At 41.5% G+C, this 144,179-nt stretch overlaps 1 protein-coding gene across 1 annotated transcript; it reads left to right on the top strand.

The window, feature by feature from the left end:
- Positions 1-67,015: 67,015 nt before the first annotated feature.
- On the top strand, positions 67,016-138,745 carry PRKCQ (protein kinase C theta). The gene is given in 20 exon segments (XM_053665792.1): positions 67,016-67,190; positions 68,047-68,173; positions 71,295-71,494; positions 73,301-73,361; positions 78,736-78,776; positions 78,779-78,835; positions 86,236-86,399; positions 87,498-87,529; positions 87,623-87,708; positions 92,015-92,144; positions 95,503-95,612; positions 96,319-96,436; positions 98,191-98,351; positions 101,736-101,909; positions 119,997-120,088; positions 121,711-121,773; positions 122,882-123,020; positions 127,747-127,935; positions 136,520-136,648; positions 137,448-138,745. Coding segments are annotated over 20 exon segments (2,247 nt in total). The 5' UTR covers positions 67,016-67,172; the 3' UTR covers positions 137,604-138,745.
- Positions 138,746-144,179: the final 5,434 nt, after the last annotated feature.

Below are 144,179 nucleotides of genomic sequence, written 5' to 3'. Positions count from 1 at the left end.
TTTACTGACTTTGGGGGAAAGAAAATTGGTTCCTTAGGGACTGGTCTTTCTTGATAGATATTTATTCAAGATTTTTATTCAGGCAAAACCATGAATATGTGAAGTCTAGGGAACCTTGGTACAGGGCAGTATCTCATTTCAAAAACCACCAGTTTGTCTCTCGGACTCTTTCAACCCAGACTGCAGCCTGGTGAAGACCAAGAAGTACTCTAGTCTTGGTAGCACCCTATTTTTAAGATTCTACCTTGGCAGTTACTTTTCTGGGTAACGAAACCTTTAATTCTAGGAGGTAATATTTTTTTGAATCTATCTCTTAATTAAGATTGTGCACCTGTAGCAGGCAGAATAGCCGCCCCCAAGGTGAAATTTCCTATTCCAAGATGTAACTAAGTTTGTAGACCTTAAAATGGGGATATGACCCTGTATTATTTGAGTGGGCCCAATCTGCTTGAAGGAGCGATAAAGACAAAGCACTTTTTCCAACTGTGGGTAGAAGATGTGGCAGAAGTGGAGCCAGAGAGATTCCAAGAGTGGGAAGGACTAGACATACCCTTGCTGGATCTATAATGAGGGGCCCACATGCAAGAACTAGAGAAAGGCTTCTAGGAGCCGGGGTGGCTCCCATCTGACAGCCAGTATTAAATGCGGACTTTAGTTCTACAGCTTCAAAGAACTGGACTCTGCCGCCAAACCGAATGAGCCTGGAAGTAGATTCTCCCAGAGATGCCCAGTAGGAGCCCAGTGAGCCAACACCCCGATCTCAGCCTCATGAAAGCTCAAGCAGAAAAACCAGCCAAGTCAGCTGGACTCCTGGGCTACTGACTATGATATAATGAATATGTTATATTTTAAGCTTCTAAATCTTTGGTAATTTGTTACAGTAGTAATAGAAACTGAATATAACACCTGGAAAACAGTGATGCTTTGGCTCAACACTATTGTTAATGAACAAGTACTTTCATTGACTTATTACTGATTTTTATTTAAGTCATTGGATTCCAATTTCCTATAAAAAAAGATATTTCATTTAAAGAATTTGTTCTTTGTTTTTATTTGTGAACATATTAAATACTTCTTATGATGTGAAAGGACTAATTAAATCCAGTTACTCAAGATCTAGTGTACAACAATTTGACTACAGTTAACAATATTGTATTATATACATATATCAAATCATTATGTGGTATACCTTAAATATCTACAACTTTGGTCACCTATACCTCAATAAAGTTGGAGAAAAGCAAATAAATAAATAATAAAGCATTTGCTCTTATATTTACTTGTAAATGTATTAACTACTTCATATAATATGTAGACATTAAATCTGCAGTTATTCAATGCATTTATATAAATATAAGTGAATGTATGCCATATGTATATATGTAAATGTATTGTGATTACCTACCTTTAATTAATTCATTCATTTAACAAATATTGTTTGAAGAACTACTACATGCCAGGTTGTTAGGGATCCATTAGAAAATAAGCCAGAAAACATATGGAGCTTCTGATCCAGAAAGGAGAAGCAAACTGGGAAAGGGAATAAGGAGAGATGTCTAGAGGGGAGACACATAGGGAAGTGTATGGATGGGAACTGGGGGGGCTGCAATTTTAAATAGAGTGACCAGGGATGAGAAACTGACGTTCAGGCCAAGAGCGGAAGGTGGTCTTGTGCAGCTGTGGAGCTGAGGGTTGTTTGGCATGTTCAGGAGCATGAGGCTGCCAGTGTGGCTGGATATGGTGAGGAAGATGAGTCAGAGGGGTGTCTGGGGAGTGGGGAAGGAACACATCTTCAGTGAGAAGGGAGCCCCCCTGGAGGGCTGGGGCAGGGATGTGGCACAAGTGGCATGAGGGCAAGCTGCAGTAGAGCAAGAGCGGAAGTGGGAGCACCAGCTACAAAGACACAAACGCATATTTTACCATACACCTGTGCTTGTGTATAAACATGGAGACACTGATAACATCTCTGTGGCAGATAAGAACTTGACAGAGGTAGAACCATTCACTCTGCTTTCTTATTATATGTATGCTGCTGTTCCCTCTAAAACTAAGTGTGAAAAGCACTGGTATCTGTTCTTGACGCACTACAAATCTTCACTTATTTACCATATTCTTATTTGATGGTGATCAGTAAGGCAACCAGAAGAAAAATTTAAACTATTAGTTATTTCTTCACTAGTGCATTTGTCTCTGGCAGCCTGAGCAGTTGGCTTCCTGAACCCATGCAAGGAATTTAGTCGAGTGGCTTTCCTTAGGCAACCCGACCATCTGAAAGAGGACCTCCAAGGTTAAAAAAATAACGTCTTGTGAAAAGAGAACTTACATAAAACGTACTCCACATCTCTAATAGTTTTAGATGATTACCTTTCAAAAAATTCAAAGGATTTTGTTTTTTTGCATTTCCTTCTGATTCACTGTAAAATTCAGACATGTGCTCACATCATGAATTCAGTGTGTGCTCTGTAAACTCTTACTGAAGAATTAATTAACTTCAAATAGGAGCAAACAACACTGATCACAGAACCTTGAAAATGACTATGAAGTGAAATGCTAGAGGAAGAGCTATTTTTAGCAGGCCAATTGCTTCAGGATGGAACCTGATAAGGGACACTTAGAGCTACTTGGGAAATGGGAAGGATCGCCCAGAAAGGCACTTTCTCCAAATTTTCTAGAATTTAAATTAAAAGAAGAAATAGTGACTGCTTGAAAACATTATCAGAGGACTGAAAACGTCCAAGCCACTGAAGCCTCCGTGGTTGTGCAACCACAGCTCCATCCTAATTGTCACAACAGATGCAGTTAGGGCCTATTTTCCAGCACCTTTTGAAACTTGCAACACTTAACAGTATTCTTCTCAAGAAAAACTCTTGGGTTTTTCTAACATGGGTTTTCATGTTTAAAGGAACTCCCCACAAATGATCTTTCTGAGCTACACTTTTTCTATTTTCTAGTGGAAATTATAACCACAGGTTACCTTGTTTTCTTTCCTGTGTTTGAAAACCACATGTGTTTTAGTGAAAACATTAAAGTGAATAATGAAATGGAAGACTTTAAAATACTAGGTACCTGTCACTGGCAATGGAAATGTCTTACTTACTACTCTCTCATTAGCGATAAATTCTAGTAAGTTGAAAATACAACTTTTAGTTGTCAATCTCAGCTGAATACAAATCACATTTCATTTTCCAAAGTACAAAAAAAAAGAGTACAAGTATATGTTAGAGTCAGGTTATTTTGTACCTTGTGGATTTCTTACATTGAAAGGAGCATTATCGAGCCCATCATTTCATTCTACAGCTGAGGAAACTCAGGCCCAGAAAGATGAGGCCCCTCCCCACATGCAGGACTGTCAGTGGGGAGCCCAGGAGTGAATTTGGAGTCTTGTTACTCTGAGCCCATAGGCTTCCCCCACACCACCAAGCCTCTGCTCTTCCCACAGCAGAAAATATAGAGGAGGTTGGGGGGAGATACCTGAGTGCTTACTTGGAAACCTCCACATGTTGTATTTAAACTGATTCTTACCTGTGAGGTAGGTAAATGGAAGCAGGAAAGTGTTGCAAAATGCACTGAGCACCTATTATGTAAGCAGGCAATTTAAATGTGATAGGGAGACTCATAGTCAGGATTTTACTGCTATTGAAGGTAAAGAAGGTGATAGTATTTCTTTAAAGCTGAAAATCAGAAACTAAATAAATCAACATATATACTTTTCTAAAAACATAGCTTGAAATTTTTCTCTATTTCTCTGACTTCCTCAGCAATACCAGAAACCCCCCAGGACCACAGCGTGAATGGATGGCCAACCCACTGCAGCAGAACACACAACATTCCCAGGTGTCCATGCAGGGTAGGGTTCAGGGAGAGCTGGACAGGGACCAGGCGGCAGCCACAGTTTGTCTGAACCTGGGCCATCAGGACCTTCCTTCTGTCGAGTCTGCTTTTGGCACAGCTGGCCCCTTGGGGTGGCTGCTCCTTGACAGACGCCTCTCCCAGCACCTGAGCCTGGCCTGGCAGTTTTAGGAACTCAGTTTTTTCTGGTGAACCACACGTGATGAAAGAGTGTGCAGTCTCCATCGGGCAGGGCCCACCTCACAAGATAACCAGCATTGTTCCAGTCACTCAGCACACTAAACCCCAGAGGGCGCCGGTTCTTCATGGGCAATGAAACTTTTGAAATACCTATTGATAATAAAGTGATGTTTTCAAAAGGGTAATTATAGCAGCTAATAGAGGTTTATTCTTTTGCAGTTTAGCAACATGTCTTTTGAAATAAATATTTTCAGCTTTTTAAGATATATATATATATATAATTAAGTACAACTGAACAATTCAGAAGGCAAGCAAATTCATATCATCCAGCTCTTCTTTTCAATATCCTTTATCAGTCCTCAGAATCTCTATCAGTAAAACCTTATCTTTAACAGCTTTATGCAATTAAGTTTTCCATATGATTCTTTATTGTCTTTATTTATATTGTACAGCAGTTACTCCATGACCCTCTCGGTGGTAGAGACATGCTACCACCAAACACACATGAGTGGGTCACAGCTACTCCCATTGGTACTTGGTGCATTCTTTATTGGATTCTATTTGGAAATTGGCATAAAGTGTCTTTTGCCCAAGTTGGAAAATACCCTATTTTCTTTCATTTGGGGGGCATTTACCCTCAGACTACAACGTGGGATTTGAGCTCTTCTCTACTGAACGTTTTTGTCTGCAGAGCAGATATGTTGCATTATCCACTGTGACGAGGCATGACAGTAGGGACGCAGGGAGGAGCAGGAAAACAGCCCCAGCACGGATTCCGGCCGAGGAGATGCCAGTGCGCCGCCACTCGGCAGGGGTATCCTCGGGGTGCATCCTGCAGACACCGTCTTCTCTGACTCCTCCCCTTACCAAGTGAGAAAAAGGACTCAGAAAGCATTAATGACTAGTTTGAGGTCCCACTGTACTAAGCTAAACTTGTTGGCATGTTGAATAACACAAAGAAAGACAGAGAGAACAGATGAGAGAAATGGAGATGGAGGCAAGAGAAAGACCGACACAGAAAGGGAAGCACCAAGACACAGAGAGACACAGAGACAGACAGAGGGACAGAGAGGGTGGGGATTGCCGTGTCTGCCACACAGTGTGCACTCACCGAACTGATGAACTCTCTGTTACCTGGGTCACCAGCCCTGTTCCTGGCTACACAGAAAGGGCTCTCTATAAATGTGATAATACTACATCCCATTTTCAAATAGACTCTTTATTGAGGTTGACCCATACAGAAATGCACACAAACCACACAGGTGCAGCAAGATGAATTTTTACAAAGTGGACACATCTGCATAACCACCTCCTCCGACAAGTGATAAAGTATCACTAACTCAACATAAACAATCCAAATGCCTTGTCCCAGACACTATGCTACCCACCTCCAAAAATATAATAACTACCATCCCAGCTTCTCACAGCGTAAACTCATTCATTATACGTGTTTTGAACTTTACAGCAATGAAATCAAACAGTTGTATTATATGAGCCCTGCTTTATTCACGAGGTATCACAATAGTGAGGTTTGTTCATGCACTAGCAACCCTTTGCTCACTTTTATTGCCACATCAGATCCATGGATGATGGACCACAGTTTAATCCCGCACCTATAGTGGATGGACATAGGCTATTTCCAGTGTGGGGTGCTTATGAGGATGTGGCACGTGTCTTTTAGTGCATGTACGTATATGTGTCTGTGGGTTAGGTACTCACAGAATGCCTGGCTCATAGGGTATGCACATGCTCAGCTTTAGTAAATATTGCCAATCATTTTCCCAAAGTCATACTGATTTGTGCAAGAATTCCACTTTCTCCACATCTTCCCCATAATATACATAATGGACTCACTATGTCCAGGGAGTTACAATAAAAGATCATGGAATTTTGGGAACTTTCTTTCTAAATTAAGAATTAAAAGGAAAAATTTAGAAACATACAAGAGCTCTCCATTCTATTCAAATGAAATTGCAAGGTAAAGAAAAAGTGTGAATCTGCAAAAAGTAGGTACATGCACGTAGGATAGCTTTTTAAATTTTTCTTTGAAGTGTTTTGCCACTGTGGAACATGTAAAGGTTGTAATAACCTCAAGAACCTATGTTTAAAGACTTTTGGTTGACTTATTGTTTGGTTTCTTTAGCTCTGGTTCGGCTGCTTTCCTAGGAAAAGTGAAAGCATGGCAATGAAGTTATGGCCCCTTGCTGGGTTCTACCCAGGAGCCTTTTTCAGTTCTAAGTTCTGAAGGCTTTTTAAGCTCCCCAGCCAGGGCAGGTCACGTGATGTCAAGGTTCTCAAGCAAGGGCTTTGTTCTCTCCTGCTTGGAGATAAACTTTCTTGGTGAGATTAAAACTTAATCCACAGTTCAGCAGCCCTCCCAAATTCCTGTAACACCCAAACCAGTTTACTGAAGCTGACAAGTCCCTATCGATCGCTTTAGTTTTAACACAGGCTTTTCTCCTGTCGTAAAAATTCTGTGATCCAATTAGTGGGAGTTGGTGACCTTCTTTCGCAGCAACGGGAAAACTGCTTAAAACCAGTTACATCTGAAGAAAAAAAAAATGAAGCCATTCTGTGATGGTGCAAGGGCAGATTTAAACAGTACTCATTTTTAAGGGGTTTTTTGTGTGTGTGTAGAAGTAGTTTTTATCCTTTAGTGAAAAAGCAAAGTAGCTAGTTCTATTTAGAACAATCAGAGCAGTCCACAAATCATATCTGTGATTCCTGAAAAAAATACAACATCAGCAAATCAAGTAAAAATCAAACAATTTTTTTAAAAAAAATAAACAATACTGTGGCCTATAAAGTACGAATTGAGTGACTAGGTGACTTCAGCTTCAGTCTCCAGATGTGCGCTCTCCGCCATGACTAGGGTTTGAAAGCAAAGCATCAACAGCGGTCTCTGCACTTTGAGATTATGAGAGATTAAAACTCTTTTTACATCCTTTTATGTTTTTCTAATTTTCTATGATGGCTACTCATTACTTTACAGTCAGGCAAGAAGTAAACATTTATTTTTAAAATAAAATAATTGTAAAAAATAATGTATAGATCAAAGAATGTAAGGAAATACATCGAATGTAAGGAAATACATCAAATGTTGCTTGTCTTTGGGTTGTGGAGTTATGGATTGCCTTTCTCCTCCTTTCGCTTTAATTTCTAGATGTGTAAGTGTGTGTGTGTGTGGAAGCCTGGATGCCCCCCACTCACTTGCTATGTGATCTTCTCTAAGTTACTTATCCTCTCTGGGCCCCCACGTTGTTTTCTGTAAAGTGTGAATAACACCACCCATGTTACAGGATGGCTATGAGGTTAAATAAGAGCATACAAGAAAAAAGAACATGATGCAAGTGTTTCATGAAGGGCAGCTGGTCATTCCAAACACAGCATTCTGTTCTTAAGGTTTATAGAAATCAAAGCACTTCAGAGGTTTTATCTGTTCAGTCTTCCCTATGAAATTGTCAAGATGTAATAGGAACATCTCCTCTTTTATTGACTTTAAAATAAACATTTAGAGGAAAAGATCTGTGAAACAATGTATGACATTTGTAATCTACTTAGAAAAATGAGCACACTTCCAGTTTCAAATACATCACATATCTTTGATGTTTTGAGCGTGCCATCTCCATCATGTTCTAATAGGTGTAAAAAGATGAACTTGTTTGTTTTTCATTGTTGTTTATGTTGCATAAATGCACAAATATATAAACTATGATTACTCAAATGTTACATATTTTTCTTTAATCATCAGAGTACATTTTATTGATGCACCGGACAATTCAAGTGTGTGTGTGAGCATGCAAACGTGTTAAGATGTAGATAAAACATCTGGCCTCCAAACGACATGCTGAATCCCAAATATAGAGCTTTACTTCTTTTGTTTGTGACTCTGCCTAGTGACGGCAGGAAAAAAGAAAACATCAAAAACATCAGCTTGAATCTGCTTACAACATATAAGCTAATATAAGCTTAAAGAAATAACCAGTCTTGAGGGGTGAGTGCCATTTGAAGCTAAAAATAAACATTTCAGGAACAAGATGTTTGGGTTGAGGGATAAAACCTGACCGTCCACTAGAGTACACAACTGCCAAACATGGCCAGCCTAGCCTCATTAAGCCACTGTTCTAGCCACTGAGAAAGAAATCCCTTCTGTTTTTGTTCCACAATTTTTTTTTTACTTTAAAGTGAATGGCGGATGCTATGCTGCCGCAGGAGAGTTGTGCACAAACAAGAGAGTGATGATTTTCATCATCTTCCTGCACCATTGGTGTTCAGCTTCCTTGCGAGGATCTGAGGTTTTCATGCCAGTGAGTATATAAAACTAGCAATGAGTACAATTAGAAGAGAATTATGTTACATTCCTCATTACTGGCAGTTAGCACTTTCTTTTAGTGAACACTTATCCTTAAAGTTTTATAGCTGGAAGAACATCCCATGTAGTCCATCAACATACTTTGGTAAAATGAAAAAAATCCCCTCCTTCCAATTGTGTGTGTGTGTGTGTGTGTGTGTGTGTGTGTGTGAATGGCAGATTAAAACCACAAAGAGTACATGTTTGAAGGGCCTGGGCTGAAGGAGAAGGGAGTAATGAGAAGCAGGCATGGCATTTGTGTTTTCATAAAAAGGATTGAGACATATATTCGTTTACCCAAACGTAATGCACCTTCATTGGCAGGTTTTCAAATCCACCGGCAATTGTGTTGTCATAGTATAGAACTGCAAATACCAAATTTATAAATATGACAAGTTATATCTTGATTTCTTCCTCCTGGATTCACAGATAAAATCTCAGATTTATTAATCCCTCCTGAGGAGGATTTCTCATCAAAATGTTCAGTCTCTCCAACTCAGGTTGCTCTTGCCTTTTCCATGGTAGAAGAGACTCACTAAAAAGCGATCTGTATAAACCACTCTATCTTACCAATAGCTCTTTGATTTCAGACAAGATTTTATATCCATTTGAACCATACTCATTGATATCACTGAAGTCACCAAATTTAGCATTCTATCTCCTGATCCTTAGAAATACCAGGCCTTCCTCTTTTGTTCTGATTTTGTCTACCCTTAAAACTTACAAACACACCCCAAGTTTGTGTTAACTTGTATCTATGTTAAAACAACTTTGAAAATGCTATTCACTATCTGATTCAGGTACTTAATGTTATAATTAGTGTCTCTTTATTGACAGTGATGACTTAAAAAATAATTAGCATTTTTAGGATTACAGAAGCCACAAAGCAACAATATTATGTTTTGATAACTCTCTAATCTTTTAAAAAATAATAAAAGTAAGACTTCCAATTTTACTCTTTAATAAATGCAATAACAATTGATACTAGGAAAACATGATCTACTCTAAGTGTTCTGCACCACTAAAGATTAAATTTTGTTTTATTTTCTATTGTTGTATTAGTGAGTGAATGTTATGATACATCATAACTTACAAATTGGACATCTATAAATGTGTTAACTTAGAATACCTTATTAATCAGGCCATTCACAAGCATACGATTGTTTTACTGTTTCAAAAGTCAGACTATAATTTCAGCTCTTATCTTTTTTCTGCGTGTATGATGACAGAAGTCATGGATTTGGGGGTCAGCAGACCAGGAGTGAAGCCATACCCACAACTCACTGGTTCAATGATCCTGGCAAAGTCATTTGTTTGACCTCTACTACTGCATTGACAGGGTGAAGAGGATGTCACCTGTCTCAAGGATTTGTTTATCTCAAGAATTAAATGAGTTAATTGAAGTAAAGTGTTTAACCCTGTGCCCCAACACGCATCCGAAATACACAATAAATGCAGCTAGTATCAGTTTCAGTCATTACCGCTCTCTTAAATAAAGACACAGTATTTACCTCCCTTACCTCATCTACATTTTTAAATGAGCTTAATGTCACTAAGCATGTATAATAACAATGAAACTTCAAAAAATATCGCATGATGACCATTGTTCCTTTTTTGCCCCAGGGTGAAATTTGCATTCACCTTTTATCACTCCCCTTCGTGGTTTGCAGAGTTGACATCTTATTATCAATAGTAATCAAGGCTTATTTACACCCTAAAGGGAAGGCCAATTTCTACTTCAAGTTTAGAGCTCTCTCCTGGCAATAACAATTTCTAGCTTTTAATTATGCTTTTATTTTCCCACGTGAAAGTCTAAATTGGATCAAAGAGGGAAAAAATTCCCTTTCTTTTATCCAAGTTGCAGACTTAAATACCTGGGTTTTGTCTGCACCTGTCACTCTGACCCCGTAGCTCCTAGAATAATTTTGACCATTTCTGAATAATTTTATACTAGATTCCACATGTTTCTTGGGCCTGTGTTTCAGTAGATCAATGCTGATTCTTCTGAGGATTTAGGTGGCCCACTTTAAAAACAATCTCTGCCAGACTTTTGGAAAAGTGGGCAGCCAGAGAGCCAAACTCCTCACAAAATAGTCCCATCTGATTTTCTCCAAGTGGTGACTTTCTGCAGCGTGAAGTGTCCATGCGTATTCTTTAATCCAGCGCTTAAATGATCTGTCATACCCTACTTCTCCCCCAGCACCATCTTTCTCCAAACTGAGGCTCATGATAAAGAACATTTTCTTTTTAATTTTTGTCCTAAATGCTTCATGAAAGGTCAGGGCACAGAAGGGTGCAAGAGGTGGTCTCTTTGGGAGCTAGAGCATAATCATCAACTAGGTCCAAAGTAAAAGCCAACTGGTGTCCCAGGCTCCCTTTTGCAAATTCCCAGTTGAAGGAAGATGGATTGCGGTATCTCCAGGGATCAGATTCCTGGGAGTCACTTACTCCTCAGCTCTGGATCCGACGCAGGAATCCCATCTTCCCCGCCGCCGCCGCAGTGAACTGACGCAGCTGCCCCACAGTCTGTGCTCAGACGATTCCAGGAAACTATGGGGCAGAAACTGAAGGAGGAAAAGAAGCACCCGGCTGAAGGTGCGGGCGAGTTTAACGTAATGAGTAGAACCTCACCACCCACAAGCAGTGCCCTCCAGGAAATGCCATTTTCTCTTCCAGGAAACAAAGGTGTGGAGAACTTCTGAGCAGCAGCCCTGTTTGTAAGCAGCGAGACAATGCCCTGTAGCTTCGGCAAGGAGAAGGCTGGCCAGACAGGATGCTGGGCCTAACGGGGTCCAGAGGTAACCCTCACACCTAGCATGCATCAAGAACCGGTTTGGGTTTTTCCTTTGAGATGGGACTCGAGAAAAAAAAACTTTGTAGATATATGATGAATATTGCTTGAAAAGATCCCGTCTTCATATCAATGGGTTTCCAATTACAGAACTATGTGGTTATAAAATACTAGAGTGATATGGTCTCCGAGACCAGCTAACTCAAAGAGAGAGAGAAAGCAGGAAGCAAAGGGCACGGCTGTAGAATGGATGAGGCACTTGCAGGTGTTCACAGTGCTTGTGGGGCTACTTCACACTGGCCTGAGTTGAATCCTACCTCTGGGACATCTCGGTTGTGGCATCTTAAGGAAACTGCACAATCCTTCTAAGCCTCATTATTCTCATCTCTAAAATAGAGATGATACTGATGATTAGGTAACATCTACCTCATAAGGTTGTTATGAAGATTAATTTAATAGTGCCCCAAAAGTGCTCATCACAATGACTGGTATATAAGTACTCAATACATAATCATCATTATTTGAAACTTTAAAAAAAGCCACTGACTAGTATTGACTAAACTAAAAGGACATGTGAATTTCCCTTGAGCCTCTATATGTACTGAGCCTCCTTCTCAAATAGGCAGTGAAAACCCCTGCAATAGGGAATGAGTGGGTTTACTATGTTGTAGGCTACAGGTAGAAAACACAAGTCCCAAGGGCCAAATCCAGCCCAGCACCTTGTTTCTACCCTGCGGCAGCACCAAGCTCCTTGTCCCAAGTTAAGGAGTAGTTACATTTATACAGTTGTACAATTACATTCAGTCCTTAGAAGGCAACTGCAAGGCTGACATGACCCCCGGTGACAATGAGTTTGACGCCCCTGTCTAGGCACTGCAGCCATTGGCAGGGCTGCCATCTCTTCTTCTCCATGTGGTAGGCTCTCTGTAAAGACAGCCAGAGAAGAGCCAGGAAGAAGGCATCTTGAACTCGGAGGTTATTCTTTTGCAGCCTGCAGAGAGGAGCTGATGGGTTTGTGGGATGGTCATTGATCCAGGTCTGCCAGCTTGCTCCCAGCCATAAATGCTTTTCCACCAAATTTCAGTAGCGAATATACAGCAAGCTCCTGCTACACACCAAGTCCTGGTGTTGTCAGGGTGAGCCAGCGCATCTGAAGCCCTTTCCACCCTTGAAGCTCTGGCTAGAATCTTCCAAGAGATGGCAGCATCTCCACTGGGTGATCCTGGTGATCAGTTCAATATAGTTAGATATTAACAACAGGGAGGAGGACTAATATTAATGAAATACATTTTCATCCTTAAAAGGTGTGTGTGTTCATTTTTCTGAGTTTATAGAGATTAAGGGACAGTCGCCATATCTGGCTTCCCAGCACCAGCAGCGGTGTGAATTAATCAAGTCACCAAACCCCGCTGGGCCTGGGTTTTTCATCTTTAAATTAAAAGTTTGAAACTAGCAGCACTCTGTCCTCCCACGATCAGAAAGAAGCCTGCTGATCCAAGGCTTAGCTTTTTTCCCCTACCTTTTCTCTTTCTCTCTCTCTCAAAAATATTTTTTAAAGGATTTCTGTTTTATTTCTCAGATTAAATTGGTCTTAGTTTATTAAAGCAACAAAAGCCTTAACAAAGCATATTTTAATCATTTAGTGTCATAATTGAGAGGGACTAATAGCTCTATAATAGTTTGTAACCACACATATAATTTCTAATTTGAATTTTTTAAAAAGAATACTATAAGTATAGGAAAACCCATTCCACTTATCCTCATCACAGTCATTAGTATCACTTAAGGCACAAAAGTCTTAAAATGGCACTGCAACTTCAAGGGCTGTCAGGTTTAGAGAAGGCACCTTTGGACATTATAAATAAAACGACAGTGTGCAGATAGAAAATCAAAGTCCTAGGTCAGACACAACCTAGGAAAGACTACTCAAGGTACAGAATTGTGCACAAACCCCCTCAAGTAAGTAATTGCAAAACCACAATGTTCCCAAGTCCTTTCTAATGTAAAAACAGACAAAGCAGATGGAGTTCTGTTCACCGGGCGACCTTGATCTTTCCCACTGAAGGATTATTTTCGCTTTTCTGTTTGGCTAGAGCCCCCCCACCCCGCCCTTTCCTTGCACTCAGCCTGCGGCCCTACCTTGACCCTCCCAGAGCATCGCACCCCAAGGGTGTCCCATCCCCGTCCCCAGCTCGGCGCAGTGAGGCAGTGAGTCGAGAAGCACCAGTGAGGAGCGAGGCTGGAGGGAGGGGCGAGCAGAGCGAGAGGAGAGGAGGCGCCGGCAGTGGTGTGCTGTGGGCGCTGGTTCCTGGGCGGGAGGGCGTCCGGCCGCTCTGGTGGTCCGGGCGCGGGGTGACGAGCGCCCCCTGGCAGGCTCCGCCTGCGGGCGCACCCACCGCCCGGGTCCCGCCAGTGCCCGCGACACCGTGAACAACAGCCGTGCTGGGAACTGGCAGCCCATCCAGCAGGTAGGTCCCTGCGTGCTGCTCATCGCCGGCTGCGGAGGGAAGGGGGTCTGTCTGCGCGGGTCCCAGACCGAGGTCCACCGGGATGGTTGACCCAGCTCCCACAGTGACATGTTCCAGGAAGGGGGGAGCAGGGTGACAGAAATCGAAGGGAGACACGAGTGCAGCAAACTTTGGGCCACTTGTTTCCTGGGGTTTCTAGCGTGCGGGTTGCACGGGATGCTGCGGACCTTGGCCACCAGGAGGCCACCGGGGCTGGGGGCTCCTCTTCCTTCTTTCTCGTTTTTTTTTTTTTTTAATTCACCTGAACTAAGGAAAGTAGGAGGAAGGAAGGGAAGAAGGTGGAAAGTTTTATATTCTTGGCAAATATTTGAAGGGAAGGTGTTTGATACGGATAGCAACCTGTCACAGAGAACTTGTTTTCTTGGAATGTATTTGCTAGAGCAGCAGGAAGGGCTACCAACACTCTCCCAATCGAACCAAGTTCCTTTTCAAGGCCCTGGCTTAGGGTGAGGTGGGTTTCTGAGAGATACAAAAACAAAAAACCCTCTGGTGCTTAATCCTGTAACATTGAGGGACAGTTGCTTGTTTTTTAGCTTTGAGGGTCACATGTATAGAAAGTAGAGTTAAATGTCTTTATTTTGACGGATTTTTAAGAGCCCCGATTATCAACATGAGATTGACTCTTTACCGTAAAGGCGAGGGCAATCCCATAGGCATGAATAGAGACCCAAAGGCTGTCTTAGCTGGGAGATTCTGGTTGTTTCTGCAAGGCGAGAGTGTGGCTGAGCTGCCTTGTCTTAGGGGGTTCTCCTGCTCAAAGTTGGTAACAAAAGATGACTCAGTAACGGCAAGCGAGAAGGAGGGGTGGGGACATGGAGAAAAGAAAGAGCACTCACCGCTCCTCCCTGTCAGTGGTGAGAGCCACCACCCCTGGGGAGAGTGAGGATCCTCCGAGGGCCAGTGCCCTTTTTGGACTTGAGCCTGACTGCTCTACAGGGTGTTGCCCGCCTCGCGTTGTTTTCTGGAGCTGTGACCACCAGGAGTCCTTTCCTGACGGGGATGTTTCACAGACAAGCCCTATTTACAAGGTCCTGGGTGCCCCCACTCCCAGCACACACCCTGACCTTGTGAATCACTGTGCTCATTTTCCCCCTAACTTATCTTTGACAACTCAGAAAATGGCAGGCTTACCCGCAGATGCTTGATGTCTTTTAAAAATGCTGGGTCTCTGCAAAGGAGGGTGACATTTACTAATTTGGTTGCAAATTACTTTTGAAGTTTATGCACAGCTGTTTAAAATCCCTCCCAGATTAGGGCCATTGTTTGAGGCAGGTGTCTGCCTCAGAGTGATCTTGCTCTCTTTCTTCTGCTGATTGAATGTACATACATTTATTTTGTTTTGTTTTGTTCAAAAATATGAACATATGTATGCTTTAAAAATGCAGCCTTGGAAGAGCTTCTAAAACCTTCAAAGCCTCAGGTGTGAAACTTATCCAGCTTAATGATTCAATCTAAATTAAGTTTTGTTTTGTTTTGTTTGCACTCGTCAACTTTTGTTTCTGATTTCAAGAGCAACCTGTCCCACATCACTAGCCTTTGTTTCAGCCTCCTGTGAGTTTTGGTAAACTTCCAGAGCGGAGTCTTGTCACTGTCCTCCACTTTGTCATATTCATGTCCGCCACTGTCTTGTACTATGGTGGCTCAACATGGCGAGGGGCTCTTGGGCCCGCTTCTCCATCTCCTTTCCCACAGCTCCCCCTCCCTACAACCTTTTGTTGAGTCTGCTAGGAAGACAGAGGGGTTGAATACTGGAACTTTGACTCCTTTTGCTGATGTCTCTCTTCGCTTTCAGGTATGCAGGGACATTGCTATTCACAGCTCAGTCTTCCTTATAACCTCAGTGACCCCCTTCAACACTAATATTTGATTTCTCGTGTTCATGGCAGGTACTGGAGACTTTCTTGAATAGCCTTTGTCTTTGGCCATTTCTATAAAGGCCTTCATTAAATTGTAGCATAGTCTCTCTCTTTTGTGGAAAAGATGGATTTTTTTTCCTATAATGAATTTGGTGTTTCATCTAAAATTTCCTGTGCATTGGGTCCAGGATTTTCTTTTGAGAGTGTGGGTTTGCAGTACAAATCTGTGACTGGTGTTCAGGGTAAAGCTCCACAAATCTCCTTATAATGCAGTACTTAATGATAGGACATCTGCCAACCTTTAAAATAGGAATTAGAATGAGTACTTTCTTTTTTAATGCATTTCATGTTTTACAGAGTTACCAATTATGTGTTTGGCCTTGAAACTATTGCTGTTATATTAACCTAACGTGACTGCTAATAAGGGTATATTTGATTTCAGGTAATTTCCTCTTCATAAGGTTCAATCTTTTATTTCTTTATTCAAATAATTTCCACAAATAGTTTAAAAATAAAGGTTGTTATGTAATGAAAAACCCCAGAGAGCACAGATGTACCATGTGATTCCATATTTGTGTGATTTTATTGCCCCAAGTCAAACCTGTCATTCAAAGTGGAGAAATCAGAGCGGTGATGACACGCACAGAACTGAGCTTCTCCTTCCTGTTTGTGTCCATTACTCCAAAACTTTAATCACCTCATTTGCAAGCAGCAATGCATCTCACTTTGCTTTTTCATATCTGTTCTAGCGGTTACGGTAGAAATCGTGAAAAGCTCACAGGAAAATATGGTGTTGAGGCAGAAAGCTACGTTAGAGGCATTTCTTTCAGGAATGGAAACATCTTTCTTCATTTTAATATGTCAGGCATTTATACATAAATTCACATTTTTCCCCACATCTAAAAATATCCTTGGGACAAAATGAGAATCAGAGGTTTCAGGAATTAGGCATGGCTCATCCGGAGCCCAGCGCTGCAGATTTCTTCTCTGGGATTAAACCAGCAGCTGTTTAAAGGCACTCGTTTTGGCAGCACGTACTTTGACAGGTTGGGAGAGGCGAACACCAACTTTCAATTAAGTTAATAATATTGATGATAATGATAGAGCCAACAGAAGCAACCAAACATAATTTTATTGAGTCATTATTGTTTATCATTTATGTGCTAGATATACTCCCAACTTTATTTATATGTGACAAACATTACTCTCTCATTTAATCTTTGCAAAGCTTTTACAGCAGATTTTTAAAAAAGATTTTATTTATTTACTTATTATTAGACAGAAGGGAAGGGAGGGAGGAAGAGAGGGAGAGAAACATCAATGTGTGGTTGCCTCTCACACGCCCCCTATTGAAGACTTGGCCTGCAACCCAGGTATATGGACCAGCAACCCTTTGGTTCACAGGCTAGCTCTCAATCCACACCAGCCAAAGCTGCAAAGCTTTTTAAACTTAGATGTTATTACTATCATCATCTCCCTCATTTTGCAGATGAGGAAATTGAGGCTCAGGCAGGTTAAGTCACTTGTCCAGGTCTTATAGCTGATAAGTGGTTGCATCAGTTTATCTGACTACCAAGCACTTGCTATAAACCACAGAGCTGGAGAACCTACCAATTAACTTTTTAAAAATTGTGGTGAAATAGACATAACATTTAAGTATACAGCTCATAGTCATTAAATACAAGGTGGGCCAAAGTAAGTTTACAGCTGTTTGAATGGAAAATAGTACCCCAAATAATAATGCAAGAATAAACTCTGTTTCGCCTGCTCACAACTGTAAACCTTCTCTGCCCACCCTGTACACGTTGCTGTCCAACCAGCACCACCGCCCAGCCACGCGAGACTGAAACTTCCCACTAAACAGTAACTCCCAATCCCCACTGCCCCCAGTTCCTGGAAACCGCCATTCTACTTTCTGTCTCTATGAATTTGACTACTTTTGATACTTCATATTAGCGGAATCATACCCTATTTGTCTTTTTGTGACTGGGTTATCTCAGTTAGCATAATATCTTCAAGGTTCATATTGTAGCATGTCATAATTCCCTTCCTTTAAAAAGCTGAATAATAACCCACTGTATGTATAGAACACATTTGGTTTATCCATTCATCTGTCGACGGACACTTGGGTTGCTTCCACATTTGGGCTATTGTGAATAATGCTGCTATGAACATCTGTGTACAGATATCTCTTCACATCTTGTTTGAATTCTTTTGGCTATATACCTGGAAATGGACCTGCTGGATTAAGTGGTAATTCTATGTTTGATTTTTTGAGGAACCTCATGCTACTTTCCACAGCAGCTATACCACTGTACATGCCCCCCAACTGTGCACACGGGTCTTAGTGTCATCCTTACTGACACTTGTTATTTTCCATTTCTGTAATGGTGGCCATCCTAATGGGTGTGACATGGTAACCAATGAACTCTTTACCAAATCATTTGATGCCTGATGTCAGGGGTGTCCAGGCTGATGATACTCCTGGATTCATTGCTTTTTCCTATCTCACCTTGTGCTTACATACCTTTCTCTAACACAGAATCATTGGAGTAGTTACTACTCAAGCATTCCCTGAAGGACTAAGGAAACCACGGGCAGGAGGGCTCCTAAAAGATAACAAACAAAATGCCTCTCTAGGTAGGGTGGTCCCTTCCTACATGGTTTAGAAATGATTGGTTAAGAAGAAACAGTATTGATTATAAAGACCAGGGATGATTTAACCAGAAGTTGACAAAGATGAAAAGGGCCACTCCTTCCTCCCCCAAGCTGCTGGGAAAATACAAACACTGGGAGATGATGTGCTTTCCTTTCTAAAGCTGGGGTCCCCGGGACCAGAGCTGAATCCAACAGCCTACTCTTTTCAGTGTCTATGCAGGGACTGATGATGTATAGGAACTATGCAAATATATTTGGAACTGTGCAAATTCACAATGCTCTAATTCCATGATTTCCAACTCCAGCCAGGCTCTCATACTCCCCAGGTCAGCCCTCTTGCACTTTCTACAGCAGCTACTTCAGACCTCCTCCTGCCACCAGCACCACCTTCACTCACAGCACTTTGCCTTGCTGCCTGCTTCTCTGCAAAGGGAAGTTCTCCAGATGAGAACCACCTGACCCTTGAGTAAGTCATGGCAGGACTACAAATCCTAGCTTAATCTGAGTCCACCTTCCCTTCTTTTACAATAAAAAAAAAAAGCCCCACTTCCTGTCTAATGTTCATCTTTCAGTGGTGCTCTGGAATCCATTTCTTCTACATTCTTGAGAATCTCTCTTGATTATCTCCTCTCTCACCTACCATATTTTGCCATGTATAATGCGCACCCACGTTTTTGTGCACATTATACATGGATTATACCCCTTATTATACCCATGGTCTGTAATCATTATACCCAGGTATAATGTGCATCCTTATTTGTCCCTCAAAAATTTAGTCAAAAAAGTTCATTTTACATGGCAAAATATGGTATGTTTTCCTTTTCTCCCTCATTCCTGGCCCCATCCTCACTGCATTAAATGTGCTTAAATCCCTTCTTCCTTTAAAGAAAAAGACCATCTTTCTATGTCTCCCTCTAGCTACTACTTCTTTCTCTCTTTTTGCCTCAACACAGTCAAACTCCTTCAATTTTCCTCTCCACCTGCTTCTCTGTTCTTTCACTCCAAATGTCTTGGCCACAAATATCTGGCTTTGTTTCTGGAGCCTCTGGGAAGCTATGGTTCTCACACCCTTTTTAGCCAATTCTTGCCAAATTCTGCTTCTCTCTCACTTGACATCTCTGCAGCCCACTCGGTACTGAGCACACCTGCATTCTTGGAGCAATGTTTCCACTTGTTCTCCCTTCCTGTTCTCCTTCCTTCCTCTCTTCTCCTTTGCAAGTTCCTCCTCTCCTTTCTGTCCCCTGGTAGGTCAACATTCCTCAGTTTTTCTCACATCATGGCAATCTCATTCCTCATAGACCTCAACAGCCATGTCCTCGCTGACCCTAACCAAAACATTACCTATCCGAAGTCCTACTTATCCTCTTCCCTAGATAGTCGATGGGCACATCCAATAGCACAACATCCCAAACTGAACATAATCGCCTTCCTCTTCCATAAATTTGCCTTCTCATTTTCCCAGTTTCTGGCACTGGCATTATCTGTTCTTGCATAACCAGAAATCTAAATGTTCTTCCCTAAATGTCTCACCTCCAGGCTTATCCCAAACCAGTTCTGTTGGTTTCACCCACTGACTATCTCCCTATTCCATCCACCCTTTTCCTGCCCCTATTGCCTCCGCTCTGTTTACAGGCTACCACTGGTTCTATTCTAGATCACTGCCAGAACCTCCTAACTGCTCTCTGTTATTATGGATTGTTCTCCATGCTGCAGCTGAAAGGATCTTTCTAGATCTCAGACCTAAGCATGTCACTTCCTTGCTTTAAGTTCTCCACTGGCCACCCAATACACTTGGAATGAAACCCAGACTCTGTAACATGAATTGGGAGGTTCTAGTTAATCTACACTCCCCCATCTTCTCCAGCCTCATCTCTCCAGCACCACACACATCACACTCCTCCAAGTCTGGCCTCTTTGGGGTCCTTAGCAGCTCCTTGCATCCCCTGCCTCATCAACTTTTGACCCAACCTCTAAACTTCTCCTTCCTTTGGCTAATTCCTAAGATCATCAGTCCCCAGCTTAGATGCCTTCCTCTGGAAAGCGGGTCCTGATCCTCTAAATTAGGATTTTGTTTCCTCCCACATGTTCTTAAAACACATATGAGATCATCTATTTAAAAGTGCTTAGCACCATGTGTGGCACATAGTAACCAGTCAATAACTGTTAGCTACCTCTACACTTAGAATATACTGCTATCACTGGTTTACTTTTAGACTTCCCCAGTAGATTATAAACTTCATGAGGACAGAGGCCACATTCTCCTTTATTCTCGGTTGAATCCCTAGCATCTCACACCATAGCTGACATACAGCAGGTGCTCAATAAGTATTAGTAGAATAAATAAATAAGCCATAAATTTTAGAACCTGTAATATCTAAAGAACTGAATGCTATAGGAGAAAAGAATTCGAATTGAGTCATTTAAATGTCTGTACAAGTAGAACCATTATCATCCTGGGTAGTTTTTGCCTGTGGTTCTACCTAGAATTATCTAGATAAGCTCTACTGGAAAGTCAGAATTGAAGGAAATGGGAACACTTTTAAATGCTAACATGCAACTTGCTACAAAGGAAAAACTCTTTCTCCCCCTGCCTATGGCATGGTTTTCTACTTCTATCATCCTTAATTTCTCCCTTTATAAAGCTTACCATTATAAAGCCAGGAATAAAAGAAAAAAAGAATAAGCTAAGAATGATCGGAAAATAAAAGATAATATTAAAATAATTTGAAGTACCCTACAAACAAAAAGATGAGGTTAAAGGTATACATTAAATGTAGATATATTGAGAAATTATTTATATACTTTTATAAAAATTAATTATTTTAATAAAAAATATTAAAGCATAAAAGAGGTTAAAAAGTTTTAATGAAATGTCTAAAGACTTGAAGAACAAATTCTTTAGAACAAAACTATAATTATCTTAAAACTTGTTAAAGCATGTAAGAGTAGGAAAGGTAAAAAGTAGAAGACTAAATTCAAGAATTTGAATGATAAAAGCATGCCACAGTTAAAATAATTAAAAGCATTCAAAGAACAAGTGTTTTTAATATAGGAGTAATAAATTATTTACGGACTCACTTGAAGGTAGGATAACCAAAAATATGAAATGAAAGGGGGGAAATGTAGTCTTTTAAAAGAGATTAAAAATAAATTTCAGCAATAATAGAATAAAATGAACACGAGTATGGGATCCTAACAAGAAAACCAGAGCTAAAACAAGAGCTTGGGTTTCTGGCTTGTACCACAAAAACCCACACAACCCAGTGGAATTTCAGAGAGTTTTCCGAGTGCACTTTACTTCATGAATGGCATTGTGTTTTTGAGGAAATGAACTGTGAGTTTCACTATGACCCGTCCTTCCAGGGGAGTGTCAGCATAGGCTCAGGTAAGGGCCACCAAATCATTAGGCTCACCTTTGCCTGCAAATTATGTCCTCTGCATTCCAGCCCCTAATAGGTTCTCCATCCAAAGCATCCTGTTTTCCTTTAGCAAATAAGAAAACTAGGTGGCCCCCTAAATCCTAAGTGTACTTGTCCCTTTGTTCATGAAGACCTCTTCTCAACCAGAGTCCCTTTTAGCAATTAGCCAAAAACAAAAGGTGTCCTTTGTGTTATATGTGTTCCATGTAGCTTGTCATATGATTACTTCCCTTTTTTGCTTTTGTATGTGTCTGAGGACCTCAGGTTTCTCTCCAGCTCATAACTGGAGCTTAGTAATGATATTTTAATTCAATTATGTCCTAAATAAGCTACCCTAAGGACACGTGCCAGGTGTTCTGCTTCCTTCCCTTCCTTTAACTCTTGGCACAGAGCTCAAACTGTAGACTTAAGGAAGCTCATGAAGCCTCTCAGAGTCAAGGGATATTTTTTATTTTCCTCCAGTCACCAACATAACCGATTCTGAGTACAATGTCCACTTTTCAGGCCTAATCATTCATGTTAGAGCCCTAAGCACTCCAATTGTTGTCCATAATCTCAAGGTAAGTTTTAGGGATCTGAAAGTGTTTCATAGAGCCAAGTATACAATTACTCTCTGGTGTGATGACTTTGGTTTAGCCAATCTCTACCCTTTATCCTGATGTTTTTTCCCCTCCCAGGTTCTAAGGTGCCAGCCTCTCCACCTCATTGCTCTGCAATTTCCCTACAGTAAACAAAGAGGTACAGGAGTTGGCCCACAGAGGTATTAGGGATCCAAAATAGATGGTCCCTTTCAGTAGAAGAGACTGGAGAGAGGCTGTAGGATCGTGTGGCATCATCCCCCCTGCCTATGCCCTGCCCTTGAATGGCCATGCCAGGCTTTCAGAGCCAAACAACAGTGAAGGTGGAAAGAAAGGTCACTGAAATTGGAGCCAGGAAACCAAGGTTCTCACCCAAGATTTGCCATACTGACCACAGTATGAGTGAATTGGATGAGGGGAAACCTCCTGATCCTACCATTTTGTAGCTGTTTTTCAGGTGTTCTTTTGGTACCCACATGTCCCTGGGTACCAGGGCTGGTTCAGTACCACATCAATTTTAAGGGTTCCAGGCAATATGTTCGTAAGTGTTGATGAATAGCCTATATAGAGTAGAAAATATATTAATAGTGGAATGGGTAACTCCTTTCCCATGGATAACTAATAATGGAATTGATAAACTGAACTACAGTCACCCAAACACTGAAATCATTCAACTACAATGTCTTGATTTTGCAAAAACCAAATTTCGTACAATAACAACAAATTATGTTTCCTCTGCTGTGTTGTTCATGATGGTAATACAAGGAATTCTATAACAACCAAGTTTTCTCAAAATGCTGGTTCTTCAAGACAACAACGTGATTTCCTCAGTGAACTTTGTCTCTGAAAGATAAGATAATGGAGAATAACAGCCAGATGGAATCTTCTCTCTTCCGGGATTGGGAACGGCCTCAATTCTTCTGCATTAGTCATTCAAAAAGAAAAAGAAATTGGTATGGATTTTTTTTCAGGATATATTCAAGCTGTACAGAAGTGGTGATATTAAGCATAGCCATATAAACTCTTTCTTAAGAGGAACTTGAATTACTCTGCCCCTTACATACAACTGAGCTAATCCTAGAGAGTTTTATAAAATCTTTTAAATGTTGATGAAATAATCCAGTCAGAAATAACTTGCGTAATTCTAGGTTGTGGGGCAGAGGCAGCTTAAGTATTTGCCGAAGGCACAGCACAAGGTTCTTTAACCTTCATTCCTCCATTCCAATAAAAAGTAGGATTTTGCTACTGGGACTCTTTCCTAGGTCTGAGCACGGAGATTTGTTAATATTTATAGTACACTCGAGATCTGTGACTAAAGGCACTTAGTAAGGCATCTGAGCAATAGGAAAATGCTTTTCATTACTTACTAAAATCAAATAAATACCACTTACTTGACAAAAAAAAATGCCAATATTGCCAAACATAAATTCGCACATAATTTTAGAAATGAATGAAGTAAAACTCTCCTGTTAAAAGTTTCTCATTGGCGGAGCTGGTAGAGAGAAACACCAAGACACAACATATTTGAAAGGTATTACTTCAATAGAAATGAAAGGAAGAAAAGCCCCTTCTCTCAAGAGAACAGACTAGAAGTATTCAGAACAGAGAGAATGTATGTTTATTTAAATATGTGAAAAATCCATTTTCTCCTGAACAATATTGTAGGTACTTTCTCATGGAAAAATAGCCTAGACTTTGGGTTACAAAAGCTAGACCTACAGAGAGATGACACTTGAATATAAGTGCTGTTCTATCTGGAGACACATAGCTGTACAGCAAAGAAAACAAACTGTGAAGAATCAGGAAATGTTCTGCAGCTCCAAAAAGTAAAACATGTATTTGCCTGGATATTTGTCTTAAAACTGCCAACAGGAAAGTTCAAACTGAACTCCAGGGAATTTTAATCCACACACCACATTTTCTTAGCCTTTTGCCAGACAGAATCACAGGATTACATTTTCTAAGAACCCCTTTCTTAAAAACTTCAGTGCTAATCAGTGAGGTGTGACATAGTCTCAAAATGAGATTTGTTAATAAATAAGGATGAAGTACAACCGGACATATATTGACAGCGAAGCAAAGCTATGCCCTGAAATTGTCAAAGCTGCATTTTATTACTTATTTGACACATTTATTTGACTCAGAGTATTGCTTTGCATATGAATCACCATGCAACAAACCAACCCAAAGCTTAGGGACTTAAAAATGACACCAGTTTATTTGGTCATGACTCTGTGGACCAGGAGGTTGGGCTGACATTGTTCCTCACAGTGTCACGTTGGGGCTCTCAGGGTTGCGGTGAGAACTGAATGGGACCACTCACATATATGGTGCTTGGCCGGTATGGCCAGAGGAGTGGGACCACCCCAAGTCCCCTCTGTCTATGTGGCTACCTCAGGCATCTTTCTGTGTGTTCCAAACACACAAAGGCAAAAGCTCAGATCTCTTAAGGCCAAAACTAGGAAGCCACAGAGCATCACTGCTGTCATGCTCTACTGGCCAAAACATGTCACAGGCCAGCTAAACCCACGAGGAGGGCGGTAGATGTCACCCTTCAGAGGGGCATGGCCGAGTGACCTTGAAGAAGAGTGGGGAATGCCAGATGCTGTTGTGGCCACCTTGGAAACACAGTCTAGCACAAATATTCAGGCTGTTGATACAATAACAGGTCGTAAAGGTGACCTCAAGTGTATTTTCTGCAGAACAGAGCCTATAGTCTCACCCTTTTCACCCACTCTTCACTCTGCGGATGTAAGGTTCTGGCTCAGACAAAAATCTGACTTCCACTCTCTACTTTGAGAACTCTCTGATTGTTCCATACTATCTGCAAAATAAAACCCAGACCCTTCACATGGTTTGCTGGGTCCTCCCAGCTGGTGCCCTGACTGCTTCCCCAGCCTCCCATCTCAGGAGGCCCTGAGCACATCATAGTCCCTCCCTACTCTTGGTTAGCACAGCTCCATGTGGGACCAGGAGCTTGAGATCTACTTTTTCTTGTCCTCACTTTGCTGACCCCACAGGCATCACCTCCTTTGTGAAGCCCACCCCTCCAATCCCCAATGTAGTAAGACAACCTCCCCCATGAGCCGTGGCATCCTGTACAGAAAGCCACCTCAATAGTGCTAACACTCCCCTTTGTCGTCAGGACCACAGCACCAGCTCCTCAAGGGCAGGGACCTGCACCTCATTGTCTCTAACCTGCTCTTCCCTGGAGCAGAATCCGACACACAAGGGCTCGTAAATATTTCTTAAAGGTCAGTTTAGTACAGGCAGATGACAGAGTGGCTGAGTGCCTGAGGGAAAGACCAGAGTACTCCAAACAAGAAGGCTAGTGTGAGGAAGAGGAGGGCCAGGGCCAAGGAGCTCCAACAGTGTGAGGGAACTAAAGCAGTGGGTACAAAGCTGCAAAAATGCATAAAGGGGATGCACTAGATAAGTGCATGACAAGAAACAAGCACCGCAAGTCAAACAGAAAATTCAGGTGGATGAGAGAGAAAGTGTGTGCCGTGGTTAAGGAAAAAGAATCAGTGAGAAGATATGACTGCCTCAGATCAGACCTTGCCACAGAGACGGGGCACCCAGAATCCAACCAAAACAGAACCTCCTTCCCCCGGACATTGGGGAGCTCGCCACAGGTGACTGACTGACCCACCTAGAAGGGCAGGAGAGAAGCTGGGCAAAGTGAAGGGAACCTGATGCTCCTGGGGAAAACCATGGAACATCATTCCTAAATCCGAGATGTGGTTCTTTACTCCTCGTCCAAACTGGCTGAGTAACATGAAAGCGAAACTGACTGTGATGCACTTGACTCCAGCAACAAGGTACAGGGGAAATGGTGTGACTGAGGAGAGGGGGTGGTAGCTGAGCACCAGCCAGGAACACCCACCTTAAAAGAGCCCATAGCCTTCTTTTCACAACAAAACTCAAAAGGGAGTGATCATCATGAGAAAATATTTTTTCTGCTAACTAGCAGAAGAAAACATGACTCTAATGAGTGTATAAATGAAGTACTACTAATTATAACTGATTTTTTTTCTGTATACCAGCTACTGTTCTGATAACTTTACACCCATTAACTCATTTTAAGCAGCTCCTCTTATTGTCCTCAGTTTACAAATGAGGTGGAGTCGCTCAGTAAAGCTACTTTACTGAGGTAGCTGGTTCAAAGTCACATTGACATGGCTGCTAAACAAAGTGACAGGCTGAAGGGGCAACACCGTCAGGGTGATGCCACAGCCCATGTTCTCAACGCTCTCTCCTAAGCTTGAATTTGGCTATATACAGTATCTACTGACTCATTTAAAAAAAAAATACTACCTGACATTGGTATTAATTCTAAGAAGTGAGTTTTGACACTTCCTTCCCTCTTTATACCTCAATTATTGTTTTGGGTATATTTCCTTGTTTTGCTGTGCAATATATTACTCATTTTAGTAACAGAGAAAATACTCACTTAGGTTCAGCTTCATACCTCAAGCCTATCTTTTCTAGATTCTTCCCAGGCATTTGCCACTGGAACTAGAGGGTGGATCTCTGTACATCAGGCAGCTTGTAAATTCTTCCAGGCATTTAGAGAGATGCTTTTAAAAGGCTAGAAAGCTTCATGGAACTCTCAAAGCTTCTGCCTTTAGGGTCAACTGATGAGGGAGAAGGAGACTGCCACAGAGCTTCCCTATAAACTGACAGCTCACTCCCAAGTTCCCATGGGGCAGAAGTACATAGATGAGGCCCACAGTCAGCCACTCTCATTTGCCTGGTCTTCCTTTCTTCCTCAACCTTGAACATCTACTTGATCCCTGCTTCTTCCCTGCCTGCATTTTTCCTTTCCAAGAAAGTCAGACACCAGGTTCATTGTGCTGTATTTTCTTTCTGCCAGCTATATTCCAAACCTACAATACTGTAAAAGAAAAATACATTTTAAGTAAACTTGAAAAACACATTTTAGAATCCTAATTTATTCTCTTGATTTTTTATTAATCTCAATTTTAAACTCCCATGATACCCTCCTTAAACTTTCCTCTTACATAGTTATTCTTTTTTCTCCTCAGTTCTTTTATGTGTTTAATACTCTATTTGACAATACACTAAACAGATTAAAAATGACAAATTCTAGCATATATGGACACACGCATATACAGATTGCTGTAAGTTGTAAGGAACTGCTAAAGAAGAAAGTTTGCTTCATTAAAAATGAGTGAGAAATGCAGCCAGATTAACATTCTTTAGTTACAACTTTGAAGTTTGAACTTCAACTTTACCAGGTGGTTCTGGAAATTAGAAAAGTTGTATATTGTTATACTGTGAGATAAATTGTTTTTCAGTATATGCCCGATGTAACTTTATAATTTGCTTTTTAGTTAGTATTTTCTCATATCTGTGAATCACTAAGAAGTTTCACATTAAGTTTATGATCCTTTTTATGTCTGTTATTTATTCATGATTATTATTTGACAAGCTTCTGAAGCACAAGACTCCAAAAAGTTCAAGGAGATATCCTTAGTCAAGAAAATATCTTTTACCAATGTTTTCCAAAGGGTATTTTTTTTAAATCTTAAGAAAACTGTACTTTATTATTTTTGGTTGGTTTGCAAAATAATACCAGAATTACAACAGATGCCTAATATTTGAGCAAATGGACACTTTTCAGAGATTGACCAATTTACTGAATATATAAACATTAGCCCTGAAAATGAATAAATAGGAAAATAAGGCACAGAACATCCATGATTCATTGACTCGGGGGCAGTAACAAAGTCCCTGCACTTGTGTAACTTCCCTTTCAACCTTACCCTCTGTCCCTCGGGGACCACTGATGGGAGCCGCCCCATGGGCAGCACTTATGCAGGACATATGGACTCAGCCATAGAGCAAGGAAAGGAGCTGGGAAAAACCAGAGCATTACAGGGGCATTTTCTTGTCTTGGAGTTGACATCCTAGCAAATCGAAGGGCAGCCGCCTTCAGAATGCTGCTTCCCACCTGATTTCACAATACCCTGCCCATAGCACTGCCAGAAAGTTCTTACTTCACTTTAGTCTAGTGCCTGAAATTCTGCCAACCAGTTTAAGAAACACATATCCTCTTAAAAATGCAAGCACTACTAAGATTTCCTTCACGTGTTAGAGGGGCTTAATCAGTAACTTACAAAAAGTAGGAAATTTTATGGAGAAAGGAAAAGCTAAGATTGATTCAGTCAACAAATATTGATTGGTCAAGCACTTCCTTGGTCATTAGCAATGACTGATCTGAGGGTCACAAGTACAGGAGATAAAAGAAGGCCAGGGTCCCAGCCTGCATGAAACCTATTTTCTTTTGGAGGATAAATACTATAATAAAAGTAGAGAGCAAATAAATAAGATGCTTTAGATCATGGCGACTACTATGAAACAGCAGCAAAAAAAGTGAAGAACTAAAAAGACAGATTTCTAGAACCTAGTTTGCGCTTACATTACTATTTTCTCTCTTTTTATGGAGAATGAGGAAGAAGGAAAATATCTGATATGTACTCACTGCCATAAAATCATGGTTACTAAAAAAAAGGGGGGTCATGTCATCGGGAGTCATCGGGAGGTCCAGAAAAGGCATATTCTCTCCTTCCATGATCTTCTCCAATCCTCCTTGAGGACAAGGCCTGGGGCCATAATTCCTTTTTCACCACTGTCTTCCTTTGCTAGTATGTACCTGGCACTTAGTGTGTGGTCAGTAAATATCTGTTGCTAGATATATGGAATCTGACTATTGCTTATGATGATTCCTTCTAGTAATGAGAACCTATGCCGTTTAAAAAAAAGAATCCTTAATGTTGTATTGCCTGTTGCTGAAATGGGCAGAAGGAATCTGGGGCTCAGAGTTGCTGAGCTGATGTTTAGGGAATCACAGCTAGTTAGTGGTAGAGTCAAAACCATACTGAAAGCCTCTTGGCAACCACTATTGGACCCTGGCTCTAGAATAACCTTAATAAACTCCAATGTCCTTCCATACCAACCTCAAAAATTCAACCTCAACCTAAAAATCTTATTTCTCCTCCTGTATTAAGGTGACCCTATCCTCCCAAGGGAAAGGAACATGGTCCAATAGGGGGCACTATTCCAGCAGGCAGGGATTCCCCTCAAAACATTATGCTCACAGGAGCTCTGTGGAGTCGATCCATCGCCTTCCAAGTCCAAAGCAGTTTCCCAGACCTCCATACTATACCCATAATGTTTGCTTGCTAAACCATCAGCTTCAGTTATTTACCCCATATCTGTCATCTAAGTTTTCTGGTTGTATTTTATCTAAGTCATCTTTACTTTAGTTGAGCTAAAGCTGTGGTTTCACAAATTAAATCAGTTGTGGGTTTCTGCATATATCTCCTCCGTGTGTTTATGAAGCTATTTTTTTTTTCATGAGAGTTAGACATTTGTCTTCATCTTTACAGTTGTGTAAGGGAAGATTTGTTTTTTTTAAGGTTCTTTTAAACAAATTTAAGACTACTGAGAAGAATGCATTTAAAGAAATCAAACACTTTTTTAATGCCTTGATTAAGCTATACCATCAGCCACAAGTGAGATTCCTTAAAGTTTTGAAGTTTGTCCATAACAGAGATCATGTGGCTTTTGAGTCTGGACTTTACACTTTATTCAAAAAGATAGTGTTTCATCTCTTTCAGCATGGAAGAGGTACAAGAGGACAGCTCTTATGGGTAATATGGAGGAGAAATAGGCAGCATACGAAGGCAAGGGGATCTGTACTAATTAAAAATTCATTGTAATGATCTAGAGAAGATATCTGAAGTTCCCAAGCTAACTGACTGAAGAGTAGGGATTAATTCAGAAGAAATAACCAGATACAATCCACAGGACTTTTTGCATAGCTGGATGTAAGGGATGAAAATAAAGGATTACTCCCAGTTGGTTCCAATATTTGTAGCTCGGAAGACTCAGTACCTGGCAACTCCATTGATCAAGACAGGAAAAAGGAGAGAGGCATGGGCACTGAGGAAGAGGTAGAATGTGCATTTGTTCTGGTGGTGCTTTGAGGAGCTGGTGGAACACCCCTTTGGAGAGATCCGATGTGTAGTTGGAAATATGGAACAAATGGAAGTGCAACTATAGGTCAAAAAAATGTACTTGTTGAAGCTATCACCGAGTACAGCATAGCTGAAGCCATCGGCGTGGGTGACATTGTCCAGAAAGGAGTCAAGTCAAAACCTGGACATATCCCATATTTATTTAGGTAAAGAAAGCCGAACCAAAAGACTAGACTGAAGAGTGACTAAAGAGTTGGGAGGACAGCAAGAGGGAAGAAGGGGAATCAGCAAGGAAGAAGACCAAGAATGGGCCAATGGATCTGGAAATTGGCATCATCGGTGCCCTCTGAGAGAGCCAGACCTGCAGAGTGGTGGACTGCAGGCACCAAAAGGCAGAGGAGGTGGAAGGAAAGGTAATAGAGCCACATCTGCAGGCAAAGACACAAAAATGGTGTCATCGGTACATTTGGCTCTCCTGGATACCTCTTATCATTTGTTGCTTTTAAAACATGGCTCATTAAGAACAAAGGGAATAATGAGAAGGTAATAATTCTTAGTATAATGTTCTATAGATGAAGAGGTCATTCTTAACCATACCCTATTTTTTTTAGTCCACCCTATGGCATCCACTTATAAAACATTAATATAATGTTATAAAATGGGTATATTGCATTACTACCGTTAAAGTAATTCAAGTTAGTAACAGCCTTTGAAATCCCTTATGTTCTATTTTGATGCTTATTTAAAATATGTATACATAGCCCTGGCTGGTGTGGCTCAGTGGATTCAGTGCTGGCCTGCAAACCAAGGGGCAGCCAGTTCGATTCCCAGTCAGGACACATGCCTGGGTTGTGGGCCAGATCCCCAGCAGGGAGGGTGTTAAGAGGCAACCACGCATTGATATTTCTCTCCCTCTCTTTCTCTTTCCCTTCCCCTCTAAAAATACAGTAAATAAAATCTTTAAAAATAAATAAATAAAATACATACATACATAACCATGGATGTCTTTCCCCATTCTGTGATGGCATAGAATTACAGTTTGGTAAATATTTTCCTGTTTAGTCTCTGTTTCAAAAGATTGTTTTATTCATCTGAATTCATATTGTCTGAAATATAAATTCCTAAAAATATCACACATGTGCACCATTTAGAAAGATGAGAGGTTTTGTAACTAAACTATGCAAACAAATAACCACTCTGCTTTCATGTCAATCAAAGGCGACATGAACAGATCCTTCTCATGAGGAGAGTCAAATGAGTCATTATAGAATTGGACTCAAGTACTTTTAATGGAAATAATTTTTCCCAATAAGAGTAAATTATAGTAAGAGATTTACTGGAAGAAATGTCTGATACCACAATCAGCTTCTAAATACAACTTCCCTTTTCATTTCCTGTGACTAAACACAACTTTCATTTTCATTTTCTGGGGAAAGAGCTGACAAGATTCCTGGAGATGAGTGAGATACACCTCTTCCTAGAGCAATATACAGTGGCCTTACCAGCTGCCTTCCAAATGCAGAACTCTAGCTAGAAATGTCAGCAGCCACAGCATTTCCCACTGCCCTCTGCATATTGCAGACTAAGCTATCAAATGGAACTATTTTCCATACTGTTCCCTTACCCAACCTTATCCCCTTCATTCATTCCAGTGCCTATTGACTCCCAGCTCCAAGCCCCCTTGCTCTCCTAAAGCAACTGCTACAGAGTTTTCTCTCTTCAAAACAGTGATTCCTTCAGAAATTAGTGTGGACTTCAGCAATGACTGACTTTGTTGCTTTGTGTGTGAGTCTTGTATCCTGAAGAGACTATATCTTTTTGAAGATAGTGTGTTTTAATCCACATAATCATGAGATGTTAACATTTCACAGAGGAGGACATGGGACCAGAAAGGTGCAGTAATTGCCTGAGGTCACACAGCAGAACAGGTGGTTGGACAGGCACATAAGAGAATGGGGTGGAGGAGGTGGTGTGTTCTTTCCCTAGAAATACTTGAATGAGCTCGGCCAGATTCTGTCGCTGGGGCTCTGTTTTTTGTCACTTCCATGGCTAATCACATCATCTTTTTGTTTGGGAGACCCTTCTCCACACAAGATGCAATTCCATACTGTTAATTATAGTTCGGTTTTAAAAATTATAATCACTTCCTGTCTCCGAGAGATAACCTTGAGTTAAGTTTTAGGTGCTCCAAAAAATATTTATTGACACTTTCACAGGTTTTAAATTTTAGAGAGTAATTTGGCAATAAGTACAAAAGAGAAGACATGTGTACACCAAAACCCACTTTACACAGATTCTACAGAAACTCTCAAACATGTGCCCAAGGAGAAATATACAAGAATGTTCTTAACAGCATGGTTTATAAAAGAAAAAATAAGAACATCAAAAAAAGAACAGATAAAGATTGTAATGTATTTATTTTAATGGAATAACAAGGATCAGTTCTGAAACTGGAGTCTAAGGAACCCTGGAGATCCTCAAGACTAAGAGAATTCTCGGGTCAAAACTAATCTCATGGTACTATGAAGTCCTTCTTCACCTTCTCGCTCTCATTCTGTACACTGGAGTTTTCCAGAGACCATGTATTAGAATAGCAACACACTGAGAGCAGAAAGAGATAGTGAGAAGCCCGCTGTCTTCTGTTAAGCCAGGTATTTGCAAAAATGTAAAACAGCACACTTTTCTCATTATTTCTTTTGCTATGAAAAATATTATTTATCAGAAAATATGGTATTAAATACAATGGGCTTTTACTATTTTTAGTTAATAAATAATAATTTTTAAATTTTTATGTGCAAATGTTGATAGATTTAATCCATATAAACCCAAGTCCTTTAACATCCTCAATAATTTTTAAGAAAGGAAAGGAATCCTGAAACCAAAGTTCAAGAACCATTGCTATAGAGCAATGAATGAATAAGCTGAGATTACATGTATGAAAAAGAATGAATCTCACAAACATGATAAACACAGTTGTGGAAGAATATAAGCAATTTTTATATTGAGTTTTAAAACCACTAAAGACAGTGTGTGTGTGTGTGTGTTTGTGTGTGTGTGTACATGTCATGTATACAAGTGGTGGGAATAATAACTCCAAAGTCTGGACAGCAGTTCTGTTGGTGGTAGTGGGCGTCTGAAAGGGAATGAACTCAGTGGGAGGACAGTGGCAACTTCAAATATATGGGTTGGGTGTTTTGTGTTTTAGGTTGGACTATTGGTATAAATGTGTCCATTAAATTCTTTATATTTTTGTATACCTAAAATGTTTTGTAATATAATTTAAAAACTAATATCTACATATAACTCAACAACAAACAAACAAAATTTAAGTTCTCAAAGGACTTAAATAGACATTTCTCCAAAGATAACATACAGATGGCCAAGAAATATAGAAAAAGATGTTCAACATCACTAACCATTAGAAAAATGCAAACTAATATCACATGAAATTTTACCTCATACCCATTAGGATGGCTCCCATCAAAGAACAAAATAACTTTTGTTGAGGATGTGGAGAAATTGGAACCCTTGTACACCAATGTTGGGAATGTAAAATGGCACAGCCACTGCAGCAAACAATGTGGAAATTCCTTAGAATAAAAGTAAAAATAGAATTATGGTCTGACCTAACAGTCCCACTAGTGGATATACATCCAAAGGATTGAAAACAGTGTCTTACAACAGATGGCGACTACCAGGGGGAAGTGGGGGAAGGTAGGAGGAGGTACATAGGGGACAATTGGTGATGGAAGGAGACTAGACTTTGGATGGTGAGTCCACAAGGCAATGTGCAGATGATGTACTGTAAAACTGAACATTCAAAAATTATACAATTTTATTGACAAATATAACCCTAATAAATTCAATGAAATAGGAAAGAAAGCAGTGTCTCAAAGAGGTATATCATATCTGTCTTCATAGCAGCATTATCCCCAATAACCAATAGATGAAAACAACCCAAATAACCATTGATGGATGAATAGATAAATGAAATGTGGAATAAACATACAATAGAATATTATTCAGCTTTAAAAATAGAATTCTGACATATGTTATAATATGAATGAATCTTGAGGACATTATGGCAAGTGAAATAAGCCAGTCATACATACACATACACATACACACAAAGACAAATAAATACTGGTTGATCCCAGTTACATGAGATATCAAAAGTAGTCAAACTCATAGAAAGAGAAAATAGAATAATGGTTACCAAGGGCTACAAGGAGGCAAAAAATGGGAAATTGTTTAATGGGTACAGAGTTTCAGTCTTGCATAATGAAAAGTTCTGAAAGTCTGCACAACGATGTGCATATACTTAACAATACAGAACTCTACACTTAAAAATGGTTTTGAGGGTAAATTTTGTGGTTTTTTTCATAAGTAAAAAAAACTAATAGCTAGAACAAGATATTTTCTCACCCAGAGATTTTCAAATTCCTTGCTGTCAATCCAGTTACTGTAAAAATAATAGGTTAAGTATATCTGAATTATCTCTTTGAATTTTCTTGCTCAGACTCCTTGCTTCAGTACAGTCTTTGGCATTGGCTCATACTGGGCATTCTGCCCTTCCAAAATCCCCTCCATTTCCTCTCAGTTACTGAAGTCCTACCCAAAGGAATTTTGATGAGTCCCACTGAAGGGTGCACAACCAAGTTGTGCTTTCTCCCTGATACGGCCCCAACCATCCCTAGCCACTTGGATCCCTCCTGCCTTGAGGACCCGGCACACTTGTTTTGTATACAACCTATTGTCCATTACTCATGAGTCCTAATCCTGTGTATTGCTTCTTAATTTTTCAGTGGTATTTGATCACCCCAACTAGAATTTAGGCCCTTGGGAGACAGGATCAATACAGATGACTGCTTATGCATGCCTAAAAGTAAGTTTTGCATATTGCTGGCCTGCAATAAGTGTGAGTGAATGAATGAATAAATGAACAGAAAAATGGATGGGTCAGTATGATGTTCAAGATGTAGCTGAACTGAATGTGGTAAGCATGCCTTCTCAGAGCCACTATTCTTCTGGTTTCCCAATGCTTTACTTAGATTCCTTGCATCAAGCCCCATATTTCCTCCCAACAGCCCCATTTTGCTTTATCTGAAGAGGCACTTCTACCCCATCCCCAGTGGAGAGAGGGCAAGGCAGTTCTTACCCCCCTACCCTGTTCACACTGCTACCCCACTTCTACTGTCTTTTTGTTTTTAATAGGTTTACTATTCATTAATACATAAAAACAGACAGCAGGTAACAAAAATAGTAAATACCAGGACTTGTATAACAGCAAAAGAGTAATGCCTCGGATTTGATGTTAGACATCTCTGAGCTCAATTCCTCACTCCACTCACTAGCAGTATGCCCTTGGACAATTTACATTAACCTTTTTAAAAATTATGATAAAATACACATAGCATGAAATGTACCATCTTAACCATTTTTAAGTGTACAGTTCAGTGGCATTAAGAGCATTCACATCATTTTGCTATGATCACCACCATCCATCTCCAGAATTCTTTCATCTTCCCAAATAGAAGCCCTGTGCCCACTAAACAATACCTGCCCTTCCCCCTCATCAACCCTTGGTAACCACTATGTATTCTACTTTCCATCTCCATGAAGTTGAGTATCCTCGGACCCGCACATAATGGGAATCATATAGTATTTGTCCTTTTGTGACTGGCTTATTTCACTCAGTATAAGGTCCACAAGATGCATCCATGTTATAGCATGTGTCAGAATTTTGTTCCTTTTCAGGTGCTGAATACCACTCTACTTGAACCTGTTAGATGTCAGTTGCCTCCTCTGTAAGCTGCTGTGAGGACTTTAGTCCATGAAAAATGATGCCATGATAGATAAAAACTCGGGTTCCTTCCCTCTCTAAATCCTAATGTTCATAAAGACCACATGCAAGAAATATGCCTTTCTCGTTTCCCTAGTCCTGATTTGCATATTAGTGAGTTTGCCATAAGTATTATGATTAACTGAACTGAAAAATATCCTTATTTAGTAAATTAGAGATCTGCTCTCAGGGTCCCAGCATTATAAAAAGCAATCATCTGTTTCACAATTCTTGATAATCCCTCCATAGATTAAAAACATAAAAGAAATAATAGCAGACTCCTGTCACTTAGGAAAACAAAGTTGATATAATCCATTAAGCAAATGGATCTCTAATAGCTTAGGTAAGAGAGGAGGTTGAACAGTTACCTAATAAATTCAGATACTGGGGGCTGAATCAAACCACAAGTAAAGTCCCAGTTTTCATTTATCTTAATTTGTAATCATCATTTGGCCTAAATTAATTAGAGGTAATCACTGTAGAGTTAATTATAGTCATGTTCCCTGCTGTTACCAATACATTCTGTGGTCACTGCATTGTTAAAATGGGCAAATCGATACTTCAGTGGACAGTGTGACTTGGTCCTTAAAAAAGGCAAATCTGATGAAGAACTTGAGTGATGCTAATTTTAGTAGAAATATAAAGCTGTCCATGAACTTGCCAGAATGGATGTAAAGTGGCAGGAATTAAACTCAAAACTGACCCTGTGACAAACAGTTTAACTTCTAGCTGATCGGTTTTCCCGATTGGTAAAATTTCTGTAAAAAAATCTACTTCACACTCTTTTTAATTCTTAAAACACTGATTTTCCCAACCTCTCTCTCTATAGCAACCTTGAAGTAACTATAGTATATAGTAATTTAATTCATATATTATTTAACTTAAGAATTTCTTTTTTGTTGCTATGAAAGAGTGTAAGAAGAGTATGCTCAGGGAGAAGAGTCAAGTTATTTTTGAAATCTTACATTCTGTGAAATGAGTCTTGTCTATCTAAATTGAGAAAGTAGTGAGCTTAAGTTCATTATGTAGAAAATAATGTCAAGTCTATTTATTTTATTATCTCCTAGGAAAAAATAGACTAGTGGAATTTTGTGAATATTAATTAGGCACTGAAAACAATACAGCTTTTTCAAACTGCTAAAAGTAAATGTGTCATCTTCCATAAAAAACAGGCTTCTAAATGTTTTAGAAACATACACTACAAATCTCAGGGAGGCCAACCCCACCATAACTGATTGGGAAATAAAGGAATATTTTATTTATGGTACACTAAACCCAGAAAGCAAAATAATGTGCAGGTCCTACACAGTTGGGGTTTTTTTTGAAAAATAAAGAAAAAGCAGAACATAATATTATACAAAGAAATATCATACCATCCTTTTCTTACCAGGATCTCGCCTGTAGGAGTTACACAGGGCTTTCCCAAAGGACAGAATGGCTTAGCAGTTAGGCACCAGCTGCTTTGCAGACAAAGGCAACAAGCTAGACCGCCTGGCAGGGGAAGTGTGGGATGCAAAAGTACCTCAGATCTTTCCATCACTCTTGCACAAAACAATACAATAAAACTTAATGGAGCACTGATATTTTTGCTGTCTTGCCTTTGTCCCAAAACATACAGATTATTGTGACTTCTTTGTATTTCAAACAAATTATAAGAAAAGTTAGTGAAATTCTAGGATAGTTATACTGCTTAATTATGTTTGATTAATTTGATGGTATATAAAGTAATTTAAATGGTTAAACATAGGTTGTATAGGAACACCCACCTTTAAAATAGAAACTGGCTGTCTTGTAGTGGAAAGGATCTCTCAGATGCGGACTCCTTCCCTTTTTAGCTATGAATCCTTGTATAAGATGTTTAACCTTTTTGCCTAGGTTCTTCATCTGTGAAATGGGGATGACAATTTCTACCTTGCAGAGCTACTGTGGGTGTTCTTATTTTAAAGATGGGTATAAAGCAATGCAGTGTTCAATCAGTAGTAGCTAATCATATTTCTAGCTTGCATTTCCATGTTGTATCTGCAACCTACACATTTAAACACAACCCCTCAAAACTTGAAATAGTCGTGGTATAGAACTTCATAAAACCCTCACCAAAATATGTTTCCCAAAGATAAATTTTAATCTATCACTTCCTTGTGAAATTCAACACATATTCCAAATTAATCAGGGAGGAGCGGTAGACTGAATTAATGAGGTTTCCAATTTACCACAGTAAGATAAATGATATAATCAATTTTACTTACCTGAAGGGAAAATGGCAAACTCCTTTGAAGCTACATGCAAAATATCTGAAAACATGTGTAACCCTCTGAGTATTAAGGGGGCTAGAGATGACTCCTTCCCTTCCCATAACGCTCTGTGGTTTCCAGTCCTGACAACTGCCTACACAAAGCATAAGTCAAACAAGATCACTGTTAGGGTGAGTTTATTTCATCATCAATGACAGTGTTTAAGTGTCTGGAGGTGTGTGTTTGCTTTTCTAATGTAACCACAAAATAGCGGTTAGTTTCTCTCTAATAGCTAAGGGTGGCAGAGGTTGCTGTTGGCTTTAAGATGATATATGAACTCTTATTCTGAGAATGAACTTGGTAAGTTTAATCATGACAGACCTAGTGCTTACTTTTTCCTTTCACCTTTTCCCACCAGCATCCTTCCCCTTTTCATTTTCTCTCCTCCACTTGGAGACAGAAAGAAACCAGAGCAGGCTCAGCAGAAAGTGTGAGGAAGCCTGTGCCACACTGACTGTACTTCAGATGCGTGGGTTCCACCCATGTGACTTTTTCTTCTTTTCTTTTTAAAAGTAAACACAGCAGGATGTGCGCATACCAAGTACTGAGCACAGAGAAATAGGGGAACTGATGGGCTAAGGGACAACTTCAAAAGAAGGTGGCAGGAGCTGGCTGCCTCCCTGCCAGGCATTTAAAGGGCTGTGCTCTCCCTGGGAGGGAGAGTTGACTTCCTAGCACTTGACTTCTCTCAGAGGCCTGCAGAAGGAGCTCTAGGTAGGGAAAGCACACGTTGGTAGTGGGGTTTCACTCTAGCTTTGAGACTTTCTGAACCCGAGCAGGAAAAAAAAAAGCTTTATTTGAAAAAAATAGAAAAAAAAAAACCCCTTTATTTTAGTTTGTTCAGTGGAAACAATGAAAAGAATATGAACTTGACTTTGAAATACCTTACACTTTATGAATTCATATATACATATATATGTACATATATATGTGTATATATATATATATATGAATGAATGATGTAGGTAGCCTTTATGCCCTTCATTCTTTTTAGATAAGGAATGTGAAGCACAAATCAGGTGAGTGACCTCTACCATCATATTCAATGTTAAGCTGACCTCCTGACTTCCTAGTACATGCCCCATATGCTACAACCTAACAACACAAGGTGGGTGGCAAAGTGCACTGCCAATCCAGATGCTAAATTCTGCTCTAGTCTCAGATTGAGAATGATTAACTCTGAAACTGTACATGCCAGTTTATTCACATCTCATGGCTTCGATCAGTGACGCTGTAGTCACGTTTCACTGCTTCCACTAAAATGCAAGTGTTTGAGGGTAAAGTACCAATAATCCATGCTCAGTGAGTATTCTCTGTGTGAATGTTATTATTGAACAGGCCAGTGCTATGCTATTCCCCTGATATCAGAATGTGTGGCTATTTCTTTAAGATGGTAGCTTTCTGCCTGCAAATGCATTGTTGTCAGCAAAGTGGTGACCACAGCTAGCAAGGCTGGAAGCCATCACACACCATATGGGTTTGGGACTAAAAGAGACAGCAGGGATTAACCTCTACCCTCTCATTGTATAGGCAACAAAGATGAGACCCACAGAGATTAAATAATTTGCCCAAATTTTTCCAAGTTTACCCAGTGCCTCCTTGAACTCTTCATGTGGCCTCCTCATTCTTAGTGAGAACACAAGAACAGGCCACACTTAGAACCGTGCACAGCCCAGGCTCCTGTCTCTGCCGGAGGATCAAGGGGTATGTCACAAAAGTGTGGTTGCTTTCCTGGGCCTTAAAGTTAACAGGGCAGAAATGTCCACGGGCTCAGCAATTTAATAAGTTCACACAGAAATCAGATACTATCTAGAGAGTTTGAGGAAATCATTTGGATTTTGAATATGAATTAATTTTGAAGAAAAGAGCTAATAGTAGATATTACTTTATGTGGAAAAGAAAAGGGTTGGAGGTGAGTTTACTATGTAGCATCAATATAAGAAGGATAATTAAAAACAGCCCAAAGTAGCAGTTTTCTAGTCTTCACTTAAAAGAGAGAAATACACTTGTAATGTAACAGAATATTTTTGCATAGTTATTTAAAAAAAGGTAAAAGTAATCATCAGCAGGATTCAGCATAGGCTTACTAAGCTTCATACCAAACTCACCTACTTTGCATTTTTTATAGTTACCAGACTAATGAAATACTAGTGAGAGAACATTTTGATTTTAATAAAATATTTAGAACAACACTTCTGTTAAAAATACAAAAAAATAGCCCTGGCTCATGTGGCTCAGTGAATTGAGCACTGGCCTGTGAACCAAAGGGTCACTGGTTCAATTCCCAGTCAGGGCACATGCCTGGGTTACAGGCCAGGTCCCCAGTAGGGGACACATGAGAGGCAACCACACATTGATGTTTCCCTCTCTCCCTCCCTTCCCTGCTCTCTAAAAATAAATAAATAAAATATTTTTTAAAAACATAAAAAATAATTAGCTGGTGAAGTGGGTAACTAATTAGTTCACTTCAAATTCAAGAAAGATCACTTCAAATTCAAGAAAGAGGGTCTCTACTGGCAGGTCACAGGAGGCTGTACACAGTTCTGCCCTCGTCATCAGCATTTGTAGAAATAAATGTCCTGAATGAAAACTCAGAAGTCAGGCCAAACTGACAGCTGACCACACAAAACCAGAGAAGGCAGACTCAAAATGATCACATGTCAAGAAAAGTAGGCCAACACCAATCTGAGAACTAACCTTGTTAAAAGCCTTCATTTAGATCCAACAACCTAACTGGTCAAGGGCAGGACAATATGGCTTTAGAACATTCTAATGAAGAGGATTCAGGAGTTTTAGTTAAGATTTCCATGTGAGGTAACAGGAGAATGTAGCTTCCACTAAAGTCTGTTTATTCATAACCTGCATTGATGCATCTTTAGAGGATCACAAAACACCAGCCTCTGTTGATCTGACAATATCTAGAGATTATTGATTATTCCAGGGGTATTTTAAAAGCACATCCTAACACACAAAAAGATGCTCAGCATCACTGGTCATGAAGAAAATACAACTCAAAACAATAATGGGATACACTTCACACCCATTAGGATGGCCACTAGCAGAAAGACAGAAAATACGAGTTACGGAGAAATTGGGCCCCTTGTGCATTACTGGTAGGAAGAAAAAAATGGTGCAGTTGCCATGGAAAACAGTATGATGGTCCCTTAAAAAGTTAAACAGAATTACCATATAATCCAGCAATTCTATTCCTTCATATACACCCCAAAGAACTGAGAGCAGAGACTCAGATATTTGTACACCAGTGTTCATAGCAGCGTCATTTGGAATAGCCAAAAGATGGAAACCACCGAACTACCCATCGACTGATGATGGATGGTGAGCAAAAAAGGAGTGTAATTCTGATAGATGCTACAGTATGGATGAACTTTGACAACATTAGGTAAAAATAAGCCGTACACCTAACGACAAATGTGTGATTCCACTTAAGTGAGATACCTAGACTAGTAAACTTCTTAGAGACAAAAAGTCGAATGGTAGCTACCAGGGGGTAGGAAGAGGACAGGAGGGAGACATTGCTTAATGGACACAGAGTTTATTTGCAAAGACAAAAAGTTCTGGAGATGGATGGTGGTGATATTTGCACATTATGAACCTATTTAGGATGATAAATTTTATATATATTTTACTGTAATAAAAACTTCATTAATTGTTAGTTAATTATCCTGTCAATAACAAGAAAAGCATAGGTGGTAGGAATGTAAAATGGTGCAGTTGCTGTGGAAAACAGCATTATGGCCCCTCAAAAACTTAAACATAGAAATACCATGTAATCCGGCAATTCCACTCCTAGGTGTATACCCAAACAAATGGAAAGCAGAGACTCAAATACTTTTTTTAATCCTCATCCATCCAAGGATATGTTTATTGATTTTAGAAAGAAAGGAAGGGAGAGAGAGAGAGAAACACTGATATGAGAGAGAAACATCAGTTGCCTCCCATATGCACCCCTTAAATAGGTCAAATCCACAACCTATTGGTGTCTGGGATGACGCTCTGACCAACTGCACCACCCAGCCAGGGCAAGAGACTCAGATACTCTGAAAAACTTCACTGTGTCCCTGCAAAGGTAATCAAGACCAGGTACCTAGAAACTCTGACAAACAAAAGATAACTGAAGGAACTGAGGATGTTTATCACCAGGAAGAAAAGGCAGAGAAGCATGTCAGCTGCCCTTGAAAAGACTTTCCTGTGGCAGAGGCTGTACACTTACTCAACTTATTGAGAGTCACCTTGGGGACAGAACCAGGATCAATGGGGGAAATGATATCCAGGGAGATAAATTTCAGTACAGGAAAAGAGTCTCTAAACAATTAGAACTATATTTAGCATTTTCCAATGGAACAACTTCTATAACGTGTTTCTTCTCTCTCTGCTAAGAAATCACTCCAATTAGAATGCTTCTACCTCCAATCAGAAACCAGCACTGCTTCCCTAGCTTACCAGAGGCCCAGCAAGAAAATAACTGGCATTGGTTGCAATCAGTCGGGCCAGACTTGCATACCGTTTCCTGCTGCCCCCAAAGTCACCTACCCCTGGACCCCAGTCACAGCATCCCCAGCAGTTGGCCACATGGGCCTTCAGTGTAGAGGAGCTACTCCTTCAGAGCCTCAGATGAGAGGTGTTTCAGCCAGATCCTGGGGGAAGCTGGCAGGAGCCGCAGCCTCGTTCTCACTGCTGCTGGAGACCACATTCCTCCTGGAGAGCAATGGGGCAGGGAAGCAAAACCCCTGCCTTCCTTTCTTCCTTCCTACTTGTCTGAAGGCCAGATGTTCTGTTTCTGTCCCTTGTCTTTTTATTCCCACTCCATCACCAGGGCAGAAGCACTGAGTGCAGAGGGCCCAGAGGAGGAAGTGTGGGGGACAGGTGGCACCCACTGTAGAGGAGGAAAGCAGAAAAAGGCAGTACTGATCCTGCCCTCCATGACCCGGGTTTGCCCAGACAAGAAGTGTGGCTTCAATTATTATGGGGAGCGGCTAAGGTGAAAGTGTCCTTTGAGAGCCCTAGAGAAACGTTAGATGATAATACCTTTTAATTGTCATCTCTGCAGTCAAGACCAGCTGCAGAGAACTCTGTGGGAACTCTAAGGTTTCTTGACAAAGATGTCAACATAACTCACTCAGGCAGATATAATTAAAAACAATTACTAACAGAACAGAACTTAGCTTATAGGAGATGAAAGACCTGTGTGTGCTTTCTGAACGACTCTGAGAAAGGAAAAGAACTCATTCGTAGCAGATAACTCCCAGGTTAGCATCTGTGGCACTCAAGTTACAGTCCCTACTCCACTGTAATTAGTTGTGTGACCTTGGACAAATGTCCTCTCCTCCCTGAACCTGTTTCTCTATCTGTAAAACACAGTAAGAGTATCAACTTGGAAATGTCACAAGACTGTGGCATTAAAATGAAGGAAACATATGTGAAAGCACCTTGAATAAATGTCAGATTTTGTTATTCCTCTTTCTCATTTCCCTAAGAGGTAAAATGAAGTACAGATTAACAAACTAGATTATGGCTTTCAATTCCTTTTCAAACAAGATGAAATGTTAGTTTTAAAATACACACAAAAGTAAGAAAGAAGAATGTCCACCTTCCCAACAGCTATTCACAAATGCCCACAGAGAAGACCAGTTCTCACTTATCTCTGAGCCTCTAGGTTGGGGGAAAATGAGGATGAGGGGCAGGTGTTTCTAAGGTGTTGCCGGTTTCTGTTTTGTTTCAGGAAGAAGAGGCTGTGTCCCCATAGTTCAGTTTCTGCGTTCTTGCCACCCAAGTGCAGGATAGAGGTGCTAGGTAAACTGTGCCTTTCCTTCTGCTCCTCTCCCAAAGTTCTTACTCTGGGCAAACAAATTTAAATTTCAAATTCTTAAACCTCAAGAAAATATCTGTGCCCAGAAGATGGTTCCAGTTTGTTTTGTGCTGTCAGTTGTTGGGAGGGAACAGGACACTAAGAATGCCCATTTGGTTGCCATTGTCATGTTCTCTTTTTTACCCCCCTGTGAGCAGGATGAGGAGAATTGGCCGGTCAGTCTATAGGAGGGGAGGAGGGGGGAGAGAAATGAGGTGGAGGGAGAGAAGAACTTTTTATAGTAAAATAGTGAAATTCTATTTTGTTATGAAGATCATTTTCTATCATTCAGAAAACTCACAAAATAATCTTAATAACTCACTAAGCAAAATCAAAACTTGGCATTTGCAACAGACAGATCCTATTATGAAGGGGTTTTTTGTGTGTTTTGTTTTTGATTTTTTTTTACGATGCTTTTCTTTGAAAAAGCAAAGTGTTAAATCTCTTCACATTTTATCTGTATGTGGAAAATACAGAAAAGCCCACTTTGGCACATGAATAAGGAACATTTGGTTCGGTTCTTTCATTAAACAAATGCCTGGCTACTGCATTTGAGGCTGATACATTCCTCAAAATAAAAAAAAAATAGTATATCTCATGAATATTAAGTCTGAGTGGGGCAAGGATCTAACATCTGGTGGTTTAAAAAGTCAGAGTAAGGAGTACTAATATTCTGTGCATTCGTTCAAACCACATTGCTCACTGAGTGAAAGCCACAATGGTAAAATTTAGGCACAGTGGAGAGATGAATGAATAAGGACCTAGGAGACCTGGGCCCCAATAATATTCTGCCACTAATTGGATAGATAACTTTGGCCACATGCCTTAACTTCTCTGGGCCTCCATTTGCTTATGTGCTATGTGAGAATACAGACCACTTATTCATTAAGAATCCTTTCTGCTTTCAAAAACAAATGAAAGAACAGATCAACTAATTGGTTCACTAATTTACTCACTCATTATTGATTATCTATTCCAAAAAACACTTATTGTGAACTAAAACAGAGAGCAAGCAACCTGAATAAGGAACTGAAGACTAGCTGAAGAGAAATCACATAACCAAAGATTTATAGAAGAAGCCACATAAAGACTGGTAGGAAGTGTGAAGATTCAAAAAGGGCTGGCCCTGCTGCCTTGCGCAGCAGCTGAGAATCCAAAGGGATATCTCAGCTGCAAAGGACTGAGGAGCATGAGTTCTCAACCTCAAGCCAAGCTCCTCAGCCCAGAGCACCAGAGCAGGAAATAGGCACCAATATAACATCTGGCTATGAAAGTCAGTGAGGATTCTGTCTGCTAAGGAGGTAGCAGTCAGCTAGACACACATGCACCCTCTTAAAGGGCCAATGCACAAAATTTCATTTGTAGTCACTCACCCTAGGATCAGATGGACAGAGGACAGAGAAGACTAGAGTCCTGTGAAAGGAGACTGGGATCTGTGGCTCTGGGAGAGAGCTGAAGGGACAGCTACCAGGATTCCGGTGCTGAGTCCCTCTCCCACAGTGCATATGCCATCTTTCTTGGGTGGAACACTCCCCTCCATACGACATCAGCCTGGGAGAAAACAATAGCCCCACCCTTTGGGCTCTCTCATGCCCCAGCCTGTGATGCTTGCTCTCTGCTGAGGAGTCAGCTGCCTGGGCTGAGGAGTAGAGGTCTGTCTGGACAGACTTATGAGTTGTCAGTGGCTGAATTGTGTGGCTTTGGGGCAGGGACCATTCCCACCACTTTCCCATGAAATTGGCACTTCCACCTCACAGGAGATCTCTAGCCCCACTCTCTGAGCTCCTAGTGACCCCACTCTCCCAAATCCTGGTGGTTCTGCCATGCTGAGGTCTGGGAAGAATCTGGGACTGACTGAGTTGTATGGCTCTGGGGTGGAGGATTCCATCTACCTTCTCTCCAGCCTGACTAGCACCTCCATATCATACAAGGTTCTCTATCCCCATCCCCCTGACTCCCAGGGGCTCCGCCATGCTAAGATTGGCCTCCTAGCAGAATCTGGAGAGACTCGGTTGTGTGGCAACAGGACAGGGGTCATTTTCCCATCACACTACAGACTTACATAGCCCTACTTTCACAATACCAATTTTTTATCTGTTTGGGCCTGATAAACTCTGCTCACCACATCCTGATGATTTCCTGAGACCTGCCCCACCACAAGTGTGCAAGCACCCAGAAGGTGGCAGTTAGGTTTGGTTTACCCTGGGACATTTGCTGAGTGGCCTCGGACCTAGCATTGGCACCGAGTTTGAACCTATATCGATCTGGTGATTGCTCACACCTATCTGGTGATTCGCTGAGAACTGCTTCATGCAACTTGAATTCTGCCACAGGCTCTTTCAGGGACTGAGCCTAACAGGCAGCTGTCACATGAAGGGAGGTAGGGTGGACCCCAGGATGACTTGGTGTTGATAAACACCAGCCTTGGTGCACAGCTTTGTCCTTCCCATGTACACCCAACCCCAGAAGAGGCAACCACAAACCGTGGACCACTTTGTAGCGCCTAACAGGCTGTCCAGGAAAAGTCACAGGCAGTGTCTGACATTGGCCTAAACCAGAATCCCTCCAAAGATGCCGCAAAACCAACACACCTGGTAATCAACTTCAGACAACACCAGAGCAGGATCCAATGAGCTTCACAAGCAGCGATCCAAGGGAAGATCTCAGCAGGCACCAGACCCTGCTGAGCCAAATTCAACTTCCTGTGGTAAACACCTGAACAGCAACTCATACGCTATGGTAGGGGATGATCCTCACAGTCAGCCAGCCTGAGGGTCAACCCCACACATGAATGGGTGATAGCAGTTAAGACTCAATTACAAAAGGAAGGCCCACCTAACCCACATGAGGGACATTCCTGGAGCTCCCACCTCACTTGATTAATGAGACCACATAAATGGAACCCAGGGAATACCTACTGCATTAGGCCCACTGTCAAGACTGGGAAGTCAAGAGGATCATCCTAGTACATAGAAACAAACACAAAAGGAAGCCAGAATGGGGAGGAGACAAAGAAAAATATCCCAAATGAAAGAACAGGAGAGCTCTCCAGAAAAAAAGTAAAATGAAATGGGGGCAAGCAATTTATCAGATACAGAGTTCAAAAAAAAAGAGGGATATACAGATGTTTAAGGAACTTAGTGAGAATTAAAGAGCATGAAAAATAGCAGAGAAACCATAAAAAAGAATCAGTTAGAAATGGAGAATAAAATATCTGAAATGCAGAATACACTAGAATGAATAAACAGTAGGTTGGATGAAGCAGAGGACTGAATCAGTAATTTGGAAGACAAGGTAGCAGAAAACACCTGAACAGAACATCGAAAAGAAAAAAGAATTTAAAAAATGAGGTTAATTTAAAGGACCTTTGAGATAACATAAAGCATAACAACATGCACATCATTGTGGTACCAGAAGGAAAAGAAAGTGAGCGAGGAATTGAGAACTTATTTGAAGAAATAATGACTCAAAATTTCCCTAACCTGGTGAAGAAAAAGACACACAAGTCCAGGAAGTACAGAGTCCAAAGCAAGATGAATCCAGAGTCCCACACCAAGACACATGATAATTACAATGACAAGGGTTAAATAAAAGAGAGAATGTTAAAAGCAGCAAGAGAAAGACAATTAGTTTTCTACAGGAGCTCCCATAGACTGTCAGCTGATTTCTCAACAAAACCATTTTTTGCTAGAAGTAATTGTCATGAAAATGTCAATATTCAAAGTAATGAAAAGCAAGGACCAATGATCAAGACTACTTTACCTAGAAAGGCTATCATTTAAAATTGAGGGAGAAATAAAGAGCTCCCCAGACGAGAAAACCCTACAGGAGTTTGTTACCACCAAACCAGTATTACAAGAAATGTTCATGGGTCTTGAAGAAGAAAAAAGAGGAGAAGAAGAACATATTAAAAGAATAAAATGGCAATAAATAAGTACTTAATAATAATCACTTTCAATGTAAATAGCTTAAATGCTCCAATCAAGACAGAGGTAACTAAATGAATAAGAAAATAAAACCCATAGGTATGATAACTACAAGAGACCCACCTCAGAACAAAAGATACACACAGATTAAAGGTAAAGGAATGAAAAATGATACTTAATGCAAATGGAAAATTTTTAAAAGGTGTACTAATACTTATATCAGACAAAATAGACTTTAAAACTAAAGTAAGAGACATGGAAGGACACTACATAATGATAAAGGGAACAATCCAAAAAAAGAATATAACCCTTGCAAACATTATGCACCCAATGTAGGAACACCTAGATATATAGAGCAAATCTGATGGACATAAAAGGAGAGGTTGATGCTGAAACAGTCATAATAGGGGATTCTAACATCCCATTAACATCAATGGCTATATCTTCCAGACAGAAAATGAACGAGGAAACAGAAGCCTTCAATGAAACACTGGATCACATGGATTTAATTGATAGCTTCAGAGCATTTCATCCCAAAGCAGTAGAATATACATTCTTTTCAGGCACACAAGGAACATTTTCTAGGATAGACTACATGTTAGGATATAAAACAAGTCTCAATAAATTTAAGAAGATTAAAATCATACCAAACATCTTCTCTTACCATAGTGGTATAAAACAGGAGTCAATCACAAGAAAAAACTGAAAAGCACAAAGAGACATGGAGGCTAAATAACATGTTATTTAACAATGAATGTGTTAAAAATGAGATCAAGGAAAAAATGAAAAATATGTTGAAACAAATGAATATGAGAACACAACAGCCCCAAAATATATGGGACACAACGAAAGCAGTCCTAAGAGGGAAGTTCATAGCATTACAGGCCTACTTTAAGAAACAAGAAAAGTCTCAAATAAACAATCTAATTTTACACATAAAGGAACTAGAAAAGGAAAACAGACAAAACCCAAAGTGAGTAGAAGGAAATAATAAAGTTCAGAGCAGAAATAAATGAAAGAGTCTAAAAAAAATACAAAAGATTGGTGAAACCAAGACCCTGTTCTTTGAAAAGATTAATAAGATTAGCAAACTTTTAACCAGACTCATCACGAAAAAAAGAGAGGACTCAAATAAATAAAATTAGAAATTAAAGAGAAGTAACAACTGACACCAAAGAAATATGAAGGATTATAAGGAAGTATTATGAACAAACTATATGCCAACAAATTGGACAATCTGGGTGAAATGGATAAATTCCTAGAAACATACAATCTTCCAAAATTGAATCAGGAAGGCTCAAGAAATCTGAATAGACAGACTATACCTAGTGAAATAGAAGCAGTAATCAAAAAAATCCCCCAAAATGAAAGTCCTGGGCCAAATGGCTTCACAGTTGCATTTTACCAAAGATTCAAAGAAAAATAACACCTTTCTCAAACTATTTAAAAATATCCAAGTGGAGGGAAGACTCCCAAGCTCATTTAACAAGACCAGTATTATCCTAATTCCAAAACCAGATAAAAGCACTACAAAGAAAGAAAATTATAGGCCAATATCCCTGATGAACATAGATGTTAAAATTCTCAACAAAATGTTAGCAAACCCGATCCAGCAATCCATTGAAAAACTTGGGGAGGACTTCCGCCAAGATGGAGGCGTAGGTGGAAGCACCTTGCTTCCATGCACAACCAAATCTAAGAACAACTATTTTTAACAACAATAAACACAACCAAACCACACAGAAAATCGACAATACAGAGTCCAAAAAAAAAAGAAATGCTCAGCTAAACTGATAAGAGGGGCAAAGCCAGCAGCGAAGCGGGTTGACCCAAAAAGATCCCTTACCTGGTGGTGCGCAAGCAGCTGGAGGCGTGGATCACAGGTGCGGGCTAGCTACGGGCGCACACAGGGAAGAGGCATGGCTGGCTGTCTGCGGTAGGTCACGCATTTGCGTGCAGATAAACCAGTGAGAAGGCGAGCATTGAGACCGCAAGGCGCAGGGCAGCAGGCTCACACAATTCCAATCGGATAAACAGGCCGGGGCGAGTGGTAGGGCGAGTGGTGGGACGGGACGGACTGGGCTAGCGGAGAGGACCGCCATTGCTCCCTCTCTGACCCCACCCCCACACACAGCGTCACAAACCAGCGACCTGGGTGACCCCGCCCTGGTAAAGAACTAAGGCTTCGCTCCTCTTACCGGCGCAAACAGACCAAAAATGACTCAAGAACAACTCAGAGCCCCAGAGCCAATAAATCTAAGCGATGAAGAAATAGCCAAACTTTCAGATGCATAGTTCAAACACTGGTTATCAGGATCCTCACAGAACTGGTTGATTTTAGTCACAAATTAGAGAAACATATGAAAGCTAAACTAATTGAAATGAAGGGAAATGCAAAGGAAACCAATAATAATGGAAAGGAGACTGGGACTCAAATCAAGGGAGTATACCAGAAGGAAGAAAAAAAATGACCAAACAGAAAAGAATGAAGAAACAAGAATTCAAAAAAATGAGGAGAGGTTTAGGAACCTCCAGGACATCTTTAAACGTTTCAACATTTGAATTATAGGGGTACCAGAAGGGGAAGAGTCACGAGTGGAAACCTTATTCGAACAAATAATAAGAGAACTTTCCCATTCTGGCAAAGGAAAGAGACTTCCAGGAAATCCAGGAAGCTCAGAGAGTCCCAAAGAAGCTGGACCCAAGAAGAAACACACCAAGGCACATCATCATTACATTAGCCAAGATTAAAATGAAGGAGAGAATCCTAGAAGCAGCAAGAGATAAGGGGACAGTCACCTACAAAGGAGTTCCCATCAGACTGTCAGCGGATTTCTCAAAAGAGACCTTACAGGCAAGAAGGGGCTGGAAAGAGGTATTCCAAGTCATGAAAACCAAAGACCTACATCCAAGATTGATCTATCCAGCAAAGTTTTCATTTAGAATGGAAGGACAGATAAAGTGCTTCTCAGATAAGACCAAATTCAAGGAGTTCATCATCACCAAGCCCTTATTATATGAAATGTTAAAGGGACTTGCCTAAGTAAAAGAAGATAAAAAAGTTGAACAGTGAAAGGACAGCAAACTCACAGTTATCAACAACCACACCTAAAACAAAAGCAAATTAAGAGGACAGCTGGATCAGGAGTGAACCATAGAAATGAAGATCACGTGGAAAATTAGCAACAGAGGAGTGGGAGAAGGAGAAGAGGGGAGAAGGTACAGAAAATAAGTAGCATAGACAGTAGATAGAAAATAGATAGGGGGGAGGGTACGAATAGTAGGGGGAATACAGAATCTAAAGAATTTGAGACACGTGTTCATGAACTAAAGGGGGAAATGGTGGGGGAGGGGTGTGCAGGGTGGAGGGGAATGGGGGGAATAGAACAAATGTAATGGCATAATCAATAAAAAAAGTTTAAAAATTAAAAAAAAAATTGGCCCCAGCCAGTGTGGATCACTTGGTTGGGTGGTGTTCTGCACACCAAAAGGTTGTGAATTTGATTCCTGGTCAGACTACCTGGCAAGGTTGCAGGTTCAGTCCCCAGTCAGGGCACAAAAGACAACCAACATACATGTACAAAAGAAAACCAATCAATGTATCTCTCTCACATCAATGTTTCTCTCCCTCTCTTTTCCCTCTATTCCCCTCTCTAAAATCAATAAGCATGTCCTTGGGTGAGGGTTTACAGAAAAATTCATACACCATGATCAAGTGGAATTTAGTCCAGGGATGCAGTGTTGGTAAGGTTGGTAGAATATTAACAAATTAGTAAATGTGATAGCCCAAATAAACAAAATGAAGGATAAAGAAATCACATGATCATATCAATAGAAGTGAAAAAAGCATCTGATAAAATCCAGCACTCACTCATTCATGATAAAAACTCTCAGCAAAGTAGGAATAGAAAGAACATACTACCATATAATAAAGGCCATATATGACAAACCCACAGCCAACATCATACTTGATGGGCAAAAGCTAAAAGCGTTTTCCAAATTGGAAAAGAAGAAGCAAAACTGTCATTATTTTCAGATGTCATGATACTGTATATAAAGAACCCAAAGATTCCACAAAAAACTGCTAGAACTGATCAATTCATTCAGTAAAGTAGCAGATACAAAATAAATATCCAGAAATCAATTGCATTTGTATATACCAATAATGAATTATCAGAAAAAGAAACTATAAAAACAAACCCATTTATATTTGCCTCAAAAAATTAAATACCTAGGAATACATTTATCCACAATATAAAAGACCTGTACTGGAAAAATTAGAAGACATTGAAGAAAGAAATTGAAGAATATACAAATAAGTGGAAGCATATACTGTGTTAATGGATACAAAGAATTAATATCATTAAAATATCCATACTACCCAAAGCAATCTATTGATTCAGTGAAATTTCTACAAGATACCAGTGGTGTATTTCACAGAACTAGAACAAAAACTCCAAAAATGTATATGGAACCACAAAAGCCCCCAAAGAGCCACAGCAATCTTGAGAAAGAAAAACAAAGTTGGAGGAATCTCAGTACCAGATATCAAAATATACTTCAAGGCCACAATAAACAAAACAGCATAGTACTGGCATAAAAATACACATATGGATCAATAAGCAAACAGATACCCCAGAAATAAACCCATGCCTTTATGGTCAATTAATATTTGACAAAGGAAGAAAGAACATAGAAGGGTAAGTGTAGTCTATTCAAAAAATGTTGTTGGGAAAATTGGACAGATACCTGCCAAAAAAGAAAAATGAAATTAGACCACTTTCTTATACCATACACAAGAGTAAACTCAAAATGGATTAAAGACTTATATGTTAGACATGAAACCGCAAAAATCCTGGAAGAAAACACAGGCAGCAAAATCTTGAACACTTCTTGTAGCAATATTTTTTTCTGATATATCTTCTTGGGCAAGGGAAACAAAAGAAAAAATAGACAAATGGTGCTACACCAACAAAATGAGAAGGGATCTCATATATATGGAATCCAAGGAGCAACCTAAACTAACAAACGAGACAGAAACAGACTCACAGATACAAAGAACAGACTGACAGCCATTAAAGGGGAGGGTGGTTGTGGGGCTGGGTGAGAAAGGTGAAGGGCTTAAGTAAAAACAACTCTCTGAAAGATGTTACTACTATCTCCTGATTGTACATCTAAGAAAACTATGGCACAAGCGAGGTGCACAATATCCCACAGCTAGTGAATAATAGCTGCATTTGAACCCAGGCTATCTAATTTCACACACTCATAACCAGGAGTCCATTCGCAACATGTGTCATTTGCAAAGCAGGAGTCACAAGTTATAACCTAAAAATGCCTGTCTGATTCTCCATTTAGAGACAAAAATATAAAAATTATTCAGGACAATTAGCTTTATAAAAATAATATAAAAAACAATTCCAAACAGGTGGTAAATGTTTTTGATGATATAGAATTAAATTAAATTTCAATTTACATTTTAATATGTGTGTGTGGATCAAATGTTTTTTTGCATATTCAAGCTTCAATTGAAATATGAGAAAGTAAAGTTAAATAAGAGTAAAAATGTATACGGATCATTATTAAACTGGCTTACAATAAACATTGTTGCCCAAATTTTCACATTGTATTTCTACCACATGAAAAATTATAATTATATGCATTGCACAAAAGAAAACCTCACAGACACAGACAACAGCGTGGTGGGTACCAGAGGGAAGGGGTGGTAGCGGGAGGCAGAGGAGGGTAGAGGGCGATAAATGGCCATGGGAGGACTGAGGCATCAAGAGGTGGTGTCACTCAGCTAAGGTCACACTGTTGGTGGGTGAAGGGATGCAGCTGGGATCGGAACCTGGGCCTTTTTAAATCCAGAATACATTTAGAAATTAGAGAAAATAGTGACTCAATTCCATGCCCTGAAACAACTTAAAATCTCTATATTTCTATCTGCACAACTAGATATTATAAGGGTTTTTATGTTATTGGTTTCATAATTATTTTTAAGAGTGTATAATGTTCTAGTAAGTAATTTTTCCATAAATTAATGAACTATTCTCTGTTCTGAAAAGTGGGTTGCTTTTCTTTCATTATTTGCTTGTTTTTTGCTATTATAAATAATATTTCAGCAACTACCTTATTCATTTAATTTTTTCATGTTTTTGGATGATAGCTGGATTATAATCCAAAGACATGATTTTTCATGGTTTTGGATTATAGTAGAATAGATTCTCAGACATGTGATTATTGGGTGAAGGGGCATGAATATTTTAATGGTACTTGGTATATGTTGGTAAATTGCTTTCTATCAACACTCTATATAAGAATACCAGCTTAATTTTGTCCATTCCAACAGTGAGAGTATCATAAAAAAAAGTAAAAGAGATGCTTTTTTTGTAATTTTGCATTCTTTTTTATTGTTGTTCTATTATAGTTGTCCCAGTTTTCCTCCATTGCTGTCCCCTGCCCTACCCACTCCCCACTCCCCACTCCCACAGACAATCCTCACCCTGTTGTCCATATCCATGGGTCATTTATACATGTTCCTTGACTAGACCTTCTTTCCTCTTTTATCCACCCCCCTCTGGTCACTGTCAGTCTGTTCATTTTTTTCCATACCCCTGTTTTTATTTTGCTCATTTATTTGTTTTGTTGATTAGGTTCCTCTTATAGGTGAGATCATATGGTATTTGTCTTTCACCACCTGGCTTATTTCACTTAGCACAATGCTCTCCAGTTCCATCCATGCTGTTGAGAAATGTAGTTCCTTCTTTCTTTCTGCTGCACAGTATTCCATTGCGTAACCATTTTTTGATCCACTCACTTACTGATGCGCACTTAGGCTGTTTCCAGCACTTGGCTCTTGTAAATAACACTGCTATGAACATTGGGGTGTATAAGTTCTTTTGAATTGGTGTTGCAGGGTTCTTAGGGTATAATCACAGCAGTAGAATTGCTGGATCAAAAGGCAGTTCCATTTTTAGTTTTTTGAGGAAATTCCGTACAGTTTTCCACAGTGGCTGTACCCATCTGCATTTCCACCAACAGTGCACTAGGGTTCCCTTTTCTCCACATCATCTCCAACATTTGTTGTTTGTTGGTTCCCTAATTATGGCCGTTCTGACCAGTGTGAAGTGGTATCTTATTGTGGTTTGCATCTCTCTGATGGCTAATGATGCTGAGCATCCTTTTATATGTCTCTGGGCCTTCTGTGTCCTCCATTTCTTTTAATATAGTTAGACTGAACATTTATTTCACAAATTTGTTTACAAGTTGTACCTTCTATTTTGCTCATTTCTCTGTTAGGAACTTAATGTCTTTTTAAATTTTTGCTAATTTATATGGGTTTTTAATAAGATTTATCTGCCACATTTTGACCATTTTCCCCAGACTATTGTATACCTTTTTAAAATGAGTTTTTAAAAACATGCAGCCATTTGAAATTTGTACATATCCAAATCTGTGCATTTTTTTCTAATTCTTCTTCATCCTCTTTTAAGGGCATTTTCCTTCTAATTTTTACCCTAATGGTTGTTGTAAAACTGTGTTTAAACCAACTTTAAAATAATGCTGAATAGGTTTTCTGATATCATTTATGAGAAATCTTTGTTCTCTAATATTTTTTAATTTTATCTTTTTATAGCTTCAGCTTTTCTATTTTAAAAGGTATTTCCGGATTATCTGTTCCATTTGTAGGGACTAACTATTCCTGCATGATTATCACCTTGTATTAATTCATGTTGTTGTTTTTTTGACACATAGAGAGAATGAGTTATATGGAGTACTACAGCCTCAGAATAAAGTTTTGGTTAATAGCATGGGCTCTGGAGGCAGAAAAAATGGTGGTGGAAGGAAACTTGACTTATGGTGGTAAAGACACAATACAAGTATAATATACTCATATTATAGAATTGTACACCTGAAACCTGTTGAATTTTAACCATTGTCACCCCAATAGATTCTGTAATAAATAAATAAATAAATAAATAAATAAATAAATAAATAAATAAATAAATAATAAGCACTTATTGTGAGCATATTTTATATCACTTACAGTGCCACTCATGGCCCCAAATGAGAAGAGAGTATGGAAAAGAGAGACAGGTTTCCCCAAGTCACCCTGTTCCCTTCTCATTGTGGGGCTAGAATTCTCTAACTGGGCACAAGTGATGACAGACAGCGAGGAGTGGATAAGGGAATTCTCTTGGCATCACTGCATTTCATATATTTATTCTAAACAAGGTTTTTCAGCCTCAGCACTGTTGGCATGCTTGTTGCAGGGAGCCACCCTGTGCATTGCAGGTTGTGTGGCAGTACTGCTGGCTCTGACCTACTACGTGCCGGTGGCATCCTCTCTCTCCATTTGCGACAACCACAGATGCCTCCAGACGTTGCCAAATGTCCCCTGGGGGCAAGGCGGCCCTGAATGAGAAGCAAGTGCTGGGCACTTTGCTAGATGCTGAGCAAATAAAGGTGAAAAAGATGTAGGCCTGGCCTTGTGCACTTGACCTGAGCACTGTGCTTCTCAAACTTCAGGGTATAGCGAGCTTGGGGTGGGGGGTCTGTTAAAACTCAGGCTGCTGACTGTATGCAGCATAGGATATATAGTCAATAACACAGTGACAACTATGAATGATACCTCTGACACCTCTAGACTTAGTGGGGTGATCACTTCATAAGGTATATAAATGTCTAATCACTATGCTGTATACCTAAAATTAATATTATATGTCAAATGTGATTGAAAAATTAAAAAAAAATAGAAACTCATATTCCTGAGCCCACCCCTTGGTTTCTAACTCAGTGGGTCTGGGTGGGGGTGGAGGATTTGACTTTCTAAAGAGCTCCCAGCTGATGCTGGTACTACTGGCCGTCCAGGAGCTGAACTAGTAGGTTCCTGTCTTGGTGGTGCTGATGGTCTCCACTGCATTTGTAGCTGAGAATACAAATGTTCTCTTCTTATGTAGTAAAACTAGTTTCCCTGAGGATCACAATCATTTTGTGTTTTTAAATTGAGAAATTAGACTTAAAATGGGCTACTAAACCCACAGTAAATCTAAACTCTCAGGAAGAAAAACAGAGGGTCTCAAAAGCTAGAACAGCCATGATCAACCTTTTTCATCTCATAGCTCACATAAAAAAATTCTGCAGCACACCGAAGAATATATTTCTTGCCAATGTGGCAAAAGGTAGGTATAATTTTGATTCATTCACACTGAACAGCTGTTGTTATGTTGGCTGTTGTCATTTTTTTTTAATTCGACAATCTAAGAGAAAAAAAGGTCAGTGCCCTAACTAAATAGTCAGGTATCGCATGCCTTTTTTTTTTTTTAAAGATTTTATTATTTATCTTTAGAGGGGAAGGGAAGGAGAGAGGGAGAGAAATATCAATGTATGGTTGCCTCTCGTGCATCCCCTGCTGGGAACAGGCCTGCAACCCAGGCATGTGCCCTGACTGGTAATCGAACCATGGCTGTCTGGTTCGCAGGTCTGCCCTCAATCCACTGAGCTACACCAGCCAGGGCAGGTATTGCATGTTTTAAAAATTCTTATAGCACACAGGTTGAAAATCACTGAGCTAGAATAGGTGCTCAGTTTTATAAATTCATTCTGAATTAACAGAATAATAGTTAGTGGGCTAATCTTGGAACCTAAATAGTATCTACTATCACAGTTCCCATGGATTCTAAGCTCCAATTACAGATGTACTTTTGCAACTACTTATTTTTAAGTTGGGGATATTTTTTGGGGTGCAAAAAGAATATGTGGGTGACTCATCTCCACCTGCACTCACCTGTCTACCCTAGAGTGGCAGACCCTCGCTCTGCCTCTTCCTTTTCATTCTCCTGGTCCTCATCCCTGGTCCCCCTGTCCCTGCATCTGCAGTACTCTTCACGTGATGAGCAGTACCCAGACCAGCACTGGCTGTTGTGGCAAAAACAGGGAGGATTCTGTGTGCATTATTTTGTACAAAATTATTAGTTCGTCTATGGACCGAACATTGCTATTTCCGCTTGCTGTGGTGATACTACTAAATACTGTATTTTCTTTGAAAAGTGTCACACGCCCTCAGGAGGAAGTGGGGTGTGGTGTCACTGGTGCTGGGAGGACAGGGGTGTTTTGTTGCTGGTGTACTCAGGAGTGACGGCCCACTTCACCATTTCTTGTTTTCTCTGACTGTTATGAAGTCCATCTGCCTTAACTGGCCGCATCACTTTATTCACAGGATAAGAGAGCAAGTAAGTGGGATCCAGGTTCCCCAACCCTCCCACCTTCTATGACCACTTCTAGACAGGACTGGGCTACCCCATTCTGAGGCCCCCACGCTTGCAGAGAACAGGGACTGTGTCAGTTTGTGGATCCAGTATGGTGCGTTATACGTAGTAGGTAGGTTATGGAACAATGGCAAAAAAACAGGTGTGTGTGTTGCTTCATGTACTTAGCCAGTACTTTCCATGTATTCTTGGCTGCATCATATAATCGACTAAGTTACCATCATCATCGGTAACCAATTTTCATCATGGAAAATTTCTAAGGATACTTTCAGAAAGTCCTATGTGATAGCAATAGCTACCTTTTCACCAAACACTGTTGTAAGCATTTCCCATGAGTTGATTTATTTAATCCTCATAACAAGTCTGTGAAATGGGTTTATTATTTTCCCCAGGTTGCAGATACAGACGCACAGTCACAGAGATTAGGTCATTTGTCTAAGACTATGCAGTTGGTAAAATCTGGCTTTCATACCATAGTCGTCTCGTTTACCTACCTGTGAGTTCATCCGCATGTCCTCCAACTCCTATGTCCCCATGCCTTTTTGGACACTGCCATGTAAAGGCCAGAGGATAATGGACCAAGTGCCCGGGTATGTCGGCTTCACCTTCTCAGTCAAGGTACCCTGGCTGTGATTTGGCATCCCCGGTTCAGGTGGTGTGCTTCTCTCTGAGCACCTGACTGGCAGGACTAGAACTCTTCCTCTGGGGTATCAGAATAATTACAATGCATACTGTGTCTGATTTAGACCTACTGGGTTGGTGAGATGGTACAGTCACAGAGAAAACTGTCTCTTTTTCCCCTGACTTTGCTGAGATATAATTGCCAATTAAAAACTGAGTATGTTTAAGGTATACAACTTGATGATTTGATACACATCTACCTTGTGAAATAATCATGACAACCAAGCTAATAAACACATCCTTCACCTCATATAGTTATTTTTCTTTTCCTTTTTTTTCCTTATCTGTGTATGGTAAAATTTACTTTTAAGAGTAAATTTTTCCCTAACTGGTATGGCTTAGTGCGTGTCACATTGTCCCACAAACTGAGGGGTCACCAGTTCTATTCCTGGTCAAGGCACATGCCTGGGTTGCAGGCCAGGACCCCATTTGGGGGTGTGCAAGAAGCACCAGATCAATGTTCCTCTCATTCATTGATGCTTCTCTCCTTCCTCCCTCTCTTCCCCACTCTCTAAAAATAAATAAAATCTTTTTTAAAAAGAGTACATTTTGATGCAATGAACAGAACCAGAAATTAAATTTGCTACTTATATGAGGCAGCATCTTGGAACTCAGTGATTACTGTAACTATGGTTAGAAAATGGTTCCAAAGGGATGGCATCCTGGGAAAATGACCAAGGTCAGCGGTGTTGACCTCACTTCCGAAAGAGAGCTTGAGTTATTCCAAGAAACTTCAACTTTGTGTATAGTACCCTGTTTATAGTCCTCTCTTTTGAACTCTTCAGATTACAGCCATGGAGGAGAAATCTCATTAAACCACATGTACTAACAAAGAGAAACATCAAGTTAGCACCTCAGGTAATTAAGCAAGTACATAGTCAGCAGGGAGGGTGCTGAGCCAGCTTGTGCTGAGAATTGTGACAGGCCTTTTCTAGTTAGGAACTGTTAGAGCAGATGGAAATAATCTATGGGGAAATCTCCATGCTTTCACTTCCCCTCTGACCTAACCTTAAAAGGCCTTTTCTAACAAGAAATAATTGACTAGTTTGGGTGGGACACTTAGCAACCAAGGCTGGAACCCAGGTGCTGCCAGTCCTGCCTGTATGACCTTCAGCGAGCTGTTTACCCACTCAGCCTTGGTGTCTTATCTGTGGGATGGAGCCTATTATACCTACCTAGTGGGCTTGGTGAGAAGATTGAATACTATCAGCTTCCTAAAGCTCTTTGCAAAGTGTTGTGAATTGTAGGGGACCTAATAAATAAGCACTCTGGGCTATGCTTGTGCTTAAAACCAATGGAGAGACAGCTCAGGAGTCAGGAAGATGGAGAAGAAAATGTTAACTTGACAAGTAATAAAGGCTAGATTGGTGGCTATGGCCAAAGTGTTGAATCAAATAGGTTGGTCACTGTTCACAGTGTCCTAGGCAGTGCTGGACAATGGCCAGGACTGAGGCAGATGGGCCCCATCACGCTTATGGCCTGCAGAGAGGAGTGGAAAAACATACACTCTGAAATCAGCAAACCCCCCACCCCCAGAAGAGAGGAGGGGGCTGGGCTGGGCAGGCGCCATCTATTTTTCTAAAATGCATCCATCAGATAAATTGCCCCTCTTACCACAGGGAGCAGGAAAGAATTTCTGGATGAGGCAGCACATGAGTGAGGTCCCTGTAAGATGAGGAAGTCTGCTGGACTGCAGTCATGCATGAGAGATGGACAGAGTATTCCCAGCAGGAGGAATGGTATGAAAATAGAGCCGCCGAGGTGGGGAGTTGGGTGTATTCGGCAAACAGAGAAGTTGAGACAGGCTACCAGTCAGTAGTGTGGGGAGGGCAACACGAAGCCAACACGTGGAGGCTTTTCAATTACAGGTTGAGAAATCATGATTTAATTCAGTGAGGACTTGAGCAGTTTTCTTGAGTATTTGTACACTTTGTTTGATCAGAGCTATGCTTTAGTAGGACTAGTACCATGTCACATTAAAATTAATGTCATAATATCAATAATGTCATCCCGGGTGCTTTATTTTCTATATTTCAATATTTGTTTTATTTCTACACTGTTTTTCAGGTGGGGGGGAGGTGTATTATATTAGTCGGCTCGAACCACCATAACAGAATACCAAAATATTTTATTTTAGCTGAACTGATGCACTTGGAAACCAGTGAATGCTTTTTTTCCCCTCATTTCCAAGGTTACTACTGATTCTTTTATGTTCTCCCTGTTTCATGTTAGAGGGTTTTGGTATTTCTGTGAGACTCTTCCTCTATCACCAAGATGTCTGCAACTAAATTACAGCAATATGAGTGCTGTCCGGATTTTTTTTAAATAAAAAAGTACACTCATTCTTATTTCATTCGCTGCAGGGAAAGAGATTCCTGGACCTTTTTTAGCTGATGAGAATACATAGCAGGTCTACTGCTTCCTATTTCTATGGGATCTTGTGCCATCACCTATTGTTATCTGATGGTGATCCTAAACCTCACTGTGAAAGCGGTTGGCAGGTTTGAATTGTGGTAAATGAGTCAGTCTAGGTAAATAGGTGAGTCAGCGCCCAGGGAATCAATTGACCAGAGTTCTCAGTTCAGTACTTAATCTTGCATGACCTTAAACATGCCTCTGAGCAATTACACTTGAACATCTACCTGAATCATAGCTACTTGTTACAGATGGATGAGATCACACTTAAAGGTGAAAACGTTAAGTAAAGATTCTCTACAAATTTAAAGGACATATTGTAATGATATTTCACAGCTGGGATATCAAAAGCACAGAAGATTGCATGGACATACTGATAGTTCATCATTGTAAGTGCCGGCATGAGACGACTCTATGAGAGGGTAATACATGATATAGGAGAGATACACAGGGGGAGCTCAGTGGCAGAGTACAGAGGGTGGTCCCATCATTCAGGCCAGATATGCTTTACTTCCTTCCTGCCCTTTTTTGGTACAACTAGTAAAGTCAATAGAGTCCATTAGAAAATATGTCAGAGTTGCAATAATAATAAATAATAATAATAATAACAACTAACATTGAGAGTTTATGGTACGCCAGTCTCATTTAAGCACCTCTGTGTATTTGTGCATTTCATCTTCATAGCCCTTTGAGATGAGTAATAGTATTATCACCATTTCCCAAATGAGAACACAGGCTTAGAGTGGTTAAATAACTCCTGCAGATGAGCTGGTAATGGCATCGATTCGCCACCTGTAACAATTCAGGGGACTCTTCCTTCATATTGACTTCCTCTGTAACTGTCTGCCACCTAACTGGACCATATTGTACCCCTGCAGATAAAAGAAATGCACAAAGATTAGGAGCTTATGTAAAATGCCGCTTTTGAAAATTAAGTTTCTTAACAAAAATGCACTGAGCATAAGCTACATATCAGACAGAGGAATCAGCCCTGGAGGGCTCAAACATGATTAAGACATGGTCCCTGATTTTAGAGCTCACAGACTTATGTGTGTGTTTGTGGGGGCAGGGAGGGCCAACATGACCCAATAAATATAGTAAAGTGTTACAGGGAAGTATGGCCATGTGAACACCACACCCCACAAAGCTGATGAAAATGTCCAAAGAAATCTGATAACAGAGAAAACCCTTTATCACAGCCAGGGTCTGGGGAAGTAAGGCACCCACATGCCCTCTGTGGGGAGGCAGTTTGCTAGATGGAATGCAGATAAAACTAGAGGGACTTGTGTAGTTTGAGTCACAGCTCTCTTCTGAGAACCTGTGGTACCCAAGGATTAAGTAGGAGAAATCCCAGTGGGGCTCTTCTATATCCCACAGATTTGGGGACTGAGGGGAGACAAAGATGGAAAGTGGGAGTGACAGGATCTATCATACTCAGACTTTTGAAATGGCAGAGGTGAGGTAAATAAATTTGACAGGTGCTGTCTCACAGTGTACCCAGGCACCCATGGGAGCCCGGAAGGCCAAGTAAATTCCACCAAGATGTATTGCAGGGATGATGATGAAGGCAGAAGGAAGAAAGACGTCAAAGAGGAGGTAGAAATGGAGCAGGAGCTTGAAAGGTGAGGGAGTGGTGGGGTTGGGGGGAGGATAGAGGATGGAGTAAAATAGGAGGGCACTCCAGGAAGAGGGAGCAGTATTACATCACTAGAGCTATGGAACAGCATGGCAGTTGGAGAAATGGCAGTAGTTCTGCCCAGTCCAGAGGAAGTCCCTCGGGCTGCAGCATGAAGGTCTGCCCAGAAATGAGAGGTGCCTGGGCCTGCATAGGGAGACCCAGGGTAAGCTGGTAGGATGAGTCAAACCAAAGCATATGCAAAATTGAGCTAAAGCAACCGTGAAGCAGGGGAAGGAGGTGGGGATGGAGACAAGCAATTTGCTTGTGGTATGTGAGGGGAAGGGTCACGTCTGAACAGAGTGCTAGGCTGAGGGTCTTGGTACTAGTCACTAAGCTGGCAAAAGAAAGGGCAGATTTGAAAGGAGGGACAATGAGTTCCCTTGGGAGGGTTCCCAGGAGCTGTCCAGGAGAAAACTGAATGTGTGATCTTACTGCTTAGAGGAGAGGTCTGCAGAGCGAGCCAGCCCCTGAGCTCAGGTACAGCCTGGCCAGCCTTATACACACACTGTCTGCTGTAAAGGGTGAAATCACCCTGAATGGCGAGTAAAGAGGTGATTTATGAAATTTACACTCACAGAAAAACTAGGGGAGGACAGCCTGATAGATCCTATTCCCCTGCATGTATTTTTGTACACAAACAATTCTCCTTTCTATTTTAGCACCCAGGGAAATCCCCTTCCTCTTACCATCAGCTCTGAGCACAAGAAGCCAGTTCACAAAAGCTTTCATGTTAGTTTCTTCCTTTTGGGTTTATTGCACATCTTCTTGTCTCTTGAGCTATGCCTATACACATACATATGTGGTGTGTACTCAAAAGAATGATGGAAATTTACACTCCAAACTCCCCTGTATAAAAGTGCATGATTCATGTTGTCCTTGCCAGCATTAGGTAAGAACATTTCCAAAATACTTTCTAATTATGCAGGTAAAGAAAAAATATTATTGTTTTTATCCTGGCCAGATGACTCAGTTGGTTGGAGCATTGTCCCATGTGCCAAGTGGTTGTGGGCTCAATCCGCAGTCAAGGCACATATCTAGGTTGTGGGTTCTGTCCTTGGTCGGGGGCACATACAGGAGGCAACTGGTCCATGTTTCTCTCTCACATCTGTGTGTGTGTGTGTCTCTCTCTCTCTCTGTTTAATCAATAAACATATCCTCAGGTAAGGATTTTTAAAATTATTTTTATATTTTAAATATTTTAATTTTCATTATTGCAATTTCAATTAAGAATTGAATATTAATATATCTTTAAAGAAATGCATTATCAAATTCTAATGTTACTTTATTCTTAGCTAGTTGCACTGAAATGTAAATTTTCAAAAGAGCTAAAATACAGAGTAAAAGTTGTTTTATTCATCTTCAAGGCTCTAGTTCCCTTTAGTAAATTGAAGAAGCTACTCCTGATTACTTTAGGATTTGAAATTAATATTTTATTATGTGGATTTGCAGTTTCCTAATGTATACTCTTTGTATTTTATCTATATGATCTTTGGATTTATACCTTGGCTATATTATCCAAGGTATAAATCCAAAGATCATATGGATACCTTTGAATCCATACCTTGAAATGCCAAAAGCATTTTTTTTTTTTGGTTTTTAAATTGTCATATGACAAAATGGACCTTTGTTTTCGGTGTATAATTCTGTGGACTTAAGTTTAGACGTCTGTGAGCACTACACACTCAGGCTGCAGAGCAGCTCCATCTTCCCTAAAAACGTGCCTGTGCCGTCCCTTTAGAGCCAAACCCACTCCCCTACCCAGATGATAACCACTGATATTTTTTCTCCATATCCTTTTGTCTTTTCAAGAACAGCATATAAATTATTAGTAATTTATATAGTATCTTGTTTTATTTTTCATTTCTTAAATTGCTGACAAGGCTGAACACTTTTCCATACAATTAGTCACAACTATGTCTTCTGTATTTTGTACAGTTTGTGTTATTACCACTTGCTCACTTGGGTCATAGGTAGCATTTATACAAATTTGCATATGCTTGTTATATTAGAATGACGCTAACTCATTTTCTGTTGTACTTATGATCAATATTGCCTCTGTTAGGTCTTTCACTTTATGTTTCATTATTTTCTTTAAATGTACAAGGCCTTACAAATAGTAATATTATCCGATCTAGTAATATTACAGTACTCTAGTGATCTAGTCTGGTGCATTATTTCTAATCTTTTTAAGTTGTAAAAAATGCTTAGCATAGCATATTTCTAGTATGGAAAAGTTAGAAACCATCTAAATGTGCTGTCCCTCCACAGAATGTCAAGCAAGAATTAAAAGGATGCTAACAAAAATAATGTAGTAACACAGACAATTTTTATGGCAAAATGTTGTTAAAAAGCCAAATATAATCCCGTACATACATATGAGCACAACACGCAAAAAAAAGAAACATGAAACCTGTTAATTTAAAAAGACTATAAAAATACCTCAAAACAGTAACAGCAGTTTGCTTTATTGGTGGAACTGTGAGGAGACGTTCCAATTTTGTGTGTTTTCTTCATTTTTCCTAAGGATCACTTTGTTGTTACAGGAGGGGAAAAATTTCTAAGTAGCTCAAAAATAAAATGCAAACTTTGGCCTTAAAAAACACACCCCTGAGCTTGGGGCTTCATTAGATGACGTGTGAGGTTAAGCACAGCAGTGTCGATTCTGTCTTCTAGATGTCAAAATGTCAGATCAGGTCACTGGGACTAGACCTTTAGAAAGAAGCGGTGGCCTGGCTCTCAAACAAGTGTGCGCATCAGGTAAACTGTCAGCTGCTGGCAGCTGAGTGGACAGGGCAAGCGAATCTGGTAAACGGCAAATGAATCTGAAATCTGATTAAATAGGGGGCCAGCTGGTGCCTAAAAAGCCCTGTGGGAGGGTTTCACTGCATCTCTCGCCCATACATAGGAACCCTGGTTACCCTAGAGGTTTCTTTCTGTTCCCAGACAGCTTTTCCCAGGTGCATGTTAAGCTGCTGTCATCTAAGCCTGAACCTAGCCTGGAAATAGCAGAATGACACATCCCTCACTAAAGGTCACCATGCTTGCAACACAGGCCTCATAAATCTGTGATCCCTCCAGACTGGAATAACTTCCTTATCTTTACTTGTTTTGAGGAAATCTTCAGTGAGTTCACACATGGTAAATATTTTCAATATTTTCTAATGAGAACAGTTTCTGGTGATTTTTCCTGCTTACTAAGAAATATTGATTTGCCCCCAAAAATCTATGTGGCCCAGGAAAAGGGAGTCTCTAAGAAGTTTTCTCGAAAGAATTCTGTTATTAGTCCGACTCCTGCCCAAGAATTCTAAATTCAGAGAGTCGAGAGGGACCCTAAAGACAAATCTGAAAAGTCATCTGGCTGGCCAGGTGGCTCAGGTGGCTGGAGCATCATCCCATATGCCAAAAGGTTATGGGTTCAATTCCAGGTCGGACACATACTTAGGTTGTGGGTTCAGTCCCTGGTCCAGGTGCATACAGGAGGCAATAGATCAATGTTTTTCTCTCACATCAGTGTTTCTCTCTCTCACAGATGTCTTTCTCTCTTATCTCTTTCTCTTCCCCATGCTTCTCTCTCTAAAATCAATGACCATACCCTTGAGTACTAACAATATATATTTTAAAAATCCCTGAAATTAACAGCAGTTATCAAGAGCCCTTTATTTGTCTCTCCCTAGGTTCAGAACACCCAAAAGATCCAAAGACGGCCAGCTTCGCAGAGGCTGAGGAACTTTTACAAATCTGCCAGATTCGGGATTCTGGGCCCAAGATTTCCAGTGATGTCATTGATTCTCACATCTGGATTCCTATTACTCTGAGTAGTTTTCTTCCTTCCTAAAAGGTAGAAAAGACAGCTCAGGCTTTGATCTTGTTAGCTTTGACTTACTTAAGAAAGTTCGGAAAAATTCAGGAGGAGAAAACAATTCAAGAATCCAGAAGAAGCAAAGAAGTAACTTTTTCCCTGAATACCAGATGATAGTTTCAAAGTAATGGAACCCCATGGAAAAGTAGGTTTATTTAAAAAAAAAAAAAAAAGGATGTTTAGTTGAGAAAAGTGTGGCCAGAGAAAGCCAGGAAAGGAACACAGCCCGTGTAGATTCAGACTAAAATCCTAAAATGTGTGGCCAAGACTATAATTTTTCACCTACATCTCTAGGAAGGCATAATTATTAGTTGATTGGCTTTTGTAAAGTATTTTGTTTATCCTTACACAATAAAGCACTCTTTTATGGTGGTCAGTGATTGGGTTTTTTTTTTAAGTAGTTCATGATGTTCAAAGGCTTATTTTATATGCATGTATATAGACAAGTTCACACCTCTATTTGACTGTGAAGAAAGCAACCTTTTTGAAATGTCTGAAGTAAATAGGGATCAGCTGCTAAGTGCCCAGAGCCAGTTCCCCCACACACATAAATAGCCCGTGTAAGAATTTGCGGTGTCATATTTAACTGGTGTGACTAAAATAGACTCACTCTTTATAAACTCATTTTCTTATTGTTAGTTGTTTCCTGAGTACCTACTTGAATAATAGAAGGAATAAAACATTGGGGAAAGTTTGCCTCTCTCTGCAACTATTAAACGTAAATACATTAAATTGAGTGGAATTACAATTCTAGCTGAAGAAGTTGAATAAGCGCAGACTTCCAGAAAGCCTCCTTCCTCGGCAAGTCCATCTGTGGTTTGGGGTGAGCCCAATAATGTACTTCGCAGAAGGGGAAGTGAAAGCATTTGTTGGAATGGATAGTTAAACCATTTGAAGCCGTGTCTATCGGCAATAAAGCACTGGTTAAGTGGAGATGGGACACCAGAAACAATATATTTTATAGCCCCTCAGACAGAATTTGTCTTTTGTCACTTTTGCAGGGAGCCACCATGTCACCATTTCTTCGAATTGGTTTGTCCAACTTTGACTGTGGGTCCTGCCAGCCTTGTCAAGGAGAGGCCGTTAACCCTTACTGTGCGGTGCTGGTCAAAGAATATGTTGAATCAGGTAAGCTTGAATGGGTCCTCCAGGAGGGGGCGGTGGAGGGAGATTCTGCTGTGAACTACAAAGCAAGGACTCGTGGGAGTCTTCAAGGTCTTCTGGTTCACCCTAGTTTTACAGTCCAGTAAACTGATGTCTGGGGAAGCCAAGACTTCCTCAAGAGCATATGGGCTTGGTGATCACCTCGAAGTAGCCCCAGGTCTCCTGCCTTGTGTTCTAGTTCACTGGACCATTTCTCCACAGAAACAAAAGGAGCAAAGGAAAGGAGAAATGGGTTTGAGGACTTTATGTGAGGAATTAATGGGAAAAAATCTAGGGTGCTAAAGTAGAACATGGGACCTACATTGTCAAGTCTGGTTGCTCTCAATGATTATGAGATGAAGAATTAGCTCTAAAGATTGGTCACTGTTTTTTTTTATTTGGCTAAACTTTGATGAATGTTACAAAGAATATATAATTAGCCATTAGAATCCAAATTTCAGAAAACTTGATGTTTTGTGTTTACTAAGCCCCAGATCAGTAAAATGATAGTTAGTGCTTTGTCAAAGTTAAATGTGCACAGGCAGGTCACGGTGAGGAAGTGTGACAGTCTTCCAAAACTCCGTTTGTGGGTTTAGATCATTCAATGAAAATAATCCCGTTCTGTCTGGAATCTCTACATGGTCACTTCAGCTGGCTTCCATTCTCCTTCTCACTCCCTCAATGTTTTCTCAGTCCTACCACCTTCCCTATTTCCTTCCATACACTTTCGTTGTTTCAGCAGACACTTTGTCGAGCAGTATGATTACCTTCTGCAGACTTGCAGTGACAATAGGAGCAATTTACATAATAAGTATTTATGGGGCTCCGACTGTGCACTCGGACCGAAAAACTGCTTTTCTTTTAGCCGAGGACAACAGGCAGTAAACAAAAATATACTGTGGTAAGTCATGTGAAGTGAAAAAAAACAAAGCAGAGGAAAGGGGAGAGAGAAGGATTAGGGACAGCGAGGTATACTATTCTGTACAGGGTAGTCCCACAAAGGCCTCTCAGGGGGTGACATTTACAGATGCAAGGGAACCCGATTTTGCAGGTGAGAACCTCAGCTAGCAAGATGTTGCCAGCTCAGGATCCTGGGCTTCCCAGCACTCCTGTCTTAGCTTTGCCCTCCCTTAAAAGACTGTGTCCTGGTTGACTTTGTCCTTCCTGCCACTGTGACTGCGTCAAAGCTGAGACCTTCTGAATCATCCTGATTTCCCTTCTGACCAGATTTCTTTCCTGTTAAGTTAAAAGTGAGAGCAGCACTTGCTCCCAATCTAAAACCTTTCAAATGTCACAGAAATCTTTGAAGTGTAAAATGTCTGAGTTTTTCAAAGCCGCTTTGGACTTAATGGGTCTCCTGGATCCCAGTTCTCTTTACAACCACAGGTCTCTCTGACATTTGCCTCCAGAGACCTTTTTTAAACATTTCTTCTTCTTTTGGTCTTTGAACTTGGTCTAATCAGCCCTGTGGATCAAGACCTTGTCAGAAAAGAAGACAACTTTATTTTTTCAAAAGGTTAGCCTGTGGAATGTGGAGGTTTTTGTTTTTGATGATTTTGATTTGGTTTTCTTCTGAAAAGAAATCTCTTTGAACATTATCATTCCAGTATTACTTCTATAGAATGTAAACACACTTCCACCTTGGAGATGCGAGGCTGCCTTTTCCACGATGAATCAACAGAACAGAACAGGGACAGATGTGACCCAGTGCTAGGAGGCTGGGAGCCTTTGAAAAAATGATGAAACTCACTGTAAATAAACAGACAGGATCCTGAGTTCTGGTCCTTTATTTAGGTGATTAAAAACCTAGTGAGCAAAATTATGAGTAATGCCTTGCCATTGGAACTTCTGCTCTTTGTCAGGTGTGGAGAAAAGTTATGGTCAAAAAGAATTATGAGAAGGGGGGTCCTCCAGGTTCATGGAAGTAAAATGTTACAGTGATAGTTAATATTGCTGTTGCTTGTGTTTAAGTCCAACCTCCACTTCAATTTCTCGTAAACAAGCAATAAAAAAGCTTCCCCTTCCTGTTCTACTCTTATCATCATCATCATTTTATACCTCTAATAGCCAGGTTCATCTAAAATTTGAAGTTTCAGTTTATTCAAATCTTTGTATTCCTCCCAAATAATAATTTAGCAAAATCTAAATTCCTGTTCCACTTTAGCATTGTGCATTGGAGAGAAAGGGCCATCAGAGTCAGAACTGCTTTGTTTCCAGGCTGTAAGTGGATTTTACCTTTCGTTTAATCAACATCTCTGAATTGCTAAATCTGCCACTTCCTGTGCTTATTGTCACAAGAAACAAACACTCAAAGACAGCTGCAGTTTTATGCTTCTGACATGATTAAAGAACGACTACTACCAAAATTCACTCTGGATGAAATATATGACAACACTATTACACTCCCACTGGTAAACTCTCCCAATCACTTGGTGGCTCTGGGAAGGTTTCTCTTAAACTTCATCATCCTGACCCTGGTCCTTGTTACAACCCCATTTCCAGTGCTCCTACTGGCTCGCCCTTCCTCACTGCAGACCTGTACCTGCTCCACAGACTCACTCCATGGCGGAGGAAAGCTGCCACCTCTCTGAGTTACTTGTTAGTTTTTGCTTAGGTTGCATGATGCACAGTTCATGCAAAATGTATCCTCACTTGAGAATTGGAGAAGAAAATAATGGTTCATTATGTTTTAAAGTTTTTGCCTCTTACCATAAAGAATGGGGTTTCTTTAAGTCACTCTGCCCTACAAAATATACTAGGCTTAGTCCCTGAGTTCTTTTTATTTGCTTAGGTATTCATACTCACAGTGAAGCAACTAACTGTTGAAGAGGAAAAACACAGAGTCAGTCCAAGGCACTGTCAGATTTTTGTTGCCTAAATCATCCTGATTGACTTTTACATCTCAGTACATTACCTTGCATGTAGAACTTGGAAGTGTCTCATTCTGTCCTGTGTCGTTTCTAATTGTCTTATGTGTTATTTTTGTCTCCCCAACAGAATTATATATCCTAGAGAGCAGATGGAATGAGTGTCACTGCTGAGTTGAATTAAATTTTTTCCCAGAGCTGGCTAAAGGAGTAATGAAACCATATCTTTCTATTCCTAGAGAATGGGCAGATGTACATCCAGAAAAAGCCAACCATGTACCCTCCCTGGGACAGCACTTTTGATGCCCATATCAATAAGGGAAGAGTAATGCAGATCATTGTGAAGGGCAAAAATGTGGACCTAATATCTGAAACTACTGTTGAGCTCTACTCCCTGGCCGAGAGGTGCAGAAAGAACAATGGGAAGACAGAAATATGGGTAAATATCTGAGTTACGAGCTCTATTTAAAGTGTATGTACCATTAAGTGATTAAGTACCATATTAGCTAAAGACTAGCTTGAAATTTCAGTGTCATGCTAAAATAATGATATACCAGCCTGGCTAGACAGACTTCCTACCACTTACTCATTGGTGAGTTGATAATGACCATGATTATTCATTGCATTGTAGACTATGGAACATATTGACATATTCAAATCCCTTTGATTCCTGTGTGAGGTGAAAAAGGTCTCGGGCTATGAACAAGTGTTATTGATTTATAACTAAAAGTAAGCTCAGAAAGATCACAAATGTCCCCTTCTTGGGAATATAACTGTTGTCTATTTATCAAGATAATACAAATATATCCTGATATCTTACAAGTTAGATGATAGATAGAAGTGAGAGTATTAAGCAAAGATCTATTTAATGTTTGGTCTTCTCCATACTTTGCCAATCCCTACAAGTTTTTTTTAGCTAAATGTTCTCATTTAGCTTACTTTCTATTAAAAAGTACATCATACACAATCCATGTTACTACATCAAGTTTTTGAAAACTTAGGTTATAACTGTTTTGGTAGCAAATGTTTAGAAATGTTAAATGGAAGAATAAAATATGATGAAAGCATGAACACTCTAATAAAAATTTCTGGAGCCCAGAAAATGAAAGTATTTATATACCAGTAAAAACTGTTTTTAAATAATCTGAAACCCAGAAAATGTTCTCAAATATTCATATCATTTACACAAAAGGAGAGAATCTTACCTTTCTCCTTCTTATTTCCTATAACTCAGATTTTTAATAACTCCACCCAAAAGATTTTCAAGTCGCAGTTTTCAAAATGGAAAGAAATCATAAAATTCTAATAGTGATGCTGTGAGGTTAAGTATCCTGTATCAGTTTTTCAGAGATCTTTGAAGGTTTAGTGACTTGCACAAGGTCACACAGCCAGTAAATTATTTAGCCATGATTCATATTCAATTCTAGGTTCAACTGGACACTTCTTACTATTGCTCAATTATTCTGGTTAGTTCATGGATTGATAATGACCTTTCCTTCACTCTCATATTCTCTTCAGCTCATTGACAATATAGTGTTATGCTTTGGTGTATTGGCAATAGTGGTCAGGTTACCTTGGATTTGACATTTTTTTCCATTATATCACATCACAAGATATCCTGCATCACCCCTTTAAAATGTCACTTTGTTCGGATCCCTTCTATATAATGGCACTGAATATATTATGTTAATCCTTTCTCAGATCAACTGAATTAAAATTTCCCTTAGATTATCCAACACTTTCCCAAGGGGGAAAAAAAGCCTCTCCTGTGGAAGAAAAAGGCCATTCCCATTTAGTACCCTGATTAGCCCAGTCACCCATGTGGAGGCACCTTCGGTAAAGGATTCGTCTTTCCTTCCAAAGGCCTGCCTGTTGCCCACATGAGCTAGTCCCAGTGTCTGTGATTCCACTGTCATGTACAAGGTCTCCACCCCTTTACAGCTCTTCAGATAAGCATCAGTGCGGGCAAGAAACTCAAATAGAATCTGTTTGGGAAGTTTGTTTCTTCCTTATGGGAATTTTCCTCTCCAAGTAAGATTAATGAGTTGCCGAGGCATCTTAATAAAAGAAAGGCTATAGCACAGATGCTGAGCTATTATGATAATATGCAATTGTAAAATGAGAGGGAGCAATGCTTGGATTCTACTTTGGGAATCTGCCATCATCAAACTCACCAGTTATGAAGTCATTAACCTCAGCACTTCTTTCACATTCTGATTGGTATTCCTTTCCTTCTCTCAACCAGTTAGAGCTGAAACCTCAAGGCCGAATGCTAATGAATGCAAGATACTTCCTGGAAATGAGCGGCAAGTGACATTTCTTCTTCCTTTTGGGGGGTGAGGAGGGCATGTCCCTTCTCCTCTTGTTGCATTTATTGGACTTTTGCAAAGCGTAGAAAAGAATCAGGAGAAAATGGAAGCCCAAGGAGTGTTCTTCAGATTTCTAGTGTTGCTCAAACAGTAGTTGACAATACACTCTCTGGGTTAGAGAATCATAAAAATATAAACCATTTATAGCAGTAGTTTTTTTTAATTGTGTGGACTCATGTGCCCAGTGCTTTTATAGTCAGTCTTTATTTTAGCTTGGAAATGTAATATAAATTCAAAAGGCTCTGTTTATATGTTGTAATGTATACACACTGTCTGTATATAAATTATGTGATGTAACAAGCTATCACATTATCAGTAGAATACAAAATAAATATAAGAAACCAATAAATGTTTTCATAACCCTAGTGGCAAAATATTAATGGCTTCAAGTCAGTCCTCAAACTTTTTTAGGAACAAGGAAGGAAAATGCGTTGCTAAAGAGTTTCAGTTCCATGTGACACAGACATTGGTCACGGAAGTTGCAGCTGAGTGTTGGTTGGGGCCTGTGACAGCCTGTCAGTTCCTTCTGTTGCATTTATATTCTGTGGTCAAAGTGCTATTTAAACCAATCAAATGCTACTTGTCATGAAATCCTAAACCTCCGAATGGATATGTAAGCTGACTGATAATAAGCTGATTTAATTATTTTCTGAATTTGTTTTACTACCAAGAAACAAGTTTTAGTTTATAGTTTACGGTTTAGTTTAGTTTGTGATACTGGGGTTTTCCTTTACATGTGCAAGTCCTTTGGGCCCAGATTCAAACAATACCTTGGAAAATAAAAACCTGGAGAACATTATGCTAAGTGAATAAGCCAGTCAAAGAAAGACAAATGCCATATGATTTCAGTCACATGTGGAATCTAATGAACAAACTGAATTGACAAGCCAAACAGAGACAGACTCATAGATGGAGAGAAAATGACAGGTAGTGGGTGGAGGGAGGGTTGGGGGTAGAGGGATTGAGCAAAAAGGAAAAAGGACTCATGGACATGGACAACAGTGCGGGGGTTGCTGAGGGGAGTAGGGCATTAGGGGACTAAATGCTAATGGAAAATATATATAATAAAGATTATATGTTTAGAAAACTAAAAAAGATAATCATGTAAAATTGAACACTCACCATATATTTGATGATATTGAGACACTTAATTTTTTTAAGTGTGATGGTATTTGTGGTTATATTTTTAAAGGGTCCTTATCTTTAAGATACATGCTAAAATATTTATAGATAAAATAGTACTAGGGATTTGTTTGAAATAACCCATTGGTGCAGGGGGCGGGTGGGGGATGGGGTGAGTTAGAAGAGTGGCCATGGACTGGAAATTGTTGATGCTGGATGATAACTACTGGGAAATTGGTTTGCTCAACTTTGTATATATTTGGATTTTCCATAGTAAACTTTTCTTTAAAAAAACAAATTCTAAAGAGATATGAACTTTTCTTCTTTTATGTCTGGAGACTCTAGATATATATCAAAAGTCATTGTACTATTTTTGAGTCAGCAAAATGAGTAATAGTAGGGTGGCTAAATAACCGGGCTTGCATAAACAGTGAAAGTACTGGACTAAATGATACTACCAGTACTGTTTAACTCCTTGAGTAAAATGAAGTGTACTTCTCCCATCAGTTCAAAACATGGCCCAATGTAAATTGAAGAAAGGCCTCAGTCAGAATGCAAGTATTTTTGGTAAATGGCTTAAAGAACACTGCTTTTGAAAAAAAAAACTCCATGGATATTTATCTTATTATTGTGGAACTTAAGTTGTGTCTTAGAATGAAAAAGCAAATTCAGGTGGATCAAAAGCAATAATATTTGACAAATAATAATTTAACAAACCCAGGAAGTGTTTTTTAAGAATAAAACTTTGGGACTTCCAGCCAAGATGGAAGCATAGATAGACACACTGTGCCTCCTCGCACAACCAAAATAAGGACAACAACAATTGAAAAACAAAAAACAACCAGAACTGACAAAAAATTGAACCATATGGAAGTCCAACAACCAAGGTGTTAAAGAAGACACATTCATCCAGACCGGTAGGAGGGGCAGAGTTGGGCAGCTGGGGCAGACAGGACTCACAGCAAGGTGGTGGCTGGCAGACCTAGTAAGGGAATGGATTGTGGAATGGGGCACACAAGGCTGCAGCTGGCTGGCAAGGCCGTGGCTGGTGGACTGGGTAGTCCCACATTCTCCCACAGATAAACCAGGCGAAACTGGGGAGCAGGACAGACTGCACAACCCAGGGCCCCAATATGGGAAAATAAAGCCTCAAACCACTGATTGAAAACACCTGTGGGGGTTGAGGTGGTAGCAAGAGAAACTCCCAGCCTCACAGGAGAGTTCATTGGACAGACCCATAGATAGGGTCCTAGAACCTACACAAACCCAACCCTTCAGAAATCAGCATCATAAGGGCCCAATTTGCTTGTGGGAAGTGGGGGAAGTGACTGAAATCCACAGAGAGAGGAGCAAATGCCATTGTTCCCTCTCAGACCCCTTCTCCACATACAGCATCACAAACCAGCTACGTGGGTTGCCCTGCCCTGGTGAACACCTAAGGCTCTGCCCCTCATACATGACAGGCACATCAAGACAAAAAAAAATGGCCCAAATGAAAGAACAGATCAAAGCTCCAGAAAAAAATACAACTAAGCGACGAAGAGGTAACCAACCTATCAGATGCACAGTTCAAAACACTGGTAATCAGGATGCTCACAGAAATGGTTGAATTTGGTCGCAAATCAAATGAAAAAATGAAGGCTACTCTAAGTGAAATGAAGGAAAATGCACAGGGAACCAATAGTGATGGGAAGGAAACTGGGACTCAAATCAATGGAGTGGACTAGAGGGAAGAAAGAAACATCCAATCAGAAAAGAATGAAGAAACAAGAATTCAAAAAAAAATGAGGAGAGGCTTAGGAACCTCCAGGACATCTTTAAACATTTCAACATGTGAATTATAGAGCTACCAGAAGGAGAAGAGGAAGAGCAACAAGTGGAAAACTTATTTGAACCAATAATAAAGGAGAACTTCCCCAATCTGGCAAAAGAAATAGACTTCCAGGAAGTCCAGGAAGCTCAGAGAGTCCCAAAGAAGTTGGACCCAAGGAGGAACACACCAAGCATATCATAATTACATTAGCCAAGATTAAAATGAAGGAGAGAATCCTAGAAGCAGCAAGAAATAAGGAGGCAGTTACTTACAAAGGGCTTCCCATCAGACTGTCAGCTGATTTCTCAAAAGAGACCTTGCAGGCATGAAAGGGCTGGAAAGAAGTATTCTTTCATGAAAAGCAAAGACCTACATCCAAGATTGCTCTATCCAGCAAAACTTTCATTTAGAATGGAAGGGCAGATAAAGTGCTTCTCAGATAAGGTCAAGTCCAAGGAGTTCATCATCGCCAAGCTCTTATTGTGTGAAATGTTAAAGAGATTTATCTAAGAAAAAGAAGATAAAAATATGTACAGTAAAATGACAGCAAACTCACAATTATTAACAACCACACCTAAAACAAAAAGAAAAATGAACTAAGAATGAACTAGAACAGGAACAGAACCACAGAAATGGAGACCACATGGAGGTTTATCAACAGGGGAGTGGGAGGGGGAGAGATGGGGGAAAGGTATGGAGAGTAAATACCATAGATGGTAGGTAGAAAATAGACATGGGGGCGGTAAGAATACTATGGGAAACATAGAAGCCAAAGAACTTATATGTATGACCAATGGACATGAACTAAAGGGGGGAAATGTGGGCAGGAGGGAGTGTGCAAGGTGGAGGGGAGTGAAGGGGGGAAATGGGACAACTATAATAGCATAATCAATAAATATATTTTATAAAAAGAATAAAAGTTTGTAGTACTTAAATTTTCTATACTAGCCACAAATTGAAACTCCATCTCTAAATTTTTATATATCAAAAACCTTAATTTTTAACAAGCAATATTATGGAATAACTCAAGTGTAAAATTCCTCATTGACAATGAGAAGTATAGGATCTCATTCAATTTTTAAGAATGTTTGTTTTCTGAAGGATTCAGAAAACCCAAGCATGAGTTCTTACTCAGGGATCTTAAACCCAAATTGGAGAGATGGTACAGATTAAACAGAGAATTAAATCCTAAACCATATAAATACTGATTAATCAATGGGTTACCTTCAATCCAGAAAATTCAAAAGGATAGGCTGAGTTGAGTTTGCAAAGAAGAAAGATAGCCTTTGGGAAGAAAAAAATGTAGGCTTGAGCAAAAATATAAATGGACAAAGGACTATGAGAAGATTGGTGTAGTTAGATCAGCGGGCTCCTGCTAAAATCAGGATGAAGAATCAAAGACAGATCTTAGTGGGCTTGGAAGCCAGGCAAGAGTAGTATGTATACTGTGAGAAGTCACCAACAAAGAGTCACAGTCGCATTCTTGAGCAGGACATGATATGATGAAAGCACTGTTTTGAGGTAATTGCTTGTGACAGAATGTGTGATGACTTTGGGAATGAAAATAGACTAGATATAGAAAGAGGCTCTAAAGTTTCTTTTTTGCAATGGAGAGGTGGTGAGATGCTGGTCTAAGCATGTGGTTATAGGAATGAAATAAAAGAAAAGAGTTCTTGGCAGTGTAGATGGAAGGGTATGCCCATTATAAGTACTTAGTTAAGGTGATTTTATAAGTCTTTAAAAATGCAAGTTGAGCCCTGGCTGGTGTAGCTCAGTGGATTGAGCATGGGCCTGCGAACCAGACAATTGCGGTTTGATTCCCAGTCAGGGCACATGCCAGGGTTGCAGGCAGGTTTCCTGCAGGCCAGTTCCCAGCAGGGGACGCACGAGAGGCAACCACACATTGAAAAGAAAAAAAAGAAAAAGAAAAAAGAAAAAAAATGCAAGTTGAATGAAAGAAAAACTATTGGTGACATCTCTTAAAACAGACTAAGAAAATGATCATAGAAGTGGTTGAAGTGGGGGATATGGGAAGAGCAGACAAATGAAAGGGGGAAATAATATAATCTTGGATAACAATTAAGATGACATCATGTCTCCTGCAACCCTCTTTAATGGAAGCCTCAATTCTTTTCTACTCTGTAGTCAATTAAATGGCTCATTGCTCCTCACATACAGCTCAGTCTATTCTTTATCTTTTAAAATTCCTATTCCTTAAAAAGTACTGGAATCACTTTTTCTCTTCTTCCTTTGCTCCCCTATCATCACTCTTGGTAGCTTTCATGTCCATCATCACCATCTGATATGCCCACTTCATATTTTTACACCTTCCTACACTTTTCTTTATCCATTCAATGACCTACAATCACCCCACAGGTCTTCACATGGAATTCTCCACCCCAGTAAGGACTCAGAGCCAGACCTCTTTCTTTTGGAACTCATCCTCCTCTCCTGTCAATTCTGTCCTCTCTCCCACTATTCTAATCTCATTTCTTTTTCACACTCATTTGTTAGCCACTTGTAATATTAACTCCTAGCCTAGCCTGCGGTCTTTCATAAGCCCTTGCTACTAAGTACCTTGCTCTTATGAGCACCCTCTTCTTCCAAAGATGGCCTGATCTCCAAACTGTGCATTCCCCCTCTCCTGCTGTGTGCCTTTGCACCATTTTTATCAGTTACCTATTTATTTTGTCCTCATTTTCTGGTTAATTATTGCTTTATCTACCATGAAACCTGAAAGTAATTTGTATAGCCTCTTTGTCCTTTAAGCTCCCAGATTAATCCATCAACAGTTTCTGCCCATGTTGTCTATTTAGTATTTTTCAATTATATCCCCTGCTTACATCATCATTATTTTTTGCCAATCCCAGTCATTCTACATGGTTGCCAGAATAAACCATGTAAAAGTCCATTCTGAACATGCCATGCCTCTGTTCCTCTCTGCCCCTGTTCCTACCTACTGCCTTTCATTGTTGTAAATTAGTTCAGGAAAAATGTTCAAACTGATGTGATACTTCCACATCTGCATGTGACCACTGATGTTTTCTGCTTCCTACTGCACACTGGCAATATGCATATCCCAAGATACCTAATTCTGTACCCTTGCTCATTCCTTTCCTTCTGGAGAGAACACTTTTTGCTTCTCCCCACTATACCTCTTCCACATGTTAATAGGAGTTATTTATCCCTCAGAACTCAGTTTAGAAGTTATTTCTGCTAGTACCTTCCTTGTCCCAATTTTCCTGTCTTTCTCACCTCTACCTACTCTACCTGCCTTAGCTGATGTAGTTTCCTCACCTTCATGGTCCATAGCATACTGTGAATATTTCTGTTCTGACATTTGCTACTTTCCTTCTGGACTCTAAATTCCTTGCAAGAAAGCAATGTTTGAACTAATCTTACTTGTTTCTTTAACTCTAGTACCAGGTTGCATGCTAGGTACATAGGAGGCACTTAATGAATGTTTGTTGAACCGTTCAGTTGGACTCACCCTGGCAGTTAAAAGTCCCTTTTATTTTCTCTGGATTTCCATACAATGTCTATTCCAAACATTTCCATACTCCTTGTTTTCTGAGGGTATCTTATTCTTCTCACTCTTGGAGGTTGGTCAACCCCTAATGAAAAGGTCTTTCTGTCTATCTCTGCGCTTAGAATACAGTTGTTTCTTCCTGCTTTTCTGCCTCAGAGAAAGACCTTCTCATTCTTGGTCTCCTGCATCTAATTCTTAGCAGCTCTGTACCATCACTCATGCTTTCTCTCTAGCATCTTCAACTTTTCCTTCTCTCTTTGGTTTCTAACTCATGGCAAGGACATAAACCATCTTCTATTTTCAGAAAGATCTTTTTTTTTTTTTACCTTTTTACCTTCATGAGTTTTTCTTTCCTCTCCTTCCCTGACACATTTCTTGAAAAAGTACTTTATATTTATTAGTTCCTATTTCTTCACCACTTTATCTATTCCTGAACCCTAAAAGACCAGCTTATATTTCAACCAGTCTGCTAAATGGCTTCCTCCAAGAGTATGAATCCTCAAAATAAATTTCTGTTTCTTAGCCTTCATTCCCTTGACATGTCTATATAACTCAATGCTGAAGAAACCATTCTTTCTTGGCTAGCCAATGTGATATTATTCAAGTTTTTCTCTTAATTTTTTAGGTGTCTCTTTGTGGTCTTTTTCATAATTCCTTTTCCTACCACCTAAAAAGTATGGATGTACATATCTCCATGTCTGTTTCACACCATTATATATACCATTCTTCATGTGAGCACCTGTCTCCCAGACTTGATGACTAGCCACTTTCAAAGGTTATGAATAGTATTTTATATTTCTTTAGGACATTCAGCATAGCAATTTTCTCAGAGCTACCTAGGAAACATTTGTGGCTGGACTGACTACAAACAAGTGGTAGATTAAAGTAAATAATATAAAACAAATAACCAAAGATATAAAAATTAATGAGCTTCTCCAAGCCAATAAATAAATGGAAGAGCAAATTGATTCAAAATAAAATGTAGTAAATACCAGAAGCATTCAAGAAATTCTGAGTTTTTATAAATTTACTCTCTTGTAATGACTGAAATAGAGAATAAATAATATCACAAGAAGGAACAAGGGAATAAATTCATTTCTAGCACTTTCTGACTTTTTAAAAATATTTTTTTAATTTTATTTAGTTATTTTTCAAGTACAGTTTTTTGTCTATTTCTCCCATCACAGCCCCCCCCTGCCCTGTGCTCCCCACCTCCCTCCCATTTCCACCCCCCTTAGTTCTCGTCCCTGTGTCCTTCCTATTTGTTCCTCCAAATCCCTCCCCTTTTTTCCCCTTAAATTCCCTTCCCTCTCCCCTCTGGTCACTGTCCCCTTGTTCTCTAATTCAATGTCTTTGTTTTTATTCTGTTTGCTTGTTTGTTTTGTTATTTAGCTTCCTGTTAAAGGTGAGATCATATGGTATTTGTCTTTTAACACCTGGCCTATTTCACTCAGCATAATGCTTTCCAGTTCCATCCATGTTGTTGCACAGGGTAGTAGCTCCTTCTTTCTCTCTGCTGCATAGAATTCCATTGTGTAAATGTACCACAATTTTTTGATCCATTCATTTACTGATGGGCACCTAGGTTGCTTCCAACTCTTGGCTATTGTAAATTGTGCTGCTATGAACATTGTGGTGCATAGGTTCTTTGAAATTGATGTTTTAGAATTCTTAGGATATAAACCTAGCAGTGGAATTGCTGGGTCAAAAGGCAGGTCGATTTTATTTTTCTGAGAAAACTCCATACTGTTTTCCATAATGGTTGTACCAGTCTGCAATCCCACCAACAGTGAACTAAGGACCCCTTTTCCCCACAACCTCTCCAACATTTGTGGTTTGTTGCTTTGTTTATGATAGCCATCCTGACCGGTATAAAGTGGTATCTCATTGTGGTTTTAATTTGCATTTCTCTGATAGCTAACGATATTGGGCATCTCTTCATGTGTCTCTGGATATTCTGTATGTCCTCCTTGGAGAGGTGTCTGTTCAAGTCCTTTGCCCATTTTTTAATTGGGTTAGATGTCTTCTTAGAGTGGAGTCGTGTAAGTTCTTTGTATATTTTGGAGATTAAACCTTTGTCTGAGGTATCATTGGCAAATATGTTTTCCCATACAGTTGGTTGTCTTTTTAATTTAATACTGTTTTCTTTAGCCACACAGAAACTTTCTATTTTGATGAGATCCCATTTGTTTATTCTTTCCTTTATATTCCTTGCTCTAGGGGACATATCAGTAAAAATGTTGCAGCGTGAAATATCTGAGATTTTCTTGCCGATGTTCTCCTCTAGGACTTTAATGGTGTCACAGCTTATATTTAAGTCTTTTATCCACCTTGAATTTATTTTGGTGTATGGTGTAAGTTTGTGCTCAAGTTTCATTTTTCTGCACATAGCTGTCCAGTTCTCCCAACACCATTTGTTGAGGAGGCTATCTTTACTCCATTTTATGTTACTGCCCCCTTTGTCAAATATTAATTGACTGTAGAGAGTTGGGTTGATTTCTGGGCTCTCTGTTCTGTTCCATTGGTCTATGTGCCTATTTTTATGCCAGTACCAGGCTGTTTTGATTACAGTGGCCTTGTAATACTGTTTGATATCAGGTATTGTGATCCCTCCTACTTTGTTCTTCTTTCTCCAAATAGCAGCTGCTATTCGGGGTTGTTTATGGTTCCATATAAATTTTTGAAGTATTTGTTCTATGTCTGTGAAATATGCCATTGGTACTTTAATAGGTATTGCATTGAATGTGTATATTGCTCTGGGTAGTATGGACATTTTGATGATGTTAATTCTTCCAATCCATGAACAAGGTATATGTTTCCATTTGTTTGTGTCTTCCTTGATTTCTTTCTTCAGGGCTGTGTAGTTTTCTGCATACAGGTCTTTTACCTTCTTGGTCAGGTTTATTCCCAGATATTTTATTTTTGTTTTTGCTATATTGAATGGTATTTTTTCCTTGATTTCTGCTTCTGCTGATTCATTGTTGGTATACAAAAATGCCTTTGATTTCCAGATATTGACTTTGTAACCTGCTGTTTTGGCAAATTAATTAGTTCAAGCAGTTTTTTGGGTAGAGTCTATAGGATTTTCCATGTACACTATCATGTCATCTGCAAACAGTGACAGTTTTGCTTCCTCCTTTCCTATTTGGATGCCTTTTATTTCCTTTTCTTGCCTGATCGCTGTGGCTAAAACTTCCAATACTATATTGAATAGAAGTGGTGAAAGTGGACATCCTTGTCTTCTTCCTGATCTTAGTGGAAAAGCTTTTAGTTTTTGCCCATTGAGTATGATATTGACTGTAGGTCTCTCATATATGGCCTTTATTATTTTGAGAAATGCTCCCTGTATTCCCACTTTGCTGAGTGTTTTTATCATAAATGGGCGTTGTACCTTATCGAAAGCTTTTTCCGCATCTATTGATATGATCATGTGATTTTTGTCTTTGCTTTTGTTTATGTGATGTATTACATTTACTGATTTGCGAATATTGAACCATCCTTGCATCCCTGGGATGAATCCCACTTGGTCATGGTGTATGATCTTTTTGATATATTGTTGGCTGCGATTTGCCAATATTTTGTTGAGGATTTTAGCGTCTATGTTCATCAGCGATATTGGCCTGAAGTTTTCTTTCTTTGTTGTGTCTCTATCTGGTTTTGGAATTAGAATGATGCTGGCTTCATAAAAAGAATTTGGGAGTTGTCCATCCTTCTGGATTTTTTGGAATAGTCTGTGGAGAATAGGGGTTAGCTCTTCCTTAAATGCTTTGTAGAATTCTCCTGTGAAACCATCTGGTCCAGGGCTTTTGTGTGATGGGAGTTTTTTTATTACTGCTTCAATTTCTTTTGCTGTTATTGGTGTGTTCAGATTTTCTGCTGCTTTTTCACTGAGTTTTGGAAGATTGTATTTTTCTAGAGATGTATCCATTTCCCCCTAGGTTTTCAAATTTCTTGGCATACAGTTCTTCATAGTAATTTCTTACAATCCCTTCTATTTCTGTGGTATCAGTTGTAATCTCTCCTCTTTCATTTCTGATTGTGTTTATTTGTGTCCTCTCTCTTTTTTTCTTGATGAGCCTACTTAAAGGCTTGTCTATTTTGTTTATCTTCTCAGAGAACCAACTCCTGGATTCATTGATCCTTAGAACTGTGCTTTTAGTTTCTATGTCATTTAATTCTGCTCTAATCTTGGTTATTTCCTTCCTTCTGCTTGCTCTGGGCTGTCTTTGTTGTTGTTCCTTGACTTCTTGCAGGTGTAGGGTTAGGTTGTTTGTTTGAAATGTTTCTATCTTCTTTAGGTAGGCCTGTATTGCTATAAACTTCCCTCTCTCTGAATTTTTAAAAAATTAACAATATTATAGTATGATGCACAGAATATACCTATATACATATAATTTTATAGTAATACAGTGAAGGTTCCCAAAATAATTCATGTCATGAATTTAAAGGTAACTTTATATTATTTCACATCAATTCATCTGGACCAAAATAGAAATGAGTCAGATCTTAATGACAAATGTCCTACTACACCAGTCATAAGTTGTAAATAGATCTCCACACTTACACCAGAACTCATGCAAGAAGGCGGTTGCCTCAGTAATCCTGAATTTAACCCCTCATTCACCAAGCCTAATGTATTTCCAGACCAGTTCCAAATGAAAAGACCTAAATTGCCTAACCTTAAAGTATTAGGTAGTACCATACCCCCATCTGTGGAACTTTTTACATGGTTATTGGAGATGCTCTTTATCTGGAAGTCTGGAGTTGCTATGAAACAAACCTGTGGACCACTGTAGAGAAGTCCTTAGTCCTAAAATGTGTCCTGGGACTTGGCTGGATGCCTGGGAGAGAAGTCTCCATTTACACAGTCCCACTGTTGTCTCACTGTGTTTCTGGCCTGGCCACTACTAGAGATATGGAAAATACAGTGCCTGAGTAGGGACATTTGCCCCAAGTGTGCCATTGAATCTCTGATGCTGCTTAGCCAGGACAGACTTAATTCATTTAAATATTGTTAGCGTTTCATATTTGTGAAATATGAGCCCATTACTCTAGATTAACATCAATTTTTATACTTATAAAATAAAAGTGATAGAATATGTAATCCAAGAATCTTCAAGCTATTTCAAATTATAATTCTAGAAGTTATAATCATTACATTCATTGTCTTTATTTTAGTGATAATGATTATTGTTGTAGTTTTTATCAAGCTGTTTAACCATGACTGCCTTGCTACTGTGTGTTCTTTGGCCTTGGGCTTTAGCCGGGAATTACTGGTATTCTCAAAATTCTACCAGCCTTTTGGGAAGATGTCATCAGGGCATAGGGCACTGTGGACAGTGACCACATAAAGTACCCTCAGCCCAGGGTAAACTGAAGAATTACGAATGTGATGATCTGATGTACATGACTAGGTAACATCCAGGATTACCTGGACGTTTAAAAAACTATAGTGATCTGTTCATTTCTGACCCTTTCCACATTGACCAGGATAAGTCTGTAGCTGGTGTGTCTGATTACTGTGGACATCAGGAACCAGAACAAAAATAATTCCCCAAGTTCTTTTGCCCTCACAGAGAAATCTGTCCAGTTCCCTCTAGTCTACTATACTCTATAACCAGAGGTAAAGCATCTAAGGACCTAAAAAAAAAATGCCATTTACAAGTTGCTCTCAATAACCACATTATTCTCTAGAATTACAGGCAGAAAAGTATTTACCACTTCCTGACTTCTCTGGCTGACTCATCACTGACAGTGGATAGGAAAGGTTGATAAATACCTTGCAAGTTCTGACCTCTGGTTTTGAAAATTGAAAGATAGGCCCTGGCTGGTGCAGCTCAGTGGATTGAGCACAGGCCTGCGAACCAAAAGGTCGCTGGTTCAATTCCCAGTCAGGGCATATGTCTGTCTCCCTTTCTCCTTTCCTTCTTCTGTGTCTAAAAATAAATAAATAAGCAAAAATCTTTTTAAAAATAAAATAAATAAAAATTGAAAGACAGTAACTCAGCACAAAGAATAGTGAATGATTGATCCAAGAATTCAACCTGTTTCAATCCTATAATAATATATCCTATGATAAATATGTATTAAAGAATTAAAGATTGGTGGGTGGGGTCCTTTCTCTCCCTCTCTCCTTCCCTTCCCCTCTACAGATAAATAAATAAAATCTTAAAAAAAAAAAAAAAAGGGGTACTGCACCAGCCTCAATAAGTTCTTGGGATTCTACTGGTCTCAACACTAGTCTAGTTCCTTGTTCATCTCTGTCCCTTCCCCACCCCCTCGCCTTCCCCATCCAGCTATGACGACCATATCACAGAACTTCACTTTGTCCCCTATCCTCCTCTGCAGACGCAAAGGACATGAGTGAATTTGAGACTGAAGGCTTCTTTGCTTTGCATCACCGTCGAGGAGCCATCAAACAGGCCAAAGTCCATCATGTCAAGTGCCATGAGTTCACCGCCACCTTTTTTCCACAACCCACGTTTTGCTCCGTCTGCCATGAGTTTGTCTGGTATGGTAGCTTGGCATTTCACTCCAAGCTTTAGGTTATGCATTTTGTTGCATCCCATCAACCCACCAGGCCCAGCATGGCCCACCTTAGGGGAACATGCCAAAATAAATACTACATGAGAGTTTTCAGTGACCTTGCCTGGATCAAGAAGACTTAAAGTGTGTGATTCTATGAAAGATTTCATAATGTGGCTCTTGTAGTTCCAAGGATTTTGGTTTCTAATTAAATAGAAGGCTGCTGGGGGAAGAGGGGAGGGACAGAGGAGGTAGATATCCTTATTGTAAGCACAGTTTTACAGCTGAAACTCCCACCACCTTGACAGCTTAACTGTGCTGGCACTAATGTCTACAAATAGGCAACAACTTTCCCATTGGAGCTAATGAGTTTAAATGTTTACAGTGCTCTTGGGTGTTTTAACAGCCCTTGAACAGAGATTGGTTCAATCCTCAGTAGCCACATAGCAAAGGCTATGATAGAGTGGAGACTTGAAACAATTCCTATCTCCAGTCTCAGGCTGCTTTCCTCTCAGTGGGGTGCTCTTCCCTTTGAGCAACCGCAGGATCCATTAGTGCACAACCCCAGCTTAACCGGGGTATCCAAGGGCAAAGAAACTTTCGGTGGATTTTTATTGACCTGTTTTAATCTGATGACCTGAAGCTCCTCCTCCCTTTCTCATAGTGAACATTACTCAGGAATGATACTCAGAAAGAAGAAATGAAATGTTCAGATGTCTTTGCTGATCTATATTGAACCTAGTGAGACAATGAATTTTTAAGTGCAGGACATGGAAATTTGCTACTAGGAGGTAGTGATGCATTTTCAATCAGGCATTTTAACCTCTACATGTTTGTTTGGAAAATACACCAGTGAGAAGGCAATTAATGATAGCTCATTTATTTTATCATCAGACTCTTAACAAAGCAGTGTAAAAAATAAAAAACAACACAGTAACACCCTTGGCAAATGATAGACCAGGGCTGCTAATGAGAAAATGTTGTGTGATAGTAGGAAACCATGAGATCTCATCACGTTTCAGATGTTTGTGGTGCTGCTGTTGGTTTGAATATTCGTATAAATCAAACCTGTGCTTTATTGCAGGGGTCTGAACAAACAGGGCTACCAGTGTCGACGTAAGTAAGAACGATTTCTGTTGTATTACCATCATTCCTTTTTACTGGTTCCTTAGCTTCTGAAAATCTTAAGTTGCAATCATATCTTTCCAGAATGTAATGTAGCAATTCACAAGAAGTGTATTGATAAAGTCATAGCCAAGTGCACAGGATCAGCTGTCAATAGCCGAGAAACCATGGTAAGTATTTAGATTCTGTTCTTTGTCTGAAATACGATGATTATATCCTGACATTAGATTTTACAAACCACTAATTCTTTTTAATAAATGCCTGAACTTGAATCCTTAGGCTTATTGGTGATCTCCCTAAACCCCTTTCCTCCTCAATAATTGTTACTGAGATCCATGACTAGGGTATGAATTTTAAAAAGCACAATAAGCATTTCAGTGGCTGTGCCTATCCAGAGAAACATGATAGAAAGTGGCCAGAAAGCATAGTTTTGATCAATTATATGAGAACAACTTCTGTGCTATCTATAGCTAGAAGTGTCAGTTAAAGAACAGAGGCAAATGATGATAAAATACAGATATAATCATTTACAAGGTTAGAAAAAGATGATGATACATGTATAATTCTTATTTTAAGGGCAAATATTTCTTTTGGAATGGACTTTGAGGTATATAGTTTGAGGACAAGTTTGATTTTACTCCATGCAGAAGGGGGGCTGAGCTGGAAAGTCAGGCAGCCTTCCTTCCCCCACCCTTCCCTTTCTCATTCAACAAATATTATTTATTGGGTGCATAATACATGTATGTACTCTGTACATAGCAGAGTGCAAAACAGATGCGGACCAGCCTTTATGGACTTTACCATAAAGCTGTGGAAACAGATGTTAACGAATGATTATGTAGAGTTTCCATTTATATTAATTAGATACTATAAAAATAGCCAACAAGGTGTGATGGTGGAGAATAATAGAGTGGCTCACTTAGACTGATGGTCAGGGACTCTCCTGAGGGAGGGGGCACTTAAGCTAAGAGCTGAAGGATGAAAGGACCAGCTGCACGGACAGCAAGAGGAAGGAGCCCCTAGACAGAATGACCGGCTCCATGGGAGGAAAGAATCATCATGTTCTGGGAACTGGAATGAGACCATGTGGCTGGAACAGCAAGGGCAAGAATGGAAACATGAAGCCAGGGAACTTGGCAGGATGGAGACCGGGAGTGGGTCTTCAGATTCTGGAAAAGAGGTTGGATTTTATTTGACTTGCAATGTAAAGTCCATGTTGTGCCTGCCGGAAGGGGAAATGGTGGGTTGCGATGTGAAAGTAAAAATCAGAGGAGGGAGTCCCACCAGGGGCGAAGCGTGGCGATAGTAGAAATGGAACAAAGTAAGCAGATTTTTTTAGGGGATTTCGATGCTCCAAGGGACTCTTTTCCAATGGACAAGATTTGGAGATCGAAAGAGAGTGGTGATGGCTGAGTTTCTGTCTTGAGCGGTGGGGTAGATAGCAGAACTTTAAGGATGTGAGTAAGACTGCAAGGAGAACTCTGGAGAGAGAAATTAATATTTCTCAGTCTGACAAGGGCCAGCCTGAGGTGCCTGAGGACATCCAAGTGGAAGTATCAAAAACACCATTTAAAAAAAAAACAAAACACCATTTTATATGAGCTTGGAATGCAAAGAGCCCATGGACTAAATCTATATATTTGAGAGTAACTGTCATTGGGGTAGAATTTAGAGCTGCCAGAGACTCTACCTAGTGAGTATAGGGAGAAAGGAGTACAGGGTCAAAATACTGATCCCAAAAGAATCTAAAATTAATGTTAGGTAGAAGAAAATGAGCTTCTGAAAGAGACTGAGAACAAGGGTTCAGACAGGGCTTTTCATACACTAAGAGTGTGTGAAAGGACAGGGCTCAGTTCAGTGCAGCTGAGATGCTGAAAAAAATGAGGGCCACATGGAGATCTTTGGAGGCCTTGGTCAGAGGAATTTCAGAGGATTTATAAAGGTGGTACCCACATGGGCCAGCACTCACTAGAAGATGATAACATGGAAACAACCTATGTATTAATATTATCATGAACATTAACTATGAAGGAGATCATTGAAGTAAAACAGTAGCTGGAAGGACATAAGACACAAGGGGTGGAAACAGTCCCATAGCAAGGGAGCAGTGATGGATGGATGAAGCTGGAGAGAAGAATGACCAGAGCAGTCAGTCTTGGCAAGAGGGGAAAAGAGCCACATGTTCTAAGTATGTGGAGATGGGTCTCTGAGGGACAGATGAACATTTTGCCAATTGTATCAGGAAGGGAGGAGAAGATGGCTGTGGATTGAAGTAGGTTTGTAGATTTGGGCATGGATAGATAAGAGAATTTCTCTCAGACAACTTACATCCTCAGTGGAGTCTGAGGATTACAAGAATGAAGGGGAAAAGACAATGACTTGTTTTCAGGGGGAGGATCTTGAAATGATTGTCTTTAGAAATGGGAAAGCAAGGGAGTAGGAAGAAGCAGTAGGATTGCCAAGCACGTTCGGAAGTCCCTTTGAATTTGAGGGTGTCGGTCTGCACAGGGATGTGATTTTATGCAGCAAAGGGAGAGGTATGGAGAAAGCAAATTGACTGAGTTTTTCCAAAGTAGAATTTCTTTTAAAATTTGGAGCCAGAAAAGGATAATCTTTTATTAAAGTCATTCTGCTAAGGCTCAAAGAGGTTAAAGTAGTTTGTCTGTGCTCAACCACCTATAAGTAGCAAAGTTGGGGCTAAAATTCAGATCTCAATCTCCCAGACCAATGTTGTTTGCTTACGTCATATTGCCACCTCCCAACCCACACTCCCACCCCCTTTACTTGATGCCTCAGCTTCTGCAGAGAATCACACATTGTAAGCATGACTGTTAACCCCAAAGGCTAATGTCTAATTGAAATAGCACCACAGTTTTTGAGGGCCACAGTATAATTTTAAATTTCCAATTAGCTGCATTAAATAAAGTAAAAAGCAGCAGACAAAATTACTCTTAACATCGTATTTCATTTAACCCCATTGGCCCATTGTTATTTTAATATGTAATCATTATAGAAAATTAGTGTGATCCTTTCATTTTCATGGAAACTGTTCAAACTGAGTGGCATTTTACACTTACAGCACACCTTCTCACCACCTTGCACATATTCATTTGACTCTTGTGGCTAAGTAACTGTCCTTGGAGAGTACAGATCCTCGCTCTTTCCCAGATGTATCCTGACCCATTAGGGCAGATTGTGATTTAAAGTGGAAGCCTTCTAGCCTGGATTTGGACATTAATTGTTCATGTTTACATGGAAACGATTATACAAAATGAGTTTTGAAGGTTATTTTTCCTCGGTTGAAAATGGCTAGCATAAGTGCTGGGCATCTTTTAAGCATGTCTAATCAGCCATAGGAAGGACCCACTCTTGACCAGTGGCCACGGCAGAAACATTAGCTGCATCACTTTAATGAATAAGGCTTCATTACTGTGTATGTTCCCAAATGAATTATTTAATTAAAAACATAGGCAGAGATTATAATAAGTCTTCAGTACATAAAACGTTATATTGTACAAGGATGCTGGTATTCTTGTCAGGATTCAAACTGTCTGATTTCTTTTGTTGTTGTTGCTCATGAGATAAGTTTGACTAAAGGAGAGGAAATAAACTCTGGAAAATTATTTTAAAAAAAGAAGAAAGAAAATCTGCCATACGAATATCTACCAGCAGCATCCCTCTCTCGTCCTCCCTCTCCCCGCCCCCTAAATCACACATTCACTTTGAGGGAGAGAAGAGTAACAGTGAAAGAGGACAGGCTCTGATTCTGACAGCCAGGCTACAGATACCGCAAGTCACTGGCTGTGCGACCTAGACAAGTGTCTTGCCCACTCTGTGCTTAATCACCTCATAAACGAGAATACTAATAGCGGCTACTCAAAGTGGATATTTTGAAAATTAAATGAAATATTCCATGTGTAAAATAGAATGCACATGCCATATGTGCTCATGGCACCTGGCCGAACCGCCATCCAGGCCCGGCCTCCCCAGTTCATGTGTAACAGGCATGAAGTGCTTCACAGTGTAGGCTCCGATACACGTCCCGCCCCCGCCCTGTGGCCTTGTGTCCTCTAGAGGAGTCGTTATGTAACACCTTCCAAAGGTTAAAGCACTAGTTCTGGGTTGAAAGAGTAAAGAAAATATTTATATTAAAATAGGAAGGGAAGTACAAGGTTTACTTGACTCCCATTTAAATAAATAATCCTCATCCTCTCTTCCTGAAATGTTGGCCCCACTGTGGCAATGCCTCAGACTTCAGCGGGCTACTTGATATGTGCATATCACGCACGCTCTTGCCCCTTACCCCTAATGAGCTAATGGCTGTCTGAGTTCTTTGGACGTGACTGTAAAGTTTGACAAGTAAAAATCGTGGCTTAAAATGCAGGTTGTTTCAATATTGTTGTTATTCTGCTCGTTGTGCTTAAGTATCTGTTAAGATATACAAAGCTGGGGGCATCATGCAGTCTCTTCTTTCAGTTCCACAAGGAGAGGTTCAAGATTGACATGCCGCATAGATTTAAAGTCTACAATTACAAAAGCCCCACCTTCTGTGAGCACTGTGGGACCCTGCTGTGGGGCCTGGCCAGGCAAGGCCTGAAGTGTGACGGTGAGTAGTGGGCAGTGAGTGTGCACCCTGACAGAACACCTGCAGGGGGCGGTCTCACAGCTTTAACAGAGAGCGGGAGGGAGGGCGGCAGGGCGCGGAGGGCTCGCCTCCCCCAGCAGGCTGGAGGAGCCCCGGCATGGGGACTGAGAAATGCCTGAAAGAATAAGGCGCTGCTGTTCTTTCTTACGCACACACACACCACACACAAACACCCTAATCCTGAACCCAGGTAAGTACCAAGTCACTCAGGTTACATACACGTCAAGGCTCCTGGCTCCGTCGCCTTTTGTTGTTGGGCCTGGTCCTGGAGAGAAACGAAGGCAGCATTTTTCCTCTGACTGACCACCTCCTTCGACCTGACCTGCTGTCTCCCTGGGCCTGGCCCCCAACGCTGCCACTGTCAGCTGTGCCCCCGCCCCCTCCTCTGGATCAGTTAGTGAGAAACCTGCTGTGGCCCCATCAAGGAACAAGCCTGGTGCATCTGTTTGGCTGAGGGCAGGTCCCACACAGAAGAGTTCTATGACTTAAGCTGGACAGAGTCTATCACCAAAGCATGCTGCAAACTCAAAATGCCCCGGGGGGAGGCCAAGTCCAACTCTGACTCTGATGTTTCCTCAAAGGCCGCCAGAGCCAGAGCCAGCAGCCTTTGCTGGTCAAGTTTTTCAGATTGACCCTGAGAAAATGCCAAAAGGGCTTTCTTGCCATAAAACACCAAGTTGCTGAGGCAATAACAACCTTTAGAAACTAAGATGCTATTACACCAAGTTGAGAGGGTAGGAAGGAAAACATTCCAGTAACAATGACGAGGCATTTCTGCCTTTTGAGTGGGGGGAGCAGGTGGGGACGGGGCCCAGATGTCTTCACAAAGCAGGGTTCCTGCTGCAGCAGACACCTTCCTATTTTGAATTATTAAATATAGAAGCCACTTTTCTTGGCAGCCGTATTTTATTTTATGTCACTGGCTAATGCACATCTCATCTTTTAAGTGAGAGCAGTGCTGCCTTTAGGTGAAAGATCACTGTCAGCATCGTTCCCCCTGCTCATCCCAACTGTGCGCATGTGTCTGGGGAGCCTGGAATGACCTCAGAAGGGAGGCAGTGGGGTGCAGGTTTGTAATCATTACTTAGGATAAGACCCACCTGTAGACAGAATTCACCTGAACAGTCCTCCATAGCCCACAAGTACTGCTGGATACTTTCTTCTACACGCCTGTTTGAGATGCATGGGAGGGCCTAGTATTGGTCCGAATTAGCTTTACAAGTTCACAGGCAAGAAGTAGCTTCAAATATTCTAACTGTACCAACCAGACATGAATATTCAAAGCCCCATCTGATGGCCCCCTGCTCTCGTGAGGCCTCGTAGTTCAGTTTCCTTTCCCCGGACCTCGGACACCCCACCCACCCAGGCCGAGCGGTCCCCGCAGTGTGATTACACTCTGAGCTTAGAACTTCCACGAGGATTCTTGGCATTATTTCACGGCTCTGGTGCCTGCTTTGTTCTGTCCTTTTCCAGCATTCTTTCTCCTCCATTCCATTCCTGACCCCACTGCCCAACCTCCTGCACTTCAAGTAGCCCCCTCCCTCTTTTCTCTCTCCCCTCTCCCCTCCCCCTTCCTCCCTTCCCTCTTCTGCCCCCAGGTGTGTCATTCTCTGTTCTAGCTGCCAACACCCCAAAGTCCCTGCAGTCCCTCCTCCTCATGCCCTCACCTTCGTCACCTCCTACTCCCTTCCCTACATCTCGTTCTCCCTCATCTTCGCTGCATACTCTCTTTATCTTGCTTTCTTAAAAGCCATCTTCCTAAGTAGGCCTTCCTTCATTCTTTCCTGCCTACATTCTCTCTCCATTGTAATTCCCATGAAAATAGTCACCAAAAGAAACTGTTTGCACCCACAGAGATCGAGTTATCACCTGAGAGGTTAGTAACAAAGTCTCATGACAGTGTCATAGTGGGAGTGGGGCCTCTCTTCACAACCCTGTGTCAGAGACAACCTTACATCTGGCTACTTTGTTTAAGGAACAAAGTAAAACTCCCCACCCCACCCCACCCTGCCCCCTGTGCTAAGGTTGCAGAATTCAGAAGGGCAGCAGCCTTTGCAAACAGCATCTTTAGTAAACATCGCACTGCAAGTGGATTTTTATGACCTCATCTGTGCATTTATACTGGGACAAGTAATAGCTCATTTACACAGAAAATCCTTTTTATTGTGTTTTATAAACTACCTGAGGAAGAGTGGGCTAGTTAAACTAAAGGTGAAGGCTGCTAAAATTTCATCTAGATATTTCAATACATATTTCATTATAACATATAATGAAGATGAAAGTTGTAATTAGTGAACACCTATTTGATGCCAATCAGTGTGCTAAGTTTTTTTGCTAAATGGGCTTATAATAACATTGAAACTGCATGATTTAATAGGTTCTCCTGCCTGATTCCATGTTAACAACCCTTACTGATATACCTTTATAGAATCAAGAAGGACTTGAGATCAGAGTTCTTTAGCTAGGATTTGGAAATCTTTTTGAACCTTCTTTTCATTGTACTGGTGATGTTTCACAAGCAGAATTTTAATTTTTTAAAACCAACAACATGATACAACAGTTGTCTTCACGCAGACACACAGGCGTGCACACCCCCAACCCAGGAGGCTCCCATGTTCACAGCAAGTGGAGCAGATCTTTGGGACTAGTGAGTGAGAAAACTCCTGCAAGGTCATGGCTGTCAGAGCTGGACACCTGTGCAGGTTGTTTAGCTCAGGTAGCCCAACCCTCCCATGTCCTGGGAATGTGGTCTCCAGCCACTTGCCCTCTTCTCACCCCAAGTCGTAAACACACACAGACCACCCCCCACCATCCTATTTTCAGTTCTTCAGACTGAGGTGGAACCCTGGGCTTCCGCCTAGAAGGCAGAGAAGCTCTTTGCAGCCTGCGTGGGGAAGGGGATGCTCGGGCTCTGGTCTAGGGTGAACACAAGCAATCTTCAGTTCCAGCGCTGCGCATTACCACCAGTGAGAGCCAACGTCAGTCTTTCTCAGCAGTGGCACAGTGGTTGGCACTGAGAGCAGATTCCCTCCCCTATCAAAACAACTGTGGTTGCATCTTTAGTGGGATCACTTCCCAGCATCACACAACCAGCACCTGGTCTGTGACTGTCTGTTTCAGGAAGGGGAGGTGGATGCCCAGTGGCATCATGAAAGCACTGCCCTAATTTATTTGTATTCAGTGTCTCCTTCTGCTGAGAAGATGGCATGGGCTTGCCAGCTGTTCCTTCAATATACATGAACCTAAAGAGGATCATGTGCAAAGTCCATGGCAGTAGGTTCTGTTGCTCTGGCTCATGGTGTCACTGTCCTCCTTTCAGCATGTGGCATGAACGTACATCACCGATGCCAGACAAAGGTGGCCAACCTATGTGGCATAAACCAGAAGCTAATGGCTGAAGCACTGGCAATGATTGAAAGCACTCAACAGGTAGGTGACAAGTTCCTGCAGTTTGAGCTCAACAAGGATTACTCCAGACCTTTTGCTCTTTTATCTGCAGCAAGTGTGTGGGACGACATGCAGTCTCTTTCTCAGCACTTGTCCTTCCCCTTTCATCTTCATGCCCATGCCCTTCCCTTTTAGATATTTATTTAATGTATTTGTATTGCATGGATCTTTATAAGATCTTAAATTCATAGAATGATCAGGGACAGAAACAAATACATTGCTTAAAATTCTTGAAGATTCACAGCCAGCTTTTTACACCCACAAACTAGGGCTATTTAATAGCCTGGGACAAACCTTTATATGCTTGAATCATCTCTAGAATGCCCTCAGAGCTCTGAGTCCAGGGCAGCTCGTGCCTTTCTGTTGACTAGCATGCTGAATTTGCATATCCAAGAACAAACCCCCTTTAAGACTTGACCCTTCTTTCTTATTTGCAACAGAATGCTATGCATATCATGAGAGAAACCAGTTAGCCCCCAGAAAAATATGAAGAAAGCGCATAGATTCTGCTGGTGCATACAATCCAATAGACAGACTCTCATGGGATATAGAATCCAAAGAGTGCTGAGGGAGAGAGCTTTGGTTATCTTACACATTTAGTGATCTTAAGTATTTTTCATCCTAAGGACATCACAAGCAGAGCTGTCGAATCAGTGGTGAGTGGTCTGACTCTTTGTTTGTAATCTAGGCTCGCTGCTTAAGAGATACAGAACAGATCTTCAGAGAAGGCCCAGTTGAAATTGGTCCCCCGTGCTCCATTAAAGGTGACGCTAGGCTGCCCTATGCACCGGCATCAGGGAAACGAGGTAGCTATCCTGATCCCCACAAAATCAATGTCAGTAGTTTACCTTGATTAACCTTAACCTGAGTCTTCTGTATATAACTTCTCCGTTTACCTGGTCTGATAGATGATTCTTTTCTATTTAAAGATTACAGACCTAAAATAAGCTGAGGAACAAAATAGATATAGAGGCATGGATATATGGAACAGACTAACAGCTGTTGCGGGGGGGCTGGATAAAAGAAGCTGAAGGGATGTATATAAAACACATAGACACACACAGACAGCAGTGTGGTGATAGCCAGAGGGAAGGTGGGATGGGGGTAGGTGGAGATGGGCAAAGGCAGGGTGGGAAATGGGCATAAAAAGAGACATTGTTTGGGGTGATAGGTGCACATTACAGTGCACAGATGATGGTGAGTTGTGCACTTGAACCCTGCATGGTTTTGTGAACACATGTCTCCTCAATAATTTCAATTAAAAAAGATGACAGATCTAACCACCAACTGTTAGGTTCCTACTTCTTTGAAGTGAAACCCAAACACACCCCATTAGGAAACCTTTTTAAGAGGGCAGGAGGTTTGGAGGTGGGGGAGAAAATGGGATAGGTCTGGAAAAAACAACTGTAAAGTTTTCCTTAGAATTTTAGAATGTTTCTTCCTGTTACTGTTAAATGGCTTTATAGAACTAAACCCACCATAAAGCTCAGTGGTGGGAATACCACAGAATTGTCATATCCTGCAACTTCAAGATTGTTCTGGGGGGTGTAAGAGGAGAAAGGACAAGAATAGCAGTGTCCAAAGTCCTTAACAGTTACGACATGACGCATGTTTATCCAGCCTTCCGTTTGAAGGTTGGCCACAAGAGGCTACAGCCACTTGACTCTGAAACCTGAATAGTTTCAGCATACATTATAAAATATTTATTTTCCTTGGATTTAGGGAAAACATGAAGGATAAATCTAGAAACAGAAAAATAAATATCATTATTCTAGCCACAAAAAAAGAAATAATAATTATGTGACATGCTAGTGGTACCATTGCTACAATGGCAATCATCACAATATATATCAAATCAACACACTGTACATCTGAAATTAATACAATGTGATATGTCAAATATTATAATAAAAAAGAAAAATGATATACAAGGGAGGAGGAAAGACTCAAAAAAAGTTTCTCTATACCTCCTCTGACACGGGGTGAGAAATCAATCAACTTAAAATTTTTTTAAGAAAGGTTTGGACTAGATTTGGGAAGGACATCCAGGCAGAGATGTGGGCCGTGACTCAGAGATGACCAAAGTAGGCAGTGTGTTGACATGAAGACTTTGACAAGTGATGCAGTTCAGATCTATAACAGTCTACTATCCATTTTCTCTTCCCTCCCCTGGTAAGTCATAGAAATGGATGCCACTGTGCCTGTGAGCCATACAAGCAATGGGGAATCATTGTTCCTCGAATTTGGTTAAAAAATCCCTATGTGTCCTTGATTTGACATGTACTGAAAGTGCTCGTGTGTTGCATATATGGGCATTTGCTGATCGGATTGTTTCTCAACCTCAAACTTTCCCCAGTCTGTCAGAGAAAGAGGCCCAGTTCGTGTTCCCAGGTGAGGCTCACAGGCAGGCGGGCAGCCGCTCATGCCACCAGGAAACCCTCTCTGCCTTATTGCAGATGGACCCGCAGTGGGGAAGCGGGAAAGCAAGTGTGTTCTCCAAGTAGCTAGAATGACCCTCCATTGTCCCTGTTTCCTTTTAACCACTGGTTGCCATTTTCAGAGCCCCAGGGAATCTCCTGGGAGTCTCCCTTGGATGAGATGGAGAAAATGTGCCATCGTCCAGAACCTGAGCTGAACGTAGAAAGACCATCTCTACACATGAAACTAAAAATCGAAGATTTTATCTTGCACAAAATGTTGGGGAAAGGAAGTTTTGGCAAGGTATGATACCATATAAAATCCTACACCAACTTTCAAAAATTGAAGAGCAAAGCTCTTGGTCAGCAGAACTAAACTCTTGGGATCAGAGAGTGTGTTCCTGAGCATTTTGTGACAGGGTTCAGATGTCTGAATAGGTAGAGACCCGGGGGCTTTAAGGAATAGCAGCCTCTTCTTCCTGGGAATCATTGTTCCCAAGCCATTTTGCTTCGAAGGTGTCTATCCTTCGAGCTCATGAGTTTGATATTGTTGGACACCTCGGAAATAAGGAAGTGCTTCAGCCAGTTCCTATTTCACACCAGGTTTTTGTTTGGTTAGTGTTTTGTTGTTGTTGTTGTGTTGTGTTGTTTTGCCCCATTTTTCAAACCTGGAGTGTTGACTTCTTATGTGATTCTTATTCTTTTGCAAATGTCCCCAGCCTCATTTTAGTTGGCAAGGACCATGTAACAAAATACCACACGCTGGGCTGCTTCCACAGTTTCTCACAGTTCTGGAGGCTGAAATCCCAGATCAAGGCGTCAGCAGGGTACTTTCCCCTAAGGCCTCTTCTCCTTGTGTCCTCTGTGGTCATTCCTGTCTAATCCCTTCTTCTTATAAGGACACCAGTCATACTGGATTACAGCCCAATTCAGCAACCTCCTTTTAAATCAATCACCTCTGCAATAACCCTGTCTCCAAATACAATAACATTCCGAAGTCATGGGAGTTAGAAAATCAACATAGGAGTTTTTGGAAGGGACACAATTCAGCCCATAACACGGCTGTAGCTTGAGAGTCCTGGGAAAAGCTTCGTGGAGAAAGTCCCTCCTCTAAATGCTTCCTGCTGCACACTCCAGCTGTGGGCTGCCTCTGCCAGTCACAGTGGGCAAGGAGGTGAAGAAGGCATCATTCAAGAAGTTACAATCAGTTGTCAGTGATGGGAGAATGTTTGCAAACCAGTGATTGTAAAGAGGAATAAAACAGAATATAGGATTTTAGGTTATTTCCAATGTTAAGGGTATCTAATGTATGAATGGCACTCTCAGTTGCTTTATATTCTTGAATGCAACACCTATGAAAATTTTAACCACAGACGACTATCCCATGAATATGTGTGTCCAAAGCCAGCATTACACTCAGCACCTGCTCACCAGCCTTTGGCTAGAAAGCCTACCCAGTTTAATTTAATAATAAACAAACTAAAATGCAACTGATCATTGTCGCAGCTGAATGCCATCGTGCTGTAATTGGGGTTTGGACTTAAATAGCAGCGCTTCACCTTTGACAACATTTACTCTGCCCCACAAACTGTAGCTGAAATCCATTAATTCATTCAGTCCATTTCCACAATAATGTGAACCACAGCAGGCCCATTTGGCATTAATCTGAGTGTAATAGGGAATTTTATAGCCAGGCTTCACTGTAATTTAACATCAATTAATATGCCATCATAACCTGTTACCAAAAATTGAAAGCACATTATAGAGATGGAAATTACCTTTGCAGCTCCTTACTCTATGGCTGGTTTTGGGATGTTTTATTGAAAGAAGCAGTTACCAAAAGAGTAATTTTAATTGTTAATGAGGTGTTTACCTTTCTTTATTCCTGTGTGTATTGCTTTGCTGGAACATGGTTAATAAGAAAGACATTAAGTTAAACCTGTAAGTCTTAGTAAATACCTGGAACGAGGGAGAGCTTCAGGTGTCCTCTGCTGCGTGTCTGGCCACCAGCACCCTGGGTCCCTTCAGTCTGAGAGGACGGCACTGTAGGGGCCCACGGAGAGGAGGACAAAGCACCAAAGCCACAGGACGACCACTTCCTTTGCTCACAAAACAGAACACTCCCAAACTGTTCCTCTTCCTTTTTTGCTCTCCATGGGGAGTATGGCTCCTCGCCAAATGGTAGCCTCTGCATTCTTGTTCTGTATCTACTTTTAGGCCCAAGAGAGCAAATGGCATGTGTTCTGAGGCTCTACACCTTATTCGTTTGCCTGAACCTGCATCTAAGCTCTTTACTCTCTATCAAGCCGGCTGCCTGTTAGCAACGGCTCTACACTGGATTATTTTATACGTACACAGGCACTTTCACTATGGGTTTAGCATCATTGACTCATGAATCCCTAAAAGTCCATAAATTAACCACATGATAAGTATTCTTAGTGACTGTCATTTAGAGAGCATTTTGTAGTCCTCAAAATCCCTCCCCCCTGTGGTGTCCCATCGGATTTTCACAGTGGCCCTGTGAGTGAGAGAATATGGTGGCAGTTCTCTCTTTTACATGTTACGAAACCGAAGCCCCGAGAGGTTAACTGGTTTGCCCACATTCCCACAGCTAGGAAATGTCTATAAAAGGAGGGAGCTGGAGTTTTCTGTCTCCAAATGCCACGTCCTTGCAACTGTCTGTCATCTGTTGCTACATCATTTGCAAAGACGAAAGTTGTAGAAATTCTCTGTTAGGTGCCATCTGGTGTCCTTTCATGTGAGATTCAGGAAATTAAGAAAAAAAAAAGTAAACTTTGGAGTTAGATTTTCCACTGAGTAGCTCCATTTTGAATTTGAGAAACTTGAGTTTCTCTTTGAGCCTACTTTTTTTAATGATTCCTGTCTTGAAGAGTGTTCGCAGCTAAGAAATAAATGACAATAAAGTGACATAGCACATGGAAAGTACAAAGCAGAATGCCTGACACATAGTAGGTCTTGAAACTGTGATTAGTGTCTGTACCATTAGATTAGATGGTGTGTTTCCTTTTTTTTCTTTTTTAAAAATCCTTACCCGAGGATATGTTTATTGATTTTACAGAGACAGGAAGGGAGAGTGAGAGACAGAAAAATACCAATGAGAAAGAAATGTTGATCAGTTGCCTCCCATACATGCCCTGACCAGGGATCACACCCACAACCTTTTGATATACAGGATGACTCCCCAACCAACTGAGCCACCCAGCCAGGGCGATGGTGTGCGCTCTGTAAGCAAGTCAGGAGAGCTCTATTCCTCAAGGATTCTTTTTGTTGCCTTGAAAAACTGGGTAAAACTTGGAGAAGGTTTTGTGCTCATTTGCGGTGAGGTTTCAAGTGCACTCGGGTCCACCTCTCTGCTACTTGCTGCTGCTTCCGTCATACACTTGGGATCCTGAGCAGACGGGATACTTTTTTAAATAGAATTCTTCAGGCACTGAGAATAACCCATCCAACTGCACACTAGTTTGGGGAAACCCTTGGAAAAGCTCATAGAAAGTATGAAACTGTTAGGGGGCATCCTAAACCATGAAATACTCTATTTTGTCTGTATAAAGGGGACAAAGAGGGTTGAGAAGGAAGCCTCCTTTCACATCTCTCTCTGACTTGTCCCTTGTTTAATGAGTGTGAATCCAAATTCTAAAATAGAATTACTTCTTCCCCTTCCTTCTAGGTCTTTCTAGCAGAGTTCAAGAAAACGAATCAATTTTTTGCCATAAAAGCCCTAAAGAAAGATGTGGTTTTGATGGACGACGATGTTGAGTGCACAATGGTGGAGAAGAGAGTTCTCTCCTTGGCCTGGGAGCACCCGTTCCTAACACACATGTTCTGTACGTTCCAGACCAAGGTACGGCTTCTGTGCAGACAACCCTGGTCTGCCTGCCCCTGGTAAATGTCTCTGTCCCGGCGCAGGGCCCCTGGTGGCACTCCCATTGTGAGATGCGGGGTATGGTCTTTATATGTTTCATCTTTACCTTTCAGTCCGCCTTTCATTCATCCCCCCAAGTTTCTTCTCCTCAAAATACCATTGAAATATTACTTAGAATTTTTTAATGTAGTCAGTTGGGAAAGGGCTTTACTTCTGGATTTGTCTGTTTGCTTTCATTTTTAAAATTTGGTTTAACTTATATAACAACTAGGATTTGTAGTGGTTTTGTGACTTGTTTGGCAAAGCTGTGCCTTGTGAGGGGAGAAAAAAGTGACACCTGTCCGTTCACCTACATCTGTTTGAAGAGACAAAAGTTGGGAAAGAGATTGAAAGGCATGTGCGCTGCTGTCTTCCTTTCTAAGGCCAGCAGGGGGCCATCGGTACCGGGGTTGTACCGCGGAGCCCAGGCCAGTGCACTGAGGGAGGGGATATTTGGTCAGGACTCTCTCCTGCTCCAGGAATATTCTCATATTTTCATTCTTCCTTGAAAAAAATTAATTACTTCTTTCCTGACTCGAAAGTTATCCAGGATCATTTTTTTAAATTTGGAAAATACTTACACACTTAAAGAAGGAAATCATTTATAATCCTACCCCTTGGGCATATTCACCATTCATACTTTGAAGCTTATCATTCTAGATTTTTCCCCCCAGGGAATTTTTTTAAAAATAGCAACCTATTATAAATATCAACTGTTCTGTAACTCGTATTTTTAACACTCTGTTTATACATCTCAGAACTGTGGATGTTCTTCTAGAGCATGATTTACCTAATTATAATATTTCTAGCTTTTTGTTCTGATTTAAATAACACCAAAGTGAACATCCTTGTTCTTCCTGATCTCATGCACAAGCTCTATTTTTCTCTTCGTTTTTCTACTCTCCTTCCTCTGTCTCCATCATACATAGCCTAGAATAACAGACCCATGTGGGGCCATGTGGTTAAGGTCCAAAGAACATGAAGTTTTTCTCTCCTTCTATTCCAACCCTTGATGATAATTTGCTGCCTTAGTGTAACCATGAGGAAACTGAGGGCCTCTCAGATGCCTCCAGCCACAGACACTGGGAAACTGGGAATCGATCAGGAAATGTGGACGGCCAGTAGGGCCTCTTCTCCAGCCCCCAGTAGGTACTCAACCAATGCTTACTGAAAGAATAAATGAATAAATACACATAGCTAAAAGTAAAGAGAAACTAAACCATGAAGGAGCACTCAATAGAATATACTGTATTTGAAGCACTGTGGAGGATATGGAAATGTATAATACAGTTTCTGGCCTTGAGAAATTGGAGAATTTCACCCTAAAGAAAGAAAGTGGCAAGTGTACTACTTCTGACGGTGTGACTAGTGTTACATGGCAGGGTGCAGACTCTAAGCACCAGAGCTGGAATCCTAGAAACCAGAATCTGAATAGGCAGAAAGACTTTGGACCAGTAGACTTGGGCGGGGGGCAACAGGAGGGAAAGCCTAAAAGAAAGAAGGGAGCTCGAGAAGCTGCTTAATGGAAAGCAGCCTTATTTTCTGGAGCAGGAAGGAGTTTGGAATATGAGAATGAGTGAGACAGATGTCCTGCTAGAAATTTCCTCCTGGAGATCGTAAATATCCATCGGTCTGGGCTGGTGTAGACATGTTACCAAAAGGCAAAGTGAGGAACTCAGCTGTGCTCTCCCAGTCTCTGTTCTGGGTTTGCTGGGTACCCTGGCCCTGTTTACAATCTCCCTTCTCCTTTTTTAAGGCTTGTATAAATGCTAAATACACTTCAGACCAGGCTTCTAGGGCATTATGTAATCAGTGGAGCTTGGCGCCTTTTTCCCTCCGAGATGTTTTTTGTTTGTTTGTATGATTATCTTCATACGTGCGGGGAAGGCTGTTATCAGTCTCACTTTGTTAGAAGGTAGCTATCGATACTCCCTTCTCCGCTCATCTCTCAGGGCTCAGGCTTGCTGACTTCCTTCCCCACCACGGGAGGTGCTTGTGGGTTCCACACGGTCGGAGTGCTTTTCCAGAGCAGGGAAGTCAGTGCAGGAGAAAACGTGGCAGAGAATGTGCACATATGTCCAACATGACTGGCTCATAACTTAGATTTCAAGGCACTGAGTCATTTGAGAAGGATGGGGGTGGGAAGCTTGCCTCACACTTTCTGAAGGACCCTGAGTTACTTTTCAGATGTGCTGATTTATTATTCAGATCTTGCATGCCCAACAAAATAGCCAATTAAACACCACAGGCAAGCGTATAAAGCAACAACTGATATGAATAATGATTTCCTCCGGGAACATTTTGAAATTGGCCTCTTTGAGAGAATAGTCAGCTTTGCCTACCAGTGAAGATATTAGGTAAGACAAATGACTATTTACTTTTCTAGGGAACTGTGGTTTGGGAAAAAATTATTCACTTGTTTTCCTCCTCCACAGAGCCCACCTGTTGAATGCCAGATTATTCAGGAGATTCTGAGGACAAGATCCCCTTGTAATTTGTCAGAATCTGTGGGTTAAATCACAAAAGGCCTTTAAAGTTCATATGTGAGGGACACTTGACCTCTTGACGTGTGAAAATATGGTAAAGTCATGTAGGAAGCTACGAAGAGTGAAACTCGCAGTGCACCGGGCTTCTGAAGGCCGTTAGTCCTGGCCCAGCCTTCTGTGGGCAACGCCGGGGCTCCTGCCCCCGACGCTGGGGAATGAATCGCCACCGAAGGGCGGAGGGGTGGAAGCCACACACCGGGTGTGAAGGCACAGTGCGTGGGACGTACTGTGTCAGTTGAATCTGAACCTGAATAAGGCTCAAAAGGAAAGAATCTTTGAAATTAGTTATTTTCAGTGCCAGATCGAGATACCTCTGTGCTTCCTTCGGGCTGCGACACGAGTCGCTGGTGTCAGAGTCTCGCGCAGATCACACGATGGGGTTGCTGTCTGAGCGCGCGGAGACACGGCTTCTTAGCCTTTCCTTTATTTTGTACTAACATTTACTGTTTTTTAACATTTTGGTTTCTGTGTCTCACACGAAAGCCCGTGTGTCTTGAATTGCACAGTCCCTCTTAACACCAAATTCAGTGTGTGTGCTAGTGAAGTCTCTCGTGCATTCTGGATTTTAAAACTATAGGCTCGGTACCTATTTTCCATTAGTTACATTCTTTAAAAAGTAGAAATAGGGAAAGTCCACCAAAAGAATAATTGTCATACGTTCTCAACTGTACTCACAAGTAAAGTAAAAATCATTAGAAACAAATTCATCCTAAAAGCTTGAAAATATATTTCACAAATTATTTTAGAATGCCACTTTTAAATGAGTTTAACAAATTCTTCTTGGGGACCTTTCTAGGTTCTGTATGTTTCCCCCAAAAGAGGCAAGTCTAGAAAACTATATGGGGATTAAATTGTAAAACTATTTCCTTTTCCTAATTCTAATTAGTAAGTAAACTTTTTAAGTTCTACCTAACTTAGAAAGACAATATTCTGCTTTATTTATTTTTAAGATACCACTAATAATTAGATGTACTATAGCTTTTCTCCACAAAATTGTTTTAAAAACTGTATTAGAAGCTATCTCCCAGTTTCAGAATTGTCTAAATGGGATATAACGTGTGTCAGTTAGAAGCTGCATTAGCTGCTAGTGATGAGGACAGAACATAAAAATTACTTAAATGAGATAGAAGTGTTTGTCTCTTCATATAGAGGGTGTGAGACATGTGGTGCAGAGCAGGTATGACAGTTCCATGGTGTCACTCATCAGAGACCCAGGCGCATTCCGCCCCCTGTTCCATCATCCCCAGGACTGGGCTTCCATCCACAAGGGGACTTCTCAGTCCACTGTGGCTGCCGGAGCCCAGCCCTCACAACCACATTCTAGTCAGGAAGCAGGGGGAAGAGGGAGAGAATAAAACAAGACTGTACCAGCTCTCTTTCCTTTATTAAATCACTTTTCCATAAAGTCCACAAAAAACTTCTGCCCACATATCTCTGAATCTTCTATAGCTCCCGGGAAAGCTAGAAGACTTTGTCTTTCAGCTGAGCACTTTGCATCCAGAATAAAATTTTTTATTAAGAAGGAAAGGGAGGCAACCAGCTATCTCTGCTCCAACATATATTTTAAAATACAGAAAAATATGACTTCAAAAGCCTACGTTTATTGCGGGCCTACTTTGTGCCAGATAGTTTACTAGGAACTTTAAATATATTATCTCATTTAATTCTGTTAATTCCAATGAAGTTGATATGATTGTTCCCATTTTACCCATGAGAAAACTGAGGCTAAGACTAATGAACTTTGCCTAAAACTGTTCCCCTGGGAATTGGGAACAATGTCCCAGTTTTACCATGTGTCCCTGTGTCCAGCTATTGGCTTCCTCTGTATTCAGAGCATGTAAGTGTCTTAGTGACATGTCCTCACTGCAGTAACTAAATGCTGACCTACAGGAAAGACAAAACACTAATAAAAGAAATTTTCCTCTCTTTTTAATTATGCTAGAGTAAAAGAAATATCAATAATTGAAGTATCTTGCCCTGTCCGGTGTGGCTCATTTGGTTGGGTGTTGTCCAGCAAAGTAAAAGGTCACTGGTTCAATTCCCAGTCAGGGCACCTGCCCCGGTTGTGGGTTCAGTTCCCCACCCCCACCCCACTGAGGCACATGTGAGAGGCAACCGATCAATGTTTCTCTTCCACTCTTTCTCCCTCCCTTCCTCTCTCTCTAAACAAATAAAGTTTTAAAATAATTAATTCAAGTATTAAATTAAAATATTAGAATAATTAATTCAAGTATCAACTAATAAATCTCTGATTTACCTCTGATAACACTACGGAAGAATAAGAGGGTTTGGTTCCAAAATTAGTTTGGAAAGGAGAGAAGCCTCTAACAGTGTGAGAACACTGTTTTGTGTTGTCTCATTTTGTTTTGAAATAATTTCCTTAGAAATTAAAAGTGAACTGTGGCCTGCCTTTGCATCTCCTTTGAATTCTGAAAGGTCTGTCTGTACTACAGTCTGTCTACAAGTAGGTTAAGAAGTGTTACAGTTTCGCACCTAGAAGAAGTTGTCGGTGATGCGAACACCTCCGAGTCCCTCCTCGGGCTGCACGTGAGGCTCGGTGGCCTTGTGGGTCTCCATCAGCAGACTGCCCGGCGCCTTAGCAGGAGTCAGGAATTCAGTGTTAGTTCACATTGATACCACTACCCTTGACTTCCACACTCCCATTGTGAAGCAGTGGAACCTTCTTACTATTACTTTGAAATTTCTCTAATATGACAAAGGAGACTGAGTTTCACTTTCCATTTACAGAACACACAAAGCTTGACTCTGGGCCGACCTCCCCATGGGCTCTCTCTGGTTATGGTTTCAGGTTATGAATTTATGACTGACACTTTGTATGACTTTCAAGTTACCTAACATTTCTTTGCAACCTTGTCCTCTTTGGGACTCCGAAAATAGCACTTGCAGAGAACTTTGAATCCTTCGTGAAGAAAGTGCCATACTAACTGCAAGATTTTTATTATTATTTGAAATAAAAGAAAAACTCCTCAACACAGCAGTCTGAAAAAGTATGTCATTCTGGTATGTCCATGACTTGAAAGCAAAAAGCCATCTAAGATTGCCAAAAGGTTCTTCCTTTTAAGCATTTTGTTCAGACACTGCCTCTTCTGAAACTCTCAGCAACATTTTTTAATCCATAAACCCTCCGATGGCTGAGTTAGGAGCGCTGGCAATTATCACCATGTTAGCCAAAAAAAAAGAAAGAAAGAAAGAAAGAAAGAAAGAAGGAAGGAAGGAAGGAAGGAAGGAAGGAAGGAAGGAAGGAAGGAAGGAAGGAAGGAAGGAAGGAAGGAAGGAAGGAAAGAAAGAAAGAAAGAAAGAAAGAAAGAAAGAAAGAAAGAAAGAAAGAAAGAAAGAAAGAAAGAAAGAAAGAAAGAAAGAAAGAAAAACCCGCACAAACCACATCCTCCAAAATTCTTATCCACAAACGAAGACAAGAATTAGTGTTTGGTGTCATCCCCATTTGTAGTGACTGACAGGTGGCCTTCTTTAAAGCACCCCTGCCGTTTCCTGTAGTGAGAATGCTTGGAAACGCTGGCTTCATCTCCTCCGTGCACTTCAGATACCCTCTCTGTGCAGTCTGAGTGTGAGCTGACAGAGGTGCGGTTTACAGGAAACATACAAAAATTAGCAGATTTATGGTAAATTTGCATTGCACCACCCCCTCCCCAACATACTGGAGAGAATCAGCAGCTAATGAGCAGACACCCGGTGCCCTTTGACCATAAGCAGTACCTAGTGAGTCTGAAATGTCACGCCCTTCCTGCACACCGCTCTGTCAGCTCACAGATACTTTCTCACCTTCGTGTGACTTTTATAATGCTTCTTCAGGGCTCAGCGAACCACACTGTGACTTCATTTCTCTGTCAGCTGTTCTCTCAAAGTCCCAAAAGTACCGTCACCGGCTCCCCTCATGAAAAGAGCATTTGCATCTACTTCGAGAGCGTTACTGTAGGGAAGTGCCTGCTGTCGGTGAATCTGCTCGCTCCTTTGAAAGTTTGCTCAGAGACTGCCTCCTCCATAACTGTTCAGATGCACAAAATCCTATCTAATGACCATTATCTCTCTCTGCCTCGGGCTTCTCAGCTTACAAGTTCCAGAAAGCCGGTGTTGTTCCAGTACTTCTTGGCCTTTGCTGTGACTACTTTCAGAGGCACCTATTTGGTTTCTCTATGTAAATAATACTTTCCTTGATACCAAGAAGCACGTTTTGTTCTTTTCCTTTTATTCATTTCCTCACAGAATGCTGGATCATGTTGGAGGGGGAGGGTGGAATGCAAGAAAAAGAAGTTGTCCTGTAGTGAATTGTACTGGCTGACACGTCTGCCAGAATCCTCAGGTGCCAGGAAGGCTGAGGAGAGGATGTCCACCCTCGGCATACCCGCTTCCACTTCTCTGTGTCCTTCAGCCCACTGGTTCCCCTTCACCCCCAGTTCCCAGGCTCTGCGCCCAAGGTGGCTTCTGAACTCTCTGCCTTGACCCCCACATCATTCTTATCTCCTTGTCTCTCCACAATAAAATGTCTGTCACCTCCATGTCCTGTTCTCAGCCAGCAGTCTGACAGCAAACGTAAGAGAAGCAGCACGGGGCTGCTTCATACTTGTCGTTCCCAGCAGGAACTTCTCCTGAAATGGGGCCCTCTCAAAGAAGTTCCATATTAAACCACGACCACACGGCATCTGAGGGGCAATGGCACACACCCTGAGGACAGGACAAATGTGGGACTTTGGGAACAGAGGAGAGTCGGAATAAAGAGGCTCGAGCACCACACCCAAGAGAGGCCTTCTCTTAGAAGCAGGAGGAAGAAGAGGGGGAGAAAGCAACAGAAAGATCCCCTGGTTTGTGAGGGGAGGACCATCAGAACAGGGTCAGTGGAGAGGAAAGAATTTCAAGACAGAGGGAACAGAGTATTCAGAGCAGTGAGGAGGCCAACTGTTCACATTTAAGAGGAACAGAAAGAAGTATCTTAGTAAGAGGTCAAGGGCATATGTCAGGTGACAGAGGCATAAGGCGTGGCAGGGGGGACAGACTCAGTGTCATACAGACATCTTTCAGAAAGTGTGTTTCGGAAGGTGGAAGTGTGCTTTGATCACAGGGTCTGCGAGTTAAAAGTAATGGAGAATGCTTGAGACAGAGGAAGAAACCACACAATAGGGAGGAAGATTCTAGAAGAGGAAGGGGTTAGCATAAAGACTACAGCAAACTTTGGTAAGGACGGTTGTCACTTCTGACACAGAGGAGAAAGGAGGAGACTAAGTTAGATGGAGAGGACATCTGAGGCTGCCCACAGAGAGGGCAGTCACCCCAATGAAGCAGGGCGCTGCCTCGGGCTGGAAATGAGAGGGGCAGGAATGGGACTGAGAACCTGGAGGCACCAGAGTGGCCTGAAATGTCAGCAACACTGGCTCCAAAAAAGATGCAGGAAGAGATAGAAGCAGAAATGTCAAGGTACCACCTAAGGGCCAAAGTGGGAAGAAAAAGTGAGTGATGGGAGTTTCCCAGGGATGGAAACTGGCAAAGTGAAACCAGCCTTCAAGACAAAGAAATAAAACCTACTGTGTGGCTTCTAAACCACTTCATCATCTGTGTTTGTCCAGAATGAGAGTGTGCTCTTAAATCCTTAAAAAAAAATAAGCGGTCATTCTCCACAAAACTATTTTTAAAAAAAAACTATTTCTAAAAGAACAGTTACAAATATTTTCAGTGAACACTGTCAACCAAGATAATTAAAAACATGTTTCTAGACGTCATCATTTCAAGAAAGATTTTAAATAGAACCTGCAATGCTACCTTCTTTGTGTAAATTTCTACCTTTATGGGCCAAATAAATGTAAGAATTTAGTAGAACTTTATTAGTGTGCACATTCTTGAGTCATTATTTTATTGATATTTGTATAGATTCCATATGAGGAAGAATCTAAAGATGTTTTTCTTCCAGTCAAGTACATTAGCATTACCTTGAATGTACTGGCTAGCCCATTGCCACTAGTTTTTTTAAATTAATAGACAATTTTTTACAGCAGAGTCAGACTGTAGAAAAATTGAGTGGAAAGTACAGAGTTCCCACATACCCTTCCTCCCCGGGGGCCCCAATAGTTCCCCTCTTTTTAACATCTTGCTTTAGTGTGGTACATTTATTATAACCGATGAGTTGATGTTGATACACTATTATTCACTAAAGTCCATGGTTTACATTACTGTTCACTTTTTATATTGAATATTCTATAGGTTCTAACAGAAGTGTTACATGTAGCCACCATTACAGCATCACACACAATTGTTTCTCGTTGCCCTGAAAATCCTCTGCGCTCTGCCTCCTCATTCTTCCTGCCCTCAACCCCTGGGCAACCACGAATCCTTTTACTTCTCCATCATTTGCCTTTTGCAGAATGTCATATAGTTGGACTCACAATTTGTAGCCTTGGCCGATTGGCTTCCGTCACTTAGTAATGAGCATCTAAGTTTCCTCCTTGTCTTATCACGGCTTCAGAGCTCTCTTCTTTTTATTGCCAAATAATATTCCGTTGTCTGGATGTACCACATTTTGTTTACCCATTCACCTATTGGGGGACATCTTGGTTGCTCATAACTTCTAATTTGACTTGTTACAATCATTTGTTTTTCTTATGACAGACTCAATAGATGTAGAATTTTTTAAAACCTGACAAGGAGTCTGATCCCCTTGTTGTGACCTTAAGGAAACTGAGATCTGAAGAAGGTCAGCCCAGCTGACCACAGCACAGTGCTCTTCCCTAGATCATACTGCCCATCCGAAACTATTAGTGAAGTTCACATTTCAAGGAGCCTAAACACCGATTCTGACTCAGCTCATTTAACTGGAAAATTATCTATTGCATGTTGTAAACCTTAGACCCAAGCCAACAGGGTTCTGCCCAGCCCCTTACTTTAGAACCCTCCCTATCAGCCACATGGAACAAGGAGTCCTGCCCCCCCCCCCGCAGCCACGATCCCCATCCCTAAGCCATGCTCCGAGACCCTAGAAATTCATGCCTAGATAGCTCAAAGCATGTGCAGACATCTTCCTTGGTTCTACTGTGTGTGTGCGGGGCGGGGGTGGGGGGTCAGGACTTTCTAAGAGTAGCCACATAACTGGTGCAAGATTTGGAGGAATTCTAAATTTATTGCTGGCCTTCTTGATTATTATTAAGGTATCTTCCTCAATATATACACGAAAGACACACATAACACCTATACATACATATATAGATAGAGAAAAATATGAGAATACAGAACATATTTAAATTTACAGTTGATGAAGTTGATTTATAACACTTAAAATGTTAGACATATGGTGTGGGGCGTGCATTCATATTCTTGCTCCAGACCTTGTACGTGAGGTCTGACTATAATACAACTAAATGCTTCCCTTCCCTGTGAGATAGGGTAGCAATGCAGGTAACAAAAGTCCACATGGACTAGCAAGTTCTCACTGTGTGTCAGTACTGGGCTAAATGCAGTATGTGGGTTATTTCGCTTAACTTTGGAATTTTTAGATATGGACCAGCTCCCCTTTGTTCTTCAGGGTACACTTTCTTTTGGTTGTAATAGAATATGCCCCAAAGTAGAGATGAGTTCTACTCTCCAATTTTCGTATTATTATACTATAATCTTGGATGCTATAGCATTTTTTATACATGCTTAATATGTGGTACTCTTAAAAGGGTACTGGTATATTTAGATATTTTGTAATATGTAATAAATACTTTGATTCTAATTTTATTTCTTCTTTAGGCATTGCAAATCTTCTCTTGAATAAAATCTATCACATTAATTTACTAGTCTTAGAAGAAAAAAATAGTAGCAAAATATGACTATAATTATTCTTTTCCTCCTTTCCTACTTTACTTTTCCTGGCGAGGGAGTATGTATTCCTGACCTCATTTGCATAAAATTTGCCTAGCTCTCTGTGTGTTTTCAAAATTAATTGTTAGTGGTCTATCAGAACTAGCACCTAAAAAAATTGTTATTGTTTTGATAAAATCATTAGCTAATTTCTTTAATGCTATAAAGTTCTCATATATCCAGTAATCCATGCACATTTGGCAATCATTAGCTATACTGAATAGCCATTGTCACTAAATAATTTCCCAAGCTTTTTCTTTTCATTCTCTTATTAAAAAGAAATATAATCATTCTAAGGGGACACTAGTGTAGCGGTTAAATCATACAACTTCTAAAAAATAATAATAAGTTGAGTCCACCTTTACATTTTCCCCTTTACTAATTCTAAAATATTCACTCACAAATGTTCTTTTAAAGAACTAGCTTGTGTTTTAAATGTTGACATATTTTCTCAGCCCTATCTTTTAACTTCTCTAAATGATATGTGTGTGTGCAGACACAGCCCTGTGAGAACTATACAACCAATTCTGTTAAATCTTCGCTTCAATCTTGCATTTAATCATCTTTCTTTCATATTGTAAACATATTTTTATTTTAATGATACTTCCTTTCTTAGATCTTCCTGTCGTTTTGATTCTTTTTTGAGATAATTATTCCAGTCGCATTACTTTGATTAAAAGTGATTTTAAAAGTTCATGGCCAGATGACTCTTCTACCTTGTGCCTGGTTCTACTGTCTTCGTGATTAAGCCTGCCAATTCCAACTTAGAGAGCTCAGAAAGATAGCACCTGACATGACATTAAATGCTTAATGCAAATCTCTGTGCTAGCACTACAAATAGCAATGCTCATTTGAGTCTATCAGTGGATCAGACTTATTCCAGGCCTTTTTGAAATCGCTATACTGACAGAGTGCAAGGCCTGGGCTCTTCCTTGTACTTTGGGGAATGTGCTCTTCAGTAGCCTAAATCTGAACAAGAATAACCTATTCCCTTAGCAAATACTGAGCGTATACACCACATAAACATAAGGTAGTAGAAAAATCACTTAAAATTTTTAAGTAAAATTTCTTATTTTCCTTCATTATAAAAGTAATCATATCAAAACATCCTTTAAAAATTGGAAAATTGGAAAATACACAATAGTATTATTTAAAAAAGAAAGTTTTTCCTAATTACAGCATTCAAAGATACCCAGAAGTTGGATTTTTTAGTATTTCCTTTCCTCCTTTTTTTTGCATCTTTTCTTCTCTGTAGCAGTGATAATTCAGTAACTTTAAAATCTTCAATAGAGTAGGTCATTTTCACCTCAAAATCATATTCCTTAAAACTTGTCTTTTATGTTAAAACTTAATCCATAACTGAGACTCCTCTGTGCTTATGAATACATATTTTTCCATATGTATGGCATGCACATCACATGTAATAACTATAGTCATAAAATAACAGCTGACATTTATGGAGCATTTACTGTGTGTTAATCCATGCTGTAGACATATTACACATTTTAGGGCATTTAATCTTCACAGCCGCCTTATGAAGTAGACAGTATTTTATTCCCATTCTATAGATCAGGAAAATGAGGTGGCCCCTCGAAGGGGGTAAGCAACACATCAAAGGTCAGACGGCTATTAAGTAGGGGACCCAGGATTCAAACTCCGGCAGCTTGCTGGCAAAGTCCACAGGCCTCACCGCTCTATTGCCTCTCATTACAGGCCTAATCATATCAGGGAAAACAGTTTTGAGATTCATGGAATGGAGTCCTGTTTGTATCTCTGTGATGAAGGGAAATAATTTGTTTGTTAATGCAGGAAGACCCTGTGGGACAATTAAGCCAGTAAAGACCAACTGAGCCTGCATTGAAAGTGGCGAACCTCTAGGAATTGGGCACATGATTTCTGATAGGTACTAATGAATGGATTGAAAGCAGTGAACTTGACTAATTAGAGTTTATAGTAGAAATGTAAACAGGCCCTAATGAATGAGTTTGCTGGTCTATAGAGAGCCATCTCTCTCTCTCTCACTAGATTCAGATATAAAAAGTGCATATATGATTACCTATTCATTTTATTTGATGGAATAGTCCTCATGAAAAAGGTCACAAACCTGTTTTCTAGGATGTTTTCATTTATAGCTCAAATAGAAGAAAGAAATAAAGCACTGCAGACTCAGAACTGCTCCAGCCTTCTAAACTACAAACATACCTAAGAAACTGAGTGCTGGTGTGGCCAAACCAACGCAGGCGTCCAAGTGTACCAGTGAGACTTTGGCTGAGCCCAGCGTCCAGCATGTGCACCAGGCATGCTGGCCAGATGCGAGCTCCCCCCACACCCAGGTACCCCTTGCAAGCACACAGCTTGGGCAGCCCAGACGCCAGCTCTGTGTCTGTGTCAACACAGGAAGCCCCCCATATCCTCTCCACCATAGTGCTGAGGCTGTCAAAAAGGCAACTCTTACGTGTTGTAATTCTCAACCCAAACCTTGTTTTGGGGGGAACAATAAGCAGAAGTAAAGATGTAAACCTCGATGAAGGGGGCCCCACCTCTACTTCTGACCCTAGTTCAGACTTAGTGCATCAGCTGTGTAAGTAAATAGACTGAGAGTCACGAAGGTAGAGAATCCAAGGCAATGTCTTGGTTCAATTCAGACCAGAATTATTTGGCCTTGAAAACCAGTGAAATTAGTATATATCTTATGTGAAAAGTGATTTTTTTTTCAGTTTTTAGATTAGCAAACTATTAAAATATCCTATTCTTATATATATATATATCACTATATATAGTGATTAGCTTCATTTCTTCACTTTACCAGCATAAATCACTTTTACAGTAAAATTTCATGTAAATACTTCCCAAAGAAAGTAAATACTCTGGGTAAATACTTCCCAAATGAAGAAAAAGGAATTTAGACTCTCCTTAAAGTGATCTCATGCTTTTATAAGAACATAGAAGAGCCAGTTACCCACTTTTTTCTATCAAGCAATGGAAGATATTTGTGGAAACTGGAAAATCCAGTACTTTGTACACAGAATTCTTTGCAAGAACACTAGGCTGTTTTGAATTCTTGAAACTTCTCTCTCTCTCTGTAAACACACACACACACATATACACACATATATGCATGTACATATATGTATATATAAATAATTTTGCAAGACTATAATACATACAATTTTTTAAAAGCTCCCAAAAATGTTGCCGCAGAGCCTTAGATACCCATTTATCTACAGAACATCAGTACTGATGTTCTGTACTTCAGTTGTCAGAAAGTAACAAAGCTGTTACTCTTGGTTTTATAGTCTCCAAACGAAGCAGCATGCATGCCGTAGGTGTGTTTGTAACCTAGAGAGCTGATAGACAGATAAATGTTATTGAGTGATATACCGAATGTGTTCTCATTAGCCAGAGGTTCTTCAGCGCTGTTGAATGAATGACTTCTTCCAGTGGCCTGATGTGACTGTACTGTCAAACCCCAACTAAAACTTACTTCACCGGCAGAGCAGAAATATGCTCAGTGTTTGACTGTTTCATTAGTAAGATCAGTGGATGAAGATGAGCACTCCCAGAACTCGCTCTGAGACCATGAATGGTGTGAACATGAAGCTTTACAGGAACGCTCACTTTACAGACAGTCCATTTGCGTTGACAGCAGAGGTTGCGACAACCGTAGCGTGTTTCCTCCTGCAGGAAACTGGCTGAGTAAGGAAACTGCCTCCTATTATAAAATTACCTTTTCCCAGGAGCTACTAGGTAGGCAAAGTGAAAAAACTCACCAGATGTTTGGACTGGAGCCAGGATGCTAAAGGTTGAGCTGTACTCCTGTGTTTCAATTCTTTTCCAAAGTCAGAGATGATACACTTCTTCGGCAGGCCTGCTGGCAGTTCTTTCTAAAAAAAATAAATAAATAAGATGCAAGATTCAGAAACAAAATACAGACCAATCAAAAAGTCATTCTCCTGCCACTCCTATCATCTACTCAAAAGAGTGATGAGGCACAGTTTGTTCTAACCCATTCTGCTTTTCAGCTCTTGGCCCATGGGGGATTAACTCAAATGTTAAAGCAATCAGGACCCTTGGGACGCAGAGAAATTTGCCCCCCAACCAACAGCCAACTCTATCAGCATAACTGGGGGACTGCTAAATGGGAGGAGGCCCTCTGACCCTCGGGTGCTGCGGTGGGCCATCAGCCCCACCATATGCTTACCTCCTGTGAGGAAAGTTCACAGGGAACACTCATTACTATTTCTTTAATTTTACTTCAAATATGTATTGTTTCTAGACAAAGATTTCTCTTAAGAATGTTGTCAGCATAACATCTTCCTACCAGTATTTATTTTATCATTTGGGAAGCACTACCTAATCTTATAACGTGCTAATAGTCATAGTTTTAATTTCATCTCTTCCCCCAAGAAAAGGGGGAAAAATATGAAAAACAAATGTTGAAAATCAGAGTCTTTAGGTTAGTAAAGAGGAATGTAGCTGAGGACCTTGCTGATACCTTTCATTTTGCCAAGGTTGAGACTGACCACCTGCTAGTTAGCGACATGACAGATAAGAATCTCCACACACAAATGCTGTGCCAGCTCTGGTGACCACTTCTACATCTAGGGCATCCCTTCCCCCAACACCACACCAAGTCAATTCTCACTCAATCAGAAGGATCATTTGCATCAGTTAAAGGATCACAAGGCCTAAAGAAGAGCTGGCTGCACCAGTGAGACAGTCACGAGCTCAGGAGGCCATGCTCCCCCGTGCTAGCCTGCTTGCTTTTTCTCTCTGTGCCGGATCAGAACAGAAAGAATAGATGAGGAGATCCAAGTCCCTGGACTGTGCAGTTCCTTTCTTTTGGAAGGAGCGGCTGTATGTTTTTATTTTTACTTTATTTTTTACTGGCTTCTAAATTGCTTCCTATAGTTTACAACAGGTACCATACAGCATATGCATGCTGAGTGCCAACCCTGCCCCAGCACTGCACACACCCCACCTCCTGTAATACTCAGCGACAACCCAGGAGGTAGGAATATTATTGCCTCCATCTCACAAGTGAAGAATCTGAGGCTCAGGAGAGGCTAAGTAACTTCTCAAAGGTCACATGTAGAGGAGCTCTGAATTTGGGTCCGAGTAGGGGCAAAGACCATGGCCTTCACAAATACCCTGCGTGGAGTTTTCTGGGCTGGGCCCTACTCCACCCAACTCGGAGTTTCCCCAGCGGGCAGACTTTTGTTTCTGATGGTGGTCCTGCAGGGCTCCGGGTCGGCGGCAGGTCTCCGTCAGCTCTGAGCACTCCCTTCCCAGCCATTTATGAAAGTTTGAGGCTCCTGTGATCGTATTTACTTTTTATGACTGGGATTTGGGACCCAACTTTGAAAAGGTTTACCCCCTCTTCAAAATGCAATTCTCAAATCCCCACCCCCAGGACTGTGTGGTTTGTACGTACATTTGTTTCTGCTCATTTCATCACAGAGCCATCTCATTGGGCCCAGAGTGGACCCAACAGCTCCTGGATGAACGGGTCCTGAGACTTCCAAATAGCAGAACTTCCAAATAGCAGAACCCCTAGGAGAAGGCAGAGGTCCTCAAAACAGCACCTTCTAGGGAGTGACAAGTCCCCCCGCCCTGCTCACCCAAGCTGGACTTCCAGGCAGGGACTGCCCTTATCCCCTTTAAGAAGCCCATATGTTAGTTGGTATTCACCCAAACTAAAGCTTAAACTGAAGCAAAATGTCATCATAAACAACCAAAGACAACCAAGGGGCTTTTTTCAGTGCCCGCAGCGTAATATAAAGATAAGAACTAGAACAGATTGTTTTTAAAGCTTTATCGTAGAGCCATAATACCTTTTAGTAGGATTGAGTGTGGTGTGCAACAGGCTACAAATCTCCATTACTGGTTCATCAATAATCACAACATCAGCGTGGCCTTCTTGGAAAGCCCACGGTGGTCAGCCGACCGAGCACTGTGATTTCTTAGGCTCTGTCACTGCACAGATTCAGTCCCCCAGCTCCCACCATGGGTGACGGTCCACTCTGGACAAGGGAACTGATGGGACCTCTGTGCGGGGATGTGCATGGATGAGGGCTGGCCTTTGGCCTCGAGTTGCCTTCCCCACTTTCTCCAAGTCCAAGCTGACAATTTGTAAATCCTGAAATCTCAGACATTATGGGAATTTGCAAACATCCTAACAGGTCCAGGGAATCTTCCATAGGTGCACTGTTTTAAATGGTCTTGCTCTGAGCTTTTATACTTTTCATTCTCTTTGAGTACTTAGGAGACCCCAGCCCTGTGTATACCCAGGCCATCACTGTTGGGGTAAAAGATAAAGGTTAGAAGCTGTTCATATGGTACTTATGACAGCAAGAGCTTGGAGGAAGATGTACGAATGAGGGAGCAGGTGTGTGCAGATGAAGCAAATGATCGCTCTCAAAGTACGTTTAAGATATCAATGTTTGGCTTCGGTCAGCAGAGAATTCCGGCCTGTCCACAAGAGGAAGAGTGGGCTCCAGTGACCTCCCATCGAAGGTCAACCTTGGACAAAGCAGAATGAAGCTTGTCTTTACCTGAATTACTGAGATAGTCCTCACAGTGCTGGGTTTCCTTCATTTTGTGGAACGTGTAACAGGCAGTGTTTGTGGCTGTCAGACCAGAATGTCGTGTCTGCCAGCAGCTGGTGTGCCCAAGGCCACAGCCAGTTTCACATCAAGACCTAAAGGTTAATTCTGTTAAAAAATCACCCAGGTGAGGTTTTCAGGTGCAAATTTATGCACAGACATGCCACACTTCATGGATTACTAATTCTGTGGTTCGTGGGAACCCTAAAAAATCAGGGCCCTCAAAGTGCCATGAATATGCTTATGGAGGACGGAGTGTCACACGTGGCAGGAGGAACTCAGACTTGCTGGAATCGCAGCCACCTCCGAAACTCCGACCACACCCTGCAGGCCTCAGCCTCATCTTCCACGGCTGCCAGTCCAGGGCCCCAGCTCTGACAGCACCCGTGGTGTCCTCTGCTAGGGGCGACATGCTTTTCAGATGTGGCTTCACATAAGCAGAGCCTGCCCTGGAGAAAAATAAGGCTACACTAGACCGCAAGCTCCCTGAATGCAGGACTGTGTCTCTTCATCTTTGAAGGGTGAGGTGGCAATGAGCATCTCCACGCTCATCTCTCCCACAGGGCCGTGCCTGTAACCTATGTTCAGAACTACTTACTGAGTGTGGAGTGAATGGGTGCTTTCACCCTGCCCCTGGAGTCCTGCCTCTGTTTGTGTTTATTCCACCATCCTACACACTGTCAACTTCAGAGGTATACAACCAGCGCCCACGAGGTGCCCGACACCGTCCCAGTCAGGCGGGCAATTCCAGTTGGACCCTCCCTCCTATGGTGCCCCGTCCACTGAATCCTGGCCCGGGGGCATCCTAACGAGCATTCTACAGGCTCCCAGGCTTCTGGGGGGTCAGAAATACTGCAGATCAGCGAAATCACGTCAACAACGTTTTTGTAAGTGATCTCAAGACAGAATTGGCTCCTGTGAAATTACCTAAATCCATTTAAAAAGTAATGTTCGTGTTCTTTTTTTTTTTTTTAAGGAAACTAAAGGTTGGGACTGTTTTTTGTTTTCCCCAGGAAAACCTCTTTTTTGTGATGGAGTATCTCAACGGAGGAGACTTAATGTACCACATCCAAAGCTGCCACAAGTTTGACCTTTCCAGAGCAACGTAAGAGCCCTTTGAAGGGTTTGGGGGTTTCCATGGCTTCAGCAGTCGCCCTGTCCCCGCAGTGCCCACAGAGTGCGCCCTCCCTGCGCTGTTTGTGTTTCCGCCCCCAGCACGCCTCACTCCCCGGGGGCAAGGGAACCCTGAGAATGATCACACAGGGCGATCGTGTTCCCGGTTTGTGAATCTCACATTCTTACCGGTTTCGTTTAATTTCTCTGTGTTTTGAAATCGACTCTTTAGTTTCTCAAAGAGATGCCCCATGCCTCAGGCTCCTCAACACCTGAGCGTGGAAGAAAACGTTTACCCTTTCAAAAGAGACCAGTGAAGTGGGGCACAGATCTTACAGGTGGTCACCGGATGAGGCTTCAGCCGTGGCCTTTCGTGGGAAGGGCGGTGCGAAGCCATAAAGCATGTGGCTCCGGAGCATGAGAATCAGGAAACCGGGAGGGGCCCTTAGTCTGAGAATAAATCTTCACCCTCTTGGGCCACTCGAAACACAGACGAAATGGAGCAGGCTGCGTGTTCTCAGGCGCCACTACCGCTGAGGACCTGCAGCCTCTCGCCCCACCCCCGGCCTTTGCAGCCCCTCTTTCCTGAGAGGTAAAACCACTATGCCGGTCAGCAACAAACCAGAAAAAAATGGTGCCAGTAGGCCCATTTAAACATGCTGTGTGCACACGGCTTTATTTTTCAGTAGCCTTTCACTGGCCCCCAATGACCACTTGGAGTGGTTGAGTTAGAGCTGGGCGGAAAGACGGCTTGCTCCCCAGCCTCTGCAGGAACCGTGCTGCAGGGGCCGGTCTGTGAAGTCCAGTGGGGCACACGCCGCCGATCTCGTGGCCTCCAGGAACCATCAGCGAACTGCCCAGAGATAATCCTATAGGGTAGCCACAGCCGAGAAACCCGCGGGCATTTTTCTGCTAGAAAGGTTTCACTCCCTCCAACCCCCTTTCCAGCTGCGCAAGGCATGCTGACCGCCAGACACAGGCGTGTCCTCAGGGCCTCCCAGGGCGCGCGCGAACCTCACTTCGGGGAGTTCTCCTTCATCCCTAGCTTTAATCCCCCCAGTGCTAGTGCACATTCATTTCCTTTCCGTCTGTCCCGAAGATGGAGAGCCCCGTAGCCCCTCCCATCTTCTCATATCCCTCCCCCGCCCCCTTAGGGCTGCGCTTCTTGCACATGAACAAGTCATTCTATTTGAAACGGCCCTGAGCACAGGTCCAGGGGCTGCAAAGCAGAGCCTAAAATAAAAGGGAAAACTATTTACTACTAAACTACTATACTATATATATATATATTATTATACTATGCCATTACATTTAATGTCTGCATATGTTTTACTAGGAAAAAAAGTGACAGTTTGATCTCTGTAGTTTACAATATAAAAATGAGCACTAGCTGCAGGCAGGCCTAACTCCGAACACCAGCTCTGCTTCATCTCATCTTCTTTCTGTTAGTCTGAAAGAAAACTGTGTGTGTACACAGAGGGACTGTGCACGTACAAAGCTGAGTGTGTACCTTCAGCACTGGACTGTGCAGAGCACTCACTGGACAAAACGGGGGGTTGATTTTGCTCTGTCCATGCACTCATGGTGAACCCTGCCTTTCCTTCCTTCCCTCAGGTTTTATGCCGCTGAAATCATTCTTGGTCTGCAGTTCCTTCATTCCAAAGGCATTGTCTACAGGTACAGTCTTCCTTTGACACCACATTCCCTGGTCTGGTTCACATGACCTTGCACTTCAGGGCCATGGAAAGGCCAGAGTGCCTTTGTGTCTCACCCAGGCTTCCTGCCCATAGTGATAACACAGATGATGATTTAATCATAAACAAGTGAGAAATTCCAGTCCCCAAAGCAATAAGGTTCTGATCATATTCTGGTCTGCACTCCAGTCCTTACTCGCATGCATCCTCTCACCTCCATGGTTCTGATGCCCTTCCAACACTCGGCTTGCTCTTTGACGCGGTGTTGCTTTCTCAGTTATGTCTCTCACACGTCTTGTCTTTGCCTGTATTTCTTTTGGGCCACCTAGAAATGTTGGTTGAATGTTCTCCTTCGGTGGGGGAGGGGCACGGTGAGGAGCTCTCCCTTGAACACCCAAACACACCGACAGACGCGAGCCCACACGCTGTACATGTGCACAGAACACCACACGTGGCCTCTTTTGTGACTGGATGTCTGTCCGAAACCTCTCCATTGTACGCCATCCTTTCACTCCTCAGATGAAAGCTATTGTACCTCAATCTCCTTCTTTTCTCAAAACATGGTTACTGACATTTATTTAACACCCAAATCTTCAAGAGCTTGGTAGTCTGGTTTCTGACTCGCTGCAGAAGGAGGGGAGAAAGTACACATAAAAGAAAGGAGCTAGAGGGGAGGCTGGCCCTTCTGCTGGAGGCCAAGACAGCAACGCAGAGAGAAGGGACAGTTGAGAGCCCGACATAAAGGGAGGGTGCAAGACAACAGAGGGGACGCAGGGGAGGGGATCGCATGCTCTCCTGGGGCGGACACTCACAGTCATGACCCGGAGTCATGGACAAGGTGAAGTGATGTCCAGCAACTCTACTAACCCAGCCCCGAAACTGTCCGCCGCCAGGATGGTTACCACCCGGCTGCGGTGCTCACGGAGGAAGCGGACAATTCACTGGGAACAGCTCCCTGGTTCCCTGGGGTGCAGCCAGGCGAGGGCTGCCCGATTCTGACTGATGAGAGCACCTCTCAAATGGCAATACCATGTTAGCAAAACTGGAATTATTAAGGTGACACTTTGCTTTGCTTTGCTTTTGTTTTTCAGGGACCTGAAGCTAGATAATATCCTGTTAGACAAAGATGGACATATCAAGATCGCAGACTTCGGCATGTGCAAGGAGAACATGTTAGGAGATGCCAAGACAAACACTTTCTGTGGGACCCCTGACTACATCGCCCCCGAGGTAGGGATGTGCAGCGCCCCTCCCCAGCCCAGCACGCCCTGGGGCAAGCACCACTGCTCCTTCTTCCTGAAAATCAGATTTTAAGTATTTTGGATCAGGATTTGAATCTGCTTTGCTGAGTATTTCATAAGTGGGGCTGCACATAGGGGCTGCTGTTACTGCTTTTACGGGGATGGTACTCATGCTAATTAGGGCATCTCTCTAAGTGGTGAGTGGCCTTTCCATCATGGTTCCTCCCCTCTCCTCGCCATCCCCCCTGCCCCCCCCCCACCTTAAGAGACCTTCATTTGGTCAGACCCAGCAGGAAAAACAACAGGGAAGAACCAGGTGGGCACCGAACAGGACCATAAGTCACCACCTGAGTAAGTCCGTAAGGGTCCTTTGGACCAGGGTCCTTGGGGCCAGGAAAACCTGCCCTGCGGTTTCTAAGCTGCCTCTGTGCGAGGGTGGAGAGGCTGCTGAGCACGCTGATGTAGTCCCTCTTCTGCAAACTGAGGACACTTGTATCACGTGTGCCTGCAAGCCTGAGATGAGAGAACCTAGGAAAGTTTAAAAAGGGGGATATCGCTCTCATGTTCTGAGCCCCAAGAAGAACAGCATTTGCTCAGAGGCATCCATCCAACCACCCCGCGCCACCGCCCCCCGCCCCTCCGCACCCCATGTTACAGTTACCCCAGCTGCCATCGAGGCAGCTGGGACACCCTGACCAGGCACCCTTCCCATGGCATAACAGTTGTCATCGTTGCTATTTTGTCTTTGAAACTCCCTGCACTACTAGGCGATTGCTCTAAAATCAGGGGCTGTTTCTTATCCCCTCTTTAATAACTTCGTGTTTTGAAATAATTATAGATTCACAAGAAGTTGCAGAAATCATACAGAAATGTCACTCACATACACCCTCCACCTAGTTTGTCCCAGTGGTTATTTCTGTGGCACAGTCAAAACCAGGAAATGGCTATTGGTACGAGGTGTGTTGAGTTCCACACCACTTTGTCACATACATCGATCAGTGTCATCTCACTTACTTCCTATCCAAGTGCAGGGCTTGGCCCGCTAAGGCCTGGTTCCTGACAGGCCATGGCCCGGGGGTTGGGGGCCCCTGCCCGAAAGGAATCCCTCTGCCTCAGTCCCCCTGACTTCTCCAATTCCTTCCCATCCTCTTTGCTGACACCTCACTCCAGCCCCCAGCCTCTCTTGTCTGCACCCCAGTGACACCCTTTGACCTGCTTCCCTCTCCATCACCATCCAACTGCCAGTCCCTCTTTATATATTTTCAAGTGCGTGTGTGTGTGTGTGTGATTCTGGTCTAATTACAGTCCTGATGTGGTGGTGTGGTTTATTCTGTCTGTCCTTGGTTAAAGACTTCTCTCCAGCTAATGCTCAGTTGGTTATTCAGGATGATTTTTCTGTAATTCCACGGTAATTCCAGTTTGGTCCTGGGAGGAGGTTAATGTAGCTTCTCCCTATTCTGCCAGCATCTTGGACCTCCTTATATTTCCACACATTCTGAGCTGCTCTCTCATTTGTTAAAAAAGCATCCTCAGTATATACACACTTACTTTATATATGAGCCTCATCTGTTTTTGCCAATATAATACATGTTATAAAGCATGCATAAAGAGGAGAATAATCAGGTTGAACTGAAGATGAAATAGTGTTAAATAACTGTTGTTATGTTTATTAATAGTACATATTTATGGTTCATTAAAATAATGAGATTAAATAACCAAAGACCAGGCTTCAGAGCATAATTTTTAACACACTAACCACAAGACCTTCAGGTAACCTCCCAAGTCCAGCCACTTCCCTTGTTGGCTGTAACAGAACCTACTTCAGAGGTTTTTGTAAATAAAACACATACTGCCTGGAAAACCCTATCAGCAAGCATTTGCAGACATTCTGTTTTAGCAGTATGTAATTGAGGATAAATTTCCTTTTTTTCTTCCTCCTAACTCAAGGCTAAAATTCTTTATTAACATCACCTAGGCTTAGATGACTTAATTACCGCCACAGCTGTCTCCTGTCCTCCAAATTCCTTTGCATTTTCCTGCCAAATGAAGTTGTTTACACATCAAGAGGCGATGCACCATCAGTTTCTGGTTGCTTTGGGCTCCCCCTTGTGGCATATCCCGGGAACTGCGTGCGAACTGGGCCCCACTCGAGGCAAATTTCTGAACTGATTGTGCATGTGTGCACAGCTTTATTTTCTTTATCATTCTCCCTGGGTCTTTCAGATTATTCCTTAGGGCAAACTTTATTTCTTTTCTAAACTTTAAGGTGAACTTTAGCTTTCAAATATTGGGTTAGGCTATTAGATAGCATTTTTTATCCCAGAAATGAGCAGCAGATTGAAAAATTCTGTTTGCAACTTGATATTTAGTTTCACAAATGGGCACTAGTTAATCAAGACAAATATTTATCATATAACATGCAGTCATTTCCATTCGGCAAAGCAGTTCGTCTTTCCTGCTTTTTACTTGATCCTCACAACACAATAAGGGACTGAGGCAGAAGCAGAACCTGCAGAGTTTTGTGTGGCCTTCACGACTGTTTTGTTGCTGCTTGTTTAGCAAGTCTTATGTTGGAGACGCTTTCACAGTAAGCCTGAGCCTCACTCCGAGCCTGGCTTCTCTCCCAAGGACAGGCCTGAGGCGAGGCAGGGGCCAGAGATGGCTGCTGTGCCCCTTACCCTACTGCATCAAAAACTTCAGCGGCATCGGGACACACGGCTTTCCTGGAAAACACTGAAATGTCTAGAACTGTCATGTCACTCCTCTCTCCTAAGGCCACCAGTGCTGCAGTTCTACTGTTCATGCCAAAGGCCCCTCCAAAGGGAAATTGCATTTCAGATCCTCATCCACATGATACGTGATACAGCCACGTGACTTCTGTGTGTTTGTGTGTGTGAAAGCAGCAGGGTGAAAACGACCCCAGGAGGGTCAAGTCTGACTTTTTTAATTAGTACTTTGATATTATTATTCCATCTCCATTTTGTTTGGGGAAATAAAGCAGCTTGCTCTCAAATCATCCTGGCAGCGGCAGTCATGAAAGACAAGGATTTTCTCTTCTCCATTTAAAAAATTCTGTTCCTGCCACATACTGATTTTAACTGTGGTAAAATATATACACTGTAAAACACACCAGCTTAACCGTTTTTAAGAGTACAATCAGTAGTGGTAAGTACATTCGCATTGCTGTGCAACCAATCTCCTGAACTTTTTCTTCTTGCCCAGCTGAAACTCTACACTCATTCAACAACAGCTCCTGATTTCCCCAGCCCCTAGAAACCATCATTCCATTTTCTGTCTTTCTGAAATTCACTCCTCTAGGTACCGCAGGTAAATGGAAGCATTCAGCATTTGTGTTCTTGTTACAGGCTTAGTTCACTTAGCACAGCATCCTCAAGGTTCACCCAGGCTGTATCATGTCAGGATTTCTTTTCTTTTTAAAGCTGAGTAATATTCTACTTTATATACAGACCATACTGTTTACCCATTCATGCACTGATGGATCCTATGTATGGAGTTTTTTTAAAGATTTCACTTATTTCTTTTTAGAGAGAGGGGAAGGAAGGAAAAAGAGATGAGAGAGAGAAACATCAATTGGTTGCCTCTCGCAGGCCACCAACCAGGGAGCTGGCCCACAACCCAGGCATGTGCTCTGACCAGCAACCTTTTGGTTTGTGAGCTGATGCCCAACCCACTGAGCCACACTGGCCAGGGCCCTGTGTACTGTTTTAGAGAAGGTTACTACTGCAGGGTTTGTTGGGATGAAAAGCACTGAGCTTAGTGACATGACATTCTCTGTGAGCCAACATTAGAAAGGAAGTCACTGAATGGCCCAGGTACAAAGCCTGTTGTGCCAGAAAGTGGATTGGTAAAAGGACAGAAATCTTTTTAAAAACTAGGTGGGATTCCAGACTTTAAAATAAATCTACCTTCCTTAGGAATAGACCACACTGGTTCTACTCAAAACCTTGGTGTGTTAGCCTGTCTCATGGCACAGTCACAAGGTTTGAGTCTGAGAGTATTAAACCAGTGAGGATTTAAGGAATGGACTTTTCAGACGCCCTCGCTGGATGCTTGATTACCTACAGAAGCTTTGCAAAGACTCAGGACAGTAGAAGTGCAACACCGGGTTTGGTTTAGTTGGTCACCTCGGAGACACTGGGGAGCCAGGATAGACACCAGCTTTCTTAGGGTCTGAACCTACTGCCCAAGCCCTCACATCACCGATGGGAAATGAAGGCTAACAGTACACACAGTGATGTTGTTTCGTTTAAGGCACAGACGGCAAACACAAGGCCCGCAGGCTGAAGCCAGCCTTCCACCTTGTTTCTACCTGGCGGCAGCGCTGGGCTCTCACGTAACTGTTAAGGAGGAGCAGTCACACTTACACGGTCCTAAAATGACATTCAGCCCTTTGACGGCAACCGTGAGGCTGATGTGGCCCCCCGTGAAAAGGAGTTTGACATCCCTGGTTTAAGGCCAGAGGAAAAGTAGAAATAGAAACTCAAACATGTTTCCTCAGTTTCAGCATTGCTCACTTGTTGCATCCAGTCTTTAGCTTCTCAAAAGTTTCCATTTTCAGTGCAGTCTTTGTTAAAACCACACGCTGCTGTCATCGCCATCGATTATTTACTGAGAGGCCTCGGAAAAGCCTGTGCAAGGTTTTCACTCACTGACCTCATTTTTATTAATTACGTCTCTGCCTTTTGGTCACACAGATCTTGCTGGGTCAGAAATACAACCATTCTGTCGACTGGTGGTCCTTTGGCGTTCTCCTCTATGAAATGCTAATTGGTCAGTCACCTTTTCACGGGCAAGATGAAGAAGAGCTCTTCCACTCCATCCGCATGGACAGCCCCTTCTACCCACGATGGCTTGAGAAGGAGGCCAAGGACCTTTTAGTGAAGGTAAGAAGGGAAGCCAAGGAGACTTGATCGGGTCAGCATTAGGTTTTCTGACCAGTGTTGCCGTTCACTTCTGAGCTCCATGTATACATGGTAAAGTGATCATTGTACTGAACTGAACTGAAGTGGAATGCTCACCATCTCTGCCTTAACTGAGGCACCAGTGTGATGAACTTTAGTAGCGATAAGCCTTTGTGTGCGTCATTTACAAAAGAACCAGTTCCACAACTCTGGGATGCTCCACTTTGAGATATAATTAATCCATTGAACAAGCACAATCTGTGGCTTAAACCTCAACTTTTTGTTTCCCCATAGTGCCTATTAAATCTGTTCCGTCCAGTTCATCTCCCCTGCTCCTGGCTGCAAACCTGGACAGGATGCATGACTTTTCTGCTCATTCTTGAGTAAAAAACAAACCACTTGTCACTCTTAAGTCATAAAACACCACCTCAGTTGATAAATTAAAACTGCTCAGTCCAAGATATAAGTCATCACATCACTATTAACTCTGAAGCAAACACTTCTTCTCCCTTCCCCTTGGCCAAGTTCATGGCTGACTGTGCCAACCTTTGGAGAAGGGAGTATGGTCATCCTGTGTGTGTGTCTTTGTTCACTTCCTCTCCATACCAAGAGTTTCTATTTCAGACCATACCAGGTTAAAAGCAGGAAGAGGATGGAGGGATAATAAGGAGAAAGAATTGTTCATACATGGCTGGGTGGCTTCATGCTCTTTCAGTTTGGCAGGTTATTAAAGCCAAGACTTTGGTATGGCATTTTAGTGGAACCTTTGAAAATCCCTATCACTGGGGACATTTTTGGCTGAGGCCCTGGAGATACACTGCTCCGTGCATTTCCCAGCCCGCTCCCACACCAGCCCCTAATCCAGCAGCACTCCATCCCTCCGGGACTCGGGGCCTCTCACTGCTGGCTGCCTGCTGAGCAGAGTCTCTCTGGCAGACCAACACTCCTGCCACTTCCTCTGTCTGGGTCCACTGGAGTATTCATGCACTTTTCACCCTAAAACTCAAAAAGTGCAGGCTGTCGCCATCTCAGCAGCAATCTGCAGAATGTAGCATCAACGCAGGGGTCAGACGCCTGTCTGAGATGGCCCAGGATCCATTAAGAATCAGTGTGCAGTGCTACAGATGCCAACTTGGCTCTGAGAACCACTGGCCATGAACCTGGAGCTCCTGGGGGCAAACCGATGTGGAGACAGGGAGGCACTGACAGCCATCATTACAGACTTGGACTGTAGACAGAGTCCCAGTTTACCTTTTCTGAGGATGCAGGATTCCATCTACAGCACAGGTGGCAAACACAAGGCCTGGGGACTGAATCCCGCCTGCACCTTGTTTTATCTGGCCTGCTACCTTGTTTCTACCTGGCGGCAGCGCTGAGCTCTCACTTAACTGTTAAGGAGCAGTTTCATTTATACAGTCCTAAAATTACATTCGGCCCTTTGAAGGCAACCGTGGGGCTGATGTGGCCTCCAGTGGAAATGAGTTTGACACCCCTGATCTACAGTGTCTAACTGTAACCATTCGTAAAAACTGAAAATAAATCATGGTAATACAACATGCTAATTACATGTCATAATAATAACCACCTACATTTACTGAGCCATCCCAAAAACTGTCTGGATCAGAAGGGCCCTTCCAATGTGAGGCTAACAAATCTAAAAGAAGTGGACCAAGCTCTGGCTGCTGTGGTTTGGTGAATTGAGCTCTGGCCTGTGAACTGAAAGGTCCCAGGTTCGATTCCCAGTCCGGGCATATGCCTGAGTTGCGGGCCACATCCCCAGCTGGGGACTTGCATGAGGTAGCTGACTGATGTTTCTGTCCTGTTCCTCCATCCCTTCCCTACTGTCTAAAAATGAAGAAATAAAAACCTTTTTTAAAAAAGAAGTGGACCAAGAATATAGGTGTTTTGAACAAAACGGTGTTATGATTTCTGGCATCTCAGATCTCAGCTAGCTAAAAAAAAAAATCATTTAGGGAAATAAATTTTAGCCTTCCTCTTCCTATACTGAAAAGGAAAATAAGATAAACTCTTTCAACATTAGTTGAAAGTGAGTTTTAAATGTAAACTTATAAGAAGATCATCAGGCAAAGTCTACTTTTTCTCACAAGGAACTGCCGGGAATTAAACTTTAAGGGCAAACGCTTCTACCTCACACACAGCTGACAGCTCGTCTGGGTTATTTGAAATGTTGGGGCCACTCCGGGCTCTCCCTGAGGAACAAGACGTGGAACCTGAAGTGCCGACGAAGCCCCCAGGGAGCCCCCCCCCCACGACCGGGTGCGGGGTTTAGGAGTCTGAGCCGCCGGACTCAGCCTTTGCTTTTCCTGACTGTGATCCCAGCAGCAATAAACTTAGAAAGCTCCCCAAATGATGGATTAAATTCACTTTTCATGACTGAACAAAACACGTATAAATGAAAGCTAATTTAAAAATTAACCAATTTAAAGAAGGTAATAATAGTAAAAATAAAAGCAGGATGACAGTGTAAACAATTTTCCTTACATAAAGGCAAGGTCAAGCATTATTACAGTTGCCACATTTATTTTACACTCGACTTTTTGAAGCACTTAACGTGAGGTGTGTTAGTCGGTTGGCTGACATAAGGAAACACTGCAAACTGGGTGCTTAAACAGCAAAACATCACATACTCACTCACAGTGCTGGGGGCTGCAAGGCCAAGATCAAGGTCCAGAAGGGTTGGTCTCTAGGGAAGATTTTCTTCCTGGCTTGCAGCCTGCCTTCTCACTAGGTCCTGAAATAGCGGAGCAGGTTCCGCTGTTTCCTCTTAAAAGAACACTAATCCTATCAGGGGAGGCCCCACCCTGATGACCTCATTTAAATTCGATTACTTGCCTATTCTAAGTACTCCCACTGGTAGTTAGGGCTTCAGCAAACAAATTGGGAGTGGACACAATTTAATCCACAGCTCAAGGACTGAAATGAGGCCTGAGCCAAAACAAACAAACAAACAAATAAATAATAACAGCAGAAAAGGGAAGCAAGAAAAAGGCTTGTGGGCTGTCTCGAGACCCTGGAGCTACAGCTGCAGCCCACCGTCACCCGCTGATGCTGCCCAAAGCCGACAGCTGTGCTCCCCAACGCCAGCTCCACCTGGGGCCTGGGAGCGCCCTCAGCCAGCAGTGAGGGTGAAGGAGTAACTGGGGCCACGTGGAGTTAAGCAGAAGTTAAGCCCTTGGAAAGATGCTGAGAGCAATGGTTTCAAAGGCGAGAAAGACTAGGTAGGAGGACAGAATTACTTCTGGCTGGAGGAGAAAAGATGAAAGATGAAAAGTCACGTATATGAAATACTACTTGGAGATCAAAAGGAACGAACTACTATTGATATGCAGGATAACTCCCATGGGTCTCAAGGGCATTGTGCTGACTGTATGAGTCCAGGCCTGTACATCCTTGAAAGGATGACACTATGGAGATGGAATCAGATTCCTGTTGCCAGGGTTAGAGATAATGGTGGCAGGGGACGGACTATTAAGGGCTATCCCAAGGGAAATCTTTGGCAGGACAGTTCTGTGTCCTGTTTGTTGTGGTTACCAGTTCAACACGTGATAAAATGACATAGAACCAAACATACTGCACCATATTGTGCAGTTTCCCTCCCAGTGCTGGTATTGTACTGTGATCGTGTAAGATGTAAGCATTAGGGGAAACTAGGTGAAGTGTGTACAGACATCTCTGCCAGATATTTTAACATCCTGTGAACCTATATGTATATGTGTGTTCCACAGAATTTATAGGTTGAAGCCCTAATCCTTCACTATGATGGTTATCAGCCCTGGCTGGTGTGGCTCAGTGGATTGAGTGCCAGCCTGTGAACCAAAGAGTCACCAGTTCAATTCCCAGTCAGGGCACATGCCTGGGATGTGGGCCAGGTCCCCAGTAGGGGGCACTCGAGAGGCAACCACACATTGATATTTCTCTCCCTCTCTTTCTCCCTCCCTTCCTTCTCTCTAAAAATAAATAAAAATTTTAAAATCTAAAAAAATGGTAAAGATAGTAAATTTCAAAATAAATTAATGAAAATAAATTAAAATTATGATGGTTATCAGAGGTAAGAAGGCCTCTGGTAGGTAGTTAGGTGTAGATGATGTAATGGGGGTGGGGCCTGCAGAATGCTATTAATGCCCTTATAGGAGGAGGAAAAGAGATCTCTCCCTCCAAGTGTGTGCACCGAGGAAAGGCCATGTGATCATGAAGTAAGAAGGTGGCCATCTACGAGCCAAGATACCAGAAAATGACTATGCTGGCACCTTGATCTTGAAATTCCAGCTTCCAGGACTATGAGAAATGAATGTCCATTGTTTAAGCCACCCCATCTGTGACATTTTGTTATAGCAGCCTAGGAACACTAGCACATCATAATTATTTCAAAATAAAAATTTATAAACAAAAGAAAAGGTAAGGTTAAATGCCAGCAAATATAAAAAAAAAACTTCTGCAGAGTTTTAATAGTAGGAAAAAGATTTGTTGCTAAAGTAGAAAATAAATGTGGTTAAAGAGCAGAAGCCAAGACAATTAAGGATAAAGAAGGGGAGAAAAAGGACTAGTTGATGTAAGAGGTTTTAAATCCAGGGGTGTCCAACCCGCGGCCCATGGGCCGCATGCAGCCCAGGATGGCTATGAATGCAACCCAGCCCAAAATCATAAATTTACTTAAAACATTATGAGAATTTTTGAGTGATTACATGTCACAGTGTATTTAATGTGTCACCCAAGACCACTCTTCTCCTTCCAGTGTGGCCCAGAGACACTGAAAGGTTGGACACCCCTGTCAGAGTTTGCTGTCCCACACGACTTAATAAAAATCCCAAGCCTTTGCTCCACGGAGGGAAAGTAGCTCTCACCCTTGTTTTACAACCAGGCTGACAAAAGTTAGTTTCCATCATGCAATTTTCTCACCGTAACTCTGGCTTCTAGTTTCATCTATGCCCCTCATTCGCTCTATAACTTTTATCCAACAGCCTCTATATCCTTGAGCTCCTTTTTTGTACAAATCAAAAGTAACATTTCTGAGAAACTTCCTCTGGAGAATTATACCTAATGTTGTGAAACCCAGGAGTAACGGGTCTTCTAGAAAAGCTGAATGAAGCAGCATGTAATGGCATCTGTCACAGCAGCGGTGTCAGTACCAGACTCTTCACTTTAGCCCTCAGAGCACATGGATGCGTGTAGCGCACTGAACCGGCTGCCTGTCCAGAGAGGCTGCCCTCCGTCAGGAATTACAGCTGGGATGCTGCAGTGCAGTTGACTGTTACCAGAGAAGTGCCTCTTTCTTCCCCATTTATTCATCCAGGATGCAGTCCATTTGTTTGGAAAATGATGGAAAACTAATGATCTCAAACAGAAATGCCTCTCCCCTTCATAGAAAGATACATCTGTGGAGGGGATGGAGAGAGAAGATTCCAGTGACAGGGGCTAAGCTCTGGGGGCCATGCTCAGAAGCCCGGCACTGCTTTCTTGTCTAGGCAGTTGAATAAATTTAAACAAACTCCAGCAACATCCTGACCACTTATGTAAGCAGTGTGCTGTTTCCTGTAAATGTAAACCACCTTTCTGACAGCTTTTATGAACAAAAGCAAGTCTGTCTTCATGACCGTTTATTGCCTCGGTGCGAATTCCCTGCCTCGGACCCAAGGACCTTCCATGAGGTCACCAGTCATCTTCAGGACTGGAGAGGAAGAAGGAGTCTGGAAACTGGATGTTGTATTAGATTCTCATTATACATGTTATCTTTTAAAATACTTATTTATTTTTTTAATTTCATGGGTACATATAACAGGCTCATAAGGTTCTTCGTCATGATTCTCTGGATACAAATGCCACATGTTACTAGAAAACTCTAATGGAAAACCTAGTATGGACACACTTGGCCTCTGGCAGTTACTTCCAGCTTAATTCACTGAAGCATTTAATTATAACAGCATGAGCTAGTTTGGGGGGCCCATTCTTGAGGCACTTACATCTTCTCTCTAGTCTTGTTTCATCAAAATGTCCATAAGAAGTGGAGTTCAATAATTTATTATGATCATTTCCAGGCAAGAGATAAGGGGCAAGTCACTTATTCCCTCTGCTCCTAAAAAATCAATCTGCCTTGCCATCTGGTAACTCATACCGGTGTTTGAGTCTAGAGAAGAATGTGTTTGACTGTGAACCTTGTGCCTTTTGTACATGCTGTTCTACATGCTGCAAACAAGAGGCTAACAGAACATGAGGACTGGAGACATGTAATCTACAAATACACAAATGGGAAGACAGCTCATTCAATTACTCAATAAGCATTTATTGACCATCTACTTTGTGCGTGGCACTATGCTAGACTCTGTGAGAAAGAGAAACATAAATGTTTGTGTCTGTCCTCCAGAGCTTACCCCCTAGTGGGAAAAACAGTCATATATATGTCTGCGTGTGTACACATATGGACAACCCCACATTCTATGGAGCGCAGAGGACTATCCAACACCAGGAGTAAGAGCAGGCTGTTTAAACTCATGCCCTGTCGCTGGCTCGACCTGTGATCCTGGGCAACCTTCTTAGCTATTGTGAGCTTCGGCTTCCTCAACTGACAACTGAGATAATATCTGGTTTTAGAATCTTGTTTTTAAAATCAGGATGATATAGCTAAGGCATCTAGCCAATGTTTGACTCTAATCAACCCGATGACAATGAATATGACTTGAAGAGAAGGGAGAGCTCCCTTGGCGTCCAGGTGATCACAGAAAGCTTCGCAAAGGAGACAGGTGGTAGCCAAACCCTGGAAGGCGTGTCAGGATCTCATGGTGAAGAGAAGGAAATGGGAATGGAATGTGAGGAAAGGCACCTTCTTGCAAAATGGAAATGCCACTAGCACAGGACAGAGGTAGAAAAGGCAGGTGGCATATTCCAAGAGTGGACATGTCTGGACAAGAGCAGAGAGTGTCACAGTGAGAACTGAAGGACATGTGCTGGCACGCAGCTACAGGGAGCCTGGAATGCCCACTGTGGGGCAACCACCCAGGGGGCTCAGAGGCCGTCGGACTCACAGGAGTGTAGGTCGCCTTGCCTCACCCTGCATTTTACTAGGAAGGAAACAGACTCAGAAAACTTGCTCGAGGCCATGTGGGTAGCAAGCCTCTTAGATGACAGACTCACATTATTTCCACTGCTCAGTGGTTTTCTAATGAGATGCTTTGGAACTCCAAGTTCCCACTGCCAGGGCTCAGCAGCCATCCTACGGCAAGGGGAGAGGAAGTTAGGACCGTGCCCATGGCTGACCACTTGCATATGCTGGGGCGGTTGCGTGAAGCATTTCACTTAGACTTCTGAAAAGATTCTCCTAATTAAAAAGAAAGAAAGAGATCTCCACTTTGTTCCAGCATATTGTTTGTTTTTTTTTTCTTTTTGGTAAAGCAGAGCCTTTGAAGCTTTTCAGGTAGTAAGACAACCTAAGTAGAGCCATGTTTTAAAACACAGAGACTGGTTATTCTTACAAGAAATAAAAGCAAGAGAGCCCTGCAATTTATGTGAAAATGGAGGTCAAGTTCTGCCAGAACCTCCTGGAAAATACTGCATTTCACCATGGGTTCTGTCCAAGACCCACAGCCTCCTTAGGATACCCTCCAACTAGCAGTTATTTATAAATAAACACCTAGCTGATGTAAGAGAGAGGGGTGACTATTCCAGACACTCAGGGACCTGCGACTTGTCTACATTTCAAGTTTGGACTCTCTGGTTCCTTAATGCCTTTGACATGTTTTATTTAAGTTTGATGAGTTTCCAGGTTTCCTTCCTGTCCTGGCCGATGTTTGTTTTGACCTCCTGGGGGAAAGTAACAGGAGAGGGGACAGAGGAAGATATCGATGTAACAGGTCAGAGACGGCGAAAGATGAATGAGTGCTCGTCCAGCAGAACCGCAGGATTCAAGAGTGATTCTCAATAATGTCTCGCCTTCCCCACAGCTGACTGTCAGGAACGAGTTTACATGACACCCGTACAGTGAGACTGTAACCCTAAGAGGACAGCCTTGTAAGAAATCAAACTCAATTAATGGGCAATCAGCCAAACAATAAAAAGTCACTTACTCTATGTCTATGAGGTTTTACAGACCGGGAATTAACGCACACGTGTGTGCGTGTCTGTGTCTGTGTGTGCTATTATTTCATTTAACCCTCAGAATGTCCCCAGGAAGAGGACACTTCACTCACTTTGCAGGTAAGGAAACTAACTTACGTGTCACTTGCCAGAGGTCCTATAAATAACCCAGGGCCAAGCCAATTTCAAACCAGGTGTATACGACTCAGAAAACAGAATTTCTAGGGAGTGATGAAGCAAAATCTCAGACTCCAGAACATTCAGAAAGTTTGTTTGAGGGAGAGTGTAGCCACCAGTTTGACTTGAGTCAACAGTTGGTAATGGTAAGTAAAAAACTAAGGTTAGAAAGGCAAGTGGCAAAAAGCCACTTTCTTTGTGGAGTCAAATGCATGAGACTCACACACTGAGGAATTCGGCCTCCATCTGAGGTGAACTGGCTCCTCCCCAGAGAAGTGACTGCTGCCTTTCTGCTTCTTTCCAGCTCTTTGTGAGGGAACCTGAAAAGAGGCTGGGAGTGAGGGGTGACATCCGCCAGCACCCTTTGTTTCGGGAGATCAATTGGGAAGAGCTTGAAAGAAAGGAGATTGACCCACCGTTCAGGCCTAAAGTGGTAAGGAGACAGCCGGGGACAGGGACATTGCTTCCAGCCATTCTCCTATCCCCACGCTGCCTGCCTGTCCCCTGGAGGAGGGGACGGGTCTGGCTCTCAGTTGTGCTGCTATGTGTATAAGGATGACTTCTGATAATCGTAGAAAGCTGAATTGTACACCACACCGAGCAAATTTATGAATGAGTGTTTGTTTTTACATTCTCTCTCTTTGTCATGGGCACCAAATGGACCCGGTGGCTTGAGGAGAGTTTGTCCCAATCAGTGTTGTCTTGGAAGTCAGTCCAAGGTGATTAGTAATAAAATTAACGTGGGTGGAGGAGCCAGTGGTGGAGAAGGATGTTGATAAAAGAACAGGAATATATATAATCTGCAAAACCCCACCCTTCTGCTCCCACCCTGCACTGACATCCCCCACACCCCATCCCCACCATCGGCCCTTCATTCCCTGGAACCTAACAGAACAGAGTTTGAATTTGGGCTCGACACTTTTCCAAATGTTATCAGTCCTGCTTCATGTAAACTATTAGCTAAAAACATTAGATCCTATTTGCGTGTTTACAATAAAATTCGTTTGTATGAATTTAATTATACTATTGATAAATCGATGAGTAAGGGCCTTCGAGATGTTCAACAAAAACCATATGTGATCACCTGTAAGTATTCAGTTTAGTTTATCTGCAAACACCAACTCTGTCATACACAGGTTATAGCCTCAATAACAAAAGTAAAATAAAGATAATTAATGACTTCAGTGGCTGATTTTCTTCCCTTTTTTTACCCCCCTTAAACTCTGATCAAGAAATCACCATATGACTGCAGCAATTTCGACAAGGAATTCCTAAACGAGAAACCCCGGCTGTCCTTCGCCGACAGAGCGCTGATCAACAGCATGGACCAGAACATGTTCAGAAACTTTTCCTTCATTAACCCAGGGATGGAGAAGCTGATATCCTGAACCCCCTCTCCAGACACACGAAGGAATCTGCCTTCTGTCTGTGAACTGGTTCAGGTGATACAACTTGGGTTCCTTTTCAACTTGGAAAAGAAAGAAACACTCAACGACCAAGGCTGAGGCCTTTTGGCTCCTCACTGACTGTATCTGCAGCAGAAACCAACACAACTTCACTACTGACAGCACCTCTGGTTTCTCTCGTCATCTTTCACAGCCACTCTTGAAGTTAGTCATTACTAACCATAGTTATTTACTTGAAACATGGTTCTTCGCACTGTGAAAGATTTGAAAACTTAATTGTGCTCTAACTTATGGCTCTACACTTGTGCTCCAACTGCTGATCAATGAAATATTTGACTAGAGGAGCAAAGTGAGAACTTCTCAAGACTGAAACAGCATGTTGCCTGGTGTAGTAATGGATTTCATTCAGCTACGGACGAGTAACCACTAACCCCTTCTATTCTGTGTATATCTGTGGAAGTGTAAATGGTGGTTGGGGGAGCCCTGCATACGTTTTTATGGGAATCCTTCAAATAAACATAGCTAGTGACTTGAGATTTACAAATCCATTCATTCTGATTAGCCATAGGATTCACAGGAAAGAGGGAAATGGAGAGTGGGAAGAGCTCCTGCCGCTGATACGGAAGGTTTTAGTACTCTACTTTGTAAAGTAGGTTTTAATACCCACCTACTCTGTGGATCTTGTCAACATAGGTAATAAATTTAGAGTCCAACAAAGATAGAATCATGGTACTCCTGCCAACAAAACCTTTCCATCAATCCATTCTCAGATGATTTCAGTACAGTGGCAGCCACTCATTACCATCCTCACATTTATTATAACAAGAAAGGAAATTAAGTGCGTAATTCTTCTAAAAGAAAAAAAAACAATCCCTTGTACCTTACTGGTAAATCTATGACTTGTAAGTCTCTCTTTAAGCATCATTAAAGATAAAAGACCCATGCATGCTAATTGTAGCAGTCAATCTTGTTTAATTAGAATTCTAGCTATACATTTTTAAGTATCTGTGCTGTTTGTATATTTTGATAAAGTGTTGTGACTTAACGACAAAGAAGTGGACATGTAAACATGGAATAAAAAAAGAAAGAATGATGCCTCTTAGTAGTTTAATTCCCTACTTGTCCACCTAAACACTTGGTTCTGTCATGGTTATCAAAATGTACCTAGCATTGAGTTGATGTTTTAAATTTGGGGAATCAGTAAAAATCTCAAAGTGGGTGAAAAACTCAGATAACCCTTAAGTCATGGATATCCTATTTCTCTTTCCCTTTTCCACAAGATTTCTTGAAGGGGTGGTCAACACATATTGCCTCTCCTTCTCCGACACCCAAGTTTAGCTCTGCCTTTCAGCCTCTCTCTCCTGCCACTGCTTCCTTAAAGAATTACGTTCTTGGCAGCCCTTATGGAATGTTCTAGGTTCTCATCTACCTTTCTACAGCTTTTTATACCAGAAAATCCCTGTCTTCGATCTCAGCCCCTAGGACACTCTGACCCAATACCTTCCTCTTTCAACCCTGCCACCTCTGATTACCCCCTTGGCAGGCCCCCTTTTCTCCTTCTGCCCCAAATCACTTCCAACACCCCCTCCCCTCCTTGCCTTCACTTACCCTTGGTTCTCTCCTTCCACCTCCTGTCTTAAGGTTCACTCAGTCCAGTGCATCTCAAATCCACATCTCCAGTTCTAACCTCTCTGCCAGGCTTCCAACAAGCTCCATGAACTATGCTATGTTCTTATGATCTTTACCTCTTGTGTATTTCCTATTCCTGTTAATGACACCATCATGGGCCCTGTCATCCAGGCTCAGAACCTCAGAGTCATCACTGACTGGGAGACTATCCCCTCTCTCATTTTTTTAATGTAATCGTTATGATTCTGCTTCTGCAATCTCCAAGACACATACTTATCTCTACTTTCCTTCCTGCTGATCATGCCTGGATCAATCTTTCCATCCAAAGTCTCTCTCTCTCTGTTTTGATTAATATGTACAACCTATATTATAAACTTTTAGGTAAAACTAACTTTTTCCTCTACCCTCTTATATCAAGTGCCTGCAGGCCTGCAAATTAAACTGACAGAAGACAGGCCAGCAAGAGAAGAGTGATTCATTCACACCTGCGGTGCACACACACCTGGGAGTGCGCAGTGACGGCCCCTGGAAGGGCTGGTTAGAGCTGGGGGTGGACATACCTAACTGAGCATGAAAAAGGGGAAGGAGAGAAAAGGCTTCGATGAGAAGAACAAATAGGTTTCTTAAGGAAAGATAAATGAGTTTCAGGAGAACAACCAGGAGGTAAAGTTTGTGATGATGTTTCAGTGACCCTGCCATTTTATCCTCTTTGGGGCTGTAACACTCCCCCAGAGACAGGAAGTGGGTTTACTCCGGGTCTCACTCCTAGGAACAGACCCACCCCCTAGAAGGCATTTATGTTGCTCCTCATTTCGCCGAAGATTTTGCTTTTAGTCAGATAAGAAAAGCTTCAAGAAGGCCTCTTTTGTACCTGTTGAATCTTAAATGTCTTTAGCTTAAAATAATCTTTATTATTTTAATGCAAAAATATTATCTTCACAAACCAAAGGTTTTATCCCGTCACACTCATGTTCAAAACCCTGTGTAATCTTCACTGGCTAGAGCCCATTCAAGACCACCCATTCGGTCCCAGACAACCTCTCTTCCTTTTCCTCTCATGTCTCCCTTTCACTCACCCGTGCTCCTAGAAATCCGCTTTCCCTAGCATTGCCTGTCCATACCCATCGCTGCCCACCTCCAGGCCTCCCTAATGCTAGTCTGCCTGCCTTGAATGCCCCATTAACCCCCGATCAATGTCTTCCTGTCTCTCAGATCCAGTTCAGTTGATGGGTCTGCCTTAGTTATCCCCCCTCCTTACTGTTCTCCCTCCCAAGCTGGTTTATCGGTCTCTCATTTCTCTAAGCTCCCATCATATTGTATTTCTCTGTGCTTCTCTCATGGTCCCCACTATTGCCTATCAAACCATAAAAAGGTATGCTCTGCCTTCGTTTCTAGACTGTAAACCCCGAGGGCAGGAGTTCTGCCCGGTTCATCTTCATGCTTCCCACAATTCCTTTGTATATTAGTGCTCAAGAGAGTTTTGGGAGAATGAGTCAATAAATGAATGAGCCCTTTATAGTGTTTGAATGGTGACTCCTCACAAGACATGTCCACCTGGTACCTATGAATATGACCTTATTTGGAAAAAGAATCTGTGCAAACATCATCAGGTTAGAGCTGATCCTAAAGAGAGCCTGAATAAAAACAACTCTAATACTCTATGCAATGGCACACTCTTGTGCTTTTTTGGAAAACATTGTAATAAGAGGTCAGAAAAACATTCAATCAGCCATTAGACAATTTCTTGCTCCCCAGTCGGAAAATCACTCCACAAATGTTTGCTGTGCCCCTACTATGTTCTAGAAGTACCTGGCTTATCTTCAGGATCCCCCAGAGAACTCTAAATTTTTCTCTCTCCTCCCTAGCCCACCTAAGACATGTGCTGCTCAAAACACTGGCCAAAGTTTTAGTAACTGCAATCAACAGAAAGGATAAAAGGTGGATTTTATCCACATACTTTTCTCCCACAGACTAAAAACTTTTTTCTTAAGTGGTGACAGGGTTCCTTGAGCAGGTCCCTGAAGCTCGCTTTGGGGTTAATCTTGCAGTCTCCTTCTGGAGAGCATCCTCTGCTCTGAGTTCTAACTAAGGCAGATGCACTTCTATCTTCAAGAAAAGATGAGAAATTCGTCTGTAGTCAGGATCAGCTGTTCTTATCCTGCCTCCCTGGGGAGGGTGACAACTGCCCACATGACTGCAAAAGCTGCACACACGGGGCTTGGCTTTCAGGAGACCGTGAGCAAACCAAGGAGCTAGGGGACACAGGAAAGGTTAAAGACAGAAAAGTCCGTTAGAGCCAGATTTCCAGTGCTGCAAGTATTTGGATTAAGAGTTTGAATGTCATTCCACAAGCACAGTAGACCCACTGGAATTACGACAACAAAGCACAACAAAATCCACAAAGCTTAAGCAGCAGAGGCATAAATGAAAAAGAATGTAACAAAAGTAAAAGAGTTTCCTGCCAACCTGAGAGTGGATTTTCTATAGTGAAGATCCACTCAGGGTCTTCTGCATATAAGATCATTCATCTGAGGAGGACATCAGCAACCAGCTGTCACCTCATACTTGTTAGAGTGGCCGGTATCAAAAAGTCAAGAAATCAGTGTTGGCGAGGAGGGTGTAAAGAGAAGGCAGCCCTGGGCACTTGCAGGTGGGAGCATTAACTGGTACGGGTACTAGGAAAACCAGTTTGGAGATTCCTCAAAAAATTAAAAATAGAACTACCATATAATCCAACAATCCCATTTCTGGATACCTATCCAAAGAAATCCAAAACACTAATTTGGAATGATATATGCATCCCTATGTTCACTGCAGCATAATTCATAATGGGTTAGATATGGAAACAACCTAACTGCTCATAAATGGATAAATAGATAAAGAAAGAATGGTGTTTATATCCATATAATGGAATATTATTCTTCCTAATAAAAGGAAATTCTACCATTTCCAACAACATGGATAAATCTGGAGGACGTTATGCTAAGTATAATAAGCCAAAGAAAGACAAGTACTGCATGATCTTGATACAGGGTGCAGCCAAAGGGGGCCCCCCCAAAAAAAGATTTGGAATGGTGTCCAGAATTCAAAGTGTATGGGAGTAATGGAGAGACATATAAGATGTCCTCACCCCACCCCCACAGGTGTGAGTTGGGGGGGAAGGGACAGTTTTGTACAGCCACAGCCTTGCAGCTAATCCATGGCATTGTCTTTTAACATATCTATAGCCTCTGGCGGTCACTTGGATATGTTAAATGGCTGTGGCCAGGCTTGGAGCTAGGGGGATGAAGTCACTTCCCCCCAAGATATAACTGGGGGCAGGTCCCCCAAGTTACAGCGCCTGCGTAGGGGCTTGGAGAAGATTGGCTCAAGGACATGGGATGATTACTGCCCAGACTAACGATGGCAGCCCAGTAAACTTGTATTAATACAGAATACTGGCAGGTGTAACTGATCTTGGGAGGAGTCGGAAATAGGGGTACAGAGGAAGATGGGTGCTGGGATTTAAGAGCCAGGCACGGCAGCCATTGAGAGAGAGCCACGCAGTTTCAGCAGAGTGAGGACCCCCTGTTGGTGGGGTGAAAGAGGGAGCCACGTGGTTTTGGCGGAGTGTGGACCCCCTCTTTCCCAGGTGAAAGGGAAAAACCACGCAGCTTTGCCAGAATGGGGGTCCCTGCAGCCAGGTGAAGAAGACAGCCACATGCTTTTGGTAGAGTGCGGACTCCTGCAGCTTTGGTAGAAGAGGCCCACACGGCTTTGGGGTGCCCCCTTTGGCCGCGGGGCCTGAAAAGCAACAGAGACTTTGACTGGAACTGGGTACAAAGGACTCTTGCCAGTGGACCATGAGAGGGTACCACAGTACTTTGGATTAACTCGAGATCCTGCACAGTGACACAGCTGACGGTGCCAGCGGCCTGCAACACAGACGTGTGCTCTTTTCCTGATTTACGGTACCCAGAGTTGGGACAAGAGGGAAGGGAGCGCTGTGTGGGTGTAGGTGTATACCCTAAAGGACTTTGATATTTTAGTAGTGGCGTTAGGCCTGAATAGCATTAAATAAACATTTTGTTTCCTTTTCACAAATCTCTGGCATTAAGAGATGTGTTTCCAATTGGCGGCGGACAGAAGGGCCCAGTAGATTTTAGTATTTTGGTTTTTGGGAGGGGCCCCTGTTGTACAGCAGTTTTGGGCATCCCTAGGTGGGCCAAATATTGTATTGCCCCTCCCTCGGACCTCCTCTTGTTCGGTAACAATCTCACTTACACATGGAATCTAAAATAACACTCTCCTAGCAGCAGAGAGTAGAATGGTAGTTGCCAGGGGCTTAGAAAAAGAGGAAGTGGGGAGATACCAGTCAAGGGGTGCAACGCTGAAATTATGCAAAATAAATAAGTTGTGGGGATCTAATGTACAGTGTGGTGACTACAATTAACAATACTGCATTTTATTCTTGAAATTTGCTGAAAGTGTATCTTAAGTGCTCTCTCCACAGAAGAAAAAAATACAAATGTGAGGGAATGGATTCATTATTAGTTTGATTATGGTGAAAATCTCACAATGTATACAGAGATCAGAACTTCACATTGTACACCTTAAATATATATAATTTTTTAATGATACCTCAGTGAAGCTAGACAATTTTTTTTAATTTAACAAAATGAAACTATGGATAGAGTAAGGTAAATAATCTTTACATATTAAACTCACCACATGCATGTTTCATAGGGCTGCTTCTTTTGGGTGTGTTTCTATTTAATGAATAAAGGAACACAGGCCTCTCCTAAGCCCTTTGTACCAGGAGTTCCCTGAGGCATCAATGCCAGAAAGGCTGATTCAGCTTTTACAGATGGAAGAGTCTAAGAATAGAAAAGCACTGACCAAGAAGATGGAGTGACAGAATAGCTGAGCCAAATTAAAGCACTTGGCTCC

This window comes from Artibeus jamaicensis, unplaced genomic scaffold, assembly GCF_021234435.1.
Source record: "Artibeus jamaicensis isolate MK-2021 breed Jamaican fruit bat unplaced genomic scaffold, CSHL_Jam_final contig_426, whole genome shotgun sequence".
Taxonomy (NCBI): Eukaryota; Metazoa; Chordata; class Mammalia; order Chiroptera; family Phyllostomidae; genus Artibeus; species Artibeus jamaicensis.
This window is presented reverse-complemented; position numbering and strand designations above follow the sequence as displayed.